At 34.5% G+C, this 144,179-nt stretch overlaps 8 protein-coding genes across 8 annotated transcripts; 6 read left to right on the top strand and 2 right to left on the bottom strand.

Annotated features, from left to right (window-relative positions):
• Positions 1-33,509: 33,509 nt before the first annotated feature.
• LOC128224936 (uncharacterized) lies at positions 33,510-41,070 on the bottom strand. Its single transcript, XM_052935041.1, has 8 exons — positions 40,919-41,070; positions 39,387-39,986; positions 39,041-39,199; positions 38,331-38,517; positions 37,462-38,157; positions 36,999-37,153; positions 35,745-36,652; positions 33,510-35,131 (listed from the first exon to the last, which is right to left on the bottom strand). Exons 2-8 carry the CDS (start codon positions 39,939-39,941, stop codon positions 35,125-35,127), a joined length of 2,667 nt encoding a protein of 888 aa, XP_052791001.1. The 5' UTR covers positions 39,942-39,986; positions 40,919-41,070; the 3' UTR covers positions 33,510-35,124.
• A 7,636-nt stretch (positions 41,071-48,706) lies between these two features.
• On the top strand, positions 48,707-51,560 carry LOC128223467 (sporozoite surface protein 2-like). The gene is made up of 5 exons (XM_052932747.1): positions 48,707-48,837; positions 49,208-49,596; positions 50,172-50,184; positions 50,510-50,949; positions 51,118-51,560. Exons 1-5 carry the CDS (start codon positions 48,707-48,709, stop codon positions 51,558-51,560), a joined length of 1,416 nt encoding a protein of 471 aa, XP_052788707.1.
• Positions 51,561-60,766: 9,206 nt separating this feature from the next.
• LOC128224363 (guanine nucleotide-binding protein-like 1) lies at positions 60,767-79,452 on the top strand. Its single transcript, XM_052934179.1, has 13 exons — positions 60,767-60,922; positions 63,168-63,309; positions 63,926-64,013; positions 65,105-65,227; positions 66,085-66,225; positions 67,233-67,452; positions 68,782-68,871; positions 69,954-70,127; positions 70,765-70,817; positions 71,068-71,193; positions 71,939-72,101; positions 75,148-75,288; positions 75,608-79,452. The coding sequence occupies exons 1-13, from the start codon at positions 60,850-60,852 to the stop codon at positions 75,835-75,837; spliced, it is 1,764 nt and encodes a 587-aa protein (XP_052790139.1). The 5' UTR covers positions 60,767-60,849; the 3' UTR covers positions 75,838-79,452.
• Positions 79,453-80,075: 623 nt separating this feature from the next.
• Positions 80,076-83,645, top strand: LOC128224362 (E3 ubiquitin-protein ligase TRIM9-like). The gene is made up of 2 exons (XM_052934178.1): positions 80,076-80,198; positions 80,574-83,645. Exon 2 carries the CDS (start codon positions 80,583-80,585, stop codon positions 82,971-82,973), a length of 2,391 nt encoding a protein of 796 aa, XP_052790138.1. The 5' UTR covers positions 80,076-80,198; positions 80,574-80,582; the 3' UTR covers positions 82,974-83,645.
• An 8,353-nt stretch (positions 83,646-91,998) lies between these two features.
• On the top strand, positions 91,999-95,491 carry LOC128224204 (microtubule nucleation factor SSNA1-like). Its single transcript, XM_052933970.1, has 3 exons — positions 91,999-92,129; positions 93,351-93,550; positions 94,046-95,491. The coding sequence occupies exons 1-3, from the start codon at positions 92,078-92,080 to the stop codon at positions 94,145-94,147; spliced, it is 354 nt and encodes a 117-aa protein (XP_052789930.1). The 5' UTR covers positions 91,999-92,077; the 3' UTR covers positions 94,148-95,491.
• A 1,712-nt stretch (positions 95,492-97,203) lies between these two features.
• Positions 97,204-117,956, bottom strand: LOC128224211 (protein spinster homolog 1-like). The gene is made up of 12 exons (XM_052933981.1): positions 117,926-117,956; positions 114,427-114,610; positions 113,383-113,609; positions 107,830-107,901; positions 106,940-107,165; positions 105,938-106,213; positions 105,235-105,397; positions 103,057-103,291; positions 102,161-102,357; positions 101,656-101,740; positions 101,226-101,411; positions 97,204-100,523 (listed from the first exon to the last, which is right to left on the bottom strand). Exons 3-12 carry the CDS (start codon positions 113,432-113,434, stop codon positions 100,321-100,323), a joined length of 1,695 nt encoding a protein of 564 aa, XP_052789941.1. The 5' UTR covers positions 113,435-113,609; positions 114,427-114,610; positions 117,926-117,956; the 3' UTR covers positions 97,204-100,320.
• Positions 117,957-117,965: 9 nt separating this feature from the next.
• Positions 117,966-127,600, top strand: LOC128224210 (surfeit locus protein 1-like). Its single transcript, XM_052933979.1, has 9 exons — positions 117,966-118,088; positions 118,707-118,868; positions 120,005-120,126; positions 120,850-121,035; positions 122,023-122,098; positions 123,345-123,392; positions 123,646-123,787; positions 124,119-124,200; positions 126,024-127,600. The coding sequence occupies exons 1-9, from the start codon at positions 118,044-118,046 to the stop codon at positions 126,124-126,126; spliced, it is 966 nt and encodes a 321-aa protein (XP_052789939.1). The 5' UTR covers positions 117,966-118,043; the 3' UTR covers positions 126,127-127,600.
• Positions 127,601-138,697: 11,097 nt separating this feature from the next.
• LOC128223466 (uncharacterized protein K02A2.6-like) lies at positions 138,698-141,740 on the top strand. Its single transcript, XM_052932746.1, has 2 exons — positions 138,698-141,008; positions 141,715-141,740. Exons 1-2 carry the CDS (start codon positions 138,698-138,700, stop codon positions 141,738-141,740), a joined length of 2,337 nt encoding a protein of 778 aa, XP_052788706.1.
• Positions 141,741-144,179: the final 2,439 nt, after the last annotated feature.

Here is a 144,179-nt window from a genome sequence, read left to right as displayed (position 1 = left end):
ACTCTTATTTCATATAAAAACGAGCTTATTTAATCGAAGTACTGCTGGAAGTTGGTTTTTCTCATTAATTTTACGTTTTGACTTTCGTTTTATTCATATCAAGGGGTCATTCCATTATTGTCTTGAATCTTTATTAATACGTCTTGAATAATATGGACGATATTGATTTATAAGTTTGTAATGTTCTTAAATCACATAGGATATCTAGATAAAGTCATCTGTGTTTCTAAAATAAAAGTCTCCCTTTGCGCATTTATATTCATTCCATCTGTAAGTATCTCTACATACTCAAACGCTGATTGAATATGACAAATTATTACCAGTATATTCGTTTAGTATCTAATAATAGCGGAAATCTGTAGTAACATGTTAACAAATAACGAATTATTGATACTAATATAAGTTTGTTCGTAGACAAAATGTTTATTCGGTACGGGTGAAAGGCCGAAAAAGGTCCATTAGGTCAGAGAAAGAACAGGCCGAGGCACGCAATGCCGAGGCTGTGTTTTTCGCTTACAAAATGACCAGTTTGAAGAGTTTCACTTACTTAAAACATGTAAATAACGAGGTCCAAATCATGATGGCCATGGCGCTATTTATTATAAATTTTTGAACAGTGTCACACCCATTGAAAAGATACAAATCATGTGAATTTCTTAGGCCAAACAAAATAATTTTGCGCTTATAATGTATACATATAAATTGTAAATACCTATTTTGAGTAATATTTGAAATTACCATCTTTAAAATTTCCTTTCTACGGATACATAACAAGTGTAAAATGTTTCATTATTTTGCATTATTCGCTTAATGCGTAAACTTTTACGGCAGTTTTTGTGTGTTTTATTCTTTAGGGGAAATCCAATAAATATTCATTTTCCTTTTCCCTAACGGCTGCGCAAACCTCAATAACATCTGCATTTGGCAATGCGTTGTTACAACCTAAAATTCGGATTTTTTCCAAATATCATTTTTATAATTATCTATTAAACCAAAAAAACGGGTTGTAAAGTTATTTTTTTCGAAGAAGTGCATAGTTTTACACAATTTTGATAGCATTTACAAGAAAATCAAGTTGTCAACACCCGTCTTGATTCTAACGTATGTAAATCACGCCAAGCTACTATTCCTGACCGTCCATTGTTTAAACCATGACTGTCAATTACAAATGTATTGGACAGATAGTAGAAATAAAGTAGTCCAATAACCGATATAGAGTACAAAACGAACAATGGATGGCGTCACAAACATGTGTTAATTTTTTATATGCTATGTATGTTTGTTATTCATGTCGGAAAAAACTGATTGAGCTTATGTCATCTTGTTATCATATACCCCACTTTAAAAGAAGATTTTTGTATCGTTGAAAAACAAAAATAATTTAGCAAACGATTTTGTTTTGCCTCAAAGATTGTAAAATATGTTATTTTTGTCCGTGTTTAGTTGAAATAAAGAGCAAATATACAAACTGTTATAACTCTAAGACTACTGCAATTTCGTTTGTTTAATTAACATACGTGTATCTTTCAAATGATACCAAAATTGTTCAAGTCATCAGGCATCAACAATTAACATTTAGGTTGGTGTAGCTATTAGCCAACTAGTTAATTTTTTTTGGATCGGATTAGTAAATGGTATATTTGTTTAAAAAAATCAACTATTTTACTTTCATGTTTTATAATCTAAAATACCTTACTTAATACGTCTTTGCATAAGTAAAGCGGGCATAAAAGAACAATAACATGCCTAAAAGCGCTGATATCAGATTTAAATTTACGTCAATACTGACCCTTGCTAGTCCCTTTTTATATCTGCTTATGTATAATAAATACTAATTAACATGTTTTGGCTGCCGAATACTGTATTATTCGATGTATTGTATACGCCATTTACTGAAATATATAACGTAGAAATTATAAAATAAGTATAGTGAGACATTTGTTTTCAATATTTATTTAAATACAAAATATGAAGTACATTTATATATAATTATGAATGCATGATTAGGATGCGCTCCGTCCTTAAGTAAACTGACGATGATTAGGCAGCTAAATGGATGACTGACAGGAAGATGTGAGAACATCGTAATTGAAAATGAAGATTTCCAGAGCTTAAAGTAGATCGTAGAAGGCGAAGATAAACTTCAGGAGCATTCACATGATTTAACGGTATGAAAAAAATGATTTGTTTACAAAAGGTCAATCAAATTAGAATTCTAATTTGATGTGGATATATTGTTAATACTAGCCTACCGTCTTTGACAAAAAAAACAACAACATTTTCTGCATTTCAGATTGAGTTTAAATAAGTTCTTTGAATATTTTTCGCAAACCACTGGGTAAAAGAAGAATTGACGTGTCTTATGTCCACCATAGATAAGAAGGCTTTGTTTACACACTTTGCTTTAGAAGTGTTTAAGATGCGCTATGACTCCCAAATAAGATTCAACACATTTAATACAATTGTTTTAATATACCAAAAAGGATGAAGCAATGTCAAAAACAATGATGGGCAGAAAACATGGTATTGCTACCTTAGGAGACCATATATCGCTCTAAATCTATTAGCATTCACCAATCATTGAATATGTTTGTGTTTTCAGCTGTTAAATACACAATTATAATAGTGTTAATAGTAATTAATATTTTCCATAGATGCAATTTTTGGTAAGTAGTTGAGGGTGTATCACTCTAAACTTATGTTTGGAGCACACGTGCATGTATTGATTTTGATTAAGAGTGTTACTTTTATATATACTTGTATACTTTCTTTTTCCATATGTTATAATTTCAGAACATAAAACTAATTCATATAAATAAAGAATGCGGATATACAGTATTTTGTATGGGACAAATTTGGTTTATAAAAAATACGGCTGGTATAAAGGTTCGGTACGTTTTTATTAATATTTAAATTATAACAAATATCATTACCAAACAAGAGGGCCTAAGGACCTTAGTAAATTAATCCCCTACATCACTCAAATCGTGAGTAAAACAATTATTTCGTAATCAAAACAGTCAAATATACCAGACACCGTAAACTACATAGAATTAATCTGTAGATTAATACAAAACAACAAAAGTTAGGAGTATAGGCTTGTTATTGGCAGCAAATATCAAACATTTCAATTTCAACGTAGGTGTATTGTAGATTATTCTGGATGGTAGTCAACGCTTCCGTCACAGGTAGTTGTCATAATCCAGGAAACTGTCATGGAAACGTTCACTCGAATGACGTCACGTAATTCGGTAACACTGAGATGAAACAGGAACACCAAAGGCTTCTAACTGTTACGAAACTTAACACTAATATAAGAATTATTGTAATGTAAGACCAGAAATATCATGTTCCTTCTTCAACCAAATTATAGTCCAACTTTCTGTGAAGAAAAACAACTTTAAACTATTTTTGATAATAATTGACCTAAAAAACAAAATATATAAGGGCAAGGGCAGGGCTTGGACATTCTCAAAAAACCGTTTCTTGCTTCCAAAGATAAAACCTCGAATAGCAAACACGCCGCCGAAACATTATATACTACCCCTGCATGAGAACCCCGTACCTTCCCGCCAGTATTCATATGCCAATCGACAATTAACTCACAAGCAGACGACAATTCGCTAATTTTGAAACGGAAATAATTATATTTACTCACTCAAATCGTGAGTAAAACAATTATTTCCTAATCAATATAGTCAAATATACCAGACACCGTAAACTACATAGAATTAATCTGTAGATTAATACAAAACAACAAAACGTAGGAGCATAGGCTTGTTATTGGCAGCAAATATTGAATGAACAAAGAGAGAAACTTGTTAATGGCTGTAATATAAAACAATACTTATCGAGCTGCTTGAAGTTTCCTTCGTAACGATCTGCATCCTTGCCAGTAACACATTCCTTCAAAACGTCTTCAAACAACCAATCATGATCTGAAAAGAAACTAGCAGCCTTCCGCTACTTCCAAATTCCCCACAATCTACAGCATTCCGCAGTTTTCGATTCAACACAGACAGCAGCATTCCGCTGCTTCCAAATCTACACAATCTGCAGCATTCCCTTGCTTCCAAATAACACAATCTTCAGTATTCCGCTGCATTCAAATCCCCACAATCTGCAGCATTCCGCCGCTTCAAAATCACAATCTGCTTTATAATCACCACAATCTGCAGCAATTCCGCTGCTTCAAAATCACCACAATCTGCAGCATTCCGCAGCTTCAAAATCACCACAATCTGCAGCATTCCGCTGCCTCTTAATCAACACAATCTGCAGCCTTTCATTGCCTTCGATAATAACAAAAGCAGCAGTATTCCACTGCTTCACTCTATAACATGCTGTTTTAGTCATTTAAAATGTACAAACATAGGATCATTTAAGTGCATGATAAACAAAGCTGCCGACGACACCAGCTATAACAAGTTTTTTTTATACTTTTACAAACCATATGCGATAAATGTTTTATTACGTTTCTGACTTATGACAACAAATAATAACATATATTTGTGAAATTTACAAATAATTTATATTACAAATTCAGTTTTTGAGACACAAATAGACGATCACTTAGTGAGTCTTTAATGAAACCGTCCTTTGCAGACACGGACTTCCACCTGCCATGTCTATGTAACAATCTCTCAGGAACTTTATTATTTGCACAAGAAGAAGCACAAGCTGAACGGCAAGAGTGCAGACTAAATTTTGAAGAATCCAGACCTAAAGTGGTAAAGTGGTAAAATTTCGTTTCAAAGCGTCAAGAAGGCATATATGATATTGGCTTTTCAGTATCTTTTAAAACATGTTCATGAGTAGGTTTATTAAAGTTAACTTGCGGAAAATGTATTCATTATAATCTGGTACAATATTTGCTGAAATCAAATATAGTTCTTACAAAGTTAGCGGACAAGTGGAAGAACCGGCCCAATAAACAACATACAGTTCCCTTCTCTCAAAACATCGGTTTTAGATTTGTCCACATTTATCTCCCAATGAGATTCACAAAGTTTAATATCGGACTTTTTTATATTTAAACTTTCGCTAATGCGAAAAAAGCCTGCAGAAGATAAAACAAATTAACAGCTGTTTCTCAATTCTCCTAAGGAACTGTTCTCAGAAGCAAATATTTCAATGTCCATTCTTAAAATATCAGAGGTAACTGGTTCTTTTTATTAACTGGTTTTACAATCATTCGAATACATCTTTGAAGACAAAGCTTAAGTCAATCATTGTTGCTTGGGTTGATAGAATTTGAAACACCATGAGCCCAGTTTATGGCGTAAAAAATAGAATTTAGATTCGATCGACTTCAAGAACGCGAGTTGTTTGTGATATGCGCCAGATAGAATGCAACTGTAGTTTGTGAAGCTGGTGGAGATGAAAAGTTACATTGTTCACACCACTTACTAAACGTCTTGAAGGCCAAAGAATAATTTATAGAAGTCGATCTTTCCTTCCCTCGTAAACACACTTCTACTAAATCTGAGAACAGTCCTGGAGCTTGAGTTTTAACATCAGTCCAGACAGGTGTGCTAAACAATGTTATCATAATTATCCTCACACGGTAGACTTTCTGTCAATGTCTGAGTGTCTCGCGGAAGTTGGCTCAGTGTTTCCAATGGCTGGTTTGTACCCCGCGGTAGTCGTCGCTCCTATACCCAAGAATCTGGCGCCAGGATGTCTGAGCCAGTTGCCTGGGTAATCATTGGCGAAATGGCCCAATTCTCCGCATGCATAGCAGATTATTTCACGGCCGATGAATCTTCTACAGAACTGACTCTTCATGTCAGATCTTCCAGTGAACTGTGATTTGCGAAAACTACGGAGGTAGCGTCGTTTTTTGTACTTTTCCAATTTAGATTTTGCGCGGTCCTCTGCTCGACGAATCTTTTTATCGTCGTCACTGTCAGTGGCGACATCATACTTCTCATATTCGAGTATATATGCCCAACCAGACGACGAGAAATCCGCTGTTCTTATCAGCTTATATCTTTGTTTTAAATTCTTTAGAGCTTCATCAATGAAACTTAATGATTTTGGAGCATTTCGTTACTCAATTGCTCTTTTAAAAGCATCTAAAATATCAATAACTTTAGTGTTGAATTGAAATTGTTTTTGGGGTTTTTTTTTTGTTAGCAGGACTTCTCAGCGTCACAAAATTGTCTGCACGTACCTTTTTGCTAACGGTTTCTGTTGTCCACTCCGAGTCCTCCTGAATGTCCCTTTTCAGACTCTCAAACTTCTCATTAAAGAAGTCTTTCAGCTCCAATAGGTTTTGAGTTTCGAATGGGGCAAACACGCCGTCGAAACCTTATATACTACCCCTGCACGAGAACCCCGTACCGTCCCGCCAATATTCATACGCCAATCGACAATTAACTCACACGTAGACGACAATTCGCCAATTTTTAAACAAACTTATTATATTTATTCTATATTTATTCTCACAATTTTAATTCCTTACAATATCTATAAATTACAGGTTATATACAAAATGCTTATGCAAATGCTTGAATATTGAATGTCAATGAATGTGAAGATAGAAGAATAAATTCAAAAGGAAAATACAACCCAATACATATTCGAAATAGACCGATATGCCTCGTGATCAAATTACTTTTATGTATACATGTATGGCAGAACAGAGTTATAAATAGGTTCAATAATATTACAACATTTACATCTATACCCCTATAATTCAATATAAGTTTCTAAAAATATAAATTATGATTATTTACTACTGTATCAAAATAAACGCTATAATTTACATTTATACATACAAATTTGATTAAGAACACATGACCATATTTATATCGTAAATTAGACCGAATTTTTTGGCGAAAAGATAAATGATTAAACAAGTATAAGCAAATATACATATCATAACACAACAACTTTATCTTTATTCAATAAACCAATCTGATAATAATATTCTGTTTATAACTTTATCTGTTTATAACTTTGTAATATCCCACTATTCCATTGATAGTGAATACATATGTTAATGTCACTGGTTATATATTTTAGGTGAACAACATGAAAGCAATTTATGTCTCCCTTGAATTGGCCTGGATAAGGGAACGTAACGTTGTTGTTTACTATCTCTGTGAGGTTAACTTGGTTACGATATGCTTGCATTTTAAAATTAGCAAATACTTGTGTTGCTCTAGTGGAGTTTCTTAATCTGCTGTAACAATTTTAAATAAAACTATATCCTAAACGACTAGCAATAGATTAACACTTCCCTCAGTTACAATATATCCATTTGTAATTGATATGGGCGGCTACCGTTAAGTGTTATCTTATTCAGCTGTCAACAGTCCCCTCCCTTTCACTGCAAAAATCGTATATATTTGCTTTATTTTTCAGTGAATAAATGTCACAATCCTATAGTTAATATATACCAAGATTCGAATTTGTATTTGTTTACAAATAGAACATGCTATTACGAAAAACGCGTCTCTAATGTCGATCAGACATATATAACATGGATAAACTTATCTTATAGTCGATATACCAATATGGAAAGGTTTCAGTTTATTTATTTTTATTTTATTTCTAATTCATTATTTCATTGAAATGTTCTTCATGTTATTCATGTTAACTCATGTACTCGCCCCCCCCCCCTTCTTTTTTCTCTGTTCGTGCTCCTGTTCTTTTTAATGTGCTCACTTGGACTGTTTCTTGCAACCCTTTGCCAACCAAGTTTAAGTGTCGACGTCATCAAATGATGTCATGTGACATAGCAACTTCAGAATTGCCAGGGTTGTACATCGTAAAACTTGTTCGTTTTTCTATTTTTGTACTTTCCGTTTTAGACCTTTCAAGGACCTTGCAAATTTCTTCTTTATTTGCTTTGCTTTTTCATGAATAACTTTACAGATTTACTCATGTTGTTAATACTGCCGTCGTTAAACTTACGTCCAGCATCGTTATGGTGATGGTGCTTAAAACTAGCACCGACTGTATTCATGAACAAAATAACCTAGCTGTAATCGATCGTCTAAATCTAATATATTTTAATCAAATAATGCCCAGCTTGATCCTACAGTCGGGCGTCATTGAGTCTTATCTAGGACCTAACGATGATCAGGCGACATGCTTTTCAATTCTTCACCAAAATATCAGAAGTATTCGATCAAAGTTAGATTACAACCAGATTGAGCTTATAGACTTTGACATTTTGTGTTTCAAGGAGACACATCTTTCTCCTTATATTATTAGTGATTTCCTGATCATGAATTTCTGTTTCGAAAAGACAATTCTTCCCATTCTGGTGGTTTCATGATTTATGTTTCGGCCTCCATTACACCTACGCGTAGATTAGACTAAGAACTATATCTTCCCGAATGGCCTTGGATAGAAATTAGATACAAGACTGAATATTTCCTTATATGCTTATTATATCGCTATCCTCATCTTAGAATAGAATTTTGGGACCGTGTTAATATTTGCCATGAAAATGCTTCTGACTTGTGTGAAAATATTCTTCTTCTGGGTGATATAAACGAAGACCAGTTGAACCCCTCAAACCATACATTTAAAGATACTATGCTACTTAATAATCTACATAATGTCATAAACCCGCCGACTAGAGTAACGAATACTTCTCGTACTTTATAAGACTCTATCTCGGTATCAGAACATATTAGTGTCCTAAATTCAGGTCAAAATCCTCAATTAAAAGAAAGGTATGGAACTATAAAAAGCGGATTTTAACCAAATGAAACCTCTTATTTTAAGCATTGGTTGGTGTATGAGTTCACTTATATTTTCATCAGAATAGCTGAAAGATGCATCCCAACATACTTTGCAACTATACGAAATTTAGAAAAGCCTTGGTATAACTCAGAAATTAGAAAACTAACACACAAGCATGATAAGCTGAAGAAAAAAGCCACTTTATCGAACAAACCACACGATTGGTCCGAATATTAGAACATAAGGAACAAAGTAACTAATATGATAAAACATACAAAGGAATTATTTCACAGTAACTTGGAAAATAAAATGGTTGAATTCAATAGTTCAAATCCACGTTTATATTTGAAAACTGTTCGAATGCTTCTAAAAAGAATGCAAGCAATGGTAATAGTATACGTCCGTTAGACAACCCAGATAACTCGTATTAGTTTACTGACTTGGAAAAAGCTGATTCCCTGAACGATTATTTTGTTTTTATCTCTAGTGTGGACGATCTCAATGTTGATTTGCCGACGTTTAACCTAAAACACGGAGCGAACTTAGTAATATATCTGTTACCGAAACAGAAATAAAAACCGTTATTGATAACCTGGATACTAACAAAGCTAGTAGTCCTGACAAAATAAGCCACAAAATGCTAAAAGCAATTTCATCCTCAATTTGCACTCCTCTTTGTATTCTCTTCAATAAATCTCTAACTGATTGTTCTTACCCCTCGAAATGGAAACTCGCAAACGTCATGCCTCTATTTAAAGAAGGCGATAGTACATGTTTATCCAATTATAGACCTATATCTCTGATAAGTTGCGTAAGAAAGATATTTGAACTATCGTTTTCAAACTCGCATACAACTATATGCATCATAACTATCTTATTTTTTTAAATAAGCCAGGATTTATACCTGGCCATTCTACAACCTATCAGCTTTTTGATATCTACAATGAAATAAACAAGTCATTCAATGATAAACTAGCAACTACCTTAGTTTTCTGTGATATATCCAAGGCATTTGATAGAGTTTGGCCCCGTGGACTAATTTTTTAAACTTAAAGAGTATGGAATTACCTGTAATGTAATCAACTGGATATCCCATTACTTACAAAATCGAAGTCAACGGGTGTTAATTGTCACATACTTTTCCCAGTTGAAACCCATTACAGCAGGTACCACAGGGCTCTACTTTTTCTCATATACGTTAATGACAGAGCTGACGCACTACAAAGTACAACTAGACTTTTTGCGGATGATAGTTCCCATGCTGTCTCGTCAGCTAGCACTGATCATATGGAGAATACTATAAATGCTGATATGCAAACCATTTCTGACTGGCCAAAACAATGGCTTGTTCAATTCAACTCATCTAAAACTCAAGCAATGTTCTGCGCACTGTCAAATAAATCGCGCCCACATCTTATATTTAATTCAACAACACAAACTTATTACGACACACACAAACACTTAGGGGTCACTTTTAGTTCTGGAACTTGGCATCAACATATTGAAAACATAATTGCTTCTGCAAAGAAGGTTCTTGATTCAATGCAAACTCTCAAATTTAAACATCGTCGAAAATCTATCAATCAAATTTATCTTTCCTACATAAGACCAATCCTTGAATATGCTTCAGTAGTATAGGATAATTGTACTGAATATGAAAAGGAAACACTCGAAAAATTTCAGCATGAGGCAGCTAGAATTGTTACAGGTCATACACGGTCTGTGTCAATTGCAAACTTGATTAAAGAAATTGGTTGAATTTCCTTATCGGATAGAAAAACAATGCAAAAACTCATCCTCGTCTATAAATATAATAGTGGAGAACTACCATGTTATCTATCGCAGCTCTTCCCAGTGACAGTAAATGATTCTAATCCTTATAATATTCGAAACAGTGAAAATTTAGTAACACTTAAAAGGAGATTAGAAATCTACAGTCATTCATCAATTCCTTCTGCCATTTCATTGTGGAATAAACTCGATGTAGACACAAGACACTCGCCTTCACTCTCGTCTTTCAAGCGTAATTTACAACAATGGTTTAAAGGGCCTGATGTTCCATCTTAATTTATCTTTGGAGAACGCCGCTGGTCGGTTTATCATGCACGCATAAGAAACAACAGCAGAGATCTCAATTCAGACTTGTTTAATAATCACCTCAGCGACTCTCCGCTATGTGGTCTCTGTAATACTGGAGAAAATGCCGAACACTTCCTCTTTAACTGCTGACTATTTTTAGTCGAAATACTAAGTCGGCAGAGACTTGTTCGTAACACTAGACAATTTCATCCTCTAATCACTAACTATTTTTTCGGATCTTCTAACCTCTCTAATGATGATATGTTGTAATATTTACGGAAGTGCACCACTATATAAAGTACAGTAATCGCTATTTAGACACCACACAGTAAGCACAAGGAGCACTCCACATCTCCCCCCCCCCCATCTTTCTCTTTTTCTCTCTTTATATATCTCTCTCTCCAATCTTATTTCTTACACTTAGCTTAACTTCTACTTTTTCTATTATTGTTTATTGGATGACACGATCTATTAACTAATTAGAAATCACTTTTATCGTTGATATTTGACACATCATACTATTCCATATGTATATTAACATTAGATAAATGCATGAAATATAACATTTGGTGGTATTGTTTATGTGACAACGTAAACATTTTTGCTTTTCATGTGACATTTTGGGATAGGGTCGTTACTGATGTTGGAAAAACTCGTGGCCCAATTCCTTTGCATGTCCTATTTATATGAACGCAAGCTTTGTTACATTGCACTGTTTCTGTTTCTTTGTTGTTATCATCATCATATAATGTGTAAATGTATCGTTATATACAATATGATATGTTAAAACTTAGAGGTACCTGTAAAAAGTTTATCGTATAAGGTTACAAAACTCTAATGAATATCTGTGGGCGTATAATCATTTGTTTTCATTTAAAAGGTGTTTTTTCTTCTTTTTCCTTGGAAATGTGAACAATTATCTGAAATTGATTGTATTTAACAGACATTTGTTATATGTATACCAGATTTGTATATGGTCATGTACATATATAAAGGTTTAATTATTAATTTCATCATAAGATAAACCAGTTCTTTTAATAGCATTACCACATACCAATCACAACATGCTACACAGTGAATTAACATACAAATCATTCCTCATACACCCATGGCCTACATTGTTTACAATACCAGTCACCCTACTCCACACACAAACTATTCATTACATACAACAACTTACTCTCACTCAAGCAGTGGTCATGGTACCATCTCTGCATCCATCACACCAAAACCATACAATCCCATTCTGTTCATCACTTACTTGCCCACACTCTCCACATACACAGCAAACATACGAAGCAGCACACACTGCTGCTAGGTTGTTGTTCCGGTATCCCGACACCCTTATCTCCTCACTTTGACGTTTCCTCATGGCCTTCTCCTCATCTGCACGTTTTCTTGTATCCTCCCGAGCCAATTTTTAACTTCCCGCTGGACTTTCTTCAATTCCGCATCTTTCAAATTTGCTTCCCTCTTTTTATCTGCTTCATTATTCCGGCGTGCGACCGCAGCCTTCTTGTCTTTTTCCTGTTTTTCTCGCTCCTTATAAAATAGTTAATACAATTTGTTTTTCTACATGTACTCAATGGATTATCACTCATACCGTGATATTAAATATTGATCTACTGATACAGCCTGACTCATCGTTATATTAATTTGAAAAGGCGTTGAATGTGTTTTAAAGTTTAAACCAATCAAAAATCAAGAAAATATATTTCCACAAGCTCATCCAACATTTCTTGCTTACTGATAACGCGACCGCGTTCCACCTTAATTTTAAATGTTTTATTGGCATATCACCTAGTGGCTTGACAGGTAGCGTAACAAGGATCTTCGCTAACCGCTCCGGGATCAGGCATTTGGCCACCAAAGGATTCGTGGTGTAGTTCCCACATGTCGGGCATGTTTCCCCTGCCACGTTAGTTTGTGTTTTTGGCAATGGCATATTTTATCATGCACTTATCGTATACAGTTTCCGCTGGCGGCATGGACCTTCGGCTTCATGGAATTGTTAAAACCTGCAGGTAATTTAATGCAAATTCATTCCATTGGATGGGCCGATATATAATAATCTATAAAATAAATTGAATTCAATATCTTAATTATAGGAGGACTGGATTGGTCAACTTACCACTGGTTTCGCCTGTGGTTGCGAACATTGGTTCAATCAGCTGCGATTCGTCTATCGCGTCACGGTAAACAGGGCACAGACCAGTTACTTCAAACGCTGGCTGCACCGAAGCTGGTGTCACCTGGTCTATGGCATGCCGTAATACTGCAGGAAACTTTAATTGCCCCAAGGTAACACCTGAGAAAGAGTACCCAAGATAGCTCACACTGTAGCAAATCGCGACTTAAGTGGCCAAAATATCTGAAAGCATACGAGTATATTTAAGGAATGAATTGCGGGGTTGATGTCATTATCGGGGTATGAACACAATTGGGCTGGTCTAAGTATGTGAAGTCCGAAGGATCCCCGATAATGACATCAACCCCGCAATTCATTCCTTATACTTACACCAATAGTTCATTATTTTATTCAAGAAACGTTAAAAAATTCTTCATTTTATTTCGGATTATCTTTCAGTAATCCTTTCTTACCCATTCTGTAAATAGGACGATCCGACTGTTACCGGAAACATTGTTTTCAAATGACGTCACAATAACGCGGGAAAAGGTCAACCACTTGAAATCACTTTTAAACGTAAAATTAAAACGTTTTTGGCAAAAATATAATAACTTAGCACTTTCTAAAATGTTGATTTATATTTTACGGGACCTGCTGACACAATACAAACAATTACAAGATCAATAGTTTTCATGTATATTGTTATGCGATGAATTGCGATCCGAACTTATCCGGAGATGTTGTGTTCATCGATTGATGAGCGCAATTGTCGAAAGGCAGTTCATTTAAGGAATGGAAATTGAGGTGTAAATATAGGTTTATGTAAAACATATAAATGTACTATACATAGCTCGTGTAATCTTGTGTAGTACACAAGGGGAAACCAAGACGCCATGACAACCATTAAGATAGCACCATAAATACTAATGTAATGTTACCTTAACATCTAAAGGCTGAAGGATGTGTGTTGTCTGTCCAGGAAATTGCAGCCTTGATAGTGTTGATGGAAACATGGCTGATATGATTATCTATGATCAGCAGCACGGGTCTCGCTTTCCCACAGTGGGGAATAAAGCACTTTAAGAACCACTGATGAAAAATATCTGTGTTCATGAAGCCGGTGTCACTAGCCGCAAACAACCATCACTCAGGAACATCCTCGATTTTACGATGTGGAACGCAATCCTGTGAATTTATATTAATGTATTCTGCATGCGGATATTAAAACGAATTATATGTATGGTTATTATAGCTAAAATGTTTATAGCTAAGAGCGAATGTTATATAAATTATGCAAGATTATACATGCTACGGTACATACTTGAAATATCACCAGCGACGACAGAAAACGACCGCTGCCACTGAGGCAAAAGTGTGCGGCTATGTATCCAATGAGTACTATCTTCTTTTTGAATACATGTCCGTTCTTGGGCGCAATAACCTTTGATGTAGATTTTCTTTCCCCGTCCAACCCGTTTCATCGCAGTTAAAGATCTGTTAAAAAAACTAACATATTTTGCATTGATAAATTACATGAATTAAACATGCCGATTTACAATCTTTGATAATATCTTATAATACACAAATACAAGCTGCACATTTATAAATCAGTTACCGTCTGTTGTCTTTACGACGCTTCCTGTTCGGACGTGTTCCTTATCTCAAACATGTCCACCATTGCCTCATAAAAATCAAAGAACTCATTCAAGACCGCCTCGGTGGACATTGACGCTCGGGCGGCGTTCATGTTTTCTGCAGTTCCGTTGCTGAGCCCATGGCGGTTCAAGAAGAGTTTTAACCATTTACTGCTAGGCCCGGTGTTCATTTTCACTCTTTGTGCTGAACCTATAAATGTTTGTCATTGTATAATGTTGTGTTTTTTTTTACTTTCATAGCGGCAACCTTTGATATTTGATATTATATCATCATCGGTAAAAGCCCCAGCAGCAACAAAAAACTAAGCTGATACTCATTATAATCAGTATAGCTTGTTGCGAAAAATGCATCGTACTTAATTCACGACCAGTGAAAGACGATGGTTTGATATAGAGAAAGCGTACGTTATGGCTTAAAACATATCAAAATTTATGATACCACCTGCCCCCGACCCCATAAAATATTGATTGGAACTATTACGTGTTATCCAACAGCGGTTTCATGGGTTGCAGTGGATACACCGTGGTAGCACCACCTTTGCCATAACATGGTCGTGGAGCGTTGATTTTGGCACCCCATATTGCAATGGTGCCTCTTTTAATACCATTTCCTTTCTGCGCACGACAGACACCGCCAGGTCCATGCCATCCAAACTGTATGAATTATTGTATTTGTAAGACAAATAAAACGCAAATAAAATATCAATAAGTGTGCATTTTAAGGGAAACAACTACATTTTAATTTGTATACATTGAGTATTTGAGTTAATTCCCTTGCTTTGAAAAAAAATGCGAGAAATCCGCTTTATTTCTAAAAATAGAAAAGCCATATTTAAGGCGGAATCAAATGGTTTTCACGTTTATGCTGCTCAACACAAAAACAAAGGCATCCTCAATTTATTTAATTTATATGTTTTTGGCATTGTATTTCGTGATTGACATATGTCATTTACTTCGTAAAGTAGGTCTAGTGTTTAAAGATAACCCTGTCAAACCTCAATATAAAGGCTCGCGCTGTGTGACGTCATCCCCCACATGACTAAATATTGATATTTGGGAGAGCGAATGTTAAGATATTTATTTTTGGGTTATACTCACATAGTCGCACTGTTGTGTTGTTTCTGTGGCTATGGGGGTCAGTTGCGTAGTTTGTGATCATTCTATATTGATCACGGTCGCCGAAACGCGTTTTTTTTACGATTTCCGAAGATTTAGGCAAATCCGGAATTAGTCAACTGCCCAGTACTTATGTAATTCCGTTCACTATTGTTCACTATTGTAACAGTGTAATATTTTGAAACAATATTTTAAAATGTAGTTGTTATTCTCATCGAATCAAAATTCAATTTTGCGTATTTTTCCATAAATCAAATCGTTATGTTTAGAAGTGTTAACCTCAAGCAAATTCCTACAAAACATGTTATGTATCCAAGATAGACTTTAGAATAATAAACAAAACAGCTGTATTCATATTTAGAACATGAATTATCAAACTATGTAAAACAAATATTTTGTCAGTAGTTCCAATTTTGGAACGAAAATCGACTTAAGCTTCCTTATTTGATCAGTTTATATTGTGGGAAGTTCGAACATGCAATCGATTCATAGTACTTTATCAAAGTATAAGTAATTACAAGGTTTCCTTTTAATTCAGATTCAGCGAGCCTTTGCCAAAGTGTGATGTTGTCTTTTAAAAATTAGGGTAGTTTTTGCTATATGATCATAACACTGTTAGGAGCTTGTTATGATTTTTATCTACATCTGAAGCTACCACAAGTGTACTATAACGGTTTTGACGTGTGCTATGTGATTTTCTTAATTTCAATTCGTTCTGATCATGTAATGTAATAAATGATATCACTCAACATAAATAAATGGATTTGTTTCTATGTCAAAGCTAGTTTACATAATGCAATTACTACTAAACGGCTTGCTTTTGTTTTCACAGTTTAAAAAACACACACTCTAAAGTGGTCATAATGCACATTGTTTATTGTATTCTACGTTTAAATCTGTATAATTGTTTCAATTTGAAAAGGTGATTTAACTATGGCATTGGATATCTCTTCTAAAGCACTTAGAAACGAGGAGGAAAATTGGATCAGAACTATAATTTGCCTGAAAGCTACTAAAAATTGCATAACGGAGTTTGCAGAGGATGTTATGTTGAAATTTAGGGAAAATGCAAGAAATGAAGTCGTGGAAAAAAAAACATCTTCGTAAGTCTGTTAGATGTTCGCAATGTTCAATTGGTGACCTTCTGCCATGCCCTACGTATGACAGTTGGTACGAAAGTGGAGCTTGCAACAAACCAAAAGCTTGTCCTAATCGGCTTTGCAATGGTATATTGGAGTTTATATTCAAAAATCATCGCCATCATTCGCCATCGTGGAGGAATACAGAACCATCATTGTGGTTTACGAATCCTTGGGAAATTGCAAAGTGCTTCCTACCCCCCGACGGATATAAAAAAGTAACATCGGCGGAAGAAACAGATTTTGATGGCATTGCTTGTGTCATAAAGAACTGTCTGATTTTTGAAACTCTTATGGGATTAAATATGGAACAGTTAGACACTACTTTGACAAAGGTAAGTAATCGTGTAACAAATTTAAATCAAGTGTAAAATATCAATATATAGATATTGTATTGTATGTATATCAAAGATGCATTAACTCATGTAACGGACATAGGCTAGTACACAAAAACCTAGTTGTATTTGTCATACGTCTGTTCAATTCAATTTGAATTTCGAATTAAACATCCGTTGCTTTTAAAGGGCACTTGTCGTATCAAGAGGTATGACCTTTAGATCACCGCTACACGTAACAGACGAACAGATGAACAGCGACTTGGACATACTCGAATTACTGCTGACCGATACTAAATGCCTTAAGGAGAGAAAGGCCACAGCAATAGCTTTACGAACAATTAAAAAGGTAAAGTCGTATTGTGACCGATAAACTATATTGCTTTTTCAATATTCCGAGAATTTTGCACAGAAAATAACTCATATAATGACGCAAAGTTATTGATATTGGAATATAACTGATTAGATTTATTGTTTTTGGTTCGTTATTTCGAAGTTCGAGAGTACCCTGATGGGAACCCACTTGTCGGGCTAGGTGCAATTGCGAAAACTACTACTACTACTACTACTACTACTACTACTACTACTACTACTACTACTACTACTACTACTACTACTACTACTACTACTACTACTACTACTACTACTACTACTACTACTACTACTACTACTACTACTACTACTACTACTACTACTATATGTTCAAAGGCTGTCGTATACTATATGTATACTAAATATTAAATTTAAAAGAAATATCAATAAATGAATAAATAGAAATTTCTATTTTTACAAAGTTGCCATATTGCATAGCAAAGTGACAAGACGGAATTATTTTCAAAGATTCCGATGTTGGATCGATATGGTAGTGTTTATTCATATTTTTATTACTCATTTACATTTCTAACAATTAACTTCTCGTCATTAACTTCTCATAATGTTCATATGAAGTAGTAGTAGTAGTAGTAGTAGTAGTAGTAGTAGTAGTAGTAGTAGTAGTAGTAGTAGTAATACAGTAAAACTGCGGTCGTTCGAACAAGCGGTCGTTCGAAAACAGGCGTTCCCTCGAGGTCGGAGCTTGGTCGCGAACTTTTTTCCTTCTATTTTCATACAAAATATACCTACGCTGCATCAAAACCTAATTTTGTCGAGAAGTCGAGCAATATACTCGGTCCTAAGTACACAAATCATGCACAAAACCTTATGGCCCTTCGAGGTCATAATTTCACACTTTTTCCCGAACGTGTGTTCTAAAATAAACAAACAATTGCTAGGTATTAAATATTTTCGCAAGTTGTAAAAATTGCAATGACAGTTGAAAGGCAATTTGATAAGGTGTGAAAAACCGTTTAACACTGTTAACGCATGACCGATATACTACTACTACTACTACTACTACTACTACTACTACTACTACTACTACTACTACTACTACTACAACTACTACTACTACTACTACTTCTTCTTCTTCTGCTTCTTCTTCTTCTACTACTTATACTAATACTACTGCTAATACTACTACAACTTTGTTTTTGTTTATATCATATAACAACTTTAGATCCGCAACAATGATATAAAAATCGCGTCTGAAAAATTAGAGAAAGAGATTTTTCAAATGGTTGAGGTGTTTGGACGGGAGGATTTTAAACGGAGCTCATACATTGCGCCTTTGATTTGCAAGAGAAAGGAAATAACATATGAAGACGAGGACAATACAGGGGCTTCAAAGAAGAAACAGAACACATCAAATACCAGACAACTGCGCTCTGCCCATTCGCCGAATGGTATTGTCATTTTTTAATCGGAATGAAATTTAACACATATTATCGGCTAGTATACTTAAATTTTAAATTTAATCGCGAACATAACATACTAAGAGACTATAAATACAACAGTATATAGATTAACTGAATATCACTTGAAAGACATGTTTTTTTCGATTTATTTGTGCCAGGAAAAAGCTCTGCATCATTGACGTTGATTTTTGACAAAGACATACATAGATGGTTTTCCGTTTTCATACATGCATGCACAGATGTTCGTGAAATAAACAAAACAACGGATTCGCTGCTGTCTGCTTTGAGAATAACAAACATCGCTGATGGCAACCGAGAATTCGTACAAAATTCTACAGAAGTAGTGCGACTGATATTCATGATTGACCACACAACAATGGATTTGAAGGAAATCTTTCACACTATCCAGAAAGAAGTTGACGGTGGTAATAGACCCTTGAGTCTCAGCCAAGAGATTTCATTTTCAACGATATATATTGGTAGCAGACAGAGTATTCAAATGGAGGGATTCAAACGCTGTTCTAATGCGGGACTATTATTTTATGGTTTACAAGAAGATTCTGTTCAAAAATGCAATGATATGGTTTTTGATGTTACAAACACGAAAGACAAAAATGCATTTATTGAGAAACTTGACGATCTTTTAGAACGCATTGCTATCAAGCCAATTCAAAAGAAAACAGAGGCGTTGATTTTGCTTAAGAGCCAAGTAAGTGAAAACACTGGGAACAAGCGATCGTACGAGTTAATTGAGTCTGAACTTACAAAACTAGGATTCTGTATTAGCAGAAACATGAACGGAGGGGAGTGCGATACGAAAACAAGCACCAGCGGAACAATATACAAACTACGAAGTATGCGAGACATCAGAACGACCTTGTGACTCTTTTTTCCATATTTCTCAATAAATAAGATAACACATGTTTAAATAAACAGGTTTAATTAACTCTCCTGCATCTTTTAAAGAACTCATAATCTTGAGTGAACACACTAACAAGTATACGTACTAATTAGTTTGCAATCTCACTGTTAAAAGCTAAATGTTTAATTAAAACCCCGACTGCTTAAATAGGCAAACGAGAAAGAACTTTTTTAACATTATTAAATGTATTTATATACTGTATAAACTACTTACCAAAGTCTTTTTTTAACAGGCACGGAAAGAAAATTCTTTCAGAACGTAGCAGGTCAGAAATCAGAAATCGACCAACAATTATGCTGCCTGAAAGCTCTATATGCACGCAGCGGTGTTCCTGAAAATGAAAAACCTACATTTCCTCAAGAGAATATAAGCTGGAATATCAATAGAGTAAAATTAGTTGGGAATATTTAAAATGTTGTAATTAGCATAAGTTCATATAATATATATAAGTATTTCGAGTCCGCATTCTGCACTTACGAACGTAAAGTGCATATTTTGTACTGTACACATTAAGATGCATGTTTCATTCATATTATTTAATGGTTTGAGCTGCGTTGATGAAGTCCTGTTATATCAATTTATGTCACTTTTCACATAACAGGTCAAGTCAGCTCTGAAAGGTATTTCCAATGTTCAAGGAATTGGCCAGGCGCTTGGTAAGTTAAATGTGTATATAAATGAGGTCAATACCACGCAGAACGAAAAAGCATCAGCACTTGTCGGAAAGGAATTACAGAAAATTGGTTTGGATGTCGATGACTACAAAATGTACTTGATAAACAGTAAAAAGGAATTTTGTCACTCTGGAGGCGATAAAATATACACAAAACCTAAGTCGGGGACTTTAGGCGCATTTGCGTTGAGATCAAAAATATGTGAAGGAAGAAAACTCTGTGCGTTGTTATCGTTACACGTTGCAACACATCAGATCGAACATTTGGACGAAAGCGAAGAAATACCGCTCGAAACAAGACGTGGCAGAATCGGTTACATTCTTAGGCCACTCCTTTTCTCTGACCCTAGCAGAAAATATCTAGACATTGCTTCGGCTCAAATAGATGATGCACAGATTAGTTTATGCGACATGCAGTTAAAAGATGAACATGGAGATATGAAGTTGTGCACGCTTTTCGATTTTGAAAGGGAAGATCTACAATTCCTAGACGGTATGCCAGTGCACATATGGGGTGCCTCATCTTCGCCAGGTCTTGGAAGAATAAAGGAAAGCATTTTTCACATGGAAAACGGTTTGCATATCTTATTAGAAAACAGAGAGGCATCGCCCGAACAGTTTTGCAAAGAAGGTGACAGTGGATCTGTCGTTTACGCATTCCATAGAAAGAAACGATCGCTTATAGCTTTGGGAATGGTAATAGGCGAATTTCAAACGGGAAAAGATAATTCAAGAAAGCGATATCTCGCACTTCAGTTGCAGGCAGGCTTGCACCAATTATCAGAATTGCAAAACGCCACTTACCAGCTTTGTACTGGAAATACTGAGGGAGATGGGTAGATTATGTCTATATATGTAGATTGGCCACTTCTTGCTGTTGATAGTTTGCAAATACTAGAAAAAAACATTAACAATACAGCCTTTATTTAAAAGAGTACGTCAGGTCTCAAGTTCGAATATTCATATCCACAGCGATGTAACTTATGCAATTTATTCGACTGAAAACATTACTGAACATTTTCTCTTTTGTCATATGAGAGACTAATTGCAATGGGGTATTATGGAACCCAGTCTATTATTAAAACGTATGGTATTTGCAAGTTAAGCTCATGTATGCCAATACCCAATGGTGACCAGTGTTAATATATGTTTAGTGTTTCCTCGGCAATTAGTTACGATTGCTTAGATACTTATGATGTAAAGGCTGAATGTCCTAGGTGTAATGCTTAAACTATAGCGCCTCATTTGAATATACTTTTTGTCTGCATGTTAACTAGTTTGCCTTGTACCATATTACATACTAACGTATGGATAACTGTGTTCTGTATAATTAAATGTGTTGAATTGCGTAATTATCAACCATATTAAATTGACTATACATGTATAAATATTTAAAAGCTCCAACATGTACTATACACATAAATAATGTAATATTATTGTATATGTTTATCAGTTGTGGACTAATGACTTTCAACGCTCTATACATCTATTCCACAATGTTTAGTTACAAACAAATTGACTCCTCTTATTGAGAAAACTTTTGCGAGGGAGAAAACTACTTATATGGCAGTTAATGATAAAAAAGCTGTTTTTACTAATGATCGCTCAGATAAATGTATCTATTGGACATGCACAGATGTCATTGAAGTTTTAAATTTTGTACTCAATAATTCTTTTCTAAAATTCGGTAAATGTTTATATAAGCAAACAATTGGAATTCCAATTCGTGCCAATTATGCACCTTTACTTGCAGACCTCTTTTTATACTGCTATGAAAGTGAATACATGTTGAAATTATCTAAGTCTGGAGATCTGGCTCTTGTTGATAAATTCAATAACACTTTTAGATATATTGATGATATTTTAAGTTTAGATAATGCTGTGTTTACAGATAATATTCAATCGATATACCCTTCACAATTGCAACTTAATAAATCTAATACATCCGTTTTAAAAGCATCCTATTTAGATCTGCAACTCGAAGTAAAGGAAGATATATTGAGTATCAATCTTTATGATAAACGCGATGATTTTAACGTTAAAATAATTAATTACCCTTCTTTAGATGGAGATGTTCCCAGTTCACCATCATATGGTGTTTATATTGCACAGTTGACAAAAATTTGCTAGAATATGTACAGATGTAAAAAAGTTCAGCTCTCGCATTCAACTTATGACGGAAAATCTTCTAAAACTGGGTTTCAGATATTATAAATTAATAGACTCAATGAATTACTTGGACTTTATTTTAACCGTGGATATAAAGGCAATATTTTAAAGAGCACTTGCCTTCTAGTTTCTGAAGATGAATTTCCGAAACAAAATATAGGGTTGAAAATAGTATTTTTGTACAATGATGCTTTTTATTATGAAACTCTATGATCACACAGTTTTAAACCTTTTATTTTATAAGGCAGACTGTGTGTGATGTTTATGGTTTCAAACAATGACTGCATCGTATCTTTATAAAGTTTTTGCATTAGGTGCTCTGAATTGTATTCCTCCGTCTGCAGATATAGTTGGGATCTCTAATCATAGAAGTACTTGGGGTTTACCTAAAAGTTTATTATTATTTGTTTTATTGTTAAGTTTCCTCAAATTAATGCATACTTTAATAAGATTTACCTTTTGCGTTTTATCTTTATTTAGGATTATTAACATTTTACTGACCGTTCCAAGGCGGTACCTAACAGTCCTTGATAAACATACCTAGTTTTTATATATAGTATGTATGCACTGTGCTGCTTGTGGAGTTTTGTGCTATTCTTTCATGTTTCTTGTTTCTTGTTTGTATGTTATATGCCTTTGGCGTTTACCCAGTGCCATTAAATCGGGTTTATGATTAAACTTTTTGCTACTGAGCTTGTTTCTGTACCTTTTTGCATAAATATTGATCTTTATAATGGAGGAAACCAAAATATATGTATTGATTTTGATAAAACAGCTAATGTTTCTTGTTATCATTACATAGAATCTTATTATTCTTGTATCTTGATTATTCCCCTCTTAAATTATCAATGTTAATTCATATCAATAATTTATGGTATTCACTATTGTACTAAATAATAAACAAATGCTCATTAAGAATGTAACCTTTGTTTTATCTTTTCGCCTTCGCGTATTCATGTGTCGTCTGTAGACCAAGTACGTTTTGGCGCCTGGAAAGGTCATTCCTTTTAAATACTGCATAGCTGTTCAGCATTCGTGAACATGTTTGAGACCTTGACAAATCGCGCATTATATAATTATACGGAAACTAAACAGGTGCGGACAAGACTTTACTCAACAAAACAATACAATGCATTGTATGCAACACTTTAGGTATATATAAAACATTTAAGTTGCAGACATGAAATTTTTTATCCCTCGCAGCAACATCAGTAACATCTGATCACGCAAATACGCAATTAAGGTTATAATATCGATGAAAGGGATGTCAAGGTCTGAAAATTGAGAATTTCATGATTTGCATGTGACTTTAAAGATGAACTCGCACAGGTTGACCGTTTTGACAAATATTTATATTTTTGTCTTCGAATTAGCCAAATTTTGCTTAAATGTCTGAAAACTGGTGATCGAAGACTGCTGATTAAAGGTCAGATCACAGTTTTCAGCATTACTAACGCTTTAAGAAATATGAATCAATTGAGATATGTTCCTTTGTGTGTTATCCTATTTGACTCATTTGAAGACACTGATGACTAGATCAGCTGATTCTGTGACCAAAAGATGAAAACGATGTCAAATCGGTCAATCTGTGAGAGTGCAGCTTTAACACACATGGGAACAAGTCATTTCTTCGTTGCACATACTCCAGTCAGGCAGTATATACTGATTTACTTGAAGTAAGCAAAATGTATTGAATTGCTATTTTTTGATGATGGATGTTTTAGAATTTCCAACATTTCAATACCAACTAGCATTTTTGTTTGGTGATAGAAGTAATATACACGCTTAATACGAATTTACTTTCCTTTAACAATTAGCCATAAATATATCTACATCTTAAAGGTCAAGCTGTATGAACTTCAAACTAATATAGATGTGGGCGATACTTCTATGTTTCGCAAACTTATACCATTTGACATGATATCTCACATCTAACACGTTGGCGTATCTCAAATGGACGTGCATACTTTCAATTGCCTCCATCACATGCCTTTTTCAAAATAAAATGGTACATATACAATTTAGAATAGGGAAATACATATGAAATTATGGCAATTTCTACAGGAAAATGAATTTAAAAATATTGAAATTGTAAAGAATGATTAAACGATGCATCGCCTTTATTAGTGTGTGTATACAAACATTTCCTGCTGGGAAATCTGACTTGCTTAAAATTATAGCTTAATAACTGTGATAATTTAAACTGCGTAGTTTGTACCTAATACAGATATAGATACAAAGAAGTTAGTGCTGTTGGTGCGAAAAACTGTGTCCAGTTGCGTAGGAAGTTGTGAGGTGTTGGAATTAAACATAGATTTACCTTCAAACACAACAGACGGACATCCTATTTTGAGAAAAAAGAATGAAACTTTGCAAATGACTTTATAAATTACGACATTTCTTATAACTATGTTCTGACCCAAAATAAACTGAATTCGTCTAAGTAAAAGACCAACTTGTTACACCTCACATTACACTAATTGTTGTCGTCCCTTTCAGGAACAATCATTTGAGATAAAATTACAAAGGAACACTGTTGACAGGATTTGAGAGAAATGCGAATTAATTTGAACTATACCCAGCAAACAAGTATCAACTGTTGATTTTGTTGAATAATATACAAACATGGAAGCAAGAAAAATAGTTAGTTATTCAAGGTCTCATCGTGCCTATTGGCTTTATTATGGATTAACTGCATTGCATCCCCCATGAGTTTCAAAGGAAATATTGAATCCCAAAGGGGTAAAATCCTCATCACGTGATGAAATTTACAGCAAATAATTTAACGCCTGCAGAGTGGATTGGAAAATAGGTGAATAACATCTAAAATCGTAAGAAAGACGACAAACAATGGTTCAGTTGCATCGTTGCTTTTTGTCATGCAAAACACTTAAAATTGCTAGTTCACATGTTCGTAAAATTGATAGAAAGCATTGCCGGAATTGAAATTGTGTAAAAGCGGATAATTAATTGATTAGATTACCAGAAGGGACCAAGACAGATGCATAATCCATCAAAAGTGTGCCTGGTTTTTCCATATAAGTTTGGTGTCATTTTGAGGCATTTAATTCATAGACAATAATAATAATAACTGTGTCACCCCATAAATGGGTCATTTGTCATTTGGTATCATCACGTGTCTTTGTGTTCATAGGTGCTTGCAGGGAATATACTACTTTCGACCCTGTCACTGAGGTACTTGAACTAAACAAATGTACTTTGAACACGTTTCACACCGTTTTGAGCTAAAATATGACATAACCATTATTGTGTGATGTGTACGAGCTCTGCTTGAATATACCAAGATAGCTTGGATCTACTAAATATTCTTCAAACATTTCGCACATTTCCATTACCAGTTTTTTAACATTGTATTTTCCTACCTTCCTTTCTTTTACATGTAAGTTACTTGTTGATGTTTTCATGAAATTGTGTAGTAAATGTGTTTAATATGCTATGGTTAAGAAGTATGGTGTATGAAGCTCTCTGCGTAAAAATACTTTTCCATTATTGGACTATTATCATTAATGTAAAACTATTTCTTACGTTTTTAAATATATTCAAAGTGTTTGTCTCGTAAAGTGTCAACTTGATAATATTAAATTAAATCAATTAATATTTCCGAATGAATTTCTCAATTTATCATCATTTATAATAAATTAAAGGTGAGCCATCCTTCATTAATACACAAACTTGCTAATGGTAAAGTTTCTTTTTATCAACATGTTGAGTTTGAATAATTTTAAAGTTTACAAAAAGAGATATTTTTATAATGGCAAGAGATATTTTTATAATGGCACAGTGTTTTTTTTCAGAAAATAATTGATAAAATTGCTATACAGAGTTCAATTTTGTTTTATTACATCCCTTTTAACACGTAGATAGTAGATCATATTATAATAGTCGCGACAATATTGTGTTATTAAAAATGTAAATACTTATGTGAAAGACTACAGAAACAAGCTCAGTAGCAAAAAGTTTAAACATAAACCCGGTTTAATGGCACTGGGTAAACGCCAAAGACATAGAACACAAAAACAAAAAATCTCAAACAAGAAAAATGACATAACAGCACAAAACTTCACAAACAGCACAGGCCAAACATATATAACTAAGTATTGTTAGGTACCGCCTTGGAACGGTCAGTAAAATATAAATTTACTGGGGATTTAAACCTGTTTACGTGCACAAACCTCACTCTTATCCCAACAATCCTAAATAAGAAAAAAACGTAAAAGGTAAATATTGTCAAAGTATGCATTAATTTGAGGAAACTTATTAATAAAACAAAATATAGTAAACTTATAGGTAAACCCCAAGTATTTCAATGATTAGAGATCTTGACTTTATCTGCAGACGGAGGGATACAATTCAAAGCACCTAATGCAAAAATCTTTCAAAGATACAATTCAGTCATTGCTTGAACATATGAGCATCACACACAGTCTGCCTTATACAATAAAAGTTGTAAAACTGTGTGATCATAGAGTTTCATAATAAAAAAGCATCATTGCGCCAAAACTGGGAAAAATAAAGAAAACAGTATTGAAAATAAAAGCGACATGTTAATCTTTTCTTTCAAATGAAATCCATGAACAATAAAATTATGGTTAATAAATATATAATAAACATAGAAATAATGTCGATGTAAATATCTCAATTGCACCAATACATCTTTAACTTATACTAAGTCACTCTCGTTGGCACGGTGTTGTGCGAGAGTGTGGTCTTGTGTTGGGGGACACCGGACTACGCAGAGAAAACCCACATGTCCGGCTTGGTGATCACTAACAAAACGCAAATGCGCCCAGACTGGGAATCGAAACCGGGTCGCCTTGGTGAGAAGCGAGTGCGCTAACCATTGCGCTAACCGGACAACCGTTTTTCATAACTTACTGTGGAATAATTGTTATCTTTATCATTAAGCTATATATACGACATAAATATTTCCGAGAGTCATACAGTTGTTTTGATAGCTTTCGGTCTAAAAAAAGAAATTTAAAATATTCAGAATACTGCAACTTTCTCCAAATCAGTCCCTTTACATGCGACATCCATGCTTAGAAATCAAATATTGTATGGCTTTGATAATATATTCAATTTATTCCAGTGCAACTCCGATACCGGATGCTACACTATAATAATTTGTATCATAACTTAATCTAAAAATGAACCAAATGAAGGCTGATTTTATAGAAGAATAATGAGAATACAAAGGCATGATATAAACATGACAACAACAAGCTTGTAAGATCGTTCTGTATGTACCATCTTCAGTGTAATGATTTCTTAATAACAAACGAGTACAACCTTCACAATGTTCCTACTTTATTGTTAATATTAAAATGTAAATAGAATATTTCATTTCTGCCACCAAGGTATTTTAATATTTATATATTTTGTGTCTGTGCCCGTTATCTGTCTGATTTGGGGACTCGCCAATGTAGTTTCTATATGCTTTTACAGAAGTTGGAAATCCAGATACTAGTATGACGTTTCAAATGAAATAAACGATTCATGGAAACTACTTTCTACTACGCAGTAAGTCCGGTTACTTTCTTCATTATTAGCAGTACATGGACCATCTACATTGTGTTTAAGTGCAAAGTGTCTTAATGAAATAAGGGACACAACTAAATGGATACTTATACCTCATACACAGCTTGCATGTTATGTCTCTCAGCATGTTTTTTGCCTATAAAGGAAGAGACTTAACCTCAACTAGACCTTATGCACATCACACAGTAGTGGTTATGTCCCATGTTAGATCCAAACGGTGTGAAAAAGATTAAATGTCCATTTGTTTGCTTCAACGGCCTCAGTGACAGAGTCGATAGAAGTATATTATTATTATTATTATTATTATTATTATTATTATTATCATCATCATCATCATCATTATTGCTATTATTATTGTTATTGTAATGACACCAAACTTATATGAAGGTACCAGGCACACTTTTGATGGATTACGCATCTTTCTTGGCTCCTTCTGGTTATTGAATCAATATCTGCTTACACACAGTTTCAACTGCTTTCTATCAGTTTAACTGACCAATGGAGTAAATTAAGCTATATGCCTCATTTTTTAATCGGTAAGTTTTAGCGAGGCAACAGAACAATTGTTTGTCTCTTTCTTTCTATTTTAGATGTCATTTATCGTTGTTCAAAACTGAATATCAGGCTGTATAATCCTCTCTATTTTTCAACTCATACCATGATGAGGGTATATTATCCCCCTTGGGATTCAAAATTCCTTTTCAACACCCCAAAAGGGGATGCGAAGAAGTCAAGCCATTATAAAGGCAATAGGCATGGGTCAACTACTAGCACTGACACTATTTTTAGAAACAACCAAAACACAAATTTGCCTTGGATGTCAATTTATAGTACTCTATATATTATAAATTGTTAAAATTCAAGACACTTTATTTTCTGCACTCTTTTCGTGGACTTAATAATTGGAATGGCAGGCAGGTGTAACGACTTCAGGATATATACAAGTGTGGAAACTGTTTAATCTGATACTAGCCGTCTTATTTTCTCGATCATCTTGGATAGCATTTGCTCCTGCCTGGTTAATTTTAGGCATAATGTATGGCAAACAAAACAATGTGATGTACAATAGTTTCTGAAAGATTCGGTAAACCGGAGGTTTCCTGGCGGTATTGAATTCAGTTACATAGACATTCGCCAATATTGGCTGGGCCGAGATATGCATATACTCCCAACAAAATAAATTTGATGTTTGACTTTAATAGTAAGTCGAAAAATATGAATGTACAGCTATATAGAGAATGAAAACACGATATCTCGATAAGAACTCAACCTATATTCGGTAACCATGCTGAAAAAGAATACGCCATTTGCAAAGGGCGTAATCAAGTAATGATACTCATAGTATGCATTTATTAGCTGCAATGATCGCACGTACGTTCACGACATTGTAAAGTCATAGGTGAGAGACGGGATCCACACATTGGTTTACATTTCATACACAAACCGCAGTTCGAAAAACATATTCGATGAACACTTAAAATGACATTTCCAATACAATTCAACTTAGTTTAAATGAGGCTACTTAAACAGCGGCGGCGTCAATGACGTCATTTGTTACATCCACGCCACACACAAATACGTTAACGTGATAGAACGTCATTTGACCTATCATAAACATCGTAATTGTACCATCAGAGGCATTCTGAATTGTAGCGTTTATCGGAATACGAATTCAATGGCATACTAAGAAAAGCTAATTTTAATGTGAACCTTTGATTCATGTTTTTATTAGTAAGGCTATGAACCTACCAAAATTTATGTTGATGATTAGCAACCTGTAGAGATTTTGACAAGATCTTCTATAATCATGTTGCAAAGTATCAAACGCATTGGTAAGCATTTTAAAATTTGAAATGAAAACCAGTTTAACTAAGAAAAAGAGTTAGTCCTGCTTCTGAATGCAGCCCTTTGGCTGTTGTGTCCCAGATTCTTACTCTCGTTGAGCATTTAAGTAATTTTCTTGCTACCCTGTTTGCATATAACCCTAACACATTCAACAGTTCACGGATAAAATGTAAATACTTTCTTTTTACAGGGTATATATACTTTTTTGTCCCAACTCCTGTGAAAAGTGTTATTTTTGTTATTTTATCTCTAATTATTGTTCAAGAAAGGACAACGCCAATTAGTGTAATGTGTTGTTTAACAGGTTATTATTATTTTAAGACAAATTCAGCTTATTTGTTAAAACATAATTATAAAAATAGCCTTTTTGTTTAATAATTTGCAAAAGATCAGTCATTTTTTTCCTTAAATAGGAGGTCCTAAGTACGTCCATCTATTGTTTATGACGGTAAATCTATATTTAATTCAAGCATCTGATAACTTCCTACGCAACTTTTCGCATCGACAGCACTGACCTTTTAGTATCTATTTGTGCATTTAGGTACAAACTACGCAGTCTTAAACATCAAAGTAATTAAGCTATAATTTTCTAATCATATTTTACAACAGGAAATATTTGTCATCACGTTCTAGTAGAGGCGGTGTTTTTTTTTTTTTTTCATTTTTTTTTTTCATTCTGAACAGTTTCGGTCTTTATTATCTACTTAATTTCCCTACAGAAAATGCCTTTTATCATGTTTTTCCACTTATCATAATTGTATTTTTAACATTTCATTTCGAATATTGGCATGTGATGGAGGAAATTTAAAGCATAACCTTTGCACGTCCACTTGAGATACGCCATTGTGTCAGCTGTCAATTGGTATTGTTTATGTAAAGTAAGGCGGTTTTTTGCGCATCTATATTAGTTTTTAGTTCATACAGCTTGAACTTTATGATGTAGATAATATTCCTTGCTAATTGTTCATGGAATATAGTTTCGTATGTAGCGTGTCTATTACTTCAAAATTGCACTTACACTATTTCAGACCGTGGCATTGCCATTTACGTGAGAAATTGTTTATACAAAAACGCAACAACACTTTCAGCCTATAACAATGGTTTAATAAAACAATATTTAATGGTGAATTTCAGCTTGTTCTGATACACACTCGTTTTCACAGCATAAAACACTCACATGTTGTTACGAAGTGGCTACACAGCAGGTGACCATAACTTTGTTATAGCAAGCTTTCAAAAAACGTACGTTTTACTTTATATACTGCTACAATCTAGATCAATGCACTCAATGTTTTGTTTGTTTTTTTGTTGTTGTTTTTTACCTCAGTCAACACTATTGCAAATACCATTGTTGCTGTATTTTACAGAAACAACTCCATACGTTAGTGTACATTCAGGTCTCAGTGAGTGTGGTTCGGTATAGTTCTGGTGTTGTTGCAAGGCAGTAACATTTTCATGTATGGAACTAAAATGCTTTATTTTCGACAGACGCCAGTTTAAGAAAACAGGTCCCGCGTACACTTAGAAACGTGTGTGCGCAGGAATTGCTTTTGGTAGCACTTAAAGTAAACGATAAGGAACACGTTATGTCTACAGATTTATTGAATTTGATTTTTAATTCAACTTGCTCGTCTAATCTTAATGGCGGGTGACAGACGCGTGGGTTGAACACCTGTCGTCCCTATCAAGTCCAAGGGTCACCATTATAGACCCTTCCAAGCGTAACCATAAAGACGCACCGTATAGTACACTAAACACCCTTAGCAGATAGACCCCGGTAACAGGGGTACTGAACTGCTTAGGCGTATTTAATATTTTAAGTATTGACTTTATGTAAATCGCCACCGCGCCTTTCCGGAACAAACGTCCAAATCCTTGAGTTCACGTTTGGTTATTTATGCATGAAGGAAAGCTGAACTTGGATTAGGAACGTCATGTTGTCGACAACATGAAGCCGTGCATAAGATTGGGAAAGATATGGCAATGGTACTTGGTGGCTTGATTGAAAAAAACATCACAGGCGCGAGCAAACATGACACATTTCAGAGTATAGGTACATCTGATGAGTTGAAGTAGCTGTTATAACATCTTGTTCCAATGTGGTATTGGAAATATATTACTTTTTTATGCTTCAATGAAACTATTTAATCATAGCATTGCCTCACTTTATGGTTAGGGGAACTATTACTGAAATACGGAGATGGCGAGATGAAAGGAAGCCACATTTCTTTCGCACGGCATTGGGCGGAATTCAAGGTTTGACGATACCGAAATTGTTCGTCATATTTCAACAACCATATTTACTTCTTTTCTCTTATTAAACTGGCATATTTTAGAAGATCCTGAGTTTTTTGTGATGGCCAGCAAAGCAAACACTAAAGTAAGCCGAAACAGCATCAGTCCTGACTTTGATGGAGTTAATATTGCGCCTAGAGGTAGGCTTAATTGCAAATTCGCCATTAGAGGTCAGTACAATATGATTGGAGGGTGAATCATTCAGTTCAGGAGTTACAAGCTAACCAAGGTCAACAAACTGACTCCCAATAATTTTGAACTTCGTATGAACATTTACCGACATACCAAGTGATGCAGATAACATAGGCACGGGACTAAATAGCATATCAAAATGACCGGTTTGTAGCCCTAAACTCGATGGCTGACTAAGTAGATTCAACCCTGTCCCAATTGTCGACTCTGCTTGGCCGGGTGCCGCGAGCAGGGGCGGCGCCGCTGCCAACGCTGACTCTGATTAGACGGGTGCCACGAGTAGTGGCGGCTCCTCTGCCGGTGCTGTTCTTGTCTGACATGATGTGCAGTTGACCGGAAGATGGGTGGCAGGTTCCGCTGGCACTGGCGGTTGTGCGCGGGTCCGCGACGTCTTCGACGATTTCACGAATAAGGCTTTTGCTGGATACGGGCGCGTGCTTCTGGCTACATGGCACCCGGAAGCGGCACGTTTCCGCAGATTCAAACGATGCATTATGAGTAAATGATAGGAAACGAGAATAATTAAACTTCAATCCAATTAATCAGGGATTGGAATGTGACAAAATAAATGACCTATAATCATTTAAATATTTTGACTAGGATGGCCATGACGAGGCACGATACGTAAATATGGACCTAGCTAAATCCGTTGAAATCGCCGGATAAAATTATAAATTACGCTCAAACAGCTCTTATTAATGAAATATTAAGTGTTTAAACAGTGGTAAAACAATTATTTTTTGAAACCAGAGGCGATCATGCCTTAATCAAATTAAAAACAATATACCTTCATGAAGGTGAAGAAGAAAAGAGGAAGTAAAAGGGTGAACGCTTACGTCATCTGATAGATTCTAGAGTGCTAGACTGGTTACGGGTATGGGTATAGACTGGTATCGTAAATGAACGAACGAACGAAAGTTTATTTCAATGAAAGGCCTCCAGCCCATAATACATGTTACAATGCAAATCAAATATAACAAAATGAACATATGTAACTAAATAAGAGTTGTGTCTCTTGGTTAACAAAGTTATGTGTTATCTATAGCTAACATGAGTTTATGAACGTAAAGAAAAAGGGATTTAATATGGGTAACATTTTCCGATGCCATCATATTATAGAAATGAACAATGTCAGTATTTCCACGATACCAAGAAAACAAATCATTTTCCCGGATGTCATTAAATCTTGAACACTTAAAAAATACATGATATTCATCTTCAATAACAAGTATGTCTTTATCCAATAAACAATAAATACAGAAGCGATCATTTTTATCAATACTTAAAAATCGACCAATTTCAATACGGAGTTTATGACTAGAGGTTTTAAATCTAGCCAATGATTTTTGTACAGGAACGGTAAACTGATATTAAGGTATCTTTCAACATTCAATAAAGACTTAAAGCATTTATAAGTATCACAACGTGAGGAATTATTTACATCACCAAGCCATGTTTGTCTACAACAATCAGAAATTCTTGTTTTAAAATGATACATAAATATATTTATATCTCCAACATCTTGGGCAATCCAAGCATACCCAAAGCCATATTGAAACAATGGAGCTGTATAAACCTTAAGTTTACCCAGAATTAATAACGTTAGTATTGCATTTAATGCATTGTAATGTTTTGTTGAGTAAAGTCCTGTCCGCGCCTGCTTAGTTTCAGTATTTTTATATAATGCGCGATTTCTCACGGACACCAAAATGAACACGGATGCTTAACGAATGTATAGAACAGCTTTGCAGTATTTAAATGAATGAATCTTCCAGTCGCCCGTACGTACTTGGTCTACAGATGCCACATGAATACAAGATGATACAATGAACCGTTGACATGGACATAAAATCATTATAGTTTTAAATAGCTTACAAACTCGAAAAAGTATTTTACCTTATACACATAGTAAACAGTATCAATAATCAACAAACGTTTTTGATTCAAGGTCAAAACATTACTAATCATTAAGTACATTGCATACATTACATTTGCTTTCCACATGAAGAACTGCTGCTGGCATTTACCATCTTCCTGCCTGTACTTGTAGTTTATGCAAAGATATTCTTTATCTGGACAATGCCATTACAATTGCTTTTAATCAATATTAACAATATTTTACTTTAAATCTGACATTTACACATTTGTTCTAGAGATATTCTAAAGTCCGTCTGCGCACTATTGTTATTGAAATACATCCGTTACCCATTGTTAAAATATATGCACAAATAAATATTTATTTCTCTCTCTCTCTCTCTCTCTCTCTCTCTCTCTCTCTCTCTCTCTCTGCATTTACAACAATACTTTTAAAATTACCTGCAACATTTAGTCTCATTTGTCGTGCAAAGAAAACATATACATAGTTGTTGTTTTTTATTTGAGTAAGGATAAAAGGCCGAAAACTGTCCATTATGTCAGGGAAAAAACAGTCCGAAGCATCTTTATGAGACATACAACAAAAAAATCCTCTTCCTTAATGGCTGCGCAAATCTCGCTCACATCTTTATTGGGCATTGAGTTGCTACAACCTAAAAATATTTTCAACGTTATGTCTTGAAATAATTAAGAAGATAAATGGTAATAAACGGAAAAATGCTCGTTCAAATACTGTCAAGATTATTTTAATAGTTATTTTTACACCTTTTAGGTTTCCGTTTAACGCTGTGGTTAAAGTACGGGTTTGATTCCCAGTCTGGGCGCGTGTGCTTCTGGTGTGTGGTCACCAGGTTGGACAAGTGTTTTTTTCTCCAGGTACTCCGGTTTCCCTCACAACAAAAAACCCTCTCGAGAAACATCGTACCAACGAGAGTGATTATTTATGTTGAAATAACTTGTTTACCAATCGTTCTAAAATAAAAGCGCGTTTCACAAACTCTAGAACCTTTTTTCTTAGGAAATTTCCTTGGAAATAAAAAGAAATGTTGGAGAATAAGACATCAGTTCGTATATTAACTTGACTGAATATTTTGATTTGAGTTCTGACGTTCTCCTTTAAATAAAGGCCACATTTTGTAATGCATTTCTAGAATTTGCAAAATATCAACTGAAATAAAATGACAATATATTGAAAATATATATATATATATATATATATATATATATATATATATATATATATATATATATATATACATAACCTACCCATCACCCTCAGTATTTCCAGTACAAAGCTGGTAAGTGGCGTTTTGCAATTCTGATAATTGATGCAAGCCTTCCTTCAACTGAAGTGCGAGATATCGCTTTCCGGTAGGTTGTTGGCACGTATTAAATTCGCCTATTACCATTCCCAAAGCTATGAGCGATCTTTTCCTTCTGTGGAATGCACAAACGACAGATCCACTGTCACCTTCTTTGCAAAACTGTTCGGACGATGCTTCTCTGTTTTCTAATAAGATGTGCAGGCCGTTTTCCATGTGAAAATTGCTTTCCTTTATTCTTCCTAGTCCTGGCGAAGAAGAGGCGCCCCAAATGTGAACTGGCATACCGTCTAGGAATTGCAAATCGTCTCTTTCAAAATCGAAAAGCGTGCACAACTTTATATCTCCATGTTCATCTTTTAACTGCGTGTCGCATAATTTAATATGTGCATCATCTATTTTCGCAGAAGCGATGTCTAGATATTTTCTGCTAGGGTCAGAGAAAAGAAGTGGCCTTAGAATGTAACCGACTCTGCCGCGTCTTGTTTCGAGCGGTATTTCTTCTCTTTCGGCCAAATGTTCGACCTGGTGTTTTGCAACGTGTAACGATAACAACGCACAGAGTTTCCTTTCTTCACATACGTTTGACCTCAACGCAAATGCGCCTAAAGTCCCCGACTTAGGTTCTGTGTATATTTTATCGCCTACGGAGTGACAAAAATTATTTTCACTCTTTATGAAATGCATTTTGTAGTCAGCGACATCCAAACCAACTTTCTGTAATTCCTTTCCGACAAGTGTTGATGATTTTTCCTTCTGCGTGGTATTGACCCCATTTATATACACATTTAACTTACCAAGCGACTGGCCAAATCCTTGAATATTGGAAATACCTTTAAGAGCTGACTTGACCTAATATGGTTAAAGTAACAAAAATTAATATATATAACAGTATCTCATAAAGGCAACACAATTCAAGCTATAAATTAATATGGATAAAGCATCCAAAATTGTGCAGTACGCAGTAAGCACCGTCGGCTCGATATTCCATGGACCGGCAAAAAATGCTTCGAGCCTCGTGAATATCGAGCCAAGCGGGAATGCTTACAAAGAGTAAAACAAAATCGGTCCTTGCTTACATTTCAAGCCAACGAGGACATCGAGCCTAGCGATATCGAACCAACGGGTTTCGACTGTATATATGATATAAGTACTTATGCTTAGTACAACCGTTTCAATATTCACAAACAGCATTTACTTTTTCGATATTCCAGCTTATATTCCCTTGAGGAAATGTAGGTTTTTCATCTTCAGGAACACCGCTGCGTGCATATAGAGCTTTCAGGCAGCATAATTGTTGGTCGATTTCCGATTTCCGACTTACTACATTCTGAAAGAATTTTTTTTCTGTGCCTGTCAAAAGAAGACATTGGTTAGTATTTTATATCATATATCAAAGCTAGATATATATTATGTACAACATTTCTTTCTCGTTTGCATATTAAATCAATCGAGGGTTTTAATCATACACATAGCTTTTAACAGTGAGGTCGCAAAATAATTAATACGTGTACTTGTAAGTGTATTTATGCAAGTAAACGTGTTCATTAAAGGCTGCAGTAGAATGAATAAAACGTGTTTACTCCTTTAAATGCAGGTGTAATCTTATATATTGTTAAATATGAATAAGCAGCCACAATGTCGATCTGATGTTTTCATACTTCGTAGTTTGTATACTGTTCCGCTTGTGCTTGCTTGTGCGTCGCATATTTCCCCGTTGTTCATGTTTCTGCTAATACAGAATCCTAGCTTTGTAAGTTCAGATTCAATCAACTCATAAAATGGCTTGTTGTCAGCATTATCATATATTTGGCTCTTTAGCAAAACCAACGCCTCTGTTTTCTTTCGAAGCGTCTTGATGGTGATACGTTCTAGGATATCGTCGAGTTTCTCAAGAAATGCATTTGTGTCTTTTGTGTTTGTTACATCAAAAACCAAATCATTGCAATTTTGAACAAACTCTTCTTGTAAGCCATAAAATAAAAGTCCCGCATTTGTACAGGGTTTGATCTCCTCCATTTGAATATTCTGTCTGCTACCAATATATATCGTTGAAAAGTTATTTTCTTCCCTTAGACTCAAGGGTTTACAACCACCGTCAACTTTCTTTCGGATACTGCGAAAGATTTCCATCAAATCCATTGTTGTGTGATCAATCATGAATATCAATCGGACTACTACAGAATTTGATACAAACGTTCGATTAACTTCAGCAATGTGTGTTATACCCAAGGCACACAGAATCGAATCAGTTGTTATGTTTATTTCACGAACATCTGCGCATGCATGTATGTAAACTGAAAACCACTTGTGTATGTCTTTGTCAATAATAATCGTCTCTGGTGCAGAGCAGTATCCTGGTAAATATGAAATCGTATAAAATAATGGATATAATGTGAAATTCAATTCATCCTTTTATTGTTTCATATTCATATTCTCTTTGCATGTTATTTATGCGATTGACTCTTAGACAGGCTCAATTTAAGACTATAAGCCAATAATAATTCCGATGAAAACAAATTGACAATACCATGTGACGAATGAGCAGAACGCAGTTGTCTGGAATTTGATATTTTCTGTTTCTTTTGTAAAGGCCCTGTTTTATCCGCGTAACCATATGATATTTCCTTTTTCTTCCAAACCAAATGCTGGTTGTATGAGCTCAATTTAACCTCTTCCAATTTTTCAGACGTGATTTTCATATCATTGTTGCGTATCTACAGTTGTTATATGATATAAACAAAACAATTTATATTAATAATACTTACATTATTAACAGAAGTAGTAGTAGTAGTAGTAGTAGAAGTAGTAGTAGTAGTAGTAGAAGTAGTAGTAGTAGTAGTAGTTGTAGTAGTTGTAGTAGTAGTAGTAGTAGTAGTAGTAGTAGTAGTAGTAGTAGTAGTAGTAGTAGTAGTAGCAGCAGCAGCAGCAGCAGCAGCAGCAGCAGCAGCAGCAGCAGCAGCAGCAGCAGCAGCAGCAGCAGCAGCAGTAGTAGTAGTAGTAATAGTGGTAATGGCGGTGTTGGGAGTAGAAGTTTTAGTAGCAGTAGCAGCAGCAGCAGCAGTAGCAGCAATAGCAGTAGTAGTAATGCAAAACAACATTTTTATATTTCCGCATTTCATAAGAACGTTTTATTACAATGACCATAACTTTGACTTTAATATCAGATATTTTCTTTGTAAATTGCTCGAAAAATTGAAAAAGCAAAATAGTATGACTGAAAACACAATACGTCTTTACCTTTTTAATTGTTTGTAAAGCCGTTTTTGTGGCCTTCCTCTCTTTAAGGCATTTGGTGTCTGTTAGAAGTGATTCGAGTATGTGCAAGTCGCTGGTCATCTGTTCGTCTGTTACATGTAGTGATGTACTAGAGATAATACCTCTTGATACGGCAAGTGCCTATTAAATGCAATGGAATTTTAATTCGAAATCCAAATAGAATTCAAAAGAAGAATGACAAATAAAGTCCCATTAGCTTTTTGTGTACTTTCCCAATGCCGTTATCTTTGTTAATGCATTTCGCAATATGATTATATTGTTATATTCAAGGTATACCCTTCTTCGATTTTTTAACAAAATTACCAACCTTTGACAAACTTGAGTTCGAACGTGCCATATTTTGTCCAGTAACATTTTCAAACATCAGGCAGTTCTTTATGACACAAGCAATGCCATCGAAATCTGTTTCTTCTGCCGATTTTACATCTTTATATCCGTCGGGGGGTAGAAAGCATTTTGCAATTTCCCAAGAATTTGTAAACCACAAAGATGGTTCTGTATTTCTCCACGATGGGGAATGATGTCGATGGCTTTTGATTATGTACTCCAATATAACATTGCAAACACTATTTGGACAAACTTTAGGTGTGTTGACGTGGAATTTGCAAGCTCCACTTTTATTAAAACAAACGTCATAGGTAGGGCATGGCAAAAGGTCAGCAATTGAACATTGGGAACAGCTAACAAACTTACAAAGACGGTTTCGTTTCACGACTTCGTTTCTTGCATGTTCTCTTAACTTCAACATAACATCCTCTGCAAACCCTGCTAAGCATGTCTTAGTAGCGTTCAGGCCAATAATGGTTCGGACCCAGTTTTCTTCATCTTTCCTGAGCGCTTGAACGTCGGTGTTCGATATCATTGTAATACTGTTTGATTGATGACCATTTTACAGGTATGTCAACACCTGTTTGTACATAAAATGTTGAAGGAATAACATTAAGTGATCCTTTCGTTCATTGCGTAACAAATCCATTGATTTATGTTAAGTGTTACAATTTACAACGGTGCGTTACCAAAACGGGTTGAAATTATGGAAAATACCATTGCACGCGTCGCAAATGATATTTTCTGTGAATTTCTGTTTTGTTAAATTCATACTGCTGAAGATCATTAACATAATTTATTTAACATTGTTATCTATTTTATTATGTTAACATTCGCCTAGTCCTTTGTATAGATCAAACTTGATGCTCATATTGTATAACACGCCATCAGTTGTGACGGCGTAGCTTATTTCGATATTGCGTTTAGATTGGATTAGCGCGACGTCACTTAACAAATGATATACGACGTTACAAAATCAGCCATTCTTAAATACATGCGTATGTTGTCGATTACATTTCTTTAAGAAGAACTACTCAACTCCAGATGATGTTGATAAGTTGTTATCGTTATTAATAATCATTTTCAATATATATTATATACCAATCATAAATCAAAACGTAAAACGCAAAACAAACCGCAGTGCAACTCCAGTGAAAAACGGCCGTAGTTCACTCTGTTATCAACACGTCATAACAAGTATGATTGTGCGTTTTTTTTTAAATGACGTCATGAAACAATATAGTGCATCATACAAATTACATTTCTTATGATATTATGTGCCTTTTTAGTGATTAAATCCAATAATGTTTATTGTAAAAATGGTTATTACAACTGCGTTTTGATCGGGATGATCCGGACTCTCGTGGATTTTTTGCTTTCTCTCGGCTAGCGCGTCGTGAAATTCTAAAAACCCACTTGAACTGAATACAACCTCCCAGATCAAAAGAATTGTTTTATGAAATATTTGGAAGAACTATTTTAAACTCAATCAATATGCAAAAACATAGTCACCTGAGATTTGGTCAAAGACGGTAAATTCACAAAAATAATATATCCATATCAAATTAGTAATCCCGTTCGATTGTCTGTTTACATCACTGTAGTTTAAGATTTGCTTTCAATGTTCTTTAATCCCCCTTCCGACAGTCCTCTATTTATCTCCTGAATCGTCAATAAGGACGTTTTAGTGAATGAATATGTGATATCTGATACGCATGTAAATTGCTGAAAGGGGCGTTTCACAATCATGCATGCTAATTTTTATATATGGATATTTCCTATATATTGGCTGTATGTGTCAGTGTGTCTGTGTATGCGTGCGTGCGTGTGTTGATTGATTTGATTTCATTGATTGATTGATTGATTGATTGATTGATTGATTGACTGATTGATTGATTGATTGATTGATTGATTGATTGATTGATTGATTGATTGATTGATTGATTGATTGATTGATTGATTGATTGATTGATTGATTGATTGATTGATTGATGTTCACATAAATAAATAAAAACATGACATTCCATTGGTATTAAATACTTTTCTTTGACCGGCGCAGCTTTACCTTTTCATATGTACATATATCAATACCAACTCAGTATCAAACATCAGTAATGATGTACATAGGTCTATTTTATTATACTAGTATATATTTTATTATATGCCTCAATTTCCTTTTCCATATACATCAGTTAAAATACAGCACGCCGTATTAAAAAAAATCCGTATCACCATACTGTCGCTTTCTGATTCCGTATCATGCTAGTAGCGTGTGTAATCTATGTTTAGGAACTACTTTCGCGTCGCTTAAAATAGCGTGATAAAATTACTGGTTGTTAAACCTGTCAAAATTTAGATACAGAAAATTGCCTAATTTTACTCAAGCCATCAGAAGCATGTCAATATTCAGGAACATGGTAATTCAAAGAAACAGATATCACATGAACAGATGCCAGTAAGGGCATAAAGCCACATTTGTCGAAATATGAATACTATTTAGGTAAGGCTGCAAGAATGCTCCAATTCAAAATAACACCAGATTCGATAGGGGGGGGGGGGGGGTCGAAAATTAAATATTGTTGGAGCAAAGAGTTAAGACAGTCATCAATTTAAACGTATTCTGTTAATATTTGATCACTGTTTAAATAATTAATTGTAGACATGCTTTGAAAGATAAAATTAGTTTGTATAGTAATAATACAATATAAACTACAGGGACAATACTTATGTGAAAAACTACAGAAACAAGCTAAGTAGCAAACATTTAAACACAAACCGGGTTTAATGGCACTGGGTAAACGCCAAAGACATATAACACACAAAATAATACAAGCCCAGTAGCCAACCATACAAAAAAGACCCTGTTTGAAGGCATGTTTGAAAGAAATCATGCTGCAAGGTTTGGATGACAGTTAACGTCTGTACACTACTCAATTTTGGAACAACCCACTTTTTCGTTCGATATTGGACTTAAAGAGTTTGTATTGTCCATGATTGTTATACAAAGGACATCAATACAAAATAGCAGTAGGTTAATTGCCTACCCTGAATACGACATGTTTTCACAAAACAAATCGCGTCATTCGATAAGCTGAATGCCTATGATAAATAGAATGCACTGAATAGAAAATGATTATTATCTGTTCATACATGATATCTGATTTAAATCTATGGTCACAATGTGCGCATAAAATAATCCGGGTAGAATTGCATTTGGGCATACTTTTAGGTATGGCATAAAATAGAACATATCTTATTATAGTTACAATGCGTTTCTACAACATTCTGCCAGCATTAATGCTGTTGAAGTTAGATAGTACGTGTTAAAAGTTTTTTTTTTTATATTTGTCACCTTTTCAATTGGTAAACATCTCATTCTATGTGTATTGTGCATAGACAAAGGCTTATGTTTTTTTTCGATATTCCCCATAAAACTTGAAACTTGAAACTTGGTATGACATAAACTCTTTCGAGATCTTTGTAAACGGACAAAAGAGGACATGAAAACCTTTTGATCATTGTGCAAATGTACTGCGCGTCCGAACAAAAGCCCTTCCCACCAGTCTTTATAACGAGCATAAATAGATATTTTCAAATATCGCATGTCACATGAAATATAATTGTGCCAAGTCAAGTCAAGTCAAAATTTTATTAGCATTATTCAAATTGAACATTGCCAAAAACATATACACAAGATGGCATTTAATGATATCAGTATAACATCAAAAGAGAAAAGTATGTTTTATAATATCATGGTATAATAGAATTTATACAATTAAGCATTTCTTCTATCTGTAGCAAACGATATATATGTTGCTATGTTATTTAACAGCTTAACATTGTCAGTACTTAACAAAGTATTAAATTTGGTCATGTTTGGCCATTGGCAATAATATCTTGGTAAATATTTGACACGAAGGTCTCTATACTTTGGGCATATCAAAAGAAAATGATACTCATTTTCAACAACATTCATATTGCAATGTACACATTTTCTATCTTCACGATTAATATTCCTATATCTCCCTTCTTCAATATTAAGACAGTGTGCTGAACATCTAAATCTAGTTAAACACATCCGTAATTTGTTATTATTTATACAAGACAAGTATTTTTCAATGACAAAATCGTGTTTAAAACCAACATAAGATTGTAATTTATCTGAGTTTCTAACACTCGTATACCATTGTTGCAAATAATTATCATACAACCGTCTTACAACAGCCTCTAATTGCAGTCGTGTAACATTTTCACAATCAAACATAAAAGTAAATCCTAGCTCATCGAGCAGTTCCTTCACTTTTAGTGTCCATGTATTTATATACATACCATTGTTATTTTTCATACTATAAACTTTATATAAAAGAGACCCAGGATAACGTTTTATTTTATACCAAAATCTAATTATTCTAATTTTTCTAAACAATGATAATGGGAATCTTGCCAATTCACTATATACTGCAGCATTACAAGTCTGCTGTCTAACACTTAGAATTTGTTTCAAGAATTTTAGTTGAACTCTCTCGATATCCTGAGCTCTATGGAAACCCCATACTTCACAACCATAATTCAGTATGGGGCTTATCATAGCATCAAATAACTTTAATTTATCACGTATATCTAAAGATATAACATCGAACAATCGATTTAAAGAATACAAAGCACGCAGTGCTTGTTCTGACAACTGTTTTTGTGATTGCAAATATGTACCATTTTGCGATATTGCAACACCTAAGTATGTGAATTTTTTAACAACATCAAGTTTATGCCCGTCATACATCAAATTAACATTCTCAGTTTCCTTTTTGACATACCATTACAAAGCTTTTATCTATGTTAACAGTTATACCCCATGTATTACAATATACATGTAATTTATTCAGTAAGAGCTGCAAACCTTGCTCAGTATATGAAAATAAGACAGTATCGTTTGCAAATAACAGCATAAATATACGAATTTCGTCAATAGTGACTGTATCAATACAATCTCGACTTAAACTATCTTCCATATCATTTATAAAAAACAGAAATAACAACGGTGAAAGAGGCTCACCTTGCTTAACACCCATATTGCTATCAAAATAGTCACTATATTGTGATCTAACACGTACACATGATTTCACTGATTCATATATTTTTTTGAGCATCGATACAAGTTTGGTTGATGCACCATATTGTAACAATTTGTACCATATACCATTTCTATACACAACATCGAACGCTTTACGAAAGTCTATAAAGGCACAGTATAATTTTCTTTTATCAGTATTAATAACCTTATTAATAATAGATGACAACACATAAATACAATCAACAGTACTACGTTTGCCTCTAAAGCCAAATTGGTTATCATTTAGTATAATGTCGTTATCAGCCCACAGGCGTAGTCTATTATCTAACAATATAGAAAATATTTTAGAGAATATACTTGTTAAGGTAATACCTCTATAGTTATTTACATCATTGAGGTTTCCCTTTTTAGGAACCGGGACTATGATACCTCTAGTCCAACTTTGTGGGTAAATACAATTATTGTACATATAATTAAACAATTTACATAAAACAGGTGCAAATAAATCTTTACAATCGATAAACATTTCGGGTGTTAAATCATCAACACCACCACTTTTACCTCGTTTTAATGAACTAATGGCTTTAGTGACTTCTTCTATAGTAAAGTCTGTATCTAACTGATCAACATTAACAATATCATCATCATCAGAATTATCAACATCCTCATTAGTAAAAACATCACCATCAAAAAGATTTTTAAAATGATTCAAAAAATCATCTTTACTGATGCTATTATCTTTTGGCTTATTATTGCGTATTTTCTTTATTTCTTTCCAGAATTTCTGTGGTTGAGTTCTAGACATATTATGCAAATCACTCTTTTGTTGTAAATAAAACTGTCGTTTAGCCTTACGTGTAACACCACGATATACATTACGTCTTGTACACAACAATCTACGATATTCATCAGTATTATATTTCCTATACAACTTATTTGCAGTTCGAAACTCCCGCCGTGCTGTCTCACTATCACCATTAAACCAGGCATTCCTAAATTTCCTATTATTATTTTTAACTCCAGTATTTATTCTCTTACCACATGAAACAAATGCCTTATTATATAACAAAGTGGAAAATGTATCTACACTATTATCAATGTCAGTGTCACCACTTATCAGACGATCAACAATATTATTATAACTCGTTACAACAAGAAGAAATATTAGCCCTATATGAATTAATATTTTCTGGACTCCATTCGAATTTAACATAGTTTATATGATCATTTGTATTTATATCGTTTGGCATATTAATTGATAATATACATGAAATAGGGACATGAGGCGTAAACCTGTATAAATCATGAACTGTAAAATTCTTAACTAAGGGAAATAAAGCCGAAGTCCTAGACTATGGGTTTATTGACATGTTTTTATTTAAATTGTCGTGAAGATTGAAGTTCTTATCGGTTCTTATTGACGTGTTTTTATCTAGATTGTCCTCAAGATTGAAAAATATCAATATTCAATCAAATCTTTCAAAGCGAGGAGACGACAAATACCATTGCAAACAAATATCTTTATGCAGTTTAGTTGGTTTTAAGATGGCTGGGATGAAAACCGTAGAATCCAGTTACTTGTGAATGATGAGATGTTCCTTAGTTTATGATTGGATAAATGGAGTATTTGAAGAACATTGGGTATTGAAACATGATATAACGAAAGCATCAATAAAACGAACTAAGAATGAAGGACTGAAAATAAACAAAACATAAAATGTAAAATTAAAACAACAGCAACCACATTCGTTCAAACAGATTTATGAAGCACACTTGAAACGAACCTAATTGTAAGTTTAATACATCTACAATCTAATTGTTTATATAAGTTATGCATCAATCCTCTCCCGTAGGCTAAAGTTCCTAAGTTTTAAAGGCTAAACTGAAGAAAACAAAGCAAGTGTTTGAACTTAATATGTTATTTAATAAACAAATGAATAATTAAATACATACAACGGTTATAGGTTCAAATTCCTTGCCATGAAAAAGGCCCTGAATGTGCAAGTATATGATGAGACAAAACATTATAACACAGTAATGTTAAAGAAATGTTAATTGTAAATCACTCATACCCTAATCAGGCAGTGTAACAAAACATGAAAAAGAAAATCAAATTCGTGGTAAAATGTAATCATCAAAGAAATTATGCTTTGATATGGAGGGATTGGTTAGTTAGTCCTTTACTATTTGCAATGAATCTCTAAAACCGTAAGAATATGAAAAGAAAATGACAGAGATAATTGATTAAAGTTTTGCATTTGTTGTCAGCTGTGTAAAGTGTACATACAACAAAAAATGTTGTTGTTTTTTTACATATTTAATTTATTATGAATGAAGATATATTGTTACATTATGCAGCTAGAAAAAATAGGAATTTAAGAGCACTAGAACACATGTAACAAGCAACATGTCGCACAACACAGAATCAGCGGCGAAAGCCGGATATACAGCGAGCATCGAGGTCACAAACACAATCAGCGGTTGACAGCAGCAGATGGGTATCTCCTTCACAGCCGTGGCCGTAACTGTGGCAGATAAACGGGTGAGCCATATCGAAGCCAAAATCAAGGCCCAAACACTGGCTAGCTCTTCAAAAATGTCCCCATTTGAGCATATGTCAAAATCAATTAACATGACGCGGCCTGTCAGTCAAACTAGCCGGTCGATCCTTGAATGGCCAATCAGCGTCTAGATTAGGCGGGGCTTATCAGTTGCCCGTTGCTATCGGTCATGACCTCCGATAATCTGCACTTATCAACAGTGGTTTAATTACGCTGTTTTCAGTGCAAATAGGTTTCTCATAACTAAACTATAGTTAAGACAATTAAGGAAATCCGAAATTCTGACTTTTTCCTTTAATGCTGCTCAAATTATGCATTTCATTGCACTTGTTTGATAACAAAGTTACCTTTTAGTCGACTATTTCATCCCTCCAAATGTATTAATTGTTAATTCAACCGTATATAATATACGTATATTTTCCGTTATTTTTTTAAATAGGAAATATCATTATAATTTATTAGTATTAGTGTAAAATATTGACAATACCGTGCGATTCATTTATTTTTTCTTAGAAATTTGTCTCCTTTTTGTGCGTTAAATTTTAAATCCGAAGCATATACATTTGCTTTTTAACAACTCAGCTGATTTGAGTTACATTTTTTTTTAATTTAGATAAAAGATCCAATATCATCACGGACCTATAAACCATATGTTCCGATGTCAAATAACTAAAGATCACAGAAAAGTATATACGAATAGATAAAACAAAATCACCTTTGAATTTGACGCAAATCAAATTATAAACTTTTAATAATGACTGTGATAATTTCTAACTTCTTTGGTGCTTGTTAGAACAGTTTTGCATTTCATTTAATATGGATATTTGTGAAATTTGATGTTAATTTGGACAAAAGTATGTATTAATGGTATTGCCAATAAACTGAAACAGAAACTGAAACTGATATTTATACATTGAGAGAAACATTAAGGTAGTTAATCCAATACATATAATTCATTAAACTTGTAAAAAACAGATGATTTGTAACGGATAAAGGAAGAAAAACAGATAAAAAAACGTTTTTACATTTGATATAAACAAACGTCGTTTTTTGTTGACTTTCGTAAAGGTGTGTGAGTGTGTGTGCGTGCGTGCGTGCGTGCGTGCGTGCGTGCGTGCGTGTTTGCTCGTGCTAGCGTATGTACATACGTGCAAGTTTCCATCGAAAACAACGTCGTTTTAAATAAAAGTATTAATTAAGTGTAGTCTTTTAACGTGTATATTGTATTAGAAATTGCATACTGATGGCCAATGAAATGAATGATTGGTTACATACTGCAGCTTTCCAAGAGAAAAGTTATTAAGTTAATATGTTTAATTAAAACTACTACGCGATCTACTTGCAGCGTAGTTAAAAGTAAAGATTTCTGACATTGTAACCCGTCCATTTACATCCGAGGTAGTTTTCGATGGAAACTAGCCATGGTAAAAAAGATGATATCGGAATTACTTATGGTAGGCTTTTGGAACTTGTGTACTGCACTTGTGTGTATTGACCTCTTAAATTTTAAGATTCGTTGAAATCCCATCCGATTTTAAGTTATCTTCCAAACAAGGATGCGACGGACAGATGGACGGACAAAGCAGCGACTGTATGCTCTCCAATTGGGAAGCAAAAAATAAATTTAATATTGCACTCTAAACATTTTGTATACTCAAGCAGGGGAGAATGACGTGCTACCATGCTGTTAAAGAGACTTACAATCGCCAGCGATGTTTTGTTGATGACCCTCGCTGTTACTTGACTGCCTCTGAAAGAGGTTCGCAAGACTGCAGCTTAACAAGCAACTGGAAAGACAGGTAATCAAGCCCGAAAATTATAATCCAAATGATCCTAATAACTCATTGGTATTGGGAAGTAATGGAGAGAAGCCGAAATCCAAGTATAAGGCATTTGGTCCTAGTGGCTCATAAGCAGTTCGAGGTTACGGAAAGAGGCAAATAACCCAGTATAATCCAAATGATCCTAGTAGTTCACTGGTAGGGGTAGGTAACGGAGAGACGCCAAAAACCGAGTATAATCATAATGATCATTGAAGCTGATTAGTAGAGGGTGATCACGGAGACAAGTCAAAATCCAAATATGATCCTAATTATCCTTATAGCACATTGGTAGAGGGTGGTAACGGAGAGGAGCCGAAACCGAGAATAATCCTAATTATCCTTGTAGCACATTGGTAGATGGAGATAACGGAGAGACGCCAAACACCGACGATAATCCTAATGATCCTTGGAGCACATTGGTAGAGGGTGGTAACGGAGAGGAGCCGAAAACCGAGAATAATCCTAATTATCCTTTTAGCACATTGGTAGATGGAGATAACGGAGAGACGCCATACACCAACGATAATCCTAATTATCCTTATAGCACATTGGTAGAGGGTGGTAACGGAGAGGAGCCGAAAACCGAGAATAATCCTAATTATCCTTTTAGCACATTGGTAGATGGTGATAACGGAGAGACGCCAAACACCGACGATAATCCTAATGATCCTTGGAGCACATTGATAGAGGGTGGTAACGGAGAGACCCACAAAACCGACGATAATCCTAATTATTGTAACAGGGTCATTTATTATTATTATCATTATTATTATTTGTATGGTGATGACACCTTAAAACTAACATTACACGGTTCAGGAGATCGCGTAATGGGGGACTACTTTCTTTACTTTCATTTTCCAATATATTTACATGTAAGACCTCAAGATTAAACTTCAGCGCTTGGTATTGTTTTGATATTCGTTTTCCATTGGCCGATAATTATTGGCGCTTTTATTGAATCGTGCTTTTGTGACACGTTTTTAATTACATTTTGGAGCTGAACGAAGAAGGTGTTACTAACATTTCAAATTTAGTAAAATAACATGTAACAACTACGCACCTGTGAGAGAGAATTTAAGATATGTGCTCAGTACCACATACTGGTAAGACATTTATGTATAATTGTCATGCAATGTTTACTGTTTGTCATGTAATATATTTCGTTGTATCATGTTGTATTGTTTTATTTTATATGTGATTGATTATATATTATTAACGAACAATCGCTTTGTATTGCACCTTTCGGAATTATTGCGATTGACTATTGATTTATATTGCTATGTTAAATATATTTGAACTTGTTCTTTCAGTGCACGAGTTTTCGTAATAGCTAATAGCTGTTTAATAAAAAGAATAAAACGAACCCGAAACTTAAAGCCTTATGAATATATTCCCATTACGAAGAATAGACATTAAGGACGTGTTACATATTCCTTGTAGCACAATGGTAGAGGATGGTAACGGAGAGAGGCCGAAAACCGAGAATAATCCTAATGACCCTTAGTGCACATTGGTAGAGGGTGGTAACGGAGAGAGGCCGAAAACCGAGTATAATCCTAATGATCGTTGGAGCACATTAATAAAGGGTGGTAACGGGTGGTAACGGTAAGGAGCCGAAAACTGTGAATAATCCTACTGGTCCTTGCAGTTCATTGGTAGAGGGTGGTAACGGAGAGAGGCCGACAACCGAGAATAATCCTAATGATCGTTGGAGCATATTGGTAACGGGTGGTAACGGAAAGGAGCCGAAAACCGAGTATAATCCTAATGATCATTGTATCACATTGGTAGAGGGTGGTAACGGAGAGACGCCGAAAACCGAGTATAATCCTAATGACCCTTGGAACACATTGGTAAACGGTGGTAACGGAGAGGATCCGAAAAACGAGAATAATCCTAATGACCCTTGGAGCACATTGGTAGAGGGTGGTAACGGAGAGGATCCGAAAAACAAGTATAATCCTAATGACCCTTGGAGCACATTGGTAAAGGGTGGTAACGGAGAGGATCCGAAAAACGAGTATAATCCTAATGACCCTTGGAGCACATTGGTAGAGGGTGGTAACGGAGAGGATCCGAAAAAAACGAGTATAATCCTAATGATCATTGTATCACATTGGTAAAGGGTGGTAACGGAGAGGATCCGAAAAAACGAGTATAATCCTAATGATCATTGGAGCACATTGGTAGAGGGTGGTAACGGAGAGCAGCCGAAAAACGAGTATAATCCTAATGATCATTGTATCACATTGGTAGAGGGTGGTAACGGAGAGGATCCAAAAAACGAGAATAATCCTAATGATCATTGTATCACATTGGTACAGGGTGGTAACGGAGAGGATCCAAAAAACGAGAATAATCCTAATGATCATTGTATCACATTGGTAGAGGGTGGTAACAGAGAGGAGCTGAAAACCGAGTATAATCCTAATGATCATTGTATCACATTGGTACAGGGTGGTAACGGAGAGGATCCGAAAAACGAGAATAATTATAATGATCATTGTATCACATTGGTACAGGGTGGTAACGGAGAGGATCCAAAAAACGAGAATAATCCTAATGATCATTGTATCACATTGGTAGAGGGTGGTAACGGAGAGGATCCGAAAAACGAGAATAATCCTAATGACCCTTGGAGCACATTGGTAGAGGGTGGTAACAGAGACGGGCCAAAATCAGAGTATAATCATAATTAATAATTATCATTACAACATATTAGTAGAGGAGGTAACAGTGAAAAACAATTATTAGAGCAATTTAGACAATGATAACATCAAGTAGTTTTCCTGGCTGTACAGCCAGTCCACACGCGCAACGGTTTCTCTAGTTGGCATTCCACTGTAAAATGATTAGTTCTTTCAATAGTACAAATTAAGGATAATACACTAGTATACATTTTAAGCAGCAAAATTGTTTGTAACATATTATGCATGGGAATTACAGCATGGGATAGTGATGTGTGGTTTGAAAATGTTACATTTTTTATTTTACTTTAGCTTGCTAGACAAAATCTTTGGAATGTATTGCTTAGAGGAGCTACTTAATTTATCGTGTTATTTAAAAAGTACTAGAGTTGCTGACATTATCACAAACAGAAGCTTACAAATACATGGTTGCTCCTCTGATTTGGTCAGTTCCAACATACATGTAATTATCAAAATCTCTGCCTGGCCACTATCCTGTATCCTTTATTTGTAAAGAAAGGCCTCCGTCCCATAAGAAAACATATACAGTACAAAACATAAAATCTTTTAAGTAGTGTTTTCTTAATGGCAGTCATTTTTCCTTATTTTTCTGTTCCATTATTGCATTTACAAAGAATGCCATATTTTTTATTCGGTCATTGTTTAGACTTTGCATAAGATTTATGAAGTTTTGGAAGTCTTGCCTACCTGTGTACCTGTTATAGATATAGAATTGCCTTTCTTGCCTGAATTTGTTACATGGAAAGAATACATGAAATTCATCTTCTACGCAACTGATATCAAAATTAATTAATCAATATCTACACACTCTATTTTCACTTTCGATACCCAAATGTCGAACAGTCTCAATAAACAATTTATGGCTAGAACATCGAAATCTCGCTAACTATTTCCTCACATAAAATTGTAGATTAATACATAAATATTTTTCTGGGTTTAACAAAGTTTTAAAATACTTATATGTGTCACATCGTGTTGAGTCTCCCACATTTTTGAACCAATTTTGTCTTTACAGTCAACTAACCTTTGCTTAAATGATTTTAAAAAATCGCAAACATTTCCAACTTCCTGACTTATACGTATTTACCAAACAAAACCAAAACCATATTTGTATAATAAATTCTTTACAGATGTAACCCATTTTTTTCTTCCAATGTCATCATGTCGTTTGAGCATTACATAACAGTTTCTTGGATAACGATCATTGGACATATATAGAAGTTTGCACCAGTACTTAATACATTTTACATGATGATCAACGCATAGAGGAAACCTCCCGCATTTCCCCAATGCAACACAATCGTTAACATAATTATTTACCCGAAGGAATTCCTTACAATATTGAATTTGTACTTGTTTAAAAATATCAGATATTTCCGTACCATATATTTCAGCACCGTAATTAAGTATAGGCTTAACCATAGAATCAAATATTTTAAAAAATACATAGACGTCAATATACGGAAGAGCTTTCTCTGAACTCCTATTTTATGCAAACTGGTGAACAAGTTATGGTGTATCAATCCATCAAACGCCTTTTTAAACTCGACGTTTAATACATAGAATCTCCTTCCGGGCTTACTGGTATATTTCTGAACATACTTTGCAAAGTAAATATATTGTCTCGAATAACCAGTCCGATATCCAGCTTGTGCCTCATCAATTTTGTTAAACTGTTCCGCCCATGCACATAATCTGTCATGTATTATATTTGAAAATACTTTATACATAACGTTTATAAGAGAAATATTCCTGTAATTTGGTGGGTCTTCCTTAGAGCCAGACTTGTGCACTGGAACAATAATACTATCTCTCCAAATATCCGGAAATACACCCGTATTTAAAACCCAAATAAATAACTGACGCAACACTGGAGTTATGGTTTGTCTTTTACTTAGGTAATTTCAGCCCCAAATACATCAGTCCCTGAAATTTCCCCGTTTTCAATTTTGAAATGCTTGCAATAACCACCCCGTCTGTCCTATCGCAATTTAAAATGGAATCGTATTCATCATTAATTCTATAACCACCTATATTTTGTAAAAGAATGTTAATTGAACATACTTAAACGTAACACCTTAAAAAACTTTACTAAAAACAACACACAGTAGTTGTATGTGTTCAGGGAGGCTGTTCAATACCTGACTGGCCTCAAAGAGTTCTTCCAATATTTAGTTGTTCTTAATAATGGCACATCTACACAGTTTTCATATCTGAGATTAAATGTATATGTCTTAAAGATACAAGGTTTTGAACATATTCTGGTGACATACGTACGTTGTTAAGTTTAAATAGGGATGCATTTTACCCTGCTCAAATGTAATGTTGACAATTGAACTCTATGAAAAAAATGTTCATAATTAATGTACAATTATTAAAACAAATGCTCTGTATTGAATCTTTAACAATATTTCTGTGTTGGTCTTGCCATAAAAAAATGCCATACAACATGAAAGTATTTGAAATTGTATCTGATAAGTCTGATCATTAAAATTCCTAAACTATCTACTTCAATGTCTAAAAGTGTAACTTGCTCACAACTAAATGTGACAAAATGTTTATTTAAAATTGAGTTATTTCTTAAACCGACTTGGAGCCAACTGAAATTGCTTGAAAATGGTCAGGGTTGGCCTGCATGCATTTCATTTGAAATTAGTTAATCAAAATGTTCCTTTCTTCCTCAAGAGTGGTCTTAACAACATCAGGATTTGTTATCAAACTAAGAGAGAGTATTGTCATCTGTATAATTATACAAGGTTACCTTATTGATAAAAAAGAAGATGTCATTGAGATAGATGTTGAAGACTAGAGGCCCTAATATTGATCCTTGTGGCGAGCCTTTGAGGATGGAGTACCACTCACTGGTAATTTTATCAAGCTTAACCCGTTGTTTTTGTTTGTAAGATAGCTGTGAATTACTTTATATTCTGAGACTGAGAGACAACATTTGCAATAAGATTGTTTAAGACCGTTTTAGACGGGATCATTGGGCCAGAATGGACTAAGGAGGTTCTGGTGTCTCATTTAGTATTCATTTTTTCAGGGAGTTCGCTTTTTTTCATGATAGCTTGATAGGTTTTCGTACTATTTAGGTTGTTAAAAAGAACCACATTAACCGATTTAATACAGTATGAAAACGCAAAAAAACAACAACTATATTACGTAATAATTTTCATCTTAATTAGCTTTTCAAACAGCTGGGTTACGTTAAGTATTAAAACGGCATTAGTAATGCACATTTATATTGCGTATATTATGATCTTATCTAAATTGCAAATAATAAATATCAGAACAAATCACCGGCAACCAGTGATAACATGATATTTATATTTTCTTATATAAGTGGTATGTTCGTTTTAATTAGTTTGTACCCGAAAAATTAAGCCCTTTCAAAATACTATTCTCAATATCGAACAAAAACAATCTTCACCTTCTCCTTCAAACCCCATTCTCCACACCAAAATGATGATTCAACGATTGGTTTTAATATTAAAGAAAACGTAATATTCGGGCTGCGGTCTAACTTCGGGCTTATCTCTTTTCTGTTGGAAATATATATTAGTGTACACGTAAAGAAATACAAACTACTGGGAAAAACCTAAATACAAAATCTCTGATACATTCAGGATCCCTGATACACTTCGGACCATTGAGACACCTCTGATACACTCTAGACATCTGATTCCTCTGAAACTGTCCGCACCTTGATACACTCCGCACCTCTGATACACTCCGCACCTCTGATAAACTCAGGACCTCTGATACACACCGCACCTTGATACACCCCGCATCTTAACCTTAATAGAACAGACACTCGAATAAAAATGCCCAGTTTTAATATTTTTTAGAAATGAAATACTACATAAACTGTATGCACTTATTAGTAACAAAACATCTAAAAAATATCATTTCCATCTTAGCCCCAAATTCAATAATCTGATAGCTTAACTTGTTGTATGGATGGAATTTGGCCGATTTCGTATTTTGATTTTTGTATTTTATACATTTGCATCGCATAAGTATCTTTATCATAAGATTATAGTTTTAAATGAGCTTTTGTTAACCATAAAGCAGCATGTTAACAGCAAACCAAAACATATTTTCTCCTTTAACACATGTTTCATATGTAATTTCAGATTCTTTGCCATTATCTTCACTTACTCATTATCGTCCATTAATGAAATAATTAATACTAAGAGTATCGGAATAAAGTCCGCTGTTTGTTATGACTTTTAATATCCTATTCCTCTCTCAAATATTGAAGCCAAATTTCTACTTTTGTCAGTGTATTTGCTCATATCTACAAATACATAAATAAATAACCGTCTTGGAAGCTTCTTAAACTAATACCTTATAGCTTAACGGAGTCGACCAAAAAATAAAACTTTGTCAACATCTTTTTAAAAATCTAGCGCAATAACAATAAATATTCAAATGGACCCATATTTTGTTCAATGTTGAAATTGTTTCATCCGCTATTGTAGATTATGTGTTATGGGTTGGATATTATTGGAACTATCCACATTCCCCTACTTAATTACTTACTATAATGATAAAATTCAAAAGCATTGTTTAACCACCTCAAATCCACGCCTAAATAACTTTAAACACATGTAAAAGTATTGAGTTATCACATGCTTTAACTTAAATGTAATTAAAATGTGGAATATATTACTACATACAGTGTCAACGAAATGCAACAAATCTGAGAAAAGTGAGCTTTTTACACATTGTACATTTACACATTTCGAAAACAAAAACATCGATCTTCAATACATACAAATCAAAGGACAAATTTACCAATACATAAAATGAAATGTAAGGCAACATATTATAACAAAAAAAACAACAACAACAAAAGATAAAAATGAAAAAAGAAGGTTGTTTGTCTTTGTAAAGTTTTCCTAAATTTAATAGCCTTATCTACGTATGTGCATAACTTTAGTAATATTAGTACTTTCGAAGAGTTGTTTAAGTTTATACATACTTGGATTGGACCAATAATATTTTGCAATGTATCTTTTACGGAGTTCAGTGTATAAATAACATTCTATCACAAAGTGATATTCGTCTTCCAATTTATTGCATGTAATACACTTTCTGTCTTGACGTGGAATACAGTTTGGACGATGCCATCGACCTGTTTCAATAGACAGATTATGAGATAAAAGATGTAACCTAGACATTGCTATGGTTAAACTATTACATACGTTACATTTTAAATAATACTGAAAGCCAAAGGAAACAATGGATTTAAAGAAAGTGCTGCGTGGTGAATTTTCAATTATCGCGTTCCAGTTTTGTACATTTGTATCACACAAACGTTATTTAAAAATTCTTACAAAAACATTTGCATCATTAACACACTGAGTTACCCAAACTTCATAAAATCCTAATGATGACAATAAATGTTAAAGTAATGTTACCCACAACACCTTATTTGGAAGCAAATCAGCATCAGTTTTTAAAACTTCGTAGACAATTTTACAACACTTCAAGTCGTCACTAGTTAGAATCTTTAGCCAGTATTTTACAATTATAATATATCTACTGTATGCTAAATCAAATCAACCGAGTACACCGTAAACAAAATCATTCTGTGAACAGCGTTTTACCTGAAGAATGCTTTTGTAACACTGTGTATGGATGCGTTCGATAGTATTTGCCTTATGAAAACCCTCGCTAGAGTAATTCAAAATAGGTACAATCAGCTTGTCAAAAAGGTCGAGTCGGTGTTTCACGCTCACGTTAGGAAAATTGTATAAATATTTATTAAGTTTAAAAATAGCTTTTGGGGCTTTGCCAGCTAGAGTTACTTCTGTTTACAAAAAAAAAAACACCCGAGGAAAAGACAACACCTAAATAAGAAAGAGACCTGACTATTTCAAGAATTTCACCATTGAATGAAAACTGTAGATTCCTTGGCAAAATGCCACCATTTCTGAAAACAATTATTTTGGTTTTCTGGACATTTATTTTGAGTTTCCATCTACGACAATACTCATATAAATTATCTAAACCATTTTGCAAGCCTTCGGGCGAATCAGAAAAAAACAACGTCGTCAGCGTATAATGAAATAAACATTTTTGTCATGTACATCTCGATACCATTAAAACCATTCAGTACTAGATGCTCTTCAATATCATTGAGAAACATTGAAAACAAGAAAGGAGACAACGATTCACCTTGAAGAACGCCTAAAAAGCAAGAAAACTCTTCGCTTAACTTGTTGTTGAACCTAACACGAGATTTAACACTTGAGTACATACTTTTAAAAATTGTCATCATTTTACTGCGAATACCAAGTTTTATCAGTTTCGACCAAAGACTATTGCGTTCAACATAATCAAAAGCTTTGCTAAAATCTATGAAACTACAATACAATTTTTTACCCTGATTGATCATATGTGTAATTATACCATGTAAAACGAATATAGTATCAGTAGTGCCCATTCCACTGCGAAAACCGGCCTGAGCCTCGATGTAAATATTGTAATTTTCAGCCCATGATGTCAATCTGTTATTAAGAATGCGGGTAACAAGTTTCCCCAAAACACTCAATAAAGTAATACCCCTGTAATTTTCCGGGTTATGAATAGATCCTTTCTTATTTAGTGGCACTATATAACCGTCAGACCATGTTTCTAGAAAATGTCCAGTTTTGAAAATAACATTAAATAGAGAGTGTAAAAAAGAGTTTAACACGGTGTTTCCATGTATAAAATATTCATTTATATAATTATCTGGACCAGCAGTTTTACTGAGTTTTAATTGTTTAATACCTTGATTTATCTCTGCTTTACTAATTTCAGCATCTAATTCCAAAAACATAACTTGAAATTCGTCGCGTACGAATCGTTCATTAAAATACATGACATAAAAGCCTTTGATACGCATCTGACAACGACTGAATACACAGAGTACCCTGGTTCGAATCCTCCTTCAGGCGATTTTTTTTTAATTTCTTAGTTACTGCTTTGATATCTTTTATATTTGTATCAGAAACTTCATTTCTTAAGTTGCCACCTTTGATGTGTTAAAACTTGCAGAAATAATTTATATATGATTATGCTAATAGGCATCAGAGTTTGAATTTGAAACAATCAAAATTAGTTTCCTTTTTTAAATGATATACACAATATTTAAATCATGTACCCAGTATACCTCAATCCGGTTTCATTTTGGTCCTCGGATTGTTTAAGATTTTAAACTGAAGTCAAACACGTATTTTTTTCATAATTTAGTATATAAAACTAAATCTGAATCGGATCAAGTCATTCCTATGCTTCAGAAAACAGAGAGCCGTACTGAATGAGGATGGTTTACGGGCAAGTTAATTACTACATTAATCGCTGCTATACAAACATGGTATACATGTATCTGACAATGATGCAAAACCCCTACAGAAAGACCTTTAATCCTTTGAACAAAGGAAAGACAGTGACAAATGCAGTTCCATCCCAAGAAGTACCAGATTATCCATACATTCACCATTTGAAGCAATTAATTACACAGCCGTCGCAACAGGTATGGACAGCTTTTTGGTCGTGTTCTTCAGGCCGTCGATAGTGCCAACTATTTTGTTGCTCATATCAGCCAAGGTCTGTCTTGGCAGACACATATCCACAAGACTGCTGGTAAGGCAAGTGTAACACTGGTATTGTTGGCGAAATCTGTCTAATTGTACTCTGATCGTGCGTGGACGTACCTTCTACCATTTTTTTCCCGACCCTCAACTACTTTTGTGCAACATGGGATCTGCTGGAATGAGTCCAGTAAAAAGGTTTAAAATAATTGTTTGCAACAAGCACAAAGACCGACTAAAGAAAAAACAACAGATATGTTAATTTCCTTGTAAAATTCAATTAATGAAATTCTATAATGTTTAAAATATTGCTTTTTTTAAATAAAAAAATGAATTTAAACTCAAGCTGTGCCATGAGTTTGATCGTTGGCCACCACTGATAAGGCACACAGACTCAACTCAATGTCATTGAGTACTGAAATTGACACAAAACACCTAAATACTCCGAGGAGCAGGTATACGATATTTTAATATATAGCTAAGTTAAGATCGTTTTTTTTGTAATCTTCTGCTATACATTTCTATTAGTCCCATGAGTTCAATATGATATAAGTCTGTGCAGTTGAGTAAAGCTCAGTAGCATTTTAAAGAATGCTTATTCATAAACATAAACAATAACTCAATTTAAATCAATTTAATAAACTCAACGTTCAGTCTCGTATCTAGTTTTAGTTTATTATTTTTATATTTTACAACGATTGTGAAGAAAGTAATGACAACTTATAAGTCACTTTAGTTAGCACGATGTTATGCGAATGTGTGGTTTTGTGCTGTGGGGGAAACCAGAGTACCCGGTGGAAACCCAAATTTTTCCGGTTTGGTGACTACTAAACAAACTCACATGCGCCCAGGCCGGGAGTCGAACCATGGTCTCTTAAAGAGAAGCGAGTGCGCTAAACGGACCGAAGTTTATTCGAATATGGCATGTTGTTCTTTTTGTAAGAGACAACATACAATTGATTCAACTAATTAAGGCATAATATTCATATATGTATACATTTTGTATACATGCGCATACATGTACACACTTAACGAGTCTTTTGTATTTAAAGACATTATAAAGTAGAGGCTACGAAATTACTTTCGGTCGGTTACGAAATGACTATATAAGAGGTGTAAAGTGACCGAAAATGAGAAGGGTAAAAAAATTAAAAGGGTATGAAGTGACACTAGTGTATCACATTGAACACAGTTCACCATAACCTGTTCTTCACTCCTATTTTTAACCTTTTAAACTACTAACAAATGTTTCCCTTCCCTTTATATTTGTATTTTGGCCTGAATTCTTTTAACTTCTTCTAACAATCTGGGTGGCTTGACGCGCACAAAAATGTCTACGTCCCTGTAAAGGGTTCGACAGTACAGGAAGATCTATAGATATCACATACTTAAGTGCTTCTAGCGCTTTGACTTCAAACCTCATTGCAGATCATATACAGTTAATGTAAAAATTTAACAAACATGTTGGAGAAAAAAAATGAATGTATGTGAATACAGACCTTAAGTTAAGGTCCGTTGACTTGTGTTGTTTAAAACTCTATCTTAATCATTGCCATTTTTAAGTATTAAAATAAAATTATTCATTTCGTGCTGCAAATATGGCAGCGCCCACTGAGCAAAAGTTACGCAATCGACCACTGCACCGATTAATCTTGTTTTAAATAACATCTCAGATATTATTTTCAATTTTAGATATGCATAGAAAAAAACCTTTCAGTGCAAAGCAGAAGAAGAAGCAAATACAGGAGAAACGTAAGCGGAAACAAGGTAAAGAGTACACGCTTCATTTAAGCAGTCGAATTTCGGAAGTGATTAATTTTCGGATATAACATATGACTATTAATTTTTATAAAAAAAAAATCAATGTGTTTGTTTACTTAGCTGAACATTTCTTAGCACAATAACAAACGACATGTCCATAAGGTTTACTGGTAGAGTACCTAAATCGGAACACTTTCGGCACTATTTTTGAAATATTTTTAGTTAGACTTGCACCACAACCACAAAATTTTCCATCAGCATACTAGGATTCAAGACCAATTGGTTGATATAAATGGCATTTTTCAAGATACTACCAATCTGCTTGAAAAGTACTTCATTAACCGCACAATTAAGGACTGCCATTTTCGTCCTCGGAGTACCTAAATATGGAACAGCTTTAATTTGTTATTTATTTTTATGTATTCTTCTGTCATTTTTGTCAGTAAAATTTAATGGTCTCAATAAAATACAGGCTGTACCAGTACTTTGTGATTGTGGCAAGCATGAAGTTTTTTCCCCGCAGGCCATGTATTGACATTTGAACATGAAAATCTTTAAATGATAGCAATATTTGAAATACTTACAGGAAAGTTGTGTTCTTTGGAATTTGTATCTAAGACATATATCTTTATTGATTAAAATCGTAAATAAACTGATCTCGATCGGAAAAACACTTTTATAATGGGTGTTCCATATTTAGGTACTGTTCCGATTTAGGTACTCGCCCAGTATATTGGATGCCTTAAACCAATGTTAAACAGGCCTGAATTCAGAGAGCATTTGTGCAGGCTCTAGTCCATATATAAACAGCCGCTTCAGAGTCTTTGATGATTTTTGTGTTGTTCGACTCTATGCGTCCATATCCCACTTGTTGTTTTCCCAGCCAAGAATGACAGATCCCAGCGCTGAGTATATTGAGCAGAAAGATAACGGTTAAAGATCTAAATTTGTGTTTCATAAAACACTTAACTTAAGTGTAATAAGAGAAAGGTATTGGCTAAAAATAACTTATAATGTTTAATTTTTGTTTTTATTTAACAATGCAGTGTTAAATATTGTGGAGTTACAGTAGAAGAATGTAAGTATCTATCATGTGTATTCAGTATGGATAGAAAAATCCGACCCGAGGGCACGTGCCTAAGCCAGTAACGAGGCTTGCCGAGTTACCGGCCACGCAGCGTGCCCGAGGGTCAGATTTTTTGATCCGGACTGGAAAAACATAATTGATATTTTTTCTTGCATGTATATATATCTAACTTTATCAACTTGTAGAAAAAAGGACGTTGAAACGAACTTTTGTACAATTACACCAAAAAGCGCGTGTGACTTCGTTTACCTACGTCATAGAGTGCAGTAATTCTGAATAACTAAAAATAGCGTTTTTTAACGATTATTTATGTTCAATTTTAATTAAAAGTCTTGCAAACATACATTTTTGATTGCGCTTTATTGAAATGGCATAATATATTGTTCATAAACCATACAATAAATGAAATAAGAAGTGGCGCGTTGTTGCACATGACTAATCTTACATGGGGTATGTAAGATGGGTTTTTCCAGCACTGGTCACATGACCGGAAACACACATCCGGTATGCAAGAATATATTTTACATCGTATGAATCAGTCGACTTGTGGCGTTTAGGGAACAAAATGAATATCCAAATGTTAAAAAAGTTCCCTATACGCGCATTATTGTGGCTAGTGCAGGCTCTAAACTGTTTTGATGTTTTTTGCACTGGTTTATAACAGGAAAGTCAAAGTCATACATAAGTATCCGTTAATGCTGATTATTGTGGCTAGACTCAAACCCACACTGAGCTAAATGTGCAGCTTGTTAAATACCAGCTTACTCAATAATTACGTACCAGCCATATAAGAATGGTGTGTCGGCCTGCGGAACTAGTGCTTCAGTCCTTGGTTTCATCCCTGCCTGATTGGGGCACACACCTTTTTTTCTCACATTAGTGGTGTCAAGATTAATTCAGTAATGTCTGAAATGTATGAGGAAGAAATATTATGGAAGCTGTATGTGACTTTCAATCAATCCAAATGTAGGTGTTCCGATCCTAAAAGTTGAAATGAGGAGTTAAGCTGTATTTATAAGGTACTTCAACAGCTAATAAGCTAAGGCTGTTTGGTTAGCTTTTAGCAGTACAACTGTGCCGTGACTTCCTGCAGAACAAGAGGTTCAGTCCTCAGTTGGGACACACACTTCTTTACACTGTGGACCTACCTGAATTTATTTGCAGATTCCGGCCCAGGCTATCTACGGGGTGACATAAAGGTACCAGTGTACGTTGATGATGAATCAAATGAAACTGTGGCCTCATCAGTATTAAAAGATGTTCAAAAAGTTAACGAGCAGCCAAAGCGCAACTTTGATGTTAACAGGTAATTTATTTGGTTTATTATGAAGCATAAAAACCATAATAAAATATATTGAATGATAAAAGTATCAGAGCTACAGATCATGTTTATAGTCAAACTGTACATGTATATGTTATTTTGTAAAGTGTAATGTTCACCTTGGTGTTGGCTTCATTCAACTGAATGTTATGATGATCGTTCAATTCTTCTGTCTCATTGAAGTGCAAACATTGATTTTTTTACGATCTAGGCTTGATCCTAAAAGCAGAACTTAATTTTTTGAAAACACCACTCGGTGCTTACTTCCCTTCGCATTATATAATGTTTCACTTGTCAAGGGAAATCACCGCATTGGAGTTGAAGTGATTCAACACCGGTTCAGCATTATCTTCAATTGGTCAAAACAGATTTTCTCAAAACAGACGTACACTGATCGTAGTAACGATACGCCCTTATAACAATTTATATTTGTACCAATACAGCTGTTTGCTTTTATATCTGTAGCTCTTAAGAATTACATTATCATGTTAAGAGATAAAAAAAATTAATACCAAACTCAATTTTTTTTTTTTAATTGCTTGGTTTATTACAAAAGATGATGTACATGTATAGTGTGAGATGGATTCTTCCTTTGCTGCAGGTACCGGTTACATTTCTTTCAAGAAGATAAAGAAGTGGTCAAAGCCAGGAAAGAAAAGGCCTGGCAACCATACAAAAAGTTAGCTAAGGTAACCTTAAACTAAATCAAAATTATAAATGGCATTGATATATTAAGGTTAAAAGGGGCAGGGTGCTTTGGAAAAAAGGGCAAATTTTATCAGGTTTAAACATTTGCAGAACTGCCACATTTGAATTTGATAGAAATTCAATATGCTGGAAATTATGTTTAATGAAAATAATTTTAGGTTTCAACTGCCAAATATGAAATGTTATTACAATTATGTGTTGTTGTTTTTTAAAATTTGATGATCATGACTGTGATCAACACTCACTTATATGAAGATAAAAGAGTAACAGCCCCGATAGCTCAGTGGAAGAGCGTTTACTATATCGTCTATATCCCTTATACACATGTTTGGCCCAATAACAGAGGAATGTTGCGGGCATATAGGGGACTTAAGACCGCAGGTGATTCCCAACAGGCAGGATTTTGACAGGCCCGGTGAGACCGCCACTCCTGAAATAGACTGGGCAGGCTTTTTTTGCTCAGGATTTTATACACATCTGACTCCAAGGATTTTGAAAACAATTCTGCTGCTGGATGAGTTTTACGACAACACAATTTGTAGTTTGTCTTGATCCCCTGGGTAAACCCTGCATTTTTCGTCAGATTCAGAATACAGGATAAAAATCAACTCAACAATTCCTCGACCTATGGTCATCAAACTGATAACTCATCAATGCTTGCACCCATTGCCCTCAAACTTGACTTGGAGGTTGGGCCTGACTAGTAGCTGACCCTATTGATTTAAGGGATCATCGGGTCAAAGGTCAAGGTCACAGTGACCTTGAAGGCAAAAAGCTAATATGTGTGATAACTGGACAATGCCTGCACCCATGGCCCTCAAACTTGACATTTAGGTTGGGGATGACCAGTCATTCAATTTCATCTCATTCAATTGTCCTAATATTCCTGACAACATGACGCTCAGGGAGGCATAATGTTTGACAAAAATCTCTTGTTTAAAATGATAAGGACAAGGGCTCAAAGCAAAAAGGTTCCATGTGCTGCTTCATTTAATGTCACTTACAACCTATTAACCATTACACCTCAAAGAGTTACTTGACTGCATTTATCCAATGAGGGTGTATTTTATAGGAGGAGCTGGAAATGGAGATAGCTTGCGACATTGGCACATCCATTGAAATTCCAAAACGGCCACCATGGAAATATGGTACCCCCAAACGACAATTAGAGGCAAATGAAGAAAGGTATTTTAGGGTAAGTACTGGAATGAAACATTTTTTTACTACCATTTTCCTTCAATTGTGACAAGTATGGGAAATTCCATTTTCAGAAACACCTTCAATGGAATTTCCTTTAATATCCACAACAGAAGGAAATGGGAGACTAATTTTGTCAGTAAATTGAAATATATTATACACTCATGGTCGGATACCCCTGATACGCTACCGCACAGTGCTTCATTGTATACCATTGGCTATTTGTAATCATGAATGAGGTAGTTTAATTGCGCTGCAAGAAACAAATGTAGAAATATGCTCAGACACTCATACTAGGGTCTTTCTGAAAAAAAGCAAGAATTGAACTTGGTCTGCCAGATAATTGTAAAATGCGATGTCATTGGCAGAAGAAGTTTCTCCCCTGCTTCATGCATTTTCATTGCAACGAGATTGTGTCAGTCAATTTTCCATCGGTATGAATCATTGGGTGTAACAGAAGAAAGTACCCTATTTGCCAATGATGATGTACACTGAGCCATCTTTATGTGTTGTAAACAATGTAGAATCAAGGTCAGGTGACTGATGACAGCAAAAGCTTTTCTTCTAAATGAAGTTTTGGATTCTTGCACACATATTTTATCATCAGAGAAAATGCTGGAAAAAACCCTGATGTTATGTATTTAAAGTTCAGAGGGACATTATTTTTTGGTTTATCTGCTCAAGATAAAAGACAGTGAGCTGCTTGGATGATATTAAATATCAAAGCTAGATAGAGTATATATTACCGTATCAACATTACTTCACTAAAGGTTTTAAAAAAAAAGTTTCTCTGCTGCACATGATTTGTTTTACTGTTTGTTGTTGCTTAAAAGGAGTTCCATTCATGATTTTCAGGAGTACATAGAGAGGATATTTGAAGAACACAGCCAAGACAGTCTGAGTTACTTTGAGGTGAACTTGGAGACGTGGCGCCAATTGTGGAGGGTCCTTGAAATGTCTGATGTTTTCCTTATAATCACAGATATAAGGCATCCGGTATGTATCTCTGTGCGATGTTTGTTGGTTAATATAAGCATGCATATATTCCAAAGGCCCTAGAAAACAAGAGACTACAGATTTTAGTGCATTTTAGACATAGTGCAAAGTACAGGAACATGTTCTATACCGTTCTAAGGGATATTCACTGTTCTCCCATTATTGAGATGAGTTTAAAATTATAAATAAATAAATACACAGTTAAAGGGAAGTGACCAGTTTATGATACTCATTACTTTCCTTTACGGGGTAGATTTAATAATGTTATTAGGGCAGAACGTAAATGTAAATTATGTGCACAGAATACTGTTGAGTCAGAATTTCACTTTCTACTATGTTGTTCCGCTTATAGTGATATACGAAGAAAACATGGAATAAAATCACACTGGCCTAGCTTACTTAAATTTAAGAATTTATTATCCTGTCAAAATGTTAAGGTTATTAACAATGTTGCTAGATTTATTTCCGATGCAATGAAATTTCGAGAGGAAAAACTCCAACTTTTGGCTGCTTCTTAATTTTACTTAAATAATAATAATAGTAATGTCAAAAATATTGATTATAATTATAGTTATTATGAAAATGACAGAAATGACAATAATTAATCATGATATAGTTTGTATAACTCGTTAATTACTTAGTATATTGATTATTTCAACTGTCAATATATATACATTTTCATATGCATTTTATATTATATTTGTAATATTTATGCATGTACGTTTGTGTCTTGGCCATATCGTTATTTATGCAATGTGTAAATGGCCAAAGGCAAGATGCCGATTTGCCAATAAAATCTTGTAAAAAACTTGTAAAACTCTTCTGAAAGCATCTTCCCTTGACCTCTTACACCAGTAATTGTTTCTACAAAGGGAATGAATTGGATCTGATTCATTTCTGGTATATTTGTCTTTATAATAAAGCTTTTAAAAACAGTGTGAAACAAATACTGTTATAAAGTTAAAGCATTATTATGTTTGTTAAAAAAGATGTATGCTTGTTTTTAGATGATGCACTTTCCACCAGCGTTGTACAAACACATCACACATGATCTGAACAAATCAGCCATAGTCGTGTTCAACAAGGTTGACTTAGCTCCACCCTCTCTTGTGGTTGCCTGGCAACACTTCTTCAAACAGAGGTTCCCATTGGTGGAAGTTGTCTGTTTCTCATCTTTCCCGAAGAATAAAGAGGATCTTCAGTCAATGACCACGGAAATAGGAAAAAGTATATCAACATGATTTAGACTTGTCAGTTTATATAAGATATCATTACTATTTAATATTTTCAAGGAAATTGAATTATTGTTTGCATGTCCATTTTTTCAAAGAACAATAGATATTCTCATTGGCAGTTGTGGCGACTATGTTGTTTTTCGTGCACTGTTGGCTACAACCCACAAATATATGTATTCACATAAAACAGCAACGTAGGTATAATAACAATATACTTAAGTTAGGTGTATCAAATTTATTCAGTCCATTCAATCATGTATTACCGGGTACATATTTAATAAAAATAAAAATTAAGGTTTCTGTTATGCCAAAGATTGATTTGGTTATTATTTGTTAAAGGCAGGTATAATATATTAACAAAACAATAATAGTAAGATATTTACCGCGACCTCGGTAAAGAATATACTTGAGTATGTACATAACATGGTAATTGAAAATGTGAATTAGGGGTCTATACTTCATGGGATCTTGAATTCGTGGATCACCCAACCCACGAAAACCACGAACATTAATGATTTCACAGTATTTCTTTTACATTTCAGTAATCAGCTAGCAATACCCTTTCAAATAATTCCAAAATTTAACATAATCATAAATGGCATGATAAGGTGACTAGCTAATTTGTACATATGATATCTTAAAGTGACACTCTTATTCAAAATTAATACATACACATGTTTAATAAACATAAATTTTGAGTGATTAACCTTTAACTTCTTATTAATTAATGCATTTATGGACAATAGTACTTACTGGTAACAAGATTGTAACCATGTATTTAATAGCTGAAAATGCAAAAATATTAAATGGTTGGTGAGTGCTTAAAGAATTACTGTAATCTACTATCGTCTCAAAACGTAGAAACACCGTGTTTTCTGCACATTTCTTTCAAATTAAACTCGTTATCCTTAATAAGAACCATTGTTTACATCATTTATGGTATTCATCTTTTTTGGTATATTAAAACATTGTATCAATTGTGGTAAATCTTATTTGGGAGTATTAGTGCAAACATTTGTTTGTGAACATTGTTCTTACTTGTAATTTTGAAGTGGTCAAGTGGTATAGGCCTATCACCCAAGAGGTTGTTGGTTGGGTCCCCCTCTTGTACTTCATATGGCCTCTCAAAATGGACACCAGTTCTGGTTTAACCCAAGAAATGGAGTGATTTGATTCCCCAACAGGGGTACTTTCTTATGGGCTCTCAAAAAGGACAACAGTACTTGTTTCTTCCAGAGATATTGTCGGATTCTATAAGCTTTCATCATAATTGAGCTGAAAGAAATTAATATAGACTAAACTACTTAATTATTGTATTCAGTTGTGTTCAAGAAGAGAAGGAGGGGCACATACCGAGCCATGGGACCTCGGGAATTGTATGAAATGTGTCAGAATATTGTGGAGGATGAAGGTATGACAAGCAAAACATTTGTATTCTCATCTTAACTTTAAGGACAAATATCCCTGATATTTTGTTTTCTTCTATATCTTATGACCGTGTATGCATACTTTTTGATCTTCTAGATTGAACCGCATTCATAAAGTGAAATTTTCTTAATGTGAATTTTTATGAATTTTTAACAATGGATATTTTAAATACCCTCTATTTTCCATTGAATTTATGTATTATTTGGATCTTTTTCCTGCTTATTTTCATATTTTTGATGTAGAAACATTGTTAGTTTTCCTTACTTACATTCAACTTTGGAAAATAGCTCATTGATCTCAGGGCTATTCCAGTAAAACTAAAACATATAACCCCGGGGGGGGGGGGGGGGAGGCAAATAATTCAAGTAGTAAATAGGTGGGTGTCTTGTTTTGCTTATTTGGACCCCACAAGGGTTTTTTCGCTTCTGTAAGGGGCATAATTTTAAAGTGCCTTCCCCCCGGGGGTTATATGTTTAAATGGAATAGCCCTAATGTTTTTTGTTATCATTTACCTGACTTTATACAAAGCTTCTTGTATCTTGTATTTCGAAAAAAAAAATAACCAAGTTATTTTTATTAAGATGCTTTATTATTACGGCCCCTTATAGGTTATATTTTTGGATTAAATTGTTTAAACGTCATTGGCATATAGCTATAGATAAACCAACTATGAGAGCCTGGAATATTTGTAAAATAGTTAATCCATGAGACAGTCCTAATTCCTTGTAGCAACATGGATATTTGGTTTTAATTGATTCACATTTTTAAACTGTTACAGATAACAATCAACATAACATTAATTTTACTTTCAAGAATTTTCACCATTTAACAGTTTATAAATACTTATTAATTGATGTTTGTACAATGTAAGGGAGGTAAACACAAGTACATGTATTTTCTTTTGTGTTTTATCAAATAAATAATTATTTCAGTTTGATGCAAAGCATTCAGTAAAAAATGGAAACAACTGTGTCTTTGATTAAATCCACGTCTAACAAGGTCTTCATGGCATTCGGTGTATACATAATGTTACATATTTTGCTGTATAGTGCATGTGTATTTCAGTTGATCTGTCTAGCTGGGAAAAGAAGATACACCTAGATCAGACTGAAGCCTCTGGAATTGATGATGATACTGATGAGAGCGACCAGAGTGATGCACCAGATGAAGTGGAGCCAGAATTGGCTTATCAGCCCAGAGACAAATACAAGGATGGGGTGTTGACCATCGGCTGTGTTGGTTAGTGAATGTATAATAGATATTAAGATTTCTTGTTCTTATATTGTATCTGCCGTAGGAGTTTGGGGCAAAATTAAATTCATCTTGTTGAAAATAAGTTGTTGACACAATTTAAGTTTGTCTGCTTTTCGAAAAGAAAAGTTGAGATATTGGCATAGCCTTGGTGTCTTCATCATCATGGTTGGCGTCATTGTGCAAAAATTTTACCTGGGCCACAACTCAAAAACCATTATAGATACCATGCAAGAGATGATACGCACACACTTGTACATAGCAAGGCCCATAGCTCTTTCATAATTGTAGAGTTATGCCCCTCTTTCAACTGTAAAATATTGACAAGTGTTAGCTTTGTTGCAAGTTTTTTATAAACAATATAGTTTAGTGTGGTCAAAATGCTTCAGTGATTGTTTTGGGATTCCAGAATGTTGGGGGGACTTGTAATAGGGAGACTACTGTAATAGTCTTTATTATATTGTATGCTGTCTTAAAAAGCTGTTCTGCATTTAAGAAATATATATACTCCATTCTGTAAAAAAAAAACGAAAAATAAATAATTTTTTAGATAATGGTACATCATCAAAAAGTAACATTTAGATTAAATGTCTGAATGAAACATCACAACAATTGGTTTTTTCAGGTTATCCAAATGTTGGAAAATCCTCAATTATCAATGGACTCATGGGAAAAAAGGTAATTTCCCTCTTTGGTCATTTAAAATGTTACCATACTGTTAATATTGGTTCGCCAGGAAACAGATTAAGGCAAATCCAGTGTGTGCCAAAACAGATTAAGACAAATCATGTGAGTGTTATGAAAAAAATGATTAAACTGTGTGCAAATGTATAGAATAATAGAATGGTTATTTGAAATACTACAAAGCTTTTTTGTATAGAAGTAAATATTGAATATTTTGTTTTATTTTCTTTCCAAATCATTTTAGGTTGTAAGTGTATCAAAGACTCCAGGCCACACAAAGCACTTCCAGACAATATACCTCACCCAGACTGTCCGACTGTGTGACTGTCCAGGGCTTGTGTTTCCATCTCATGTAGATAAAAACCTACAGGTCAGTAGAAGTTAAAGTGACTCCCTTATTCAAAATCAATACATACAGTTATATAACAAACATAAATTTTGAGTGATAAACCTTTAACTACTGACTAAATAATGCATTAGTGGAAAATATTACTTACTGATAACAAGATTGTAACCATGTATTTAATAGCTGAAAACACAAAAAATATTAAATGATTGGTGAGTGCTAAAAGATTTACTGTGATCTACTATAGTCTCCTAAGGTAGAATTACCATGTTTTCTGCACCTTGTTCTAAATGAAGCTCAGTATTCTTCTTAAAAACCATTGTTTTCAACATGTATTCATCCTTTTTGGTATATCAAAACAATAGTATTAATTGTGGTAAATCTTATTTGGAGTAGGAGTGCATCTTTAATTATGGGTCCTCTACTAGTCTGTCTGGTTTATGTTTATCTAACATCTATAGTGTTGTTGTTTTATAGTGTTTCTTTACGAAAGGCTCATAATGAGCCCTGCTTATAAATGAGATTTTTTTTAAACAATACACCCTGTGATAACTCAAGAAGTATGCAAGCTAGGTGTATAAAACTTTGTGTACAAGTAGATATTGGTCATTGTGCAAATCGTTTCAAAATATTGATCCTGTGGCAAGACTATTGCAGTTGACCTCTTGCAGGTGTGGATCTTCACTGAAAGATTCTTCAGGGTGACCCTTATGTAAAAAAAAATATTTTTTATTTTTATAATGATATCTTATGTTTGCATTACTTTCAGATTCTTGGTGGCATATACCCAATATCCCAAGTGAGTGATCCGTTTTCAGTGGTAGGATACGTAGCAGAGAGATTGGACTTACCTAAACTTTTACGGCTAAAACCTGTTGATGAGGATGCTGACCCCCTGACCCACAAGTGGTCTGCTCTGGATATCTGTGAATGTAAATTATAATGTGCCTAACCATGTCTCAGTCACAGCAATGATATCTAGATCACTCGAGAGTATAAAGTCACTAAAAGATATCGTTTTGTTTTTCAAGGATCTTGGGTTTATGCAACAAATGTTTATGTTTTTCTGGCCTTTAGCTATTGTTTGAGATTTATATTTAATGTGGGATAAATTCATTTTTCTCTTAGAGTCCAGCATTTCTTTTTGAATTTTTGTTTAGGCTTTGATCTACATGTTGATATTACAGTTACAGAATAGCTTCAAGTAATGCTCTTACATTTTTCAAATTGATCCCTTAATTAAGATGTTCAGTTTAAGATATTATTATTTCAATGATATGTTTTGTATTGAATTGTTCTTAAACATAACAATGATATTGAGTTTATGAATCTAGATTTTACTTTATTAAAAGGAGAAAATCTACATAATTTAGTATCTTACCATTGTCTTATTTGTGAACCTTATTTTTACTACAGCAAAATTCTACTTATTTCTGATATGATAGATAAGAAGCATATTTTAGATAAATATGAAAAATTAATTGTTGTAAAGTAACATCAGTGTTTCTTTAAAATTGCAAATGATTGCATAACTACAGGGATGGTAAAATTCCGGATTAATCCGGAATTCCGGATTTAAGGCCTCACGGATCGATTTTGAGATTAATGTAAATCCGTTGAGTTTTTTCTGGGGGGGGGGGGGAGGGGTATAGGGAGCGATTCTAGCTCAGATCGAACAATATGGGTACGAAAGATGAGTTTTCCGGAAGTGTAAAGCCGGAAATTATCGAACCTATTTACGTCTTGGCAGTCGAGCTATATGATTGGTTAAGCTAGCATCGAGTGATTACGGAAATTACCGATGGGACTAGAAGACAGCAGCGCGTTCAGTAAAGATGTTTGCGGCGAACGTTCGCTATTTGGTTTCCCGCTTAACGTGTATGCGCTGCGTTGCAACAGGGATACAAAACAAAACGTTTGCGAGCGTTTTGTAAACGCTCGCCTGACTGAACGCACTGCTGACTGAACGCACTGCAGTATCCGGATATGACAGACGACGAAGACGAATAAACGAGTATTGGAAAAAAACGACCACCACCAACTTCTAAAAACATCGATTCGTCGATTTAAAGGTATATTTGCTTTTTATTTTTAAGAGAAATTCCCGAAACGTTTCTTTTTAAGTTAATAGAATGTGATCAAACTGAGAATGGCTTTTGCGCATGTAGCAATATTTCGGACATCGCGATTCGGATTGTGTCATAATCGATTTTTATTTTACAAATTTTATTTGGCCGATTGAAGTTTACGCTGTTAAACCATTTCTTTATTGTTCCCATACTGTTTGAAGCATTGTTCTCAATAAGAAGTGGCTGTTGACTATAATGGAAGGTTCAAATGAAAATTTAAAAAAAAAATGAATACATATTTTGTAGTAGTAATATATATTAAGTAGGAGCAGTCAGTTTATTTTCTATTTGAGACAGTTCAACAAAACTTCTTGAGGACCCAGTTTGAGTGAGATTTAATTTCTATAGTTGTAATTTGAATTTCCAGGTATGTTGATGGTTCCAAAAGTCAGGGATGATGAACAGACACCTCGCCAGTGCATCCAGTTGTTCCTGTCAATGACTGACAATTCAATGCAGAGGCCATGATACTTGGATTTATGGCTGAACATGACCTTCCATACTCCCTGGCACCACATGTAGTGAGTCTTACTTAAGACACTTGCCAAAGATACAAAAGCTCTCAGAGAATTAAAACTTCAAAGGTGTACAGCATCATATAAGATGACTTAGGGAGAGGCAAGCCATTTCAATGATGAACTTGTGGAGGAGTTAAGTGAAACTCGGTTTTGTTTGAACTTAGACGGGTCAACAAACACAAACAATGAGAAAACTGTTGCAGCTATTTTTCTGCTATAGAGAAAGAAATAGTGTTGAGACATTTGGCCTCCTTAAAAATCACAAGGGTTGATTCTGAATCATTTTTTAAGGAATTTGAAAGCCTGTTTGAGAGACTTGAACTGACGTGGGACAATCTGGACAATCTAATTTGTGTGCTACTGGACTCATGTAACACCATTAGGGGGATTTTTTTTGGCTTTGAGACCAGAATACGTCAACTTGTCCCTCACCTCATAGACATTGATGGCGACAATGACCACAACGGCTCACTGCCAAAGCATTTACCGTCCCGTTTGGATATTATTTGGAATAATAATTAATAATATTATATTCTCATCAAATGTGCAGATAATGGAATAAATACTCTTTATGATATACAAAAATGGAATAAATAACACTTTTACAATAAACATTTGCAAGCTTGATAATTGATATGTTGTTCATTATTATAATTCAAACATCCCACAGTGTAGACTGTTCATACACAGGCATTTGATCATAGCCAGTTGAGTTTTATGGGAAGTGGACAACTGAACCAAAATGTCAGGTACATGTCTTATGCCTGTGACTTCAGGTAAAAAAGTAAATTTAACTTTGTTTGAAGACAAAGGTGTTTAACTTCACTGCTAAGATTCCTGATAATTGTTCTGATTGCGGATGTCTCCTGTTGAACATAATTATATCTACCAAACTGAAAGGTGTACTCCTTGAACACTATTCTAAGGCAAAAAAGGGTATGAGAAACCCTGAAATACTGAAAGCTTCGGGGGGCTTTGCCCCCCTTGTCCCCCCACCAGGGCTTTGCCCTGGACCCATCGGGGGCCTTTAGCGGCCCCCTGAACCCCACGCAGACATTTTCAGGATTGGCAACTTGGCTCTGTTATCATCCCTGTAACTAATTACAGATAAAATAATAGTACATTGCATGTATTTGCCTTTTCTCTGTTTAAAATATGCTATTCCTGGTCAATTACAACTAGGAGTAGGATAAATTGGTCCAAGATTACAACTATGTTTGACAAGAAATTGATTATCTGTTACTAGTAACAAGTTATGACATCTAAATGATAGTATGTTAAAGTAAACTATTCATCAGTAATGATACATTTGATAAGTCATTCCTTTACAGCATGGGCCCAGAAGCGAGGATTTGTCACAGCAAAAGCAGCCCGTCTGGATGCATACAGATCTGCCAACCACCTGCTCAGAATAGCGCTTGAAGGGAGAATCTGTCTGTGTTTCTATCCAACCGGATATTGGAAAAACAAAGGTACTTTCAAATAAGATTGTCAGCATACTACCATACATGAACATTTTTTTTAAATGTTAAGATTTTTAGGACACTTAAAATGTCAAGTTCCTTGTATGGTGACTGACTTTTTTTTAATTAATCATAGTTTTACTATGGATTTATGTGAGTAGCACATGTACTGTACTGCTTTGGAATACTTCAAATAATTGAGGAAAATTCTTTCATATATTGAAAAGATTTGGTTTAAAACATATCCTGTTAACAGATACTTGAAAAACATATACTCACATAAACTAATATTTTAATTTTCTTATGTTAAAAAATCTGTACATTTCAGAAAAATGGGAAACTTGTGATGAAACAGTAGCTTTCATAGGACTTCAAAATTCTTACACCAAGAAGGCTAAGTCTACTAGTGACGCTGATGATGAAAGTGCAGAGTCATCTTCAGAAGAGGAGGAGGAGGAGGAAAATGAAGGGTCACAAGAAGGAAGACAATTAAAACCAAAGTTTGATACTGAATCAATTGTTTCCTCTAACCCATTTGCTTTATTGGTAGATGATTGAAACTTTGAATAAAGCAGTGTCAACGCTTTTCATACTTAATGTGTATTTGTGTTGTAAGCCTAGCAAGCTGGCCAGTTTATTTAGATGTATTTAAAATAGAAACAGGGAATCAATTGAGTGTCCTAAAATGCCACACCTAGTCGTATTTTTAAGAAAAAAATGGTGTTTTGTTTGTATATAATTTGTGTGTTCTAGCCATGCTTTTATTTATGGCCAAATAGTAAATCTGTTTTTCGAAACATCTTGAGCATACAAGGTATAAGATTAAACATTTTTGTTCATTCGACAAAATTACTTGCTTGTACTTTACATAACAAAAAGTAGAAATATTTAACCAAAACAAAAATTGTGAGCTTAGCTTGATCCTGGTGTAAGAGTTTTCGAGAAATTAGGGCCAGGTTTTGTTTCTTGACTTTCATCTTAAGTCAACCCAATGTGGCATTGACAGTACCAGGTTTTTCATGTGCCATTATTGTTCTTGATGTATTTATTATTTTTAACTCGACTTTTCGAAGAATAACGAGGCTTTACTACTCGCCCCAGCATCGGTGTCCAGTTTTAAGGCAAGTTGGCCTTTTCACTTATAACTCCAATAAGCTTCATTCAATTGTCTTAACATTTCACAAAGTTGTTCAGGACCATCACACAATGACTTTGCATAACTCCATATTATCCTAAATACAAATAATGGCCTCTGATTGACTTCGGGGGAGCTTAGGTTAAAGTTTTAGGGCACATTGTGTCAGGTAAAAGTTTTAGGGCAAGTTCAGATTTTTACTGATTACTTCTATCAGGGCTTTTTCTATAGTACCCACGGGTCCGACTATCGGACCCATTCCCAAAGCAAAATATAAGATATTTTTCCCAATCTTCAGAAAAAAATCCCAATCCAAAAAAAAAAAATTTTTTTTTTTTAGAAATTATTTTTACCTGTACTGGTTCATTTTACAACATCCTAATAAATTATGTGATGTGAAATATTTTTGGTAATTGAACTCAGAAATCATTGATTTTCATCACATTTAGAGATATGAAATATTATCTGTCATGATTTATTGCAATAGATATTTACACCCCAAGGATTGATATTTCAGCCATTGTGGGTCTTTTAAAGGGAAAATAAACTAATATTAAATAATTTCCTAATTCACAGGAGACTAGACAGCTTTTTTCTTTTCACTGAAAAATTTCCCAATTTCCGCATTTTCACGATGCAAATTTTCCCAAAATGTCTAGGGTCTTTTTCCCAAAATGGGCAGAGAAAGCCCTGTCTATACCCTTCATTCAGTTGACTTATTTCTTCACACAGCTGATTAGGGCTATCACACAATTTGGTTACGTTACTCCATAATAACCCTAAGTACAAAATATTGCCCTTGAGTGGCTATTTTTTACTATGTTATTTTTATTGCTTTTGACAGGCACATTTTTTATATTTTTTATTCACAAAGTAAAACCTGGTTATTATTATGGCCTATGCCGTTGTTAGGGTGGGCCCGCTTGAGAGCGGGGTCAAACTCACACATAGAATCAATAAATTATAGTTCCGTTTGACATATGATGAACAAATTTGGTATACAAGAGCTTATGAAGACCTTTCATGAGATTGCTTTTGGCACCCATTTGGTCAAGGTTAAGGTCACTGTTAGTAAACAGAGAAAAATGATTGGTACTTAATAAATTTAGTTATGGAAAACGTATTGCAACCAAACTTGGTTTATAGGAAGAGTTTAAAGAGACTTTTTTTATTGTGTTTGGGCTCCATAAGTAAGTGTCAATGTCACTGTTTCTAAAAATAGAAGATGGTTTGTACTGAATAGCTTTAGTAAGAATTGACATATTGAGACCAAATTTGGTATATAGGAAGAGTTTATGGGGATTTTTCATGGGATTGCGTTTGGGGCCTTAGGTCAATGTCACTATTACTGAAAATAGAAAAACGGTTGGTACTGAATAACTTGAGTTAGGGTTTATATGTTGTAACCAAATCTGATTATTAGAATGACGTTCTTCGTTATTGGGGCGGACTGACGAAATGGCAGCGTCAAACTCACCTATTGTATTGAATACAATTAGCTAGGTTTGACATATAGTAACAAAACTTGGTATGTAGGGAAAGTTTATGGAGGACTGTCATGGGATTGCATTTGGGGTCAATGTCAAGGTCACTGTTACAAAAGTAGAAAAAAGTTAAAACTGAATCTCACAACGAAGGCTTAAGTTCTTCTGTCAATCATTGAAAACTTGGTTTCGTCGCATTGTGGCGTTGGGGTCAAATAGTTAATTCAACCAGCCTAAAAAAATGTTTGTTGTTCCTTTTTAATGTTGAATCTCTCTGTTCCTGCCACTAACGTTCTGTTAATTATATTGACTTATTATTTTTTAAGTCATTTCACAGTTGTATGGTGTTGTAGGAAGATTGGCGTTACTGCAAACCCGCATTATTAACCGGTGCTGTATGATTGTATCCATGTTATGTCTATGAAAACCGCCAGTAGGTTTTACTGTACACTTAAAGTATCGCGTACACATGAATAACCGCGTACACTTGAAATTTCGCGCTCACTTGATATATCGCGTACTTTTGAATTACCGCGTACATTTAAAATATCGTATACACTTACTGCGTATACTTGAATATCCGCGAACTTATGAATTATCGTCTGTACTTGAACTACCGCGTAGGCGTGAATTTTCGTGTTCACTTGAAGTACCGCGTAGGCGTGAATTTTCGTGTTCACTTGAAGTACCGCGTAGGCGTAAATTATTATGATCACTTGAAGTACCGTGTAGGCGTGAATTATCGTCTACACTTGAATTATGGTGTACACTTGAATTGTCGTGTAAGTGTCGTGTACACTTAAATTATCGTACACTTGAATCGCTGCATACAATTCACTTGTATTACCACGTACACTTGAATCGCTGCATACAATTCACTTGTATTACCACGTACACTTGAATCGCTGCATACAATTCACTTGTATTACCCGTACACTTGAATCGCTGCATACAATTCACTTGTATTACCACGTACACTTGAATCGCTGCATACAATTCACTTGTATTACCCGTACACTTGAATCGCTGCATACAATTCACTTGTATTACCACGTACACTAGATTTACCGCTTACACTTGAATCATTGTTAAGATAACATCAACATATTATTATATTGAAAAATTGTTTGACTTCGTTGTAGTCATATATAAACTTACCAATAAACCATTTATTTACAAATAAAACATGAATTACGTAAATTAGTTGTACATGTATGTTTAATCAGTTTCACAAAATGGATGTTAAATGATAAATAGACTTTGAAAGCTCTTTTGAAGCTTAGAATGTTTCATCAGGAACAAACCAACAACTCTGTGACTTTATACTTATAGAATAATTACTGTAAACAAACGGGCAAGTGTACTTAGGTTACAACGTGCCGTGGCCCGGATTTTAGTTATGCCATGTTAGGTATTTATTTCCTTCTTGTTGTTTCATGGACATTTGATTAAGCGTTATTTTTTAATTACATGTAATGTTATTGTTGAGAGAAAAAATGGTTGTTTTCTTGTTATCAAAGTTTTTTTATGCAATAAAGCAGAATATATATTCTACTTGGTCGTTTCGTTTTATAAGCTTGTTTGGTTCCAGGAGAAAAGGGTCGATGTGCTTGATAGACTTAGTGTTATCAGCGTCGCCGTCTTGCAAAACTATTATAATTTTATAATCGTTGATATTTTGTCCTATTATAGCAAATGTGAAGTTAATACGACTCATCACGGTACGTTTTAAATTAAAATCTGACATGACAGTTTAAATACTTCCGCAATGTTAAAATAAAGGTTACGGTAGGTTTTGTTCTCCTGATAAAAGATTAAATAATTGATCAAAACTTATTTTCCTACTGACATTAGGTCTACGAGCTCAATAGCGTATAATGGTAATTTATTCTTTTACATTAACTTATTTTACGCAAAAAGTGAATACTTCTATTCATCATCGTATTTCGATTTTCATACCATATAAATCCGTGCAAAAAACTCAACTTGAAATAAAACCTGCCTTTATACTTGATCAAATTAATATTTTATTCCGATATCGGTCTTATACTTGATTCATTGAAAGACGATCAAAGCCTATCTTTCTTTTTATTAAAAGTCCACCATCCATGCAGCGTTCTATGAAGGTATGGTTTGACTTCTGTGTTTAAATGCAAATACTTTCATAAAGACGATTTATTGAATAGCAGAGATGTCGTATTAAAGTACATAGAAATGTAGTTTGTGCGTTTAAATTACTTATTTCAATATGGAAATAAATATTAAATCGTATCTATATCAACATTAACAAATGGACTTTCGTAAGTATAAATTATATTTGCAGAAATTTAAAGAAAAAAACTTAATAACATGTTTATAAAATGATCATATAAGTACATATACAATTAAATAAGAATATAAATGATATGCGTCACATACTACTCGGCATATTTTGTGTTTGAAAACATCATTATTTTAATACTTACAAGAAATGATTAAATAGAACAAATGTGAAGAGAAGACATCTTAATACATTTTGATATTTATAAAGGAAATTGATTGATTTACAATCCAAACTCGTTATGTCGATGTCGTTGGGAACTAGGAAAATACTTCGAGCTAACGAACATTCGACATATGCGAAATACAGATGTTTTTTTATATATTTACTGTTATAAAATGGGTTTACTTTGCAGAGTATAGCCATGAGTAAACCAGCCAAATCGTATCAGTTCCAAGAGGACACGATCACATGTCCTCTTTGTTCCAAGAACTACACAAACCCTCGGTTGTTGCCATGCCTTCATTCGTTCTGCTCGGACTGCTTGAGCAACCATATCCAACATGGTGGACAGCAAACCCAGAGTGAACAAAAACCTACAGCAGGACACGGTAAATCTACCCGTAAAGAAAGTCCCACGAAACAGGGGCACGCTGCTGAAACGTCTGGTAAAGCGGACCAAAAAGGTAATACTCTAAAACCTGGCGATGCCAAAGGTAAGCCAGATCAAAGAAGTAAGTCCCCACATGGTGGAAAATCACCGACCCAAGGTGCATCTCCAAAGCCGAGCAAGTCACCTCAACAAGGAAAGTCTGATTCGAAATCCGTTCCGCCCGGCAAAACACCAAGGGCTACTGAATTAACTAAGACAGCAGCGGGTGGACCTAAACCACAACACCTGTCTACTTCAACAAGACCGACGTATCAAACCGGAGCAAAAGGATTTCCATGTCCTTGTTGCAAGAAATTTGCTACAACCCCACAGCTACCGAAGACAAATCCTGATAGATGGGCTGAACTCTTCCCAGAGAATAATTTACTGGCAGATTTGGTAGACCTTCATTCGTTAAAACTTGGAACTAGATCTTGTGACCCATGTAGAAGGAACAAAAAGTCTGCCTTAGTTCATTCATATTGCAAAATTTGCAGGGATGCTTTGTGTGAACCGTGTGCCCTTACACACAAGGGTCTGCGATCTTGCAGGAATCATAAGGTTCTCAGCACCGCACAGTTTGCTGACGCGATTAATTCGTTAAAAGTTGAAGAAGAATTTTGTTCTCTGCATGATGGCAAGACTATGGAAAGATATTGTTACACACATTCGCAGTTATGTTGCTCGCAGTGTATTGTTGAAAACCATAAGCACTGTGAAAGAACGGTACCAGTCGTAGATGCCGCTACGAAAGCAAAGGAAGTGGGCGAGATATCTTCACTTGATGCAGCGCTTCAGAAATACCGAGAACACGTTGAAATTGTTCTGAAAGACCGATCAAATCTGATCAGGAAGCTTGACAATAAGAAAGGAAAACTGATGGATGAATTCATAAATGTGAAGAAGCATATCATATCTCAGCTAGAGAAGATGGAACGTGATTTGAAGACTATTCTTGATGCAACGCATAAACAGGAATCGAAAAAGATCAAACAGGAGGTTGATAAATGTCGAGATATACAGTCTGGTGTGGTGAATTCGAAGGAATTCCTGACGCTAGCTGATCAGCATGGTTCAAACTCGCAAGTAATATCCACAATCGAGAAAGTTAAATCTGAGTGTGAGTATTATGAAGAAAGCATTGGAATTTTATGCTCCAGGATTCGTGCGGTCGATTACGATATCGCTTTAGATAATTCGCTTAAACAAATTATGACACGCTTGAACCAGTTTGGACGAATTGATGTCAACACCACACCGGCAAAGTTACCACCGCCTCCGAAACTTGCTGCAACATTGGGATTACAAAGCTTTACCACAAAAGCGAAAGCCGTCAAACCAACCTATACACTTGTTGGTAAAAACGCTAATGAGATAGGAGAATTTTGTGCCCGATCTGATGACGATTCAAATGACTGCTGGTTTACCGGCGCTCTTTTTCTTACCGATGGCCGAATTCTGCTTGCAGATCGGACAAACCGAAAGCTCAAATTATTCACAAGCAACTTCAATCCAATTACTGAACTAAGTCTGTCATCGAAACCATGGGATGTTACCAGAATCACAGAAAAAGAAGTGGCTGTTTCCCTCCCCGCAGAATGTCGCATCCAGTTTGTCTCTATAGATGGAAATTTCATGAGTCTTGTTCGTTCAATCGGCACAGATGAGCCATGCTTTGGTATCTGTCACACTGAAGGAAAGATTTTGACTGTAACTTACGATGGTGATCCACCGAATCTGAAAGTTCTCTCCATGGGTGGAAAAGAGCTGACCTATGTTTGCGTCGATGATGACGGTTTTACTCTCTTCTCCAAACCTGTTTACGTCGCATGCACACCCAAAGCATCACGGATCTACGTGTCCGATGAACGTCTTGGGTGCGTGGTGAACCTGAAGGAAACGGGAGAACTGAATTTCGCTTACTCTGCCATGGATTTGGGGAACGCAGCAGGAATAGCGTTAGATACCGACGGAAACATCTACGTTTGCGGTGCAACATCCAATAGTGTACACGTTGTATCACCGAACGGTGAGCGAGTGAAGGTGTTGATAACTGGGGAACACATCACGTATCCGCGAGCAATAGCGTTCGAACCACGAGAAAAGAAATTACTTGTCACGCAAGGGGACCAAGACATTGTTAAACTGTACAGTCTTGCATAACTGGTACATATTGTACATCTCCATGCACTTACATGTAGCACTTTTTTAGTGTTCGATAGGCCTTGTGCCATTAAACATGATCTTCGTAATATGTTTGGCCATACGGTTTGAGTTGTAGTTTCCATTCGTTCGGAACTATTCGGCCATTTTCCATAGAAAAGAATCTCGGATGTATTCCGGCACATATGTAGAAGTAGTTCGTAAAAGTTTAAACAAAATAAATAAATAATTGTAGTGTTTAAAGTATATTTTGTATTACAAAGTTTAAATTGATTGCCAGAGGTGTGTTTTGTTACATAAATGATTAATATTCCTTAGACTTAAGTCATAAAGTTTAACTGCTAAATTGAAATGACTATACGCGATCTACTTGCAGCGTAGTAAAATGTTAAGATTTCTGACATTGTGGATTGTTTTTTATGGAAAATGGCCGAGGTGTTCCGAATCATTTCCATTGTATTACTGTAATTCAAATTACGGTAAATATTGATATATTATGTATGTATACACATGGGATTTTGGTGTCTTTACTGAAAATGAGTCATCTTTAGATTGTTCTTAATATGGTCGCTTTTCTTACTCATTATCGCAAAACGTTTATTTCAGTAGTTTAAATGTTACTAGTGTTATATAAAAGTCATTATTAAAAATGTGTTTCTTCGTATATTTTACACGTTTATATTTTAAACTCAGTTAGAAACAGTTGTTCTGTTTCATAGCAATTATTATGAGTTTGTGTATCATCCATACTAAAAATACTACAACGTTTATTCCATTTTACAAATAGAAAACATTCGTATTTGATTTACTCAAAAAATATGTATGTACAGTAAAACTGCGGTCGGTCGAACAGGCGGTCGTTCGAGAACCAGCGGTCCCTCGAGGCCGGAGCTTGGTCCCGAACATTTTTCCTTCTATTCTCATATAAAATATACTGACGCTGCATCTTAACCGAAATAAGTCGAGGAGTCGAGCACGATAGCCGGTCCAAAAATGTATGTCCTTAGAAAGAGATTATAATGACACTGGCAACTGGCCTCTTGAGGCCAAATTACATATTTACATGTTTAAAGTTCATGGCATTGAGTATAATAGTGTTAACGGTAACCAATGACGGCACATAGGCGTTTTATATGTAGTGCTGTTGCTTTTATATTGACGTTTCATTTTGTTATTTTCTAGCCCTTTGACGGTAAGCTCGACACAGTTGTCACAATGGCGTCTTGATAAAAAGGCGTCCGACTGTCCATGCGTTCGTCCGACAGTCCGTCCGTCCACCAGCCAAAACGACCGCCCGCTCGTCCTACTTAGGCTTGTCCTGATTTGAACTTGTATTGAATGATTTCCAAATAGATTCAGACAAAATAAATGTCAACCCTGAGAAAACAGCTTTTTGCATGCAAGAATGTCTTTAGGTCAATGGTCAAGGTCACACTCAAATGTCATTGGTCAAAATTCCTTTTATTTTGACTTGTCCGGGCTGTAATGTATTCATGCATTGCAATAATATATACATCAAAACAAATTAGCTCCGAATGTTCATATGTTGCTCCAAATGTTCATATGTTGCCATTGCATTCAAGGCCGAAAACGGCAACCTTTTTCAGATGTGCGTGATGAGTGTCTATACTCGATTTTATTATTTAATGAAATAATTAATCGATTACTCGTACATTGAAGGTTACTATGCACCGAACGTGACAATATACGCACCTTTTCGGTGTTTTCACAGTTTGCAAAATTCTTAATTGGCATTCAATGGCTTCCCTATCTGTATTTATGGTCAGGGTACATCTTCTTTTATTACCTTTATTCCCAATTAAATCGATAAGTGACATGGGTATATGCACTAATTGGCATGGCGTACCACATTAGCGAGTGTCATAAACCAATGACGTAGAAGACGGAAATCACGGGCCAGCGCGTGGATATTATGCAGACGATTATGTTTTTTTTTCAAAAATGAAAATCCACGAATTCAAGTACCCACGAAATTGTGTTTTTTTCGGCAAACCACGAAATTTCATGCCCACGAACATTAATGATTTCACAGTATTTTACAAAACATTAACCATGTGTATATATCGTTTAGCCTAATAAAACAGTATTATAAAGCTGTATCATAAGTTTTTCATTGAAAACTACAGTGTCTTACAATGATGCTGGTTAGTTTATAATAATCAGTTATAGGTTTGTAAATGGTTACATGTCACACTACACTGATTTATCTTGTACATCTATTAAACAAGCAAATCAAACAATGCAAGATTGTAGACAAAATAATTAATAAATTGTCAACGATAATTACGTATAGCTAAAGGCGCTATATGTGGTATGTATGCCTAGAGACCCGACAATTACATTTTGTTAATAATTAACAAAAACACTTAAGAATCCAATGTTACGTTATATTCATTATGGAACGTGGGAATTTTGTATATATATTATTTCCATTCCAATGTTTAAAGCTGCACTCTCACAGATATATCGTTTTTACAACTTTTTTATTTTTTGTTTTGGAAAGAGCAAATTTTTGCGTAAATATCTGCAAACCAATGATAAAAGATTGCTGTCAAAAAATCAGATCGTAGATTTTCATATTTCCGTTCGAAAATTAATGTTTCATGGCTTAAACCGTTACTAACGGTTTAAAGAAAATGCATAAAGCATCAATTTTTGAACTAAAATTAAATATAAAAATCTGCGATCTAATTTGTTGTCAGCAATCTTATTTGAAAATTTATGTTTTATGGCTTATACCGTTTCAAACGGCTTAAGAAAAATGCATAAAACATCAATTGTTGAACCCAAATACAAATATCTACGATCTGATTTTTGTCAGTAGTCTTATATTACTGGTTTCCATGCATTTTCGCAAAATTTGGCCCGTTCCAAGACAAAAAAAAATGTCAAAACGTTCAATCTGTGAGAGTGCAGCTTTAAGAGTTTAGAATAACACATTAAAATTATGGAACGTGGGAATTGTGTATATAGCATTTCCACTCAAGCATTTAAGAAACAGCTAAAATAACTCAAATTCCCATCAAGTGGAGTTTATTTACTTTCTGTATCTTCATTAAGCTGTTTCATAAGTTCATCTATTAAGTCGATATTGTTTATGTTATTATTTTCATCATCTGGAATGGTTTCACCTTGGTCGTACATTCCAGGTTTGGTATCCTCTCTATTTAGTACATCATTGGCAAATGTACTCTCTCCTAAGTCTCGCATGTCTTTCTCAGCATCTAAACCATTAGTATCATTGATATCCATTTTGTTAACGTTCGTGTTGGATACAGAACTAAAATGCTGCGATTCGACATTTAATTTGTCTAAATCCATTTGATTTTCTACAGTTGTCGGCACATCTAAGTCGTTTTTATTTACTTCCAAGTCTGACTCATCTTCAATCATCTCATCAAAAATATGTTTAATTGTAGGTGGAGTAGAAAACTCGTCAGATGTTCCATCGTCCGCAACACCATTTATGTCGTTTACTTCTTCATCGGCATCGTCAAAGCCGTTATTTTCTTCTGAATCATGCTTCTGTGTTCCATCAATTCCTTCAAAAATGTCTTCTAGCCCCTCTGCTTTGTATTCGTCCTCAACTGTCGAGTTTTCACTCGGAAGAGCCGTTGTTGTTGAAATCCATAAATCGTCACTGTCTTCATTTGCATTTACAGCCATCATTATATCATCATGAGTTAGAGGTATTGGTGTGCTCTTTGACTCAACGTGCTCAAAATACTCTTCATCTTTATAAACGTGTATTTCATTATCATTGACATTAACAATATCTAATTCATCCGCTTTTAACGCTTCGTTAACATATTCTTGTTGTAGTTGTGTTGCCTCCGATATTTCTTTATGGTAGTTCACAACTGAAGTTGTCAGTTTGATTGTAAGCCAAGCAGAAAGCATTGTTACAAGGATCACAACTGTCTTGTATTTAGCGGTAGTCCACCTTGTATTTCCTGAACGAAACCTGAAATATAAACAATTGATATGACATTCACGATTAACACATACCATAGGGTTTTAGCTTAGAGTTATGGAATGGTACTGCACTCTGTCCTGTTTTGGTAGCACATGGTCTGTGCTCATGGAGACCTGCATGTGCACCCTTCTTCCGTCATAGAATTACATGCTTAAGACTGTCAAATACTGCTTCTTCTTTTTTTAACATTTCAAATAAGGTTAAACATACATACACACTTATACATATTTGGAGGTTGAAACCTAATGCTACTTTAATGCACCAGTCAATTGTAGCCACGCCCCCCCCCCCCCCAGATCCGGGGAATAGCGGGGACTTTGACTTTCGGGTCCAGCCAACCCCGGGTAAAATCTCCGCCCTGCGGGGACGAACAGTTGGTAAAATCCCCGCCAAATGCCCCCCCCCCCGCACCCCAGGGTCCCTAGGTTAGGCCCATTCCCTACTATATTTTGCGAACACAAAACCACCGCATTCTCCCGGCCTTGTGGGGTCATCTGGAAGGTAAAAACACGGCCCATTTCCCCGGCTATCCCCGAGGGGGCCGTGGTTACAATTGACTGGTGCATAATTAAACACAATTCCTAACGTTTTCATGTTTAAAGTGCTCTTGTCTCCCTAAGCAACCTGTTCCTTTTCAAAGCCTGACTGATTCCAACCTTTCCCTTTATAACATCTTCTATGTCTAGTTTATATTTTTTCAGATATTATGTTCTCAAAGATGTATTTGTGAACGTAAAGTAGCATATGGACTCTGATAAAGGCTACTTAGGATCAATTAGGCAAAAAATAAAACACAAAAATTAACCATTAAATAAATTGATAGATACATACTCGAATCAACGTACGGACGACCGAGCGAACGGACGAACGAACGAACAAAAAACAAATTAATGCATACAACTTAAGAATTAACAAATGGTATAACAAACAATTTGATATGATGTATTAAGGTATGAACAGCGCATGATAAATAATGATGGACTGGACAAATAAATAAATAAACAGATAAATATCATAAGTTATATATATTTGAGTTAATGAAGGAATGAATGAACGAACGAATGAATGACTGAATGAGAAAAATTAAAATAAAATGAAATACCTTCTTCTTTCCATGTTTGCCATTTTGTTTGTTTCTTATTTCAAAGCTTTGAATAAATGAAAGGTATGCACTACTTCATTTACTGATAACCATCTTTCAAGCAAATGACATAGCCAGAGGTAATATTGTATATAGTTCAATAGTATGTAATATTTTCAAATGTGCCTCAAACAGTTTAACATACATTAAAAAAAAAACATTAGCTTAAAATTTAACATATCATTAAAAGGTATTTTTAAACATACAGTTCTATTAAATCTACGGGAGCAAGCCCAGTTGGTAAACACCAGGCGATCCGGTCCGGCAAGCCGGTTCACAAGCACTTGATTTCTGACTTGTGCCAATATTTACACATTATATAAGAACATCATTCACAAGCCAGCTTATGCAATTATATAAACAACATAAATAATCGTGAACGAGGTTCCATTACTTACTGACGGCGCAATATATAACACGTATTTCATAAATAAGGTTAAATTACTAATTGACGAAGCAATATATAACAGATTTGTTGACGGAGCATTATTTAACACATATGTTCATGAATGAGGTTTAATTGCTAATTGACGGAGGAATATACAACATATTTGTTGACGGAGCATTATTTAACACATATGTTCATGAATGAGGTTTAATTGCTAATTGACGGAGGAATATACAACATATTTGTTGACGGAGCATTATTTAACACATATGTTCATGAATGAGGTTTAATTGCTAATTGACGGAGGAATATATAACATATTTGTTGACGGAGCATTATTTAACACATATGTTCATGAATGAGGTTTAATTGCTAATTGACGGAGGAATATATAACATAATATTTGCATCAATGAGGTTTAATAATACTAGCATAATTGTTCATTTTCTAACTCATTCTGACAACGCAATAGTAAACATATATTCACAGTTTTATTACTTACTAGGTTTCGAAAAAAACAACAGTTTTTGAACTTAGATATTTTCATACACTTATTCCATTCCCAATCAAAATCATGAATTATGTTTAAACATGGTTTTATTGAATTTACAAGTAAATGACTGACTGTAAATCGACTAAGAACATAAAATATAAAGCACCTAAATGAAGCACACCTTAATTTTCTTGGATAAATATGTTTGCAGTGGACCTACTCATAAGATTAAGGCACCAGCATCACAGAATTAGAGGTTATGTAACTGTTTGATAATTGGACAATTTTCAATTCGATAATCGGATCAAACAACATTTTTCGATTATCACACACAAACCACTCGTAAAAAAAAACAACCTAAAAAGCAATTTGGCAATTCATCGTAAATACCCGAAAGACGTATCAAATGAGAATAAAAATAAATGTCCTTACGTTTCCCAGTATGTCCCAACATAGGGGATAACAAATAATAACTTCAAATTATAAATAACGTATAGTTGTATGTATAGGTTAGAGTGTTTTTAAGTAATTTCTTCGTGAATAAGTTATTCCCAAAGAAATTACTTAATAAATTCTAATGACTTACAATCGGAATACCTCGGCCAGTATCCAATAGGAATTGTCTATCTCGAAGCTTGCCGGAGATGGCCGAGTTGTGAAGATCGATAGACTTAGTGTTAGCCCCTCCCTGCTCGTTTATATTCGATCATTATCCTAACGAGATCGGAAAGGGTCATCCATATGTCTCCGTTCGATGTGACAACCACTTCATCATTGCAGATTAATTATATGGGTTTCAGGAATTAATTTAACGCACGATGGCGTATATTTAATGAAACCGATTATTACATTACTGAATGAAGAGTAAAGGAGAAATTCATAAGTTGCCTGAGACTCACAGTGGCTTCTCAGTCTGAACAATTCCGTTGAAGTAAAATTTTCTTTTCTATCCGTTTTGTTCCAATACTTTTCAAGATGAAGTTTTCTTCTAATTTAATCATATTTTTCAAACATAAACTAACCGTCGCTGTTGTAATTGGTCTGTTTTCACTTATCTGGTGTAACTCTAAATCGGGCAGGAAATTCGCACTATGGAGTAGCAGAAAAATGATGACATCGTTTGCGAAAATTGTGGATTTTAATGCAATTTATAATAGAAAATGTTTTCTGGATAATCCGGAGATCATCGAGGACGTCATTCCTGATTTTGATTCGACCTGTGACGGATGTGAGACTATCGAATCTGTTGAAAATATTAAATGGAATGAAAAACAAGCGGAGTCAATACAAGAGAAAATCAACTATTTGATTTTAAATGAAATTCCTTTCATAGTTAATTCCAAAGCGGCAGTCGAGATGCAAAACGTCCACAGTTATGATGTTCCGAACTTTGTTAGCGATTTCGTATCTTCGGAAACACTTTCTATGTTTCACCCATGTCAATACAGAGGTAGTTTGAAATCACGCGCTCGGGACCACTGGGACATGATGATGAAAATATCTAGACAGGAAGTGACGTCATATTACGCATTGTGGGAAAATTGCGAGGAAGAGACCATTAAAGCATTTAGGGCGTTTTACCAGAGACCCACATTCTTTGAACCAAATATTCAGTTAACATCGTCCAACTTTGCCATTATATGCTCTGATTTTGGTGCAAAGGTTTACAGGAAAATCGACATAGGCTCTCCATTCGTTGCTGTTTTGGTACACAGGGGAATATTGGATGTGCAGCTGAAACCTTTTGAAAATTGTTCAGAAATGTGCTCTACTCTGCATCTAAATGTCGGATTCGAGGAGACCCTGGTGTTTTCTTCAAATATTTACAATTTATTTGTCAAGCCCAGCTGCATAGGAGATGAATCTTTAGCATTTATCGTTAGTGGTTATAAGGACTAGTTAAATTGAATAATAAGTTTATAGATATAATTAAACTATCAATTAGTTTATAAATATGTCTATAGCCGGATCAACACTTTAGAATATATGTGTACATGTAAAAAAACAATTCATGTTTATTTTGGCACCAAGATATATTCAATATTAAATGCAATAACTTGATCATTAATGCGACTGATTTCGTCATTTCCGGAATAGATTCTCAAGGAAATGTCGTGAAAAAGCTGAGCTCAGTTCCGTTTGTTAAGACTACGAACAGTGGTCAATAAAACTAGAAAATAATCGAATGAGGGATATAACAAAAGACATATTACAATAAGACGCCTTTCTAGTGACCTGTGTCACGTCTCGTTGGGTTGATGAATATGCATCCGTCTCGGTTATGCGGTCTCGATGGATATATACGTCTTTACGCGGCGAACTCAATTTACCTATGTTGTCAAGTTAGTCAAATACATGCATACAGTCACCAGGTGATGCAGTGAAATGTCATAAACAGAATTGCAGTTTACTTATGTCAAATTTTAAAAGACGAGGATAGTGGTTGTTAATTTATATACGGATAGTGTTTGTATAGTATTGATGTTGATATAATACAACGGTGCATCTGCCATTGAAAAAATATATACTAGTAGTCTAAATGTGGATTGTGGTTTTGGCGTTGGATTGTTCCCTCCCGATAAAATTTTGGCTATTTTATCTCTGAAATGGTTTGATTGATTAATTCTTTGGCATATTTTTACCGATAATCACGTTTAAACAACAACTGTACTTTAACAAGTGTATACATGTAGAGCGAATATCGCATGCGCCTCATCTCCGCTATAATTCAGTTTGTGCACTGCAATAAATAGTTCAGAATAGTAGAATATATAAGAAAAATACCATTATTATTGCCGTAAAGTCGAGTAATTAAATGGATTGTAATTCTTTAATGTCCAAGATAATCTTTATGATAATGTTAAATTTAATAACGAACACCAACTCTGCAGTGATGATAAGATATCTAAGATATTAGTGCTGTGTAGCCTGTTTCAAGGGGATTAACCCGCTTAGTGACAGATTGAGTTGATGACCCTGATTTTGTCATAAACTGATGACGTAGTTCGCATTTCCGTATCGTTGTAAACAAAATTTTGTCTTGACAGGTTTGAAATTTAAAAACAAGTCACGTTTTTTTACCAAAATGTCTCAACAAGGAGCTGCTCTGCAGAGCTATAACAATGAACTTGTTAAATGTAAGTATATAATTTATTTTGAGACATTTTCATTGAAAATATTGTCTGGAAATCGTTTAAAATGCAGTCAATTTTTGACATTTTATTTTTTTTGTTTCCTTTGAAATTTGTTAATGACTAAATGATGAATTCGTAAAGAAACAGTACTTTATGATTCAACACCTTGGTTTCATAGAATGTGAAAGCCCCATTAGTTTAGGGTGATCTTTTTTTGCTCCAAATGAATTGAAAGCAACTTGTTTATGTCCACACACACTATAATAGTCTACACGTGTCTTGCTTAGCTGCCTGGTTAGCTCAGTTGGTTAGAGTGCCATGTGCTTGTTTTCCAGCGGTCGTGGGTGGAAGCCCCACACTAGGTGCACATTTCCTCCCAGGTATTCTTTTAGACATACATTAATGCAAGATTTATAATACTGAAGTTCATTTGAAATAAACAGGCGCTACCGGCTGGTCATTACCATGCAGAGCATGACCAGTGAGCCATTATACACACAAGTTTTAAAAACAATGGCACAAGCACTCTGAGGTGGGGGAAATGTTTAACTCCAGATTCTTAGACCGATCCCAACTGGCACATACATGTTCATTAATGAATGAATTTGAAATTTGAAAAGACAATGTGATTTCAAATGTTGCAGTTTCAATGTTGTACTTAAGGTGTCTTTGAAAAAGAACTAATGTTTTGCATCTGGATCTCCTTGTATCTTTCTCTAGTTTTTCAACTATGCTAATATAACTGTAACTTGGAATCTTTTCTATCTCATGTCAGTATAAATGTCATACAAAAAAGTAAGTCATGATGACGTCATGGCAGAGTCAAGCCACAATGCAGAGCTCTTATGTGCCTGGGCAGACCTTTATGAACTTTATCTAAGAAACAAGAATACATAAGGTTATAATTTGCAATGTTGATACAAAACTTTGACTGTACATTATTTTCAATGTTGAAATATTGTTGTTCAACTCTAAATAAGAAACAAGAACACACAACGTTCAACAGTTGTAATTTCAATGTTTACAAAGGGTCCTGAAGCTCAGCATTGAATCTGCAGTGTTGTGTTTCAAAATTGAAATATCCTTTTTCAGGTTAGTTTGAATAAAATACATTTGTAAATAGCCTCATTTGACTGTTTGAGGCTTGCTTTACAGCTAATGTACATAAATATATTAGTGTTAACAAAGCAACAACATAAAAGCCCAAATAACTTACTTTTCCAGGTATCAACGACCTTTGTGGAAAGCGAGATGAGGTTCACAAGCAGATCCTTCAGGAAGAAGAAGAAAAACAAAAGCTACAGAATGACATCAGAATCCTCACAGAGCGGCTAGCAAAAGTGAATGAAAGTCTCAGTAAAAAAATGGCTTCACGAAATGAGTTTGACAGAACCATAGCTGAAACTGAAGGCGCCTACATGAAGGTTTGTTATACATAATACACCAATACAAGCACTGGTCTGCAAGCAGATCTATCTGTAGTACCGTTAATATCTGATCATAACTTCCATGTTATAGCCTTTTAACACTAATTTTGCGAGGTTAAACATGGGTTTCTGTACTTTGAGAACTGACATGAAAACAAAAAGCATTGTTTGATACCCAGTTAAAACTTTTTAAAACATGAATTTAAGGTAAAGCCTGTCTTTAACAGGTATTAAAAGGTTTTTTAACCAATCATTTTAGAAGAAAAATGTATCGATCTGACATAAAATGAATTTAAAATAAAAGAGATACTAAAGCGTGTCTGAACTTAAGATACAAGGATTTTGATTACTTATCACGATGGAGTTGTCTTAGACTCTGCAATAGCATTGTAAGCATACAGGGAGTCTAAGAAAAGTGTACTAATGAATATCATAATACATAAATTGTTAATGGTCTTTTACTTTATTGGTGAATGCTCATTTCTATTTTAGATTCTGGAGAGTTCACAGACCCTACTAAACCTGTTAAAAAGAGAATCCCAGAGCTTACGAGAAAAAGGCACAGTGAAATCAAGCGGAACTGCCTTATCCTGATTGGCCAATTGAAAGCATTTATATAACTGTTAATTTGACATACTTTGTAAGGCACATTAACTGATTTTGAACAACATTTATACATGTATTGAACCCAAAAGTCTCTTTATTCATGATTGGAGCTATTATCTCTGATCTCACGTCAGTTTAAAAAAAGAAAAGAATCCTCAGATAAAAAAAAAAAAAATTAAACAAAAAATTGCAATCCAAGGTCATTTATTTCTATATATAGTATTTCAAAGGATGTTTACATCTATTAAAATTTGTTTAAAGTTCCAGTGGGACTTCTCTCGACAAAAGTGAAATGTTTCTGTTGATGTTCCTAGTAAGGTTGTATTTGTGTACATTATTATCAATTGTCACTGAATGTTGATGTGTGTCCTCACTCACTATCCCTCCTTGTTTCTGTTTGTTGTTGTCCCAATGTTTTCACTTACAAAAAAACATTCTTAATGTTTTTGAATTTCTTGTTTTCAATGATTTCAACACTATTAAATGAAAAGAACTGAGAAGAATTATATTGTTTGAATTTTCTTAAATTTGAAATTAATTTTACAAATAATAAATTAAAACAAAACATTGAAAGAACAGGATTTTGGTTTCTGACATCTTAAGATTCATCATGAATTATTCAGAGCTTATACTGATTAAAGAAAATTTCCCTGTCTAAGTTGTAGCTTCTTACTGTACAGACTTGTAAATAATTTAAGACAATTCCCTAAGTTTTGGGGCCAAACCTATTGTGATACTTTGTAACCAGTGCAACTGTTCCTCAGTATAATTGTGGTTCTAAGTCATTGTACTGTTGGGGTTTGTTCGTTGTTTATTGTGGAAATGTAATCTTTCTGTCTATTTCAACTAAGTAAACACACATACTAGATGTACATGTAGACTTTAAGTGATTAGCAGATACATGCATGTTTGTCATGATATGTAGATTGTACGTCATATCAGACTAGTGCCTTACTGTTTCAAAAGATATGAACATACGAAGCAGTTTCCTGGCTTAGTACAAGACTTTTGTAATGCCTTGTATATCTATGTTGAGATATAACTGTCTTGCAATAAGCGCGCAGAAATAAATCTTTGTACCCTTTACTGTAAGGTATAATGAAGATAGTATGTTAGTGAATGTTATAAGAAAAGCCTATATGGTCACAAAATTTCTCTGATTTCGCTAAGTGCAGACACATTGGTGTTTCTTTCAGTATTCTCTAGACTTCATTCTCTCCACTGTCGACAGTGTTTTATATACATCCAATGAAATATGTTTGTGTACATGTTTATATAATTATTTTTTGCTTTGTATCGACCCAGTTTGTAGAAATAAACCAAAAACCATTACAGTGGACTTTCGAGCTGTTTTTTGTGCCTTTTCCTGAGAGCTTGACGGAGTCATCATAATGGCATAGTATAAATAAATGAATGCACTGAACACATGCAATGAATGGCACTCTCTTTTATACCAAGTCACTGCAGGAATGACAATTATACAATCAACATGACAAGAATGGGAGCCTCTCTCTGACTGTTCGCTTGTCTGAGGTTATTTGTCAGGCGGTCAAGGTAATTAATTGGATAATACAACCATGTGGTATTTTCATTCACAAAATGTAATCCCTTAATTGTGGAGTAACAACTAGCATCTTGTTTATTGTATTTTGGGAGGTCTGTGCATACATAACTAAGGTCGCACTAAAAAAAATCAGAATAACATGGCAACTCGCCAATAAGATGGTGTTATGCAAATGATTTTTATCTGTACGCCATAAGGCAAACTCAGGGGTAAAATGGTCAAAATTGTGTATATTTTATACCGGTTTGTACTGTAATATTGTTATATGGGGACGGCTTTGAAATGTTAACAATGATGATGGTAATGCATTAGATATAGGTTATAGGTCAAGGTCATGCTTAAAGGTGAGAAGAATTATTAATTACAAATATTAATTATATCATCTTCTATCAAGTAGATTATTGATCAGATAAATTGTAGCAATTGACGAATTACTGTAAAAGATTGATGAAAATGTTACAGAAAGCTGCAGTGATTCTAATCCATGTGGTTCCATCTGATGTTTGTGTAAAATAAAATTTTAGTATTTGAACACAGGGTAAAGCGATATTAAATGCAAATGCCATACATCAGTTAACAAGTAGACTATGTGGATAAGCAATAGAGATTTAATGTTAATATTTAAACATTGTGTATGCTAAATTGCATAAAGTGCTCATATTGAATAATTGAATGTTGAAATTTCATTGTATTAAGGGTAAATTGTGGCCGATCTGTGTTCTAATGGTAACACACTAGACTGTCAATCCAGGGGTTGCTGGTTCAATTCCACGCCGCACCACTAAACAAATACTAATCATCTTTCGGGAAGATGTTAAGTGGGGACCCCGTGTGACAGTGCTATACACTGGAGCACGTTAAAGAAACCAGACATTCTGTCTGTGCACTATGCTCAAAAAAGCTAAAATGACAACAATCTTATGGAAGCACTCTCTGAATGGGCATAATTAAAGGCCCGAGTGCAAGTATAATTAAGCTTACACACTTATTTGGCTGCAAATAATTGCTATAACCAGTAAACATTGATACTTTTTATTTTGCAAGACCCCCATAATATTTGTATGATGATGAATATTACAATGAGAATATCAATGCAAAGTTTAACACAATATTCGAAACCAATATTATAAAATCAAACATGCCAAGGGATTGGGCCACAAGTTTTGCCAACATTAGTTATGACCCTCTCCCAAAACATCGCACTCTATTACCAAGAAAAAGTGTTTTATAAGCAAACATAAAGAGAGTATTATCTCAAGAATATTGCATTGTTGAAGTTGAAACATAAAAGACTAGAAATTGAAGAGATAGATGTGTGCCAGGAAGAAAGATCGAGAGAAGCTGGACTCCTGATACTGATTGTTAAATTAGTTAAAACTTTGGAGAGTCTGATACCTTTCCACAAGTAAGGTGTCCAAACGTTTTGGACATGCGTCGTATGTAATCTAATCCATGGGTCAGCAAAATGGAGACAGTTATATTGTATTCATTTTATTAAGTATGTAACCTTCTTTGACAGACAAAATATAATAAGTCTTGGCTTATAATAAAAAGAAAATATAAAATAAAAAAAATCATTTTTTATATCGTAACAAACATATTACATGTATCTATCAAAACCAACAGCAATAATATCACTACTGTTAACACATGTCATGATTGGAATATCATGGGTTAAGAACTGGCAAGCAATTTTTGCTTAAAAAAATGTATGAAAAATCATAGATATATAGAGTCATGTATGTTGAAATGTCAACTGGTTAGTTCTTATGTACATGTAGGTACATGTATAACAATGAACAAAAAGACAACCTACTGGTGTATAACAAAAAAGTGAAACATATAACAGTTTGAAGATTGAATACATAATCATTATGACCATAACTGATAGTCCATTCAAATTATGAGAATTATAATGTATCTTAACAATTTTATGGACATAGAAACTTTTAAAAAGACTCAATTTTACTGAGTCAGAAAAAATATCGAAAAATACGAGCTTGTGTGATATGTGAACAAAAGCATTGTAACAATAATAACACCTCATCACAAGTTCAAATACTAGTAAGAGCTTAAAGCGTTAGTTATAAGGTATTGAAAATTGAATATTTTAAGGGTTAATGTTACAAAAATCTGTTGAAATAATTATCTGCAAGATGCTGTTTGGCGTTTGTCAAAAGAAGAAGGCAACATAGAAATTTTAGAGTTTGAAAGTGCCAATAAAAATCTGTGAAGGTGTCCCTTTAAAATCGCTGAAATCAATACTTCACCATTGGAATGTTGATTTTTGTGAAATGTTGAGGCGATTGTTGAGAACTTTGTTTAAGTTAACAACGTGATTAACAACATCGTTGTCATCTATCAAACATTATTTTATGCTCATATATTTAAATATAAAAAAGCACACCTAGACAGTTGACTCAAATCTTGTTAGAAAAACAGCAGATCACAAGTGTTTTCATTAAAAAAAAATGCAGTAAAGATTTGAAAGTTGTTAACTTAAACAAAGTTCTGAACAATTGGCCATTTTTTCACTTAAGCATTATTGAATTTCAATCATAGACAAGGTCTTTTCTAGCAACCAGATGCTTTGCATTTTGCAGGTAAACCATTAAAACTATATTTATTCCTACATATTTATATGGTAAACAAAAACATCAAACACCAAAACAAAATTTCGATGTATATCAATAAATGTTTTATACAATATTACAAATTCATTTTTATAAGAAATTGAGAGTAAAATACATTTTGTGCATTAAACTAATAATATCACATAAAGATGATAAAACAGGCACATGATCAAAGTCATGTGAAATATCAACCTTCATAATACAATAAACAAAATATGTCATATGTTTTGTCAGAGCTGGTCGCCCATGATAACCTTTTTTATCACGATATGTTTGTACAACAAAATCCTTCTGATATAATACTTTGTAGGAAAAGCTAAATCATGAAAAATGCACAGTCAAACGTGAAAAAATAGTTATAACAATTATATAAATACCTTTGCTTGTCCTTTTTGGCTCATAGATGATTTGCGTTGGTTGCAAAATAATGTTCATTTTTTTTATCAACAATGAAGTAAAATGATCAGGAATTTATAATGGCTACATTATGAAGAAGTTCGAAAAATGAAAGTGTACTATACAAATGTTTATAGGTCTACAGAACATTATAATTCTAACAGTAGGGCTTCCATTAAGAATTTGAATCTGGAAGTATGAACTTCCTGTCCATCAATTTTGCATGTTTTTCACTGAAATGTGTAAGTTTAAGACTCCTGTATACAATATATTTTTCCACTATTTTTCCTCTAGTACCGGGTATGTTAAAAAATCCATTATAAATTATAAAATAATTTGCAACTTGATTTATATTAAACTTTAATGAATATTATAATAATTCATTTTACTTTAAGACTGATTGAAATTATGACCGAAAAAGTAATATTGGTAAAAGGTTTCGATATTTTAAACTTCCTAGCTTTCAACTTTGGAAGTTTTCTTCAAATTATAGAATTTTTTGTACTTCCAAGAATTCAATTTTAGAAGTTTGAACCCATTTCTAGGGAGTAATATACTTCCAAACTTCCTTTAACACAAGCCCCGACTGTTAGCCTAACAGTCTATCTGTAACAGAGATCACTACTGACTGAAATTCCCCATCTTGTGAAGAACTTAAATATCATAAATTTTACAACAAATGTTAGAAATGTGTTTAATTGAAGGAGTTTTAGGTTTCAACCACTAGATATATTAAGTTTTTGGTACTTAGAATCATATAAAAAGCTTTTTAAAAAAATAAAGGAAATATATGATTATCTAAAGCATTCAATTATAATAAGGCAGCAGGCCACACATGGTATTCTTCATTAGGGCAGAGGGGAGCTTCCAAAAAGGGCAGGGTGCAGCACCCTTCTATTTTTCATTAAATTAAACCCTAAATCCTGATAATTTAGTTAGAGATTTAAATTAGGCCTAGAGCAGTGTTAAGAGGCTTAGGCCCATGTTGAAACTGTTCCTTATTAACAGATCCATTTCTATACATTACTATTTTTAAATGCAAATGTCCAAATGCAACAATCAAACTTTACATTTGTATGATTGTCTGACACTAAATGCTCTTATCCTCATTTCAGTATTAATCCGGAACTTTACCAATCTACCAGTAAACAACTGAATACTAAAAACAACTGACAACCTTTAAATGGAACTGTCTTATTTGAAACTGTGATGAATTTCTTCAACAATCTTGGAACTGATTCTATTAGAACTTAATAATGGGATTATAATTTATCATATTATTCTATTAAATCATCATGAAAATACTACCAAATTACTGTGAAGTAACATAGCTAAAAAAATGGCTGCTTCAGTTCATCACTCAAACCAACCATATGTATATGTAGGTTCATATTCTATCTTTTAAGTAAAGCTTTACCTAAGTCATTTATATATATAATATATATGTACACAACAGTCATGGTTTTAGTGCTGACCATGTACATACAACATGATGAAAACTGCACAGACAGTTGGACTACATGTTTGATTAACATGCTCTGAGGTTACCACCAAAAGTTCTACAATTTTTAATTCGTGGGTGGTTTTTCTGAATCTTGATAAGCTGGGTTAGCCTCGCCTGGCATTTTGCCAAGCGCTTTACTGGAGTCTTGCATGTTCACGTATTCCATGAACTGCATCCGCTTCTGATCTCGTTTCAACAGGAACATCGCGGGAATGAACAACACCGCCCCGGCTACGTACAACCCTGGGTAAAGGATGTACAAAGCACCTGAAAATATACAACAGACTGGGTTTGTTAACTTTGAACATGAAATATAATGAAATGAGACATTCAAGTTTTAATTTGAGTCGAGAAGGTGTATAACATACAATGAAAGTTTTGTAGTATTTTTCATTTAACTTATATGTATAACTTAAGCATATATATTGGTTCAAACGCTTATGCAGCATAAGCGTTTGAACCAATATAATATATATGGTAAAAGCTTAAACAAAATATAAAAAAAAATATACCGTAAAAAATGTTGCAAACAAAAGCAATTTATTTTTGCTTTCTGCAATTTGTAACTTAAGGAATACAATCCCAAATAATAATCAAATCTAATAATGATTGCGTCTCTAAATTATGGAGGAAACAAAATAATGTCACTCCCTTCCTCTACCATCTATAAGTTCTACAATAGACACGCCCATATCACCATATCATTCTATTCCAACCAGTTATTAAGTGCTATAACATAGTTGGCCAATCCAAAATTATGTACTATAATATAAGAATAGTATCCCAATAACTAGAACTCCACAATTCATTTCAAGACACAAAGGAGGATTTCCCAAACTGAAAATTTTTCATACTTTTAGTTCTTGTCTATAGAGAATTTGGGAATTGTTTTAACAGACCAACTCAAATTTTACCAGACCTGGCTGGGGGGCCAAACAGGTTTCTGAACTCCACAATTCTATGCATTACCTCTTAATGACTGCGACTTGGTGTATCCACCATTTTCAAAAGCCTGCTGGATGGGCGGCACAAGAAGGGGCATATTTCCTCCGATGTTGCTGATGATGAAGAGATACACAGCCACTGCCGATGTTCGAATATTGCTCGGAATCATCTCTACCACAATTGCCAGCGTAATGCCGATCCACATCTCGCCTACAGGAAGTATTTAAATCAAACATTAGAACTTAATTCTAGTAACTGTATACCCCGGTATGTCTTATCATTAATATATTTTACAGAATTTTAATTGTGTCTCAAAGTTAAAGTAACGGGCTTAGGGTGTAAAGGTACATTTTTTTGTAAAGGACTTCCATACCAAAACATGTTTTTACATCCAGTTTGCATACAATGACAAATAAACAACATTAATCACGGCATTGGTAAAGTTCTTTCTTACCAAACAAGTATGTTGGGATCTGGCAGATATAAGCCCAAGGGGGACTCAAGAACAACGTCCCTGCCGCAAATGGTGCTGCCACCAGCTGAAGAAGTGGACAATCAATTATAGGAAATCATTAAATCTTTCAACAATAAGACCAGTTAGTTGTAATTTTATTAATGTAGGAAACTGAATGACTATATGTATCAACATTTATCAAATGGGCAATGACGCAAATGATCTATATAATTTCACATATATCTCTCATTTAATTCCAGAGAATCAACAAATACCCATTTCTGAGACATTGATTCTCAATTTTAATTGATATAAAGGTAACTTATTCAGTGTGTGTATACCCAGTGATAAATTGCTTCATAAATGCTACTTCATAATTTATCACGTAATATACAAACACTGTTATTTAGCAACTAATATTTAGTCTCTTGTTAAAGATTTTATCTTTATATATTATATAATTGGAAAATAATTTACTTGAATTTTTTTTTTAGAGATAACTTACCAGACTGAATATAACAACTACCACTCGAGCATATATTCCTCGCCCCTTGACCACCCTGTCAGAGATGAACCCACCAACCGCCACCCCGAGACTTCCACCGACTATGGGAATCCAGCCCATGTACTTTGCGATATCTTCTTTTGTCTGGCCAATACCGGTGAAATAAGGTTGGGTGTTGTAGGCAAATACATAGCCAGCTGTAAAAACCAACAAACATTGAAATTGTGTGAAACTAGTCTGGTACTGGTTTGTGTCATAAATCTATAGCAGCTATGGTTTATTAACAGCGAGATTTTTGGCAGTGCAATTATTTCCAGTACCTCAGGATCGCGTAAGTATGGTTAGCGATGGCTTAATGGTTAGCGTATCAGACTCTGGATCTGGAGTGTCATGGGTTTGATCCCCAGTTTGGGCTTTGCTGATGATAGTCCTGGTTATCTCCAAGAAATGGTTAATGGTTCTATAACATGCACATAGCATTATTTCATATTTTAAAACTGTACATATTTTTGTGGCTAGAAATCCCTACAGGGCTTTTTCACTACAGATTTTATTCATCACTTGGATAAATAAAAAGGCCAAATACTTACACTTGTGCATAATTTCAAAATTTTGTCAGGCATCAAAATGTAACATTGTTGCCAAAGGCAGAATGAACATCAGAGGCCCATTTCAATAAGGTATCTTAGTTGTGAACCTTAAACAGCTTAAGAGTGCCAGAAAGCTACCGACAGAATTTATGTAATATGTGTCCTGTATGTGACATTTTTGTTGAAAGCCTGTAAATTTACGATCATAAGCATTAATATAATCTTTGTTGAAACAGGGCACTGATACCTTGCAGTTGCAAAATTGTATGCATTTATCAAAATAAATAAAGTAATCTGTTGTCTTACCAGCATTTCTTACAGATCCTGCCAAAATAGCCAACATGAGGGATGGGGCAAGGAATGGCTTCAAAATGGTCCCGAGCCTCTGACATACCGACGCTTTTGGCTGTTCGCTCTGGGTGTCTTTTTGTTCTGACTGCATGGAAGCATTCTTTCTCTCTGGTTCCTTAACAGTAACGAAGATTAGCAACCCCATCAGGATGCCGGGAATTCCTGATATGAAAAAGGACCAGCGCCATCCCTGAAAAAGATCAGATGTTCTTGTGAAAGGATTGTACATGTACATGTACTAATGTATGTAATGTCTTTTTCATAAGTCTTGAGATTTAAGCACATTCGTGACATTAATTTTTATGATACTAAAAAGATGGTTATATGAATCACTTCTGTGCACAAGAGAAATGCACTTCGTTAATTGTTTAGTTAAATCTGAATTTGAGATGTCATGGAGTCACTAATAAATTATCAATAATGATTAGATCCTGACTCTTTTGGAAGTAAAGCAGCCAATTTGTAAATAATACTCATAGCTTCGTAAACTTTTAATTTGCTCCAATATGTGATTGAGTCAAATGACCATTGTTTATGTAACAAAAATAAACTAGTAATCGAATATTGACTTTATCCAATTCACCTTTAACTTAAAATAACATTCATAAACAAGTTTTTCAACAAATAAATCAGTGTTCAATTGTATACAAGGTAAGCTGTGCAAAGAAATGATTGAATGTTGTTTTCGCAACATCGCAAGCAAACAAAACGAGGACAAGCAAATCAGTGTTCAAAATACCTGAAATACTGGCAGGCAGAGGTTAAAAGAAAACTTCTTACATGTAAAGTGTATGACTGAAATGGTTTAGAGGGATACAGAAATAAGCAAGCGAAAGCCAACACTTGTCTGAACATTGCCACGTTTTAACCAAGGAAATAATATGACAACTTTTTTCAAGGATATCTAGAGATTGCTTCTTTAAAAAAGCGCTAGTATCCCCTATTGTGTTGTTGTAGCTGAGAAAAAAAAAAATCTTTAATTTGGACTGGAAATGAACCAACAGTGAAGTTTGGTTTATTCACCCGTATTAAATATTGAACATCTACTGCGACCTTGGCCTTTGACCTACTGAACTCAAAATCAATAGGGGTCATCTACTAGTCATGACCAACTAGCATACCAAGTTCCTGGGTGCAAGTGTTCTTTATTTATTGAGTGAAAACGAAGTGTGACGTACAGACTGACGGACTGACTGACTGACTGACTGACTGACGGACAGGGCAAAAACAATATGTCTCCCCATGAATGGGGTGAGACATAATTGGATTGGTTACACAAATGTGTATCACCATGGTGAACATTTGTATTGATTTCCATGTTTATATCTTGAACTATGTTTAAAACTATGGCTAAATTTGTTTGCATGACAACCAGGCCACTGACGACACCAAGGATTTTATGATGCCTCAGGTTTTTTGTTTGAAAAAACAACTACATGTATGACAAGCTAAGCATTAGCCTAGCGTAAACATGTAAGCAATTACCAATCCAGTATAGCAAGAAAAGATAACCAATCTAAACATTCTATCCTTTCATAAGACTTGGTGAACAGAAACAAGACCACGGAATGCACGTATTTGTTCGTCTGTGGCAGTAACGTTTTTCTTCCAAAAATGTGCATTACTCAAAATTTATTGAAGTTACAGTTATGGGCTTTACTAAACAGGTACATTTGCCTTTGTAAACTTGTGAACTTGTTTTATTTGAGTATCTTGAGCAGTTTTAGAGTTATAGCCTAGGTTAAACATTTTGCATGACACCAAAGAAGCCAATGCAATATTATGCTTATTACTCTGAATGTAGCAAAAGCAGACGTGCTAAACATACAATGGGCTGATTGTTCAGAATTATATCAAAGTGAACACAATAATATTGTGAATGGCATCGTTGTTAACTATGAATGTTGAAATATTTAATGATGTGCTCAAATATTTAAATAAAACAAGTGCCACTGAAACAGAAGTCTCAGATTTTGTTAGAAATACTGCAGATCAAAAGTGCTTCCATTACTATAACCAGTGCAGTAACTATTTTAAAGTTTTCAACGATGATCTGAACAACATTGTTTACTCAAACAAAGTTCTGAACAATCGGCCCAATATTTTCAAAATTAGTCAATGCAGAACACTAACCTGTCCATTAATGTTGGCAGCTGTGATAAGGTTACCGAGGGCGTAGGACAAACTGTAACCCATGTATATTCCCCAGTTGTAAATTCCCAGGGCTGTTCCCCTCAGCTCTGTCGGGTAAATATCAGTCAACATGGACGCTACAAATGGTGTACAGCCAGCCTCACTAAAATTATGACAAATTATTTTTTACTTATTGATTACAGTCACATAAAGAACCAGTACTTCATGAAAGTAAGTATTTGTACATATTCTCAATTCTTTAAAAACAAGACCAAATTAAACATTGTAAACTGCACTGTCTGTAGATATATGTCAGCATGGATGCTACAACACAGAACAGCCTGCCTGTTTGCTGAATGTATGATTAATTAATCTAATTTTTAAATCAAATTCTCTGCAATATGAGCTTATTTTTGTTTTGAAACAACTTCAGCAATTGTAGCATCTGCCCATCTCTATACTGTACTGTTAATCAGCCTACATTGTATACCTCTGATTAATAGTTTAGAATGCTTGACAATGCATGCAAGCAATTTCTTCCTCACACATTGCACAAAATGTTGTATGTTGTCCTCAAGAATAAATATCTTCAGTTTATAAGAATGAACTTTAAATTCTTGACTCAATACTTTTGAAAATGAAAATGCAAGTTTATTTCAGTTTCCTCACAAAATGAAATGTAGCTTTACACTATTTTACCTACCCAAACCCAAGTCCAAATCTGAGCAGGACAAGCTGCCAGTATTCCTTTATAAACCCTGTCAGAAGTGTCATCACAGACCAGAGTATAAGACACGCTCCCAACATCACCTTTCGGTTGTATTTGTCTGCAGCAAAACTGATGAATATTCCGGCAAACGTGTAAATGACAATGAATACAGGTCCTGCCACAATTTGGTACTCAAATCCTTGCCCATTGTAGTCCCACTTGCAGGGATTTATCGCTTCACTTCCGTTGCCATAGGTTTTGGCAAAGCAGCTGAAAATAATAAAAACATAATGTCAAAACATAAAAATGCATTGTCCATCAAATGTAAAAAAAAACTCAAGTAAGTATCTGTTTCAAACCAAAACAGTTGATGCTCATGTTAACAGTTTTAAAAGGCAGTCAATCAAGTTCATATTTGATTTTTTTTATACAACTTAACCTTACTTTATATTTTGCAAGGAAGTCATTAAGATCTTAAATTATACAAAAGTTTCATTAACACTGTAACATTCTGAATGAACTAGGGATGCAAACAAATGGCAAAATTGATATTCGAATATTCAGTAATTATTTTGATCGAATATTCGATAACCAAAATGAAGCTTTTAGAAGTTGTAGTAAACTATTTTTATTTACTTTAGTAATAGCCGGGGCTATAGTGTAAAATTAAGGGGACTGTTTATAGTACCCGACGATATGGCACTTAATGACAAATGAAATGAGTATAGTGTATTATCATCAAGTTTATGCATCTGGCATTAGGGGCCAATTGTTGTAAAAACAAAACAAACAGATCTATACACAACAACACAGTTGTAGGCAAAAGGTTTCTTAATTTTTTTATTCAACAAAAACATAGAATACGGATTTTGACCCATTTGAATTCCAAACGTTTAATAATTAAATATTCAAATAATCGTTTGCATCCCTATAGAATGAACATATTTACCAAGCAGACAGATATTTAGATATATCAAAAACATGAAATAACCAAACCTTTTGGTATCCTTGGCATCCTCACATTTTGCACCATCAGATATTGCATCATTACTAGAGTAGTTTGAGAGCAGCATGCAATCCATGTCCCCAAACTTCAGCTCCTGAGACATTGGCTTGATGGTGATGGCTAGCATGTAGCGGTCAAGCTGATTTAGGAGGTAGGTGATCAGGAATATGATCAGGGTGTAAACCTGATATATGCTTATCTTCTGCCAAAACATCTCTGAAATTGGGAGGATAAGATCTTACAGAAATGCTTCAATATCTGAGGGTATTATTGATCAATAACATTGTACCAAAAACCAAATTTCAACACTCACCAATTTAAGACTTACCATTCAAAATGAATAGCATAACTTTTGTGATAACATCAGGGCCACAACCTGATACCAATACTCATACCTTTTTCTCAATTAACCAAGGGACATCACTGAACAAATATTTTCAGCCTCCTTCCAGACTTCTTACACATATGCATATTAATTATCATCATTATTTGTAAAAGTGTGTAGTAATGAGAACAAGAGTGGTCTAGAGGTTTAAATGTTAGCCTCTCACCCAAGACGTTGTGGGTTCAATCCCCATGAGGAGTACTTTCTCATGGCGTCTCCAAACGGACCTGAGTGTGGTTCTTTAAATCATCAGCTTTTGCACAATCAGACTAAGAGAAGTTATTATAAACTTAATGTACCAAGTTTCATGTGCATATCTTGAACTAATTTTTTCATTAAAGTTTTCCCACAACACCAACAACCATGAAAACAAAAAACTTGTCAAGATGATGCCGGAAAGTTTATGATTACAACTCGACACTGTTTCTTTGAGAAAAAGACAAGCTTAAAATCATCAGCATCAATAATCTTGATGAGTAAACATCAAAATCTTACTGTTTTCTTCGTCTGATTCCTCGATGGACTTTTGAGACTGGTTCTTCAGTAACTGCTGTGTTTCACCAGATGCTGAAAGATTATTTCCTCTCATAATTCTTTAAAAAGAAATACACTGTCACAATGTGCTTGAAACAAAATATAATAGTCACATATAAGATATGTTGTTGTTGTTGCTGCTCTTGTTGTAAAGTAAAATTTTAAAGCAACACTAAATGACACTGATTTTCAATTTAAAGTTGCATAAGTGGTCCTGTTATCTGATCATGTGAAATGCCTCTTCGTTTTTTTTCAGGGAGATAAATTATTTTGTGTACAGTTACAAAAAAAAAATCTTCATAACGTGACATTTCATTGCATTATTTTTCCCTTCAATTCCACAATTTATGTTCAAGTTTATTGCTCATTATTGCTAAACAATAGTTATAAAGTTAATAATTATTATACCTAGTTCATGTATATTTAATTTCATAAGAAGTCACATGTGAATATAGTTATGAAAATCAGTACACAATTCAATTTATGTTGGATAAAATTATCAAAGTTATCTTTATCATGAATTATAAAATGGTGTGACAAATGTATATCATTCAAAGTTTTAAATTTAAAATGTATTGACTGCAGCAATTTCTTAAGATAAATTTATGAATTAAATAAACTTATGAATACAAATGCAGTCATAATCAACCAATATTTAATATCAAAATAAATACGTAAAATTACTATATAAAATAAAAACATACCTTTTAGCGATGGGTATATATGTCTATGGTGCAGATTATTTTATAATATGAATTTTAGAAATAAAAAAGATTATGTAATCTTGACCTACATGTAATGTAGGGCAGGACTTTCTGATAATTTTTATTAAAACCTCAGTAAAGGGGTCAAAACCATAGTTTTCCTAATAAATGCTCCATCAATTTCATTAAAAATAAGAAGTAAAACCTGTCATAAGATTATGGTGTGTAGTGTGTACTTCAAAAGCCAACAGAACATTCAATAATAAGATAATTTGTGTTTCTCAAAGAAAAGAAAAACTGGTATGTAAATCCCTTTTTTCTAAGATGCAGTATCAAATTTAACAATATATATATAAATAAATACTCTAGGATGAATTACATCTTATCTTTTTTCATTTTCAAAATATGTATTTTATATTCTTTCTTTCATTAAAGTGTCTATACACTATAGTACAGCCTTCTGGTATGTCTATACACTATAGTACAGCCTTCTGGTATGTCTATACACTATAGTACAGCCTTCTGGTATGTCTATAAACTATAGTACAGCCTTCTGGTATGTCTATACACTATAGTACAGCCTTCTGGTATGTCTATACTCTATAGTACAGCCTTCTGGTATGTCTATACTCTATAGTACAGCCTTCTGGTATGTCTATACACTATAGTACAGCCTTCTGTTATGTATATACTCTATAGTACAGCCTTCTGGTATGTCTATACTCTATAGTACAGCCTTCTGGTATGTCTATACTCTATAGTACAGCCTTCTGGTATGTCTATACTCTATAGTACAGTCTTCTGGTATGTCTATACTCTATAGTACAGCCTTCTGGTATGTCTATACACTATAGTACAGCCTTCTGGTATGTCTGTACACTATAGTACAGCCTTCTGGAATGTCTCTACACTATAGTACAGCCTTCTGGTATGTCTGTACACTATAGTACAGCCTTCTGGTATGTCTGTACACTATAGTACAGCCTTCTGGTATGTCTGTACACTATAGTACAGCCTTCTGGAATGTCTGTACACTATAGTACAGCCTTCTGGTATGTCTGTACACTATAGTACAGCCTTCTGGTATGTCTATACTCTATAGGACAGCCTTCTGGTATGTCTATACACTATAGTACAGCCTTCTGGTATGTCTATACTCTATAGGACAGCCTTCTGGTATGTCTATACACTATAGTACAGCCTTCTGGTATGTCTATACACTATAGTACAGCCTTCGAGTATGTCTATACACTATAGTACAGCCTTCTGGTATGTCTATACACTATAGTACAGCCTTCTGGTATGTCTATACACTATAGTACAGCCTTCTGGTATGTCTATACACTATAGTACAGCCTTCTGGTATGTCTATACACTATAGTACAGCCTTCTGGTATGTCTATACACTATAAAATATGACTACCAGAATTGTACAGCCTTCTGGTACTTGAGTCTTATTTTTTTTTCCAATTTCATCTACAGTGTAAGTACAAACTTATAGTAAAATTTTATTACTTGCAATATTTAAAAAATATATATAATGAAGAATGATCAATAAAGCAAAAATAAAATACTAACTTTCTTAGTGTTGAGCACCAAATACCTCTACACATATTAGCTAAGTGGGCATGTGTGAGCTTTTAAATAAACTAATCAGTGACAAAATAGAAATTTGGCAATTTTAACCTGCTTTATTGATTTTTGGTTGTTTAAGATCATGCTTTTAAATAATTTAATGTGAATTTCTCTGACGATCTTATAGGCAACACTAAGATGATACAAACTGAAGTGGCTGTCAATTGTCATGCTTTTAGGTCATAATTTTTTTTTCGTCTATTAAACCTCACAATCTCTCTCAAATAGCTTTCCTCTTTTATGTTAAATATGGTAAAGTAATAACTTAAGTGGCTCTCTTGCCTCAAAATGTCCACACAACCACACCATACAGAAATGTAGCAACCAAACTATTATGTACTGATTTAGCTATCCTAATAATAGTAGTTCTACTTTAATTAACACAATGTCTTAAAGTACCACACAAGAACATAAGGTGAGTTTGAAGTTTTCTTCTATTTCAATACTTTATATTTTTACATTCTTTATGAAGGTTTTAAATGTGCAGAATAAAGGTTGATGTCAGAATTATTATTCTTAGTTCTAATGCATTATCATTTTTAACACATTTGGCTTAAGTGATTAACAAAAAAAGCATATGATTTAGCTAAGTACAGATAAAGATATTTATCTGAGGAATTTGTGGCCATGTTGTTTTTAGATGGATAGATAAATAATCAATTGATAATTAATTAATTGAAAAATGAAAAATGATTAACGCTTATACTTTTCTATCTGTACCTTAATTATATGCTTTTTTTTACCTAATATAGTATCACTAAATTCAAACAAGTTTAACATAATAATGCATTAAAATAAAAATTTGGCATCGATCAATATTGTGTGCCTTTAATCTAATGAAATTAGCTCCTATAATTATCTTCCAAGTAATTTCCATTTGAACAACATTACCATATGGGAGTTACTTCATGCTTTCATTTGAATTATAAAATTTAAAAAATACATATATATATTTTACATATCAGCCAAAATAAAATGAAATTTGTTCAAAAAATGTATTACATAGTAAAAGTTAAATTCTCATTGCTCATTTGATATTAAAACTTAATTATAGCTAAAATATCTGAAAAACTTTTTGTCATTGATGTTATTGAATAAACATACTTTTATTCTAAAATCACTTTTAGATTTCTTTTAAATTGACTAGGAACATTTTATGAAATCAACTTAACCACTTAAGATGGTTTATGCATACTGGCCTCATGTTCTATATAAGTGTACCTTTAAACTGAACCTTATATCACATGTTGAACAGTGTGATGGATGTTGACAATCACTTATCAGGGGTAATAAATTGATTATAACTGTAGCCTACCAAGGCCAAACCAAATTGTGAGATGATATTGGGTTAAATGATGCACCTCTTTCCATCAAGGGAAGATATCTAAGTTGCCAAACAGGAAACGGGGCGTTTTTACCTCCTTAATACAAAAATATACCAAAGACCACAATTTGGCTATTCCCCAATATTGAATAATGTTAATTATATTATTTTTTCCCCCAATTTTTTTATATTTTGAATCCCAAAAATTATCCTTTTTTTTTTATTTGATAATGGAATCTTTGTTTGTGCTGGTAAAATACTTGGGCCAAAAAATGTTTTTTGTTTCCACTCGCATCTAAAACAAATAATAGAGTTGGTAGATAGGTACAGTAGGTAGGTAGGGATGAATTTTTTTTAATCAGGATTCTTAACCAAACCGACCTATATCAGGGTATATCCCTATTGTAGAAAATTTTAGATATAAAATGGTCAGACTTTAACATGTTCACTCATTAATGAACATTTTTTAGGATTTTTTAATAACGAAAATAAACACTACAGCAAAAGAAAGTGTAGGGCAAGGTTGAAAAAATGGGTTTTTTATTAAAAAAACTCTTTTATCATCATGATGAAAAATACGTAAAACAATAAACAGTGTATATTTGGCCCTTAGTGGTTCGACATAGTACTCTGAATGACCCGTTCAACTCATCTTATCTTTTAACAAGATAAACTGTAAGCTATGTTACATACTGTTTGATGCACTATTAAATGACCTTTAATCATCATCATGTCTCACAGCCTGTTATTTTTTTCAATCATGAATAAGACATTGGAATAGCATTCCATATTTAATTTTTAACTTGTATAAGAGTCATTGAATACAGGATAAGAAATCAGTGGCTGTATGTTGTGCCATGTTTGCTTAAGTCTAATGTTTAAGGCCTTTAACCAATCGGTAACGACAATTAGTGTCGGCAATGGAACTTTTTGCAAATGTTTCTTTAATGTTTCTTCTGATGACTTTCATAAATCTAGGCCACGTATTCTTTACTCTTAAAATGAGATGTAAAAAAAAGATATTTGCTAAATATGATGGATTTTCCAGTTGTTTAACAATACATTCCGTTAATTTGTGTTTCTTATACAAAAAATATAATTTTTCCAAATACTTGAAAATAAAACACAGCTGATTATTCATAGATAAATAGTTTAAAATTGTGTTTCTTTGGTACAATGACCAATATGTTAATTTAAATTTATGAAAATAAGAAAACAATGCATGTTATAAATGGCCTCTCACAAGATTCACATGGAAATTTCCTGTTTGTGACTTTAAAGCAACTGTGCACCAGATAATTTGCAAGAAAAAAAGAAAATTGTCGAAAACTGTCATAAACTTGGTATTAATGTGTACAATGCATTGAAACTTACTAACTGTAGTTTAGCAGTTATTTCAAATTTTTCCATTAAAAAAGATTAAAAGATATGTCTACCTAGTAGAATTCATTCCTTTTAATATGCGTGATTGGCTAGTCAGTGTTATCACGTGATATTACCGAGTTAGGTATATAGCTTAATTATGTCACCCGATTAGAGTAAGCTGTCGTAGCTCAGTGGATATGATGCTGGACTGCAATTTTGGCGACACGGTTTTTAACCCGGTCTCCGACACAATTTTACATTTTGGTACTCTTTTTTTTACAATTATGATATCAAAGCGTAACACATTCTATTAAATAATTGTCCTGAGATTCGTTACAGAAATAAATATTTGGGGTTGCCAATCTGGTGTACAGTCCCTTTAAGCCATAAAAAAGCATAGATATAATTCATATATGACAAATACATTTTTTTTTTGGAAATAAATGTCATAAATCTTAGTCTGCACAAGTTTGTAAAAATACATACCTGGAGCCACCATTACATCGTTGACATTGCTTTGTTCTTCGGTGGACGCCATTTTCTCTCTTTCTTCTGGTTACAATGGAGGGTTAGTAGCGAGATTCAAATATTTCTATAAGATTCCTAGTCCTGGAGATTCAGTGCTTGTCAATGAGTATTATTTCTAGCACATAAGTTCTTGTAGATTCACTGTCTCATTCATGTAGACTTGTACCCGCATTCCCTGAGTTTAGCTGTGAAAATAAAATATATGAATGATTAAATAAGAATTATCAACTTATACAAGAATAACGCATAAAGGTACAATCACAATCATTAAGCTAGACATTATGATATAAAAGCATCAATAAAAACAAACAAAAAAACTTGTCAAACTATGTACAGTTGTCTGGTTAGCATAGTAAAGCGTCCCAGGTTCGATTCCTGGCCTGACCATATTTGAGTTGGGTTGGTGGTCACCATGCCATTCACAAGTTGGTCTTCTCTGTTTCACCTAAACTACAAGATCACACTCTTGCACCAAATCATGTCAATGAGAAAGACTAAAGCAAAAGGTAAGTTAACGTTCTTCACAATCTTTGAAAAAAATGAGTTAAAATTTAAAAAATCAAGGTACAGCTACAAAATAGTATATGGTCATAAATGACTACCAACACAGTCATAAACATCTATGTAGCTGTTTAACCAAAAGAATAACTGACCGCCAGTCATATATCAGCAGGATACCATTTCCGCAGTCACAGTTCATTTTAGACATTACATAACCACTACATCCATAGTACTTACACATTCTCTTTGTTTGTATGATATTTGAATTTTTAATGCATACTGTATTTCAAAGGCAAAATATTACAGAGCCCTGCAGCATATATTGATTTAAGATTATTGTACATATCAAAATGCCTATCCAACAAAATTACTAATCATGTGATAAGAAACTGCTGCTGTTCTTTCTTAATCAATATAAATTATTGAAACTAATTCACCCAATTATGACTTTCCATAATGTTTGAAATGATATCTTTGTAATAATGAACACTAATTTCTTACTCAGTAGCTGGATGACTCTCGGCACAAGCTATTAACACAATGGCTTGATAGCTTTTACCAAGTGGCAGGATTTGCAACTTGAACCTTGGCTGTTTAACTTTGGTCAATCACTGCTTTCAGCGTCTGGACATTGTTGTTTTGTTGTCTTATCTGGTATCTGGCAAATGGGAGAAATGTTGAATCTCTGAAAAAAAAAATGATAAAAAATATTTCACAGGACAATAAAAAGGTTTAGACGCAATTAAATGGCGTAAGACGGGATACAGCTACTAGTACTACAGCTTTTATCTTAAATAAAAGTATCAAAACTCTGTTAAATAGAATATATAACACAGTTTATATTAAAAATAAAACATTGTGCTAAAATTCATTCTGTAATAAGGGACTTAAGATTGTCCAATAAACTATGGCCAAAGTCTAAGCTATATTTCACCACAAACCATGTATGTGAAATATGTCAGACTTTCTGCATGAAACAAGGCTATGGTTAAAAAGGATACATGTATGCTACAAGAAAAGGTACAAATTTGCAAAAGGAAGTGCAAATTGGAAAATATTACTTTTCAAGTTTTTTTTTTTGAACATCCAGTTATACATTTGGCAACTGAAAGGAGTTAGTTGTGGACAGAAGCACAATCATCAACACTTCAGTTCAATATGGAAAGGATTTGTGTCAAGCCACACAATGATTGGTAGAGAAGGGCAATTTGGACAAGAAGCAGTCACAGACTGCCAAATCACCCATCGAAATAAACACAGAAGAATCTTCAGTGTATGATACAAAAACAGGAAAAGTCATTAGAATATGCTTCAGAATATTTTTTTTTCATAATAATGAAAAAAGAGTGATTATTTTAATTAACAGGTACTTAAAACAGAGTTATCATGTTTCATTGCTCTACTACTCATGGTTAAGGCTTGAAGTCCTTACCTAATTTAATTTTTGTCTATAAAAGTGCATTACTCCAAAAGTCTTTAAGGCTAAAAGACTTTTGGAGTCATGAACTTTTATAGACAAAAAATAAGTACAAATTTGAACAAAGGGCAATAACTCTAAAACACCAATATGGTTCCTTAACATGCCTTTCTACTTAATAAGATATCTGATATAAGATGTATCAGTAGAAGGCAAATGGTAATGTGGCATTATTATGGACAGGTTGAAATATTTGATAACATGCAAAAATATAAGCAAATTTGGATTACACGCTGCGCTTGTGCATATTGCACTGACTGTCTATTATTCAAGTTTCATTCAAGTCTTAATAGTTTTTAAGTTATTCTCCAGACAAGGGTGTGACTGATGGATGGACAAGGCAGCAACCATTATATATTATGCTTTCCAATCATGAAAAATCTTAGTGAAACAGTATGTTGAGAGCAATTTGTAGCACAACTGCCATGATGGAAATTACTGCAACATATTGTTGCTAAGGGAAAAAGAGTGGTATGAAATACAGATATTGATATATATTGGTTATATTAGCTACATCATTAAATGTATGCCTAAGGTATTTTTCAACAATTTGTATTTTATTTCTCAATTCTTTATTATTTTGCAGTTTCTCAGGCATTGAATATTTTATTCTTCTCTGCTTTCCAATTAATCCTTGTGTTCCCAGTGAACCATTTCAGACTAGCAATTGTTAAAATTGTCTTGGGGGAGGAGGACCCCAAAATCCCCCTTACCCTTAAACCAAATAAATTTTGGGTCTGTGGGAGGGGCAAGTGTACCGCCCTAGATGTTATATTTAGGATTCTACGATCTATTTAACCTTGTAGTCCCTGTGAGAGGTTCCTTATATGAAAGAATGTCAATTCAGATGGTAATACAAGGCAGTCCAAAGGATGGCTATATTCCCCCCTCCATTGTTTTTTAGATCATTTTGTTTATCTCAATACTTACATAATGAAATTGATGAGATCCAGGAAAAATGTTTATGTTATCACAACAAAAGTTTCCATTAAGTAGGTCACTCAATGAGATCCATTTGTACCAAGTTATATGGTAATCCATAAATGCATAATAAGTTATAGCGCAGACACAAGCTTGTGTACTTGACCTTTAAATGTTTTGTGTGACCTTGACCTTTGAGGTATAGACCCGGGTCATGGTCACTGCACATCATCTCAATGAGGACAACATTAATTTGTACCTAGTTATATGGAAATCCATCAATAAATAAGAAAGTTATAGCACGGACAAGAGCATGTGTACTCTGACCTTTAAATGTCTCAAGTGACCTTGACCTTTGAGGTATGGACATGAGTCAAGGTCACTTCACATGTTCTCTATGAGGACAAAATTTGTACCAAGTTTATAATACTGTAATCTATCAATGCATATGTAGGTTATAGAGAGGACATGAGCATGTGTACTCTGACCTTTAAAGCACAGATTGAACGTTTTGACAACTTTATTATTGTTTGTCTTGGCGTCTTGGAGTGAGCTAATTTTTGCAAAAATCCATGGAAACCAGTGATATAAGACTGCTGACAAAAAATTAGATCGCAGATTTTTATATATAAGTTAAAAAAATAATGTTTAATGCATTTGTCTTAAACCTTAGTAACAGTTTAAGCCATAAAACATTAACTTTCGAACGGAAACAAGCAAATCTGCCATCTGATCTTTTGTCAGCAATCTTTTATCATTGGTTTGCAGAAATTTACACAAAAGTTTGCTCTTTCAAAGACAAAAAATAAAAAAAGTTGTAAAAATGGTTAATCTGTGAAAGTGCAGCATTATATGTCTTGTGTGACCTTGACCTTTGAGGTATGGACTTGGGTCAAGGTCACTGCATATTGTCTTAATGGGGACAACATTTGTACCAAGTTATATGGTAATCCATAAATGCATAAGTAAGTTATAGCCTGGACACAAAATGTTACGGACAATGTGCATTCCTATTATCCCCTCCCCACTCCATGGCGGGGATTAGTTAGAACACAGGGGTTTGAAATAGGTAAACTTTACAAAGCCCATTTTCCAACAGGTCTCTTGCCCTGGAATCGTTAAGGTCGAAAATTTTACTGCTACACATGTGGGAAACAAAACACATATTAATTTCAAACACATTAGAATTAAGAAGGAAACCTGATCAAAATTGACAAATTTTCGGAGAGACATAAAACCATGAAGGGAAATTCATTTCAATTCTTGTGTCCTTCACCATCCCTATTGAATAGTCCACCTAAATGGCCGTCTTTTGACAATTTTATGACAACTCAAGGCAATGAATAATAAGAAATGTCATTAAAATATAAAAAAAAAATTAGTTCCTCATTGCATGATGACTCACTATCATTTTATCGTTTATGACATATCATCAGCTGATTAAAAGAATAATACATTTTGAAGTTCAGGATATAAGAGATGTCAGATCACGAAATGAAACGAATTGAAAAATAAGTTAAAACTATATCAAATGCAAATGGTCGATGTCTTTAAACAACAACAATAACAGATAAAAGATGTATACGCATTATAAAATGTTACCTAACATCTGTATCCGGAAGTACTGTATTTGTTTTATCCGGTGAGACTGTAAATTTCACCCACGCCGGTTACTAAATCCATCAATGTTTTTATAGTTTTTTTTTGTTGTATTTTTATAATGTTTCGTCATGTCATGCAGCCGTTGGTATGCAAAAGTGATAAGGTACCCTTATATGTGAACTTCGCTACTGAACGTTTTATATTTTTTGTTGAATCATAATGTTTACATAATTGTTGGAATTTCGGATATATGTTTTCGGATGGAAATAAGTAGGAAACTGCTGTATTTTTTAAGTTTAAACCCTTAATGCTAATTGTTGGAGCATTTAAGCCCACGAATGGTGATAAACTTTTCATGGTGAAAACCATTCTGACTATCAAATAACCCTTGTAACTACGCCCGACCTGCACACCAGCAGTGTGTTCAGTACGGCGACAGTTTACAAAACGCTCACAAACGTTTTGTTTTGTATCCCTGTTGCAACGCAGCCCATACACGTTAAAGGCGGGAAACCAAACAGCAAACATTCGCCGCAAATATCTTTACTGAACGCATTGCTGTGTCATTGACATTCTCTGAGTTTCTTCTGGAACTGTCATATATGTGTATTTGCTACAATTTTTTTTAATTCATGCCATTGTTAAATTATGTTTTTAATTACCCTTGACAGCAGTGACAAATTGACAAGATCATTTTTACCAAGACCACTGATGTACATGTATGCTTTTTTTTTTAAATTGTAAAAATGAATTATTCTAAAAACTATGTTGCTACTTACAGGTATCCATACCATTCTGTAAGGTTGCAAAGAGATTGTTGCCATGGAAACCATCACTCTCCAGATCGGAATGGGTCGTGCTGAGAAGACTGTATTGCCAGAAACCAAGGAAGGTGCCAGACTTCCAGGAAGTCACTTTTAAGAGTGGCAGGTATTATTTCTTGGTAAGCTACATGTCATTCTATCAAGTCAATAATAGTGTTCTTGAATTTTGGGTCACTAGACTGTCCATGTGTAAAACAGCGAATACCTGAATTCTTGTTTCCAATTCCTATTTTAGTACAGGGTTTTTAAAAAGTTGTGGTTGAACTGGACACAATAGAAAGTAAACCCCAAGCTACATCATGTAAAATGGTTGTGGGCATTTGACCCTTCATTTCCTGCATATTTAGGGCATCTTAGTACACATCTTTAACTGCATTTATAAAAAGTATACCTATTAATAAAGTTGACACAAGTTCTGTAGTTCATGAATATAACTGACATCAAAGTTTGATGCAAAGGCATATTGATTAACAAAAAAATACAAAAACATATCAAACATATACCTAGACTAAATATGAGAACCCTGTTCGTAATAACAAAAGTCAATTGACTATTTTTAAACAGTCAGTATGGTAAAAAAATACTCTGTCATCCGTATTACCTGTATTATAATGTTATGTCATTACTAATATTTGTACTGTTTTAAAACTTATGGTATTCAACCCTATAACAATGCTCTGGATTTTTTTAATAAGGCCAAACATTTTAGTAGATTCACTTTTTTTATTAAAGCTGCACTCTCACAGATTTACCATTTTTAGAACTTTTTTATTTTTTGTCTTGGAAATATCTTGCGTAAATATCTGCAAACCAATCATAAAATCTTGCTGACAAAAATTCAGATCGCAGATTTTCATTTCTCCGTTTGAAGATTTTGGTTTTATGGCTTAAATCGTTATTAACGGTTTATGAAAAATGAATAGAACATCAATTTTTGAACTTCAATATAAAAATCTGTGATCTAAAATTTTGTCAGCAGTCTTATATAACTGGTTTCCATGCATTTTCGCAAAAAATGGTTCGTTCCAAGACAAAAAATTAAAAAAAGTTGTCAAAATGTTCAATCTGTGAGAGGACAGCTTTAAATGATGTTTCAGCTGTTTATTTACATAATTAAACAGCCAGAAAATACATATTTTTTGTTAAATGTCTATTTTACTGTCACCTGTTCATACATGTACATGGCTAGAAGTATACAAATCTATTGTAAATTATATATATAAATTATCTAGGGTATTCATAATACTTCTTTTAGGCTTTGCCTGCTCTGTCCCTGTACCTGTGTTACTGGCAGATACAACGGAAACAATGGAAAGAAAACCTGATTGAGAAGTTGAAATCAAGGTTCAACACACCGCCTGTACCTCTTCCAGATGAGTAAGGTTCAATATCATCATCATCATCATCATCATCATCATCATCATCATCATCATCATCATCATCATCATCATCATCATCATCATCATCATCATCATCACCAACAACAGCAACTACAACAACACAACCACCATTAACATCATTGTCATCATCATCATCATCATCATCATCATCATCATCATCATCATCATCATCATCATTATCATCATTATCATCATCATCATCATCATCATCCACAACATCATCATCATCATCATCATCATCATCATCATCATCATCATCATCATCATCATCATCATCATCACCAACAACAGCAACTACAACAACACAACCACCATTAACATCATTGTCATCACCATCATCATCATCATCATCATCATCATCATCATCATCATCATTATCATCATCATCATCATCATCATCATCATCATCATCATCATCATCATCATCATCATCATTGTTGTTGTTGTTAGTGTTGCTGCCATCATCGTTGTTGTTGCCATCATTATTGCCACCACCACCATCAAATGCACACTATAAGCTTGTCACAGTTAACTGAAATCCCTTTATATGTTAAGAATTATCGTTTGACTTGTTTCAAAATGAGGTGTAAGCTAGATAAATGTTTTACAGTGATTAGCTTAAGCATTTAAACATGTTGTTACAAATCGGCTGTAAATGTATAGGTTGGTTTAAACTCATACCTCTTACCTGTTATCTTAGTTTGGAAGAGTTGAATCACCCTGACATGGAGTTCAAGCCGATAAAGGTGCGCGGACAGTTTGACTACACCAGGGAGGTGTATCTCGGGCCTAGAACAGAATTCAGTGCTAGTCAAATACAACCAATGGCCCAGGAAAGAACATCTGGTGTACACGTGATTACTCCATTTAAAGTGGATGGAAGAGAGTAAGTTTATTAATTATGCCCCCCCTCCCCAACCCCCTTTAAATGGGGAGACATATTGTTTTGGCTCAAGTTGTCTGTCCATCTGTCTGTCTGTCACAATATGTTTCCACTCCATATATGTTGAACCACTTGAATGATTTTGTATTTACTTGCCATGTGTCTGTCATATTGAAAGGATGCTCAAAGCGCATGTTTCATCTAGCTTGGTTTAGGGTCAAGGTCACACTTAGAGGTCAAAAGGCAGATGACTATACTTCGTGTCTGCTCCATATCTCTTGAACTGCTTGAAGGATTCTTAAATTATTATAACTACCTGCAAATGACCACATATTGGGACAATGTTCAGAGCGCATGTTACAACCAGCTCATTGTAAGGTCAAGGTCACACTAGGTATTTTTTGTGTATGTCCCGCTATTCTTTTCTCTTTCCAAATGTCATAGATTTGCATGAGAGAAACATGTCATGAAACTAAATGAGACATCTACAAAAACAATTGCTATTACATTGTTTTCCCCCCCCCACCACCATTTTGGAATGCCGGGGCAGTGCCTTTCTTATTTTGGAACCCATTATTTTAATGGAAGTATTTGAAGAATCTTGTCAAGTGCCTAACTTTCTCATTTAAATTGTCTTAAATGACCTGTTATTATGATGCAACCTTGTGCGATTTCAATAATGCTGATAAATTGGTCACTGTCAGGGAATTTATTAGTATTTCCTAGCTCAATATTAAAGCTTTCTTTGAATTAAGCTTTTTTATTGTATGAAAATAATCATAAAGGCTGGACAATTAATTGTTTCGGGGGAAAAAATTATCCCAAATCAGTACTGTGATACTTTTTGCATTTAATGTTAAGAACTTTTACTTTAGTTAATGTCCAATAAAGTATTTTCTCTTGTATTTCATACATCTTTATAACCAAACATGTACACGTGAGTTTTTAATATTTTTAATTGATGTGAATTAATGTTTTCTATGTTTACAGTCTGACGATTTTGGTGAATAGGGGATGGTTAATACAAGGGCAATTTCAAAGTGAGGAGGGTCGAAAAAAAGGACAGGTATTATTATAATAGTTTCTTATGCATACATGTCATCTCTCCAAAGGAGTAAGGGAATCCCCTAGAATTTATTTACATGTATCACCAGGACTCATGGGTTTTTGGATCTTTATTTATGCAATTATTTCACATCCTAAACACAGGGTTTATTTTTATTAGCATGTTTACGGTATAATGCCCTTCCTGCCCTTAAGTTAATTGACAAACATATTCAGTTTTTGACAATATTTCCAAGTTCATTTTAGACTGATTACAAAAAGATTGTATCATTTACCTACTTTGAATAGGAAATCATAGATTTAATACCTGATTTTTCTCATCATTTTTTTCTGCTGCGTATGCTTTATCCAAATTTAGATCTGTTGTCAAATTTTGTAACTTGGAGGGAAGTAACGATTGAACCCCTATTACAGGATAACAAGGTTCTGATCATTATGAGAGGTAACTCCAAACTAAGTTAATTCCAAAATATTAAGGAAATTTTATTAAGGAAAATATGCCAATTTATGACAAAGTATGTTAGAGGCCCATATTTTTGTAATATAATACCCCCAGTCCGAAATATACGTTTTGCATTGAAGTAAATAGTAATTACTAAGTTTCAGCTTTAGTGCAAGACTTTTATTTAGACCAACAATTCAACTTTGTCAATGTGGAGTTGAAAATCATGTGTTTCAGTAAAATCAGTATGCATAGTAATTCTATATGTAAGCTACTACAGGGGAGGGAACTAAGATAAATATTACATATTAATTCATTAGTTTTCAAGCCATTCAAGTCTATCAGTGTTTTGATTGTATTATTCCTAATGTATTGGCCAAATGTCCTTTTGCCATTAAAAAACCCATCCCTGCCAAATTTTTCATTCATTAGGAAATAACGTACCTGTTTTAAAATGACTCCAGAAATAGTTTTAAAGAAGGCCAAATTACATGATGATGACTCACCCTGGAATTAAGAGGAAAAGTGAGTTAAAAAATTCATTTTCATGTACGCAAATTTTGTCACTGTGCAGTGGTTGAAATGAGCACAAGCCTGCAAGCCCTGCGCTGGTAAAATGTCTTCCGGGCTTGCTCAAATTCTGAATTTTATATAGCAGGGCTTGTCCAAAAATATGATTCCATGCAATAGTATAAGAATTCGGGCTTGTTCATCCGAAAGTCTAATTTCAATGACCGCTATGTCAAAATTCTTTCAGTGTGTTTAAAGCAATGCCATCTAAATTAAAAATATATATATTTTTCAGGTGAACACAACAGTGGAATTAATTGGTCAAGTGAGGCATGACCAAGTGGTTAGTATTGGTTTTTATGGTTATATTTTAATTAATAGTTTGATAAACATACTGGCTTCTAAGTGAGTCACCTCAGGTTTGATTTCAAGCAATTAATGTGTTTATGTTTCATTGATGGTCATGAAGCTGTATAAACATAATTATAACAACACCCAGATTTTTTTACAAATCCTTGCATACATATTTGTTTTTCAATGTCAAAATTGTATTTATTTCATTTGATCAACTAGTGATTTCCTATTGTTTATTTCAGACAACCAATGTAGCATACATGATGATGGGCGACTTCAAGAAGCCCACAATGCAACAGGGACAAAAAGTGTATCTTGTACGAGACCTCAATCAACTAGCTGAGACGTGTGGAACATCTCCCGTTTTGCTGGATTATGTAGCAGGTGGGACTTTAACGATATGCTCAAGTGACATTGAAATTTAAATTATAGAAAAACAAACTTTTGTGTTAAAGCTCACCTGCGCACAAAGTGCTCAACTCGAGATATTCTGATTAGTTGATAGTCAGTTGTCTGTCTGTTGTCAACATTTTCTTTCAAACAACTTCTCCTCCACCAAATTTTGTATGATTGGCACAATTTGTTGGCATGTTAAATTTTAGCAATTTAGTTATAATTGGTTTGCAACTAATGTTACATATGAAATCTTATGATAATTAAAAATCTGTAAACCCTTGCTTTATCATTTATGTATATACAGGTAATTACTTTTCAGGGGAACTACCAATAAATGGTCCTAAAATTGTGACTCCGACAATTGAACTTCGGAACACACATTTGGAATATGCTGGCTTTTGGTGAGTAAAATGGATTTAACAATTTTTGGTCAATATCTCCAACAAAATTGTAAAAAAAATGTTTCAATGTTGTTCATAAAAAAAAAGAGATGAGAAATGGGGTTCTTGGTTGGGCTTGACCAAAAGGCAGAAAGAATACATACAATTCAGACAAGTCCTGACCCAAGTTTCGCAGAAGTTTTTTAACATAACAAGCTTAAGTTGGTTATTTCTTTTAACTTAATTTCTTACTTTTAATCTTGATTTTACCAAATCTAAATCACTTATCGTAATTATAATAAAATAATTACCTTTTTTTAAAGTCCAAATGCTCTTATGACCAGTTGCTCAGCTGGTTCTTATTCAATCTAGGTTTATACTTAAAGTGACACCCTTATTCAAAATCAGTACATACAAAAATGCACACATGTATAACAAACATAAATAATGCATTTATGGACACTCTTAATTACTGATAACAAGATTGTAACCGTGTAGGTAATAGCTGAAAACATAAACATATTAAATGATTGGTGAGTGCTAAAAGATTAACTGTGATCTACTATCGTCTCATAAGGTAGAAATACCATGTTTTCTGCATCTTCCTTTCAAATTAAACTTGCTATCACTCAAAAGAACCATTGTTTTCGACATTTATTTATCCTTTTTGGCATATTACAACAATTGTATTAATTATGGTAAATCTTATTTGGGAGTAAGAGTGCAGCCTTAAATAGGTAATGGTAAAATTACAATGAGTATACTGTAATCCTGTTTAATTCTATAAACTCAGTTCAGGAAAGCCACCAGCCATTTAAGGTGCACAATACAGATGGATGCAAAAAATGAAATGTAAGCGATCAAAACCAAAAAGAAGCATTTGATTTCTGTACACATATAAGGGAGGGTGCAATATATTTTGCACTATTTTGACTTGGGAATTGGTGTCCATTTACCTCAATTAAAGATTACACTTTTACTCCAAAATAAGATGTACCGAAAACAATGGTTCTTATCAAGGGTACTGTGTTTAATTTATAAAAAAAGGTGCAGAAAATACAGTATTTTTACCTTTAGACTATAGGTCACAACTGTAAATCTTTTAGCACTCACCAGTAATTTAATATTAATGCATTTTCAGCTTTTAAATACAATCATGTTATAAGTAATTAATATTTTCCGTAAATGCATTATTTAGTAAGTAGTGAAAGGTTTATCACTCAAAGTTTGTTCGTTAGACATGTGTATGTGTATTGATTTAAAATTAGAGTGTCTCTTAAAAAATCTATTGATAATGGCTATTTTTCTATCTGTACACAAATCATATAATTTGGGGTTTTTAACACTTAAATAAATTGAGTTCATCATACAAAAATACAAATTGTTTTATGCAAAAGTAGTGAACTTAGCTTAATCCTGTTAAAGAAATTGAATCCTGGACCTTTGGGCTATTCGGAATTCCAGTAAAACATATTACCCACTGGGGGAAAGCAATTATTTTTATTGTACTGTTATAAACTTTGTATTGAACACACTTTTTTACCCCATTTTGTTGGGGGGGGGGTGGCTTTCGTCCTATCTTTAGTATTAGGCTTTGTGTTGTTTTTCAAGAGTCCATTTTGGGCCGAAATTAGGGGTGTTTTTTTCAATAATTTTGACTCCAAAAGGGTTAATTTGCTTCCGTAGGGTTGTATTATAATTTAAAAGTGCCTTGACCCCCGTGGGTTATATACTGAAATGAACTAGCCCTTACACACATGGCTGGCTGTGAAATTTTATTATGGTTGAGTTTGAACAAGAGATGGTCTACTCTAATAATTACACATGTTTGGTTGTATTTACAGGTTCTGTGGTGCAGTTGTAACATTCATGTTCTGGGCAAAATACATGAGAAAACCACCAGAGGGAATTACCACCTTCAGGTCCAAGATCAAGTCCTATAAATAGTAACACTGTTGTCAATTGGGATCATTCTAGAAGTGTTGTTTCTACCTAAAATTGAACCCATCTCCAGAAGACTGTATTAAATGTCCTCTAAAGAACTTATATCGTGTCAAAGGTGAAAATATATGCTGTTTATGTATAGAATGTGGTCAACTGGTCTTTCTGGGCTGCCTTATTAATATAACTGACCTATCAACCATATTTATATCTTTTGTAAAGTTACGAGACATAATCAAAGTAGGTGATTATACAAGGAGAAGAAAAGAAAGGTGAATACTTATGTGTATTATTGAAATTTAAAAAATATATGTTCTGATGTGTATTTAAAATTCACTGTATTGTAATTTGATTCCAACTAAACTTTATGTGTATGCAATGCATTGACATATTTTGATGACGTAATTGTTGCAATCAAGTCACACATTTTTATGCCCCCACAAAGTGGCGGCATATAGGGTTGCCCTTGTCCGTACGTACGTCTGTCTGTCTGTCTGTCTGTACGTACGTACGTCCCGAAGATTGTTTCCGATCTAATTCTTGAAAACCGTTTGTCCAATCCTCACCAAACTTTAAACACATGTTTGTGACCATAATATCTTGATCAAGTTCGATAGTCATGGAAATCGCTTTAGTCATTTAGGAGTTACGGCCCTTTTTTGCCAAAAATACTTCAAAAATATATGTTTCCAATCTAATTCTTGAAAACTGTTTGTCCAATCCTCACCAAACTTTAAACACATGTTTGTGACCATAATATCTTGATCAAGTTCGATAGTCATGGAAATCGCTTTAGTCATTTAGGAGTTACGGCCCTTTTTTGCCAAAAATACTTCAAAAATATATGTTTTCAATCTAATTCTTGAAAAGTATGTGTCCAATGTGGATCCAACAAGTTTTTTCCTGCCTGAATGGCGCCATATAACCTATACAGTCTTGCGATGCCGTAAAACCCAACTCAACTTAACTTATCCTATATGTGCAGATTATCCTGAATAATCATTATGGCTTATTTTCTGTGACAAAAAATCGAAGTGGGGGCATCCGTGTCCTATGGACACATTTCTAGTTTTGTGTTCTATTGCTAGCGTTAGTGCGAAGAAATTCCGCTTGGACGCGGGAGTCGATGTACATTATAAACCAAAAAATTTGTGTGATATTAGATAAAAAAGGTTTTTCATAGAACCATTGTTAAATATTCATATTTATTGATGCAAAAAATAAAATTCATTGGCTAAATATGTTGTCTTCGTTTATTTGGGAGCAAGACAAATCGGCCCCTTACCAAATCTGCCTACTACCAAATCGGCCCTAAGACGTTTCGGCCCTGCCATTTCGTCCCCTTAATTAAAATGACTCGAGATGTTTCGGCCCCTTAGTGATTTTCAACAGAGACATTTCGGCCCCTTAATTTTATTTTATTTTTTATCTCGAGTATAAAGAAAAACATTTTAGGTCGTCTTATAAATGTAAATGAGATCTGTAAATTAGTTGTAAATGAAATCTTTAAATTTACAAATAGACAAATATGCATGAAAAACATTGATATGACTGATAAAAATAATATAATTAAAATCTAAATAACTATTAACCCTGATTTTTAATATAAAATGTTAGAAAATCTAAGTTTTTTTTATAACTGTTAATTATTAATTGATCATTAAAGTCTTTTTAAACCATGCGTTCTTTTTTGCAAGGCTAACTGTTAGTGTTGTGGGTGTGAAAAAGACATTCAAAGACGTGTAAATGAATAATTGTCTTTAAAGTGAAATAATATTCTGTTTGAGGTGCGAAGAGATAATTGGTATTACTCTTTAAGTGTGAGAATTAGCGGGTGGGAAAGTCGGAACAAACCTTGTAGACGTATTTATAAGCTTGTAAACACAAAGTGTCACAATTGCTGATACCTCTGTGGAATGTGACAATTCGCCATAAGACCGTCTGTCTAAAACACCGTTTAAGCCAGTATGGTTTTGCATATGTATTCAATATAAGTTATAATAATAGTTATTTCCATCCTTACCTGATTTGAATATAAATAACTGAATTTCATAAAATTTATAACTTATGTCGAGAGCATTACAGAGACATCATCGCCAGGATCATGGATGAGTGGGACTCATACGATTCGCATAAGGTCACCTGCGAGAAGTTCCTGAAAAATGTTGGTGCCATCTACGGCGGGCGATAGGTGTTTGGTCAAGACTGATGTTAGACAATGAACATGTCATTATACATAATATTAGCAATATAGTTATGTATAATATTTAAAAATTATTTTAAAAAAAATGAAGTTTAAACATTTCTTCTTCAACTCTAGTTCGTCTTATAAAAATATCTCGTGAATAAATCTTTACATGTTTTCAAGTGTACAGATATTTTCTTTAAATCTATTTTTATCTATATCTTTGTATGCATGTATATAGCTTTGTCTATTAAAATTAAAAAAATGAAATTATATATTTTTTACTTATATTTAGAAATAAAATAAAAATATGTTTTCAAGTGTACAGATATTTTCTTTCAATCTATTTTTATCTATACCTTTGTATGCATGTATATAGCTTTGTCTATAAAAAATGAAATAACATGTTTTTTTACTTATACAATGTATTTAGAAATAAAAAAAATAAAATAAAAATAAGGGCCGAAACGTCTCGGTAATCAGGGGCCGAAACGTCTACGGGATGGGGACGATTTGGTAAGGGGCCGAAAAGGTAACCGTTTGAGCTAGGGGCCGATTTGGTAAGGGGCCGATTTGTCTGGTAGCCGTTTATTTTAGCACCCAGTTAAATGTGTGTTTTTTTCATGTGTTTTTTAAAAGTCCATCTTTTCTCGTTAACCTTTAGATGACTAAGATTGCAAAACAATATAAATAAATGGCAATTTTAGTTACGGGGCATGTTTCTGAAATCAGAATAATTGCCAATGCACTAAGGACATATTTCATTTTTATCTCGTTTTTGTATTGAGGAAAAAACATACCGAGTGGCCGAAATGATATAATAGCTCGACTACTGTTGCCTCAATGGGCCAATCACGTGGACATTTTGTAAAACCCTCTTAGAGCCACACCACTAACCTTTTTCGAGACTCCATTGACTACACACAATATATTATATTAGTACAAAATCAAGTCACAAACAATGAAAATATCGTCTAAATGAGTGCACTTGGAAAACTGCAAAATTCTTAGTAAAAGCATTTGCTATTAGAAGTAGGATAAATAGACCTGATTAACATTTAAAAAGAATAACATAACATTTACTATGTTGTATCTGATATGTTTATTGTATGACAATGCCATATTGACATATCAACTGTATTACTTGTTATGATTGACATCATAAGTGTACATTTCTAACTGCATAATGGTGACATATAGGTCCATGGGGCCGGGTGTTCTCCTTTTGCCTTTCTTAATCAAATTACTGATGTATATAACACATGTCACGGTACTAACAATTTACCTACTTTCTTATAACATTGTGTAATCATCCGAGGGAGCCCCATGCATTCTTGCACGCGCCAGTGTATCAAACAAGTGATGTACCAGCTACATTATGTGCAGTTTGCATTTGACAGCGGCTAAAGCAACAATGATTTACCGTAACAATAGTTAAAACAACAGTAAACCATGGCCTGATTATCCTTAATAAGGAATCGTAATTTGACAAGAGCAGTCACTTTACTTGCTTATGCCACCGAGGTGGTATTTGAAGTATTATAGTATTATAGAAAGGTTAGTGAGTAATTATACAATTACTTATACTTGTATGCCAAAATTTTGGATGAAATAACACAAGCTATAACACACGTAATGTGTTATTTGAAAATCCTCCTGTGCCTGAAAAGGGTAACAGCCTTTACACTACCACCAATAATTATTTTGGCCTTAATAACCAGCACGTCGAATGCATTGCCTTTTTATGCCCTCCTTCGAAGAAGAGGGGATATATTGCTTTGCACATGTCGGTCCGTCAGTAGACCAAAGCATGTCTGAGTGATAACTTGACAATTCCTGGACCTATTTTCATCAAACTTGGCATGAATGTTGGGCATGAGCAGTAGAAGACCCCTATTGATTTTTTGGGTTATCGGGTCAAAGGTCAAGGTCACAGTGACATTTAATGTTAAAATGTGGTCAAATCTTGTCCAAGTGATAACTTATTAATGCCTGGACATATTGTCATCAAACTTGACATTGATGCTGGGCATGACCAGTAGATGACCTCTATCGATTTAGCGGTCATCGATCAAAGGTCAAGGTCACAGTGACCTTGAATGCTAAAAGAGTGTCCGATTGATAAATCGACAATGCCTGCACCAATGGCCCTCAACTTGACTTGGGGGTTGGGCCTGACCAGTAGATAACCCCTATTGATTAAAGGGGCTATATGGTCAAAGGTCAAGGTCACAGTGACCTTGAAAGAAAACTCGACAATTCCTTGACCTATGGTCATCAAACTTGACATGAATGTTTGGCTTGACCAGTAGATTATTGATTTTAGGGGTCATCGGGTCAAAGTTTAAAGTCACTTAACCCGAAAAGGTTGACAAAACTTCTCCAAGTGATAACTCAACAATGCCTGGACCTATGGTCATCAACTATGGTCATCAAACTTTATATGGAGGTTAGGCCTGGCCAGTAGTCGATCCCTATCGATTTAAGGGGTCATCGGGTCAGAGTTCAAGGTCACAAAAAGCTTGTCTTTTTGATAACTCAACAATGTTTGTACACATGACCCTCAAACTTGACATTTAGGTTGGCCAGTAGATGATCCCTTTGGATTTTGAAGTCAATGAGTAAAACGTCAAGGTCAAAACTCGAGGATACATGTTTATCTGCAAATATCAGTCATCATCTGAACTTGATTAAAAGTTGTACGTACTATCCTCACACGGACTGGTTATAATCTTAAAACTGCCTCAAAGGCATTCAATGTCAATGACGAATCAGCTGTCATTTCGTTCCATGCATATTTCATTTTATTAACAAAATATTCTTGACAAAATGGCGCTGGGGGGGGGGGGGGGGTAGTGACGCGTGTCATTCGGGCGAAACATCCATTAATGTGCCAAATACATGTGACATGCTTTTTGGAAATTACGAAATGCATAACAGAGGTATAGCCTGGACACGACCATCTATTCTCTAGGCGCATATATGCACCCATTATTTTGGCTAGGAAAATCTCGTATTCATGAATTATTAATGAGGCAGTTTCATTGGTTCCGCCAAGTACCAGATGCCTTCGGTTGAAAAATATTCTGACGAAAGCCGGAGTTGAACCGGGTCCGCTTTCTCAGTGCAATACTATTTGGTATAAGTCAAGACCACACGGCCACGGTCACAATGTCTTGATGACAAGGATAATGGCGAGGTGTTCCGATTGCGGACCTGGTTCGTTGTCTTGGTATGCCTACACTTATATACTAGGCCCAAATTTCTCGAAACTTCTTGCGGTTAACAAGCTTAAGTAGCTTATTTCAATAAGCCAAAATACATACTTTATTTTGATACATGAAAAATGGTTTATTGTAATAATCATAAAGATAATTCCTATTCAAAGTCTAATTTAATGTCAATAAAAATAGAAATATTCCAATCTAAATCGAACAGCGCCATTTGATCATTCCGCGTCACACATTTTTCCCTCACTTAAAATTCGGCAAACACAAAACACGTTTGACCCCCTGTGTAGGCGGTTTAATTCCAGCTGAAGGGTAAAGAACACGTTTTGTTAAACGCGCTAAATAATGACAATTTCGATACTAGCATATTATGGCGCGGTATTTGGTTCAATAATGAAATTGGCAATTTGTTAACATTTGCATGCTTGATTTATGATATCTTACAATACATTTTATTCATGCATTGTTTAACTCGTTGAATTAAGTGTTATTTACATTTCGTTTTCCATGCTTTTTGAATGGATATTGTCTGTATTTTATAACTGTATCTTATAATTGTACCCATAACTGATTTAGTTAAACCGAAATTGGAGAAAAAGCATCTACCATAGCCGCTCGTGTAAGATAGGTTCATCCCAACCCTCGCGCAGGGTGTTTTACGGAAACGTGATTTACCGACCCTCGGGTTGGGATGAAACTATCTTACACTCTCGGCCATGGAAGATATTTTTAATCTTAGTTGGGTCAAGAAGGGGATTAAATCTTTATTATTTTTTCGGGAGTTATAGAACTTGGTTTAAAAAATAACATTTTGGCACCGCATTCATTTGCTTCAAACATGTGATGGTAAATAATATTTGAGACAACTTTTTGCTCGCCTTCAGAATGCGTTTTTGTTGTTGTTTTTTATCCGAATTGTTATTATTTTCACTCGCTTTCAAGATTTTCTAGCATAATCATTTTTTATCTACTTATCTGAGGTGGGAGAAACTAGTATACCCTTGGCATGGCACCGCATAGTCATGTTTTCTAAGAAGCTGGAGTGGAAATTTTATATGCCGTTTAATACTTTTATTTTTCACTGCAAATACATTTTAGTATATTAAGAGAGCAATACCAACCGTATATTCAAACAAATTCAAACAAATTCTAGCAGCTTGATCTTATCTCCAGTCAGACATGTCTAGATCTTTAAAACATCACAAAGTACTGCGTCCCCAGGGAGCCGCCCACTAGTGCGCTCAAGTGGTTTCCGGCGTACAACAAACACTGTGAGGAGCCGGGAAGCAGCAAGAATGAACCACACTCCGGAAGTTTTAGACACTCCGCTCCACAAACCATCTGGGAACCAGTGGTCGCGTGACTTAATGGAGTAACTTCCGGTGATAGAGAGACGTCCGTAGCCGCCAGCTCGAAATGTTGGCCATATGTCAGTGGGCCTGAAATTTGGCATGTAAACGCATGTTTAAAGATTAATTGTTAATGGGATAGCCTGAAGCTTTGGCACAAAAACATAATTATTCATATCGTCGACAACTTTCCCGTTTTGGTTCAAACGGAATTTCTACAAAACTCTGATAAATTGTTCCTTCGCTTACTCAATTCTTTCACAAACGATTGAAACAGGTAGTAAAGCATATATGTTTTAACTTCATATTGTACCTAAAATATATATTATTGGTGCTGGCCCAATCCCCACGAAACTTTGTAACAGGGAAGGACCTTAATATTGTTTAAGAAATTGGTGTCGTATAATACCTAATGCTGACTTATTCCGTTTGTCTCTGTTTCTCGATGAATTGAGTGTTACAGAATTGGTCGTATATTTATGATTGGTATCCGACTATCCATATTTAACAATTCTAAAACAGTTAACCAAGGTCCTAAACGCATGGGTGGCGTAGGATTCTCCTGTTGGCGATTTTATCCACCCAGATATGATCTCTTGGAAAAACTACATGTGTATATACATTAGTTTAGAACACTGTTATGGCATTTTGAATAAATGCCCTTTTTTCATTCAATCAACGTGTTTGTTTTTCCTTTCGTCCATACAAGTTAGCCTTAGACTGGTTTTCGTTCTACCTAACCTTGGTCAATATATAAATAACAACGATAATACCAACAAAACGTACCACAATCTGGAGGGTAACCACGAAGCTGAATGGCGTCAATTTCTATCCAAGAGTAATTACTCCAATTCACGTGCACTCTTATCTCCTTGGTCAATATACCAGTCACCTAGAATAAAAATCTTGAACATAAATCAATTCTAATGCATTTCTTAACGCTTTCCGGGTACATGTACATGGTAAGAAAATATATTGTTTCGCGTGTTTTGGTTCAAAAGCATACGTAGATCTCCCCTGACATGTTGCATACATGGGCGCTTAATGAATGTACAATGTATATAACGAAGCAAGTCAAGATACCACCCATATGAGGAAAAGGCGCACAATAGTGCGTTTAAAGCATAGATCTGTCTTTATGGTACAAAGTATAACTGGTAATTAAGACACTAGTCTCGGTCGGTAACGTTAATATTAAAGCTTTTCGATTCAATTTAAAATCTTATTAATCTTCAGTGATTGTCCTATATTTTCAGCCAATCAGGGAAGCTCGATTATCATTTCTGAAGACTCGTTACTTATTGCTGACGACGACTCTTCATGATTAAGTAAATTGCTATAACTGCGCATGCGCATATAGCCACGCCTACTGTTTACATATGCAAAGACGCAATATCAGTGATAAAAGTGGTTGATTTCTGGTGTCTGAATGTGTTCCATTCTGATTGAGTGTTTGTGAGGTTTGCTGTCGTAAACGTGTTTTTGTACGCGGATGAGTGTACTGAGGTTTAAGTGCACCTTCGAAAGGTGTGATATTCTTATTGGTTCTAATTTATTGGTATATTTTCTTTGCAGAACGACAATAATTGGTCACAGGAATTTGACTCAGTATTTGGTCAAAAATGATGTATTAAGTCATTATATGACCAAAAACTGACAAAAAACAACAATGTCGGACAACAACCTGGTCACTTATACTATCAATAGAGAAAGGACCGGCACTCCGGACGTGCCCAAAATCAGGTAAGTCAATTTTGATCTCCGTTTTCTTTTTCACCACCGTCGGAAACTAAAAATTCTGTACAATTTTGAAAAGCTCTATCCATAACCTTTGTGATGATATGCAACACTTGACACTTCTTTCGGAAATAAAAAAGAAATCGAGCAAACAATCATTCCTGTCAGTACGATTTTCCCAGGTCGGAAAAGTTTATAGAACCCAATGTAAAACAGTGTGATCAGAGACAAGTTCATGTAACGGTGGCATATAGCGACTATTCATCGACTGTTCCTAACATTTACAAAGTTTGGTAAATGCATCAATAAAAACCAACCTTTCTTGTGTGTATCATCCAAACTCAGTGAAAACAACTTTCCGCTTATTACTTTCTGTCAATATCGGCCATTTATGTTTGCAAGCGCCTGGCTGATGGCCTTGAAGACGACCTTGTTTTCGATTGGTCGGGCCCAGCGAAAATCCAATCGAAACCAATGTCAACTTCAAGGCCATCAGCTAGGCGCTTGCAAACATAAATGGTTATGGATAGAGCTTTTCAAAAATGTACAGAATTTTTAGATTCAGACGGTGGTGAAAAAGAAAACGGAGATCAAAATTGACTTACCTGATTTTGGGCACGTCCGGAGTGCCGGTCCTTTCTCTATTGATAGTATAAGTGACCAGGTTTTTGTCCGAAATTGTTGTTTTTTGTCAGTTTTTGGTCATATAATGACTTAATACATCATTTTTTACCAAACACTGAGTCAAATTCCTGTGTAATTGGTGGGATTGGTTAGACTGGGTCCTGGGTTGGCTAATAAAAGAAGCTGTTGATTTGGCTGAAAAAGCTAGGGGTTGGCATGCTGCTGTCAATGAAAACTCGGACTCTAGAGAGGGTGTCTGAGACTTGAGACAAGTGAATCACGTTTTGATCGTGGTTTTCACAATGGCCAATCACGTAATGCATATCATCGACTGACAAACCTGTCCTGTGTTATGCCGAACATATACGTCACTTTAACTTATAATACTGACAGTACTAGTCAAGTGTCAGTATCAAGTTCCCTTTCAAACTTGACTAGTGCAGGGATGATTACATTCCGTTTTCGACAACTTGTTCTTCTTTTTATACTTGTTTTTGTTAATGAAACCAATTGTGTGTGTGTTTGTTGTGTTTTCCCTTCCCCATAGAGCTACATGCAGCGTGGTGCTACGGAAACGTCGTTATATGCAAATTGCATATTGTTTTCTAAGGCGGTTAAAAAAGTTTGTTTATACCGGAAACGGTTCGCCTTTCTTTTTGCTAAACTTGTATGTGAAATACCTCTGATGTTTGCTGCATTGAAATCTACCAAACTTACGTTAAGAGTTGGCCTATGGACGCGAACTTGTTCTGTATAAATATGTTGCCGACGTTGACCATAAGGTGACCCAATTCTGGCCATCAAACGCTAGGATCCTGGATGTGAAGCCTGCATTATATGTCTCATAAACATCGACACCGGTGACCAACACTGGTTCAGCAAACATTACCTGCATCAAAGAGGTAAATGTAGGTTAAGAATTATTTAAAACAAACAGTTGCTGTTTTTACATACATCGGATTATACATGTAGGAGTTCGGGCAAAGAAAATAGTTTCTTGACCTATTTAAAATATCTTGTTGAACAGATTCAATGGCTCTGTTACAATTAAGTGGGTCAGATTGTTTAAGTGGTAGAGGTGCATGAGGTGAATGTTTGATCGCATATTCAGCGGCCTAGTGGCATGAAATTGGTGGCCTAGTGGTCTGGTGGCAACAAGTTGACTGCCTGGTTGTTAAACGGCATGGTGGCGTGAAACTGGTGGCGTATTGGCCTGGTTGCGTAATGTAAGCATTCTGACGTCCTAGCGGACGGTGGACTAACGACCTTGCGGCCGCTTTCTTTAAATACTGCAGCAGTATCATTAACGTGCTCTTTGAGTAAAGTTCGAACTAATGCTTTTGATGTATATTTGACGAAAGTGACATGCTAATTAGCCGTCAGAAAAGCGTTGCAATCGGTAAAGTGTTGATGCCGTGTATGAATACAAACGCTGCGTTAAGAAGGTTAACAATAAAGAGTAGAACTAGTAGATTAAACATATTCGAATGTTTTAAATCGAACACCATGCACCTTCGAAACCTACTAAAATGGTAAGCAGCCAATGATCTGATATGGAATAACCATGCTTTGCTCATTGTTATGTGTTTATCAAAATGAAAAAAAACAACAACAACACATGAATCAATGAGTAGTCAAATCTGAAATGGTGATATTCGCCTTAAACATATATTTGTGTAAATATCGACGTGAAATAAGCGGTTTGACGTTCCAGAGACCTTAATCAACTCAAATTGATGGCAATTTGTCAATCTGTGTTGACATTTGACAAGACTCGTGAATTGTTAATAGACTCACACAAAAACATAACTTTCTACAAATCGTTGAAAGAAATAACCGATATATTCATACTAAAATTTGATGATCAGACATCCTTGTTTTTTTATAAGAAATCATTTTCAGCTGTATTATGTTTTTGTTTGATTGCATATAATAGGAAAACATTCTTAAGTACATATACCGTTAACGTCGACCAAGAGATATGATCGAGATGTTTCGAAAAAGATAAAAAAATTACAACACCTCTGTAACAGTTTCTATACCAAGATACATTATAGAAACTAAAACAAACACTGTGACCTGATCGCGTGTAAGTTTGGAGAGAAAAATTAGTTTTCCCACGGTGACTAGAGGTTCCCCTCAACATTATACCACATTATTCCATAAAACCGTGCAATTGAATCAATTGCGAGGTTTGTTTACGTTAAACTATCGTCTCCAAAATCGTTGTAAAATAAACAACTTTGTACCAAACTAACAATTATTAATGAACACAACCTGGAGATGTTCGTCACCATCATAACTGTCATCAGACGGACACCAGGCAAGTTCAGAACCGTCGTTACTAGGGTAAACATCAGGAGGACCAATAACCTGAACAGCGGCCCATCTAGAAATACATGATACAAGTCTATGGGTATTAAAGTTGCAAAAATCTCAAAACATTATTGACGACAAAAGGGGAGAATGATACCGCGAGGTCATATTGAACAGTTGTATGTGATTACGAAATTTTATTTATCACACTCGTTGGTACGATGTTACACCAGAGTGTGGTTTTGTGTGAGTGGGGAAACCGGAGTAGCCGGAGGAAACCCATGTGTCCGGCTTGGTGACCACAAACTAGACACACATGCATAAGCAGGTGTACTGATGATAAATATAGATGATACTAATGACTGTATATAGATAAATTGTATAGCTATAGACTTAGGAATATTATTGCTAGATTAAGATTGTCCTCTCATATGTTAAATGTTGAAAGAGATAGTTAATATTGAAAGAAATCAACGTAAATGTGTTATATGTGTTCATAATGATATCGAAGATGAATATCACTTTGTTTTGATTTGTCCGAAATATAATGACATTAGGAAAAAATACATAACTAAATTTTACTATGCAAGACCAAGCATGTTCAAATTCATTCAATTATTAAACTCGGAAAATACTGCATGTCTAAGAAAACTAGCTTTGTATTGCAAACATGCTTTTAAGCTACGATATAATGCTTTGAATAATAATGCTTAACTTTATTGATTTTAACATGTTGAAATCATTGATAATTTATATATGTATAATGCACTCTCGCATTAATCAACTATTGACATGCCATGTGTCATGTTATTGTAACAACGATGAACTGTATATGTTCAAGTTAACAATAAATGTTCTGTTCTTTTCTGTTCTGATAAAAAAATACAGCATCAAGCCTGTTCTATTATGAAACAGACTATAGATCTATTAATACTTGTACCCTTGTTTAACCGCTGGACTTCACTTGTAGAATAAACTTAGTAGCAGACTCACGTCTTGTGTTTGTCTTTCACTACTATAACTTGAATACTTGTCAACCAAAACATACAACATGGTGTCAGAAATTATCGAATTCACGTCAACAAAAATGGATATTATAAAATAAAAGCTCTTATAAGTGAACACTAATCAGCAAAATGGCTCTATCTGGAATATCTCCACCTGTGATGAATTGGGACAGTACAAACTTGCCGACCACGTGGGAAAAATTTGAAAGGCACATAAAACTGATATTCGCAGGACCTTTAAAAGACAAGACCGAAGAAGAAAAAGTAGCATTCTTACTTATTTGGGTCGGAGAAAAAGGACAAGATGTTTCACAATCATGGACATTAACAAATGAAGAACAGAAACAACTTGACACATACTTCACAAAATTCAAGAAACATGTTCAGCCGAAACTAAACCCAGTATTCGCCAGATTCCAATTTAACAACGAAAGGCAAGGAGAGGATAGCATAGAACAATTCGTCACCAGACTAAAGTTAAAAATAACGGAATGCAAATATCAAGAAAATACTGTGGACGAAATGATCAGAGATAGAATTGTATTTGGTATTAGTAATCAAAAACTAAGAGAGAAACTAATCAATGAGGGCGAAACACTCACCTTAGAAAGGGCCATTCAACTATCTCAAAATTTTGAATATTGTAAACAACAGATGAATATTCTTAATGCAAGATCACCCCAAGATGTCAACTACGTCAACAGCCGAGGTCGTGGACGTGGACATGGACGCAGACCTGAGATGCCAAGAGCGCCAAATTCGCCGCAGAATAGGAGGAAAGAACCGACTTGTGGAAAATGTGGGACAATACACAACCAATCAGACAGAAGGAAGTGTCCAGCATATGGAAAACAATGCATACGGTGTAAGAAATACAATCACTGGAAAATTGTATGCCGGTCGAAGAAAGATGTGCACCAAGTGACAAATAACGTGTCGCAGATGAGTGTGCATGACAATTCAGAGGAGGAGGATTCGTGGATGGATAATTACTTTTTAGATACGGTAAGTCATACACAATCGTCCGCCCCAGATCGTGCATTTGTAAATTTACGCATTGGTCCACATTTTCAAAACGTTAGTTTCAAAATTGACACAGGAAGCAGCGTAAATACTTTGCCAAAACGCCACTTTGAAAAGCTCAATGTCAAATCGCCATTAGAGGCCTCCGAATCAAATCTAACGTCTTACTCTGGTAACAAAATACAAGTCGACGGTAAAATTACACTCGCGTGCAAATATCGTTCGAAAACCGTGAACACAACGTTCTATATTGTAAGCAGTGATGCACCGCCGTTAATTGGGCTACAGACATCTGTAGATCTAGGATTAATACAACTGACTTACGCAATTGACCGAGAGCATGGCCAGCCAGTTAACAAAGAATACGTCATGTCAGAATATAGTGACCTTTTCAAGGGCGTAGGTATACTACCCGGAAAAAGCAAACTGTATTTACGTGAAGACGCTATACCGGTAATAACGCCACCCAGACGCGTACCGGAAGCTTTAAAGTCGCGTTTAAAAGCCGAACTTGATAAAATGGTCAAAGACGAAATCATATCGCCAGTTACGGAACCTACCGACTGGGTTCATCCAATTGTAGTGGTTGAAAAACCGAACGGAAAGCTACGGATCTGCCTGGATCCAAAACCTCTCAATGACTCGATACGCAGACCGCACTACGCAATGTCAACGCTAGATGATGTGACCGTTAAACTCGCCGGCGCGACACAATTTAGCCTATTAGATTTGACACATGCATACTGGAGTGTACAATTAGACGAAGAATCTTCTTACCTAACTACATTCGCAACGCCGTTTCAAAGATATCGATTCTTACGTTTGCCGTATGGATGTAAAGCATCGTCTGACATTTTTTGTCAGAAGGTCAACGAAATATTTGAGGGATTATCAGGCATTCACCCGCTGGTAGACGACATTTTGATTTGGGGACGAACCCCTGAGGAACATGACAAAAACCTCAATCAAGTCTTGCTACGCGCACGCGAACGCGGGATAAAATTCAACGCACAGAAATGTTCAATCGGTGTGAAATCAGTTCCATTCTTTGGTCACGTGATCACCGACACTGGACTCATGGCCGATCCTAAGAAAATCGAGGCAATTACGCAATTGCAAAGGCCGGATTGCCGCGAAAAGGTTGAAACACTATTAGGATTAGTTAATTACCTTTCAAAATTCGCCCCGAACCTAGCAGAGGTTACCGCGCCTATCAGAAGCCTCCTGAAAAAGGACGTAGAGTTCCTGTGGGACGCCCCACAAGAGCAAGCATTCTCAAAGGTCAAGGAAATAATAACACAGGCCCCAGTGCTAGGTTATTATGACCCTAAAAAGCCGCTTGTCGTCGAAACGGATGCAAGCAAATATGGACTAGGTTGTTGTCTCATGCAAGACGGAAAACCCATCGCGTACGCAAGTAAGTCATTAACGCAGACTGAAATAGGTTACGCTGTCATAGAAAAGGAACTCTTCGGGATCTTATTTGCATTAAAAAGATTCCATCAATTAACTTATGGCAGAGAAGTTATTGTGCACTGCGATCATAAACCAATCTCAGCGATAATGAAAAAGCCATTGTCGGCTGCCCCGCCGCGCCTTTCTAGAATGTTACTCGCACTGTCAAAATACGAGGTAAATGTTCGCCACGTACCCGGCAAAAACATACCTGTAAGTGACTGTCTCTCGAGACAATCATTACCCGATACATTTCCCGGAATGATCGACGGTTTGGACTATCATGTTCATACAGTGCAAAAACAATTACATGTCACAGACAAACGACTCGAGATCGTACGCGCCGAAACTGCTAAAGACCCACAAATGATAAAATTGAAACGGGCTATAAGTCAAGGCTGGTCAGAGAGTAGGTCAAACTGTGATCCAAGTATCGTGGAATTTTTCAATCATCGCGATGAGATAAGCACAGAGGATGGTCTGATATTTCGAGGTCATACGCTTGTTATCCCGAAATCAATGCGAAATGAGCTTGTAGAAAAGGTTCACTCATCCCACCTGGGAATTACAAAAACGCTTGAACGAGCGAAAGACTCATTATTCTGGCCAGGCATGTCTAAACAAGTTACTGATTATGTAACAAACTGCACAATCTGCCTTGCCCACAGGGATGCGAATGCTTCGCTACCATTGATCACAACTGAATTCCCGGACAGGCCATTTCAAAAAATCGCGACGGATCTTTTCCATTTTCATGGAAAAGAATACCTATTGACAATAGACTACTACAGTAGATTCTTTGAAGTAGATTACCTACCAAACACAAGGTCACAGACAGTAATTCTAAAATTACAAAAACACATGTCGCGAATGTCAATTCCCGATGTATTGGTATCAGATAATGCTAGCCAGTACACCAGCGCTGAATTTAAAAACTTCGCGAAAGAGTGGGGTTTCGAACACCGAACCTCATCTCCAGGTCACCCGCAAAGTAACGGCCTTGCCGAAAAAGGTGTAGGTATCGCGAAAAAGTTAATGCAAAAAGCCAAGGACACTACATCTAATCCTTATTTAGCGTTACTAGAATATCGCAATACTCCGTTGAAATGCGGATACACACCAAGTCAATTATTGTTAGGGCGCCGAACAAAATCAATCGTGCCGATAACAAACAAAGCATTAAAACCAACTTTGGTGAATGATCATGAAGTACGAAAAAGAATGATCGAATCGAAACAAAGACAAAAGTCAAATTTTGATAAGTCAGCACGATCGTTACCACCATTATGTGAAGGTCAATCTGTCCGTGTAAAATTCGGAAAAATCTGGAAATTAGGAAAAGTTGTGAAAGTTCACAGTGACCGATTATATCAGGTTCAAATGCCTGATGGCAGCAGTTATCGAAGAAATCGGTCAGTATTACACAAAACGCGCGAAAACACGAATGACATTGAACCGTTCCAAGCGCAAGTTTTGCAACATGAGCAAATACCTGTTACCCCTGTGTCTCCCCCAAAACACTCAAATGTTCCAGATAACAATAATGACCCGCCAGTAAACTGTGGATATTCAACAAGGGCTGGACGATTAGTGCGTGACAACCGAAAATATGTAGGAAGTGAATGGGTGAATTGAGAATGAACAATAACATCAGATAGTGGAGTCTAAATAAAAAGACAATGTTTTACTTAAAAATGTATTTAGATATAACACTTTAATTAAAAGACACATATATATGTATGTATCAAATTACAAAGAAGGAAGCTCTTTAAAACACTGTTGAATACTGTTAATTGATAAAACATATAAATAATGATTTGATGAACATTATGTATATCATATATGTTTTCCTTTTTAAAACAGGGAGATGTTCTATTATGAAACAGACTATAGATCTATTAATACTTGTACCCTTGTTTAACCGCTGGACTTCACTTGTAGAATAAACTTAGTAGCAGACTCACGTCTTGTGTTTGTCTTTCACTACTATAACTTGAATACTTGTCAACCAAAACATACAACAAAGCCATGACTAGCAAGGGCGCTGTTTGCTTTATTATAACCCTATCAATGATGTCGTGTTTAATATTCTCGCTTACTTTCAGTCAATCGAAAAGTTAATTGTCAAAACAAATTAGTTTCCAGGCGAACATAAATAGAAGTACCCTCGGGCATATTCGTCTTCACTGGAAAATCCAGATATCGAGTCCACCCACTGTGCAAGCTCGGTACAGTTTTGTCCTGCAATGGACACAAACATTCAACACGTTGCGGAATGCCGCTTGCATGTGTTATTATACGTTAAATAATGTACGTTTAATAATGTAATTGAAAATTAAATATAATGAAGTTTTTTTAACAGAATGTAATAGTGGCATTCCCTACAAAATATTTGTATTGAGGAAGTACATTAAGATTGTTAAAAAATGGGTATCTTTGAATACCCAATGCTGACTTATTCCGATTGTCGGTATTCACTGACGAATGGAGTGTAACGGAATTGTTCAAACATAATTGGTATCCGACAATATTATTAGAAAGCTTTAAAAGCGAGACTCTTATTCAAAATCAATACATACACTTGTATTACAATCATAGATTTTGAGTGATACACCTGTAACTACTTACTAAATAATGCATTTATGGTAAATATTAATTACTGATAACAATATTACAACCGTGCATTAAATAGCTGAAAAATGTAAAAATATTAAATGATTGGTGAATGCTAAAAGATTTACTGTGATCTACTATCGTCTCATAGAGTAGAGATACCGTGATTTCTACACCTTTCTTTCAAATTAAACTCGGCATCCTTTATAAGAAACGTTTTTTCTATAGGTATTCATCCTTTTTTCGTATATTAAAACAATTGTATTAATTGTGGTACATCTTATTTGGGAGTAAGAGTGCATCTTTTATCAGTGTCCTAAATACATGCCACAATTAACAACAAAAATGTCAACAACAATTACCGCAAGAGGGAGCGTAACCACGAAGCTGAATGGCGTCAATTTCTATCCAAGAGCCACTTGGTCTGCAGTCCCCGTGTACTCTTATTTCCCTGGTCAAGATACCAGTCACCTTAAACAAACATCTTGAACACACATTATTTGTTCATTTTGTACGTCCT

This window comes from Mya arenaria, chromosome 17, assembly GCF_026914265.1.
Source record: "Mya arenaria isolate MELC-2E11 chromosome 17, ASM2691426v1".
Lineage (NCBI taxonomy): Eukaryota > Metazoa > Mollusca > Bivalvia > Myida > Myidae > Mya > Mya arenaria.
This window is presented reverse-complemented; position numbering and strand designations above follow the sequence as displayed.

What these genes read in the sequence shown, in the direction of transcription:
- LOC128224363 (XM_052934179.1), top strand. Translation starts at nt 60,850, where the DNA reads ATGCATAGAAAAAAACCTTTCAGTGCAAAGCAGAAGAAGAAGCAAATA. An exon ending in ATGGACTCATGGGAAAAAAG is followed by an intron (nt 70,818 to 71,067) that starts GTAATTTCCCTC and finishes AAATCATTTTAG; the next exon opens with GTTGTAAGTGTATCAAAGAC. An exon ending in CGGATATTGGAAAAACAAAG is followed by an intron (nt 75,289 to 75,607) that starts GTACTTTCAAAT and finishes TGTACATTTCAG; the next exon opens with AAAAATGGGAAACTTGTGAT.
- LOC128223467 (XM_052932747.1), top strand. Translation starts at nt 48,707, where the DNA reads ATGACGTGCTACCATGCTGTTAAAGAGACTTACAATCGCCAGCGATGT. An exon ending in ACAAGCAACTGGAAAGACAG is followed by an intron (nt 48,838 to 49,207) that starts GTAATCAAGCCC and finishes TTATCCTTGTAG; the next exon opens with CACATTGGTAGATGGAGATA. An exon ending in AGAGGATCCGAAAAAAACGA is followed by an intron (nt 50,950 to 51,117) that starts GTATAATCCTAA and finishes TCACATTGGTAG; the next exon opens with AGGGTGGTAACGGAGAGGAT.
- LOC128223466 (XM_052932746.1), top strand. Translation starts at nt 138,698, where the DNA reads ATGGCTCTATCTGGAATATCTCCACCTGTGATGAATTGGGACAGTACA. An exon ending in AAAACCCATCGCGTACGCAA is followed by an intron (nt 141,009 to 141,714) that starts GTAAGTCATTAA and finishes CCTTGCCCACAG; the next exon opens with GGATGCGAATGCTTCGCTAC.
- LOC128224204 (XM_052933970.1), top strand. Translation starts at nt 92,078, where the DNA reads ATGTCTCAACAAGGAGCTGCTCTGCAGAGCTATAACAATGAACTTGTT. An exon ending in TAACAATGAACTTGTTAAAT is followed by an intron (nt 92,130 to 93,350) that starts GTAAGTATATAA and finishes TTACTTTTCCAG; the next exon opens with GTATCAACGACCTTTGTGGA. An exon ending in CTGAAGGCGCCTACATGAAG is followed by an intron (nt 93,551 to 94,045) that starts GTTTGTTATACA and finishes TTTCTATTTTAG; the next exon opens with ATTCTGGAGAGTTCACAGAC.
- LOC128224210 (XM_052933979.1), top strand. Translation starts at nt 118,044, where the DNA reads ATGTTTCGTCATGTCATGCAGCCGTTGGTATGCAAAAGTGATAAG. An exon ending in CCTGTACCTCTTCCAGATGA is followed by an intron (nt 120,127 to 120,849) that starts GTAAGGTTCAAT and finishes CTGTTATCTTAG; the next exon opens with TTTGGAAGAGTTGAATCACC. An exon ending in AGGGTCGAAAAAAAGGACAG is followed by an intron (nt 122,099 to 123,344) that starts GTATTATTATAA and finishes TATATTTTTCAG; the next exon opens with GTGAACACAACAGTGGAATT.
- LOC128224211 (XM_052933981.1), bottom strand. Translation starts at nt 113,434, where the DNA reads ATGGCGTCCACCGAAGAACAAAGCAATGTCAACGATGTAATGGTGGCT. An exon ending in GATGCCAAGGATACCAAAAG is followed by an intron (nt 106,214 to 106,939) that starts GTTTGGTTATTT and finishes TATTATTTTCAG; the next exon opens with CTGCTTTGCCAAAACCTATG. An exon ending in TAGTTGTTATATTCAGTCTG is followed by an intron (nt 101,741 to 102,160) that starts GTAAGTTATCTC and finishes CCACTTCTTCAG; the next exon opens with CTGGTGGCAGCACCATTTGC.
- LOC128224362 (XM_052934178.1), top strand. Translation starts at nt 80,583, where the DNA reads ATGAGTAAACCAGCCAAATCGTATCAGTTCCAAGAGGACACGATCACA.
- LOC128224936 (XM_052935041.1), bottom strand. Translation starts at nt 39,941, where the DNA reads ATGATATCGAACACCGACGTTCAAGCGCTCAGGAAAGATGAAGAAAAC. An exon ending in CTTTACAAACAATTAAAAAG is followed by an intron (nt 38,518 to 39,040) that starts GTAAAGACGTAT and finishes TAACAACTGTAG; the next exon opens with ATACGCAACAATGATATGAA. An exon ending in TTCTGCTCATTCGTCACATG is followed by an intron (nt 38,158 to 38,330) that starts GTATTGTCAATT and finishes CATATTTACCAG; the next exon opens with GATACTGCTCTGCACCAGAG.